The sequence below is a fragment of the Chelon labrosus genome (genome assembly GCF_963514085.1).
Source record: "Chelon labrosus genome assembly, chromosome: 11".
Taxonomy (NCBI): domain Eukaryota; kingdom Metazoa; phylum Chordata; class Actinopteri; order Mugiliformes; family Mugilidae; genus Chelon; species Chelon labrosus.
Window position 1 is genome coordinate 24,924,087 of NC_140344.1, and position 144,179 is coordinate 25,068,265.

General features: G+C 42.5%; 2 protein-coding genes across 2 annotated transcripts in view; both read left to right on the forward strand.

Moving 5' to 3' along the window:
* Positions 1-24,727, forward strand: part of LOC311495756 (plasmanylethanolamine desaturase 1) — a 36,691-nt gene extending 11,964 nt beyond the window's left edge. The window contains exons 2-6 of the mRNA XM_084555330.1: positions 5,897-6,016; positions 6,357-6,448; positions 13,327-13,471; positions 18,892-19,104; positions 21,786-24,727. Of these exons, the coding sequence (XP_084411456.1) occupies positions 5,897-6,016; positions 6,357-6,448; positions 13,327-13,471; positions 18,892-19,104; positions 21,786-21,910 (695 nt within the window). The 3' untranslated portion in view covers positions 21,911-24,727. The remainder of the gene's footprint in view (positions 1-5,896; positions 6,017-6,356; positions 6,449-13,326; positions 13,472-18,891; positions 19,105-21,785) is intronic.
* A 49,974-nt stretch (positions 24,728-74,701) lies between these two features.
* Positions 74,702-94,409, forward strand: cbln1 (cerebellin 1 precursor; the record flags this gene model as incomplete). Its single annotated transcript, XM_084556073.1, has 3 exons — positions 74,702-74,959; positions 76,217-76,336; positions 94,101-94,409. 3 exons carry the CDS (start codon positions 74,702-74,704, stop codon positions 94,296-94,298), a joined length of 576 nt encoding a protein of 191 aa, XP_084412199.1. The 3' UTR covers positions 94,299-94,409.
* Between the last annotated feature and the right edge of the window lie 49,770 nt (positions 94,410-144,179).

Genomic DNA, 144,179 nt, shown 5'->3' on the forward strand with positions numbered 1-144,179 from the left:
GGGGACACAGGCAGACAGACAGACAGACAGACAGGCAGGCAGGCAGACAGAGAATAAAAAGCCCGTACATACAGTATCAGCCTCTGTGATTTGGCGCCTAATGTGTTAGCAGTCTATACATCAGAGTGAATAAGTGTTTGTAAATGGGATGTATCTAAGAGACGGAGACGCTAGGTGATGGAAAAATGAAAGAAAAGGCGTGGCTGAGGTATTCTGGCGGCTCTGACTCCGTCTTTGAGACACTGTCAGGCCGCTGCTCAGTTTCTTTTTGTCCGAGGCTCTGTTAGAGGTTATTCAGCCCGAGTGTGGCTGCCCCTTTTTTGTGTGTGTGTGTGTGTGTGTGTGTGTGTGTGTGTGTGTGTGTGTGTGTTCTTGCCTTATTGGGGTGACGGTCATGTCCAGAGTACAAGGGCGTGAGCAGTCATGAACTATACACTGAAGGTTTCCATGCATGATGTATTCAGTAATTTACAGCGCTGACTCTTCAAGTGAACGGGTTTGACATTTTATTTCACATTAAATCATATTTGACTCCTAGAGCTCGTCTTTTAGTATTCACAAGTAACAAATAGCTTCAAATATGTTTAAAAAAATCATCTTTTATTGAGTGACAAGGACAGAATCACAGTTTTTTATTGACAACCTAATGAAGATATACGACCTTTAGCTACGCCCTGCAACAAAAAAAACATGAACAGCATAGTATTTGAAATTAAAAATTAGTATTTGAAAGTAAAAAGCAACTAAGTCCAGTTATATACATATAAAAAGGGTGAGGAAATACAAAAGTTTTGATAAGATATTTAAAATGTTTTGCATTCTAGGATCTGGACCCAAAGTGTACCCAGAAATCTGTCGTTTCTCAAAATTACATTGAACCTATAGAGGCCCATGTAGCCCTAACCCACCAAAATGTCTTGATAGCTTTAAATACTTGTGACTAAATAAGCCACAGAGTTGTCACCGTTGGGACCGGTCAGGTTTTATAGCTATGAGCCTTGCAATATAAACAAAAAAACCCCAACCTTATTACTTCAGTATGCTCTTTCTTGTAGGATCCAGTCATTAATACATTTGAGAACGTACCAGGCCTGGATTTAAAGTTAGAAATGATTTTATTGTCTCAAACCCTACCCACTAATAACAATAATTAAACCTATTTATTCCATAAAGCTTGATAAATTACATTCTGACACAGCGTCTTACTACACTGTACACGCCGAGAACCAAGCGTACAGTAAGAGTTGTCCTACATTTATCTCCCTAACCTTTCTCCTGTCCTCCATCATTTGCCCATGGAGGTCATGAGGGGATAGGGTCTCATTTGGCTTTCTGATAATGGATATGATCTGTCAACTCCCATCGAGCTCAACGCCAGTAAAACTAGCAGTCTTCTGTGGCCTATTTACCCAGTGCGACGGCCGGCGACCGTCTACGGCAGTAGTCCTACGTTCCTCTGAGGTCCTTCCACCGCTCGTCGGTGTTGACCTGTTCCCAATTTTTGTCCCGCTAACCGCTGCGCGCCCTCTGTGACCACGGGTCAGTCAAATAAAAGCGAATCAATGACTCATTGTCAAGCGAAGCTGCTGATTGGCCGATTGTCGTGCTACCTTCGCACTCGGCTTCTGTCACGAGCGTCACAAGCTTCGATCTGCGGCAAAAAAAAAACGTGGATCTCGCACGAAACATCTCGCATTGACTCTGGCGGATTCAAAAAGCCGTTGACACTGAAATGCTAACACATAAGAAAACAGTTAAATCTCTTCTTGCTCCAGTTGGTCTTGGATGAAAGGCCCGAACAGAGAGGGAGGAAGAGAATTCAAACAAATATTTTCTGAACAGGGAGAACGGAGCACTTAGACTGGCAACCTGTCCAGGGTGTACCCCGCCTATCGCCCGATGACAGCTGGGATAGGCTCCAGCCCCCACACAGGACAAGCGATTACAGAAGATGAATGAATGAATGAATGAGAACGGAGCACTGATAAGGAGAGGAGTCTGAAAAGATGTTGTAAATGTTTGACTCAAATGTTTGATTTGGTCCGTGGGGTTTTATGTTGCTTATCTTTCCTTATTTGCTATTAACAATGGTGAACATTACTCACACTCTATGTATGTCTTGGTCCTTCCCTCTGTATACTTGTTACCTGACAAACAACAGTGAGAGTTGACGGGATCCACTTTCCGAGCCTCCTCTCCATTAGTCCATTAGTATTCAGGATGTGTTGCCTCGCTGCCTGCTGCCCGCCACTCATTCCCCAGACAGCGAATCAGCCGGCGTTGATTAATTTCAGCCTATTAGCACCCCTCGTTCCCCTCCCCCGGCTCCGCCCAGGTTAAATCCCCCGTGCGCACCAGCGTGCACGCTCACAGGCTGGGAGGTGGGGGCGGAGTGGGGTTGCTGCTGGGTGAGCGATGGCGGAGAGGTTGCCAGGGAGCCAGTTGTTGTCAGAACGATATTAATGAGTGCGCCGCTCTGGCCCTAAAAGCGCGCGTGGATTGGTGTGTGCCAGCATGTGTGTGTTTACGCGTTTAATTTGGGTGTTTGTATGCCAAGTGAAGGCAGGTCAGGTGTGTGTGTGTGTGTGTGTGTGTGTTGTCGTATGAGAGGTTTTGTGCGCTTATGCTCAAACATGCTAGCGTATGTCCGTACATACATGCTTGTAGAAAGTGGTTTTGTGTGTCTTTAGCTGTGTGTGATATCCAGCAATGCCATGGCCTGAGGGACAAGGGCTTATGTGTGTGTGTTAGTGTGTGTGTGAGAGAGAGAGAGAGAGAGTGTGTGTGCGCTCTGCGGAGGCCTGTCCTAGTTTCCTTCCCCTCACCAGGGAGCCAGAGGATCCAAGGACTGACGCACATCACCTGACAGCCGCCCCACTGCTCCGCGGCCCTGCACCGTGGGTGTGTGTGTGTGTGTGTGTGTGTGTGTGTGTACGTGACGGAGATAGAGTGACTGAATTTGTGTATGAGTCAGAGGACGTGCGTGTGTAATAGAATGAAAAGTGAGAATGTGTTAGGAAATCCATCAGTTGTGGCATCGTGGTACGTCTGCGAATGTGTGTTTGTGTTGGCAGATTGTCTGTGGGTGCAGACGCAGTGAGAGTTGGAGAGGAGTGAATTTTGGACCACTCATCCCTTGAGGTGTGTGTGTGTGTGCGCCACGGGGCGGAGTGGAGAAAATTGTGTCACATAAAGCTTGAAGACAACAGAGCTAAATGTGGTCTAGTTAACCTCAGTGTGGACTCAAAACAGAATCATGTGAACACTTTAGGTGAATGCACCGGACCCCAGCTACAGTAAAGGTACTGAAGACAGGGTTGCGGTCCACTTTGTACAGTTACTCCACAGGACATTGTGCACATTTTATGCACGCTGTAGAGTTTGCAGGCAGCTTACAGAGATTCATTGCTCAGGAGCAACTTGTAGCATTTTCACCAGACAGAATCAGTGCTGTTTTTTTTAGCCTCCTGTTTTTTCAAATGGATGGAAGTATCAACATCTCACGTGAGAAAGTTTCAACCTCATTCAAACTTGAGTTTGAAGAGTCACCGGCCATTCATGGGTCATTAGAGAACCTGCTAATTCTGGAAAAAAAGCTGATACCACCCAGGTTAATCTGAACAATATCCTCAAATTCAGGTTAGTGTTGGACCTTTAACCGACCTTAGTCATGTGAGTTTCAGGTGGACACCGCCCTGAGATGTTCCTAACAAAAACCTAAACTCCCACTAGTCATTTAGAGCAGCAGAAACCACTTGGATTAGTCTTCAAGAAAACTCAAACAAGTCCAGATGCCTTTGTTTTAGGTAGATGCCAGAAAAACATTTCTTCGCCATCCGTGATGGCTCTTCTCTTGCCACACTTCCTGTGCGCTCAGTGGGTTCCTCATCAAAGTTTTAATGCATCTGCAAATAAACTTTTTTTCATTTTTGTTTGCGCAGCCCAGACTGAGCAAAGTCCTTATCTAGGAAAGTTGCCTTAAATGTCTCTGTCGTCATAGTATCTGATGGCCAGCAAATATCTGCAGCGATCAGCCACAACATTAAAACCACTGACAGGAGAAGTAAATAACACTGACCATCTTGTGACAATTTGACATGTAGCACCCACCTAGACCAGACCAGGCACCCCCACCCCATAGCAATGACACTCCTTGATGGCAGCAGCCATCCCCAGCAGGATGCAGCCTGACACAGACACACACACAAAAACACTTTAGGAACAACTAAAAAAAAAACATGAAGAACAGCACAAGGTGTTGACCTGGCCTCCAAATTCACTAGATCCCAAACTGATCCAAGTATCTGTGGGATGATCCATAGAGGCCCCTCCCCTCAAAGACCCCTACTAACAACATTCTGTTGTCAGATATCACAGGACGCCCTCAGAAGGCCCATGTCCATTCTCTGATGAGTCCCAACTGTTTTGGAGGAAGGTGGTCATAATGTTATGCCTTATCGATGTAATATTCTCTGCATAATATACAGATTGCAGCATCTTGATTAGTTATCTTTAGAGGTGCTGTTAGGTGGGTTTTGTTGTTTCTATACAGCCAGACTCGTTGTTTCCAGTCTTCGTATTAATCAAAAATACAAGTAAGTGAATTTGTCAAAATGTTGATTTATTCCTTTAAACTTAGCAGCAGCAGCAGCAGCACAAAATGCATCTCCAACAATCACACTCGACATTCAGCATATTTAACTTCAACAACTAGCAAAGTCAAACTCGCTCACGAGCCGAACTTCCGTCTGAGCCCGAACGAGCCATCTGTCTCTCCACAACTTTGATGCCGTCTATTTTTAGAAGGTGAAGGGTCACGTTTGATGATTCCTGAAATATCCATAATCACATATTCTAAATCTCACGCGGCCCATACCTTACGAGAGCCTGATAGCATATTCATCGTCGCACGGGTCTATAGGCGCGGTCGCACTCACTCACAGGCCCGTGTGCTTTATTAGAAAAAAGAAAAAAAAACTGTCATGAATATCTTATAGGCTGCTAATGCTGTGTGATACATTAGGATCTGAAGACATTAAAGTTTTAAAGGCACATTAGACTGACAAAGGATGAGGAGAACGGTGGAAAGAGGGGGTTGAAAGAAAAGACAAAAGAAGGGGAGTTAAAAACAGAAGAGTGGAAGTTTATATTTATACGGTTCTAGTTTATTTTTGTTGGTGAGATGACACCGATATCACACTTCCTGCTTCTCCTGGCAGGTCAGACAAGACGGGGCAACTGAAGGAAGGAATCAGAGAAAGACTTACAAGAATAAATGAATCAGAAAAGTGATGCTGTTAAGATATGGTCAAATTAAATCGGCTTTCGATCAGTGCTATGTATGCGTCCTCAATAATTCAGTGTCTCTGATCTGCAGTGTTTGACTCTGACCCCCTCCCCATCTACTCCTTATAATACTGCTGAATTGCAGGTTTGGATTATGAGTAGTTTTAGTTAGTCCCTCTCCCTCTGTCCTTTAGTTGATATGCTGACCTGCGAGTTTGGCCTTGTCCCTGCAGAGACCTGCCTCCCACCTGAAACACACTGTGTGTGTGTCTGTGCGGGTGCTGCATCAGCGCTGGTGTTTCACATATGAGAGGTCGTGACCCCGCAGCCTGGAGTACACTTGTCTTCATCTGACTGATTACATATTAACACCCTGGACACACACACACACACAGTTATTGTAGGTGAATGGTCCTTTGACCCTCAGTAAGGAGAGACTTGTTCTCCCAGTGGTTGCAGAGACCTCACCCAGTTCATTAATGCAGCATATCAGAGCTCCTACTCATCTCTTTATATCTTTCACTCTTTGCCCAGTGATATAAATTTGTGTTTTCATGATGCTTTGATAAATTAAAAACTTATATATTTTTTGTCATTTCCTCGTCCTCAGGTAAACGGCTCCAGGAGTGGGTGTGTGTGATTCTGTGCCTCTTCCTTTTCATCGTCAACTTCTCCTTCCTCCTCCTGCACTTCTCCACCGTTCACATCTACAAGATCGTCCTCGGCATCGGTGAGCTGGCCGTCAGAAAGGCAGCGACTGCAGAGATATGATTTAGCAGACACGAAAAGAGATCGTTATTAGTATAAAACGAAAAAACAACAATTATAAATTACTTTTCATGGGTTTCCATAATTTCGCCAAGACCAGTGTTGTGCAAGTTCATGCTAAACAAGAACTAGTTCAAAGTTCAGTTCGCACAGATAAAAGTGAACTAGAAAGTTCATAGTTCACATAGCTCACTAAGACTAAAAAGCATTTTTGGCTGAAGACTAAGACTGAATTAAATATGGCTGAATCAAATCAACATATGTTTTTTTTTTTCTATCCTCCATTTCTGTCTGTGTGTCAGTCCTAGGAATAGTGACAGCAGATTTTGCGTCGGGGATGGTACATTGGGGGGCGGACACCTGGGGATCTGTGGACATCCCCATTATTGGCAAGGTGAGCACACATGCGGACAACCAGACTATTATAAACACCTTGTAGTTGACATTTTAATCAACCGAGACGCGTTGAGTTTGCAGCTATAACGGCCGCCACGTCAGTCAGAGTTGAGACGGAATAAGTCTTCCTCTGGTTTGGAATGGGGCTCAGACACAGTGTGTGCAGGGGTGACAGAATTCACTCCACTTTCAAGGCTTTATGTAAAATGAAGCAAATTTGTATCTCTCTACCTTAGTACTTAGAAAGGAGTCAAAAGAGTAACATCTGTCTTATCTTGGCAAGAACGAAAGAGTGTATTTCCCAAAACACCAACTATTCCTGTAATAATAAAAATAACACCTGTGCGACAACTAAAAATAGTATCAGTAATTTATCCGTCCACATTTGAAGTGCTTCATACATAATACAAAACAATAACTGTATATACTACAGACTGTATCTATAGATAGATGCTGCTGTAAAGTTGAGCATTTTTACATTGAGGTACACGGGGGCTTGACTCACTTTTGAAGCCACCCTCTAGTGGCTAGTTGAGGAACTGCATCTTCAACGAAGTACACCATTCAGGCATAACATTATGACCACCTTCCTAATATTGTGTAGGTCTACCTTGTGCCTCCAAAACAACTGTGACTCATCAGAGAATGGACATGGACCTTCTGAGGGTGTCCTGTTTTTAGGCCTTTGGGTCCTATGGGTTGAGGGGAGGGGCCTCTGTGGATCATCCCACAGATACTTGATCAGTTTGGGATCCAGTGAATTTGGAGGCCAGGTCAACACCTTGTGCTGTTTTTCATGTTTTATTAAGCTGTAAATATTGAGAAATTAGTTTTAAAATTCTTTTATTGTCTTGTAATTGTCAAAAACAAACATGAAGATATATTTTTTTTTTACTTTCCTTAGAGTCTCATCAACAGTGAATGTGATCAGTTTCCTGCTTCATCACATGAGTTTGGGCCTAATCTGTAGTGATGTCTGGCAGTTTTTTGTTTTTTTTTTGCAGTTGGAGCTATTGTTAATATTCCTTAGAGTAATAGTCCTAGAGTATCGTAAACTATTTTAATGTCCTATAAAAATGATAGCGTATTGCAGCTGTGCCCCCTCCGTCTCCATCTCTCCTGAGGCTGCGTCGCTACGGCAGTGTGGTGGTTGCACCTTATTCCCTAAAGATCTAGGACTGCCACAGAGACCTGGAAACTAAATGTCACTGTAAGACACGAGGATCTCCCTGTGGACAGTAGCGTCCATGGTCTCCACTACATGCCCAGACACTTCTCCTGAAAGGCCTCAACTTAAGTCGTCGCCACATATTTCTGCATCTATCTGTGCGGGTGCGTTAAACACGGATGCACACGCGCTTAAGCCTCGGATTAAAACACATCGCCTACATTAACGCGCACACATTTCCCACAGCCAATTAGAGGAAAGGTTATCCTCATTTCATCCAATTAAAATCAGTGTTCTCAGGTGCCGCATGCAGATTGGATCATGTGAACTTTGTTTTGATTAATGGGATGTGAATTTAGTGGGTGTAAGTGTGTGTGTGTATGTTTCACCTACTGCTTCCTGCATTAATGAATTATTCATGGATAAATAATTCGTCGAAACGTTGAAGCTAATGTGTGTTTTGAAACCTGAAGCAATCCAATTAGAACAATAGTTATTATTCACGCCGAACCCATAGATCATCAGCGTGTGATTAATACTGATGCTACGTTCACAGTTTAATCAGATTTTGTGTAATTTGTCACATGAATGTCATACTGCAACACAAAAAAATGTCTCTTAGAAATACTTGTTTTAAATATGACCTGATGCAGAAGTGTTATTTGTATTTATGTGTGATATTATTATTTACAGTATATAGCCTTATTGTAAATTATCAGATGTCAGAAGTGAAAACTACATACTGATCCAGATTCACAGATTAATGTGATTAACACGATTACATTGAACTGCTTCAGTCCTAAATATTCATATATTCATTCATTAATGATACTTATATTAATTAAGAAATACTAATAGATGACCTATAGATTGTTCAAGATGGCCTGCACAAGTACACAAGATCAGGCATAACATTATGACCACCTTCCTAATATTGTGGAGGTCTCCCTTGTGTCTCCAAAAACAGTTGTGACTCATCAGAGAATGGACATGGGCCTTCTGAGGGTGTCCTGTGGTGTCTGGTAACAGAATGTTGTTAGTGGGGGCCTTTGAGGGGAGGGGCCTCTGTTGATCATCCCACAGATGCTTGATCAGTCTGGGATCTAGTGAATTTGGAGGCCAGGTCAACACCTTGTGCTGTTCTTAATGTTTTTTTGCGTTGTTCCTAAAGCTGTCAGGCTGCATCCTGCTGGGGATGGCTGCTCCCATCGAGGAGTGTCATTGCTATGGGGTGGGGGCGCCTGGTCTGGTCTAGGTGGGTGCTACATGTCTAAGTAACATCCCCACGAAAGAATGCCAGGTCCTAAAGTTTCCCAGCAGAACACTGAATTGTCACAACATGGTCAATGTTACTTACTTCTCCTGTCAGTGGTTTTAATGTTGTGGCTGATCGGTGTCAGAAAATTTAAATTGCAAAATTTCTCAAGGTTTTTGAAGTAGGAGGTCTTAACAGCCAAATTTGAATATCTTGGGTACTCTTTTGGTGTTAATAAAATGCATCACTTTGAGATTTACCTGAAAACAACTATAGAAAACAGAGACATATCATTTGCTGAAGCTGCAAAGGCACAAAAAATTAACTAGTTGCAGCTTTTCATTGATTTAGATAGTTTAACATGTCAGCCTCTAAAGTGCTAATGTTTCATGAGTTAATATCTCTACACAGGAGACTGGTGGTTTCCAGGCTGCATCACCACATCCTTTAGATAAGTCCCATTACTGCGATGCGTTCCTACACTAACTGGCTCCAGATAACGCTATATCGACAGTCTGTTGAGTGTGATGAATTCAAATGGTTGATTAATTTTTGATTTGTTATTGAGTTGCCTTTAATGTTAATCATCTTCCCGCTCTGTCGCGTTGTATTTCACCATCAGATGGTTCGAGACAATGATTTTTGGATCCCCGTGCTGCTGAAGGTATTTTGCAGTTTGATGTTTATTTATGATGTGGCATTTATTGAGGTTTGGGGTGGTTACTGGGACCAAAGGCACAGCGGCAGTCACAGATTTGCATGGTGTGCTGGACACTGTAGGAGACCTCTAATAAAGACTTTAACTGGAAGAGAAGAATGGACTTTTAGAGAGAACAGAGGGATGACAATAGACTAGTGGAAAGTGAGTGTGTGCGCTCGTGTGTTGACAGAAAGGCATACACCTCAGCTGTGTATTTGCATCTGTGTGCGGCTTTCGAGTCGGAGAATAAAGCAGGCCTGCGCTTCCAGTTAAGGTTAGTTTGAATATCAAAGACGAGCGTGATGCGGAACGCTGGAGGCTAGTCGCGGTTGTAAAGCTAGGCGTAGCATTTGAAGCCGGTGTCGTTCTTTGTTGTTGGTTTGTTCTGTCATTTGTTTGTCTTGTGCTGTTTGTGTATGAGTATGTTCTTCGCGTGCGTGTTCAGTTCCTCTTGATTTAATGCCTCTTTAAAGTGACACCGTGCAGAGGCATCGATGCATACACATGACGTCTGAACATATGTACTCCCTGATAATCTACTCCACCCACTTGCCAGTTTATTAGGTACACGAGTGAAAATAAATGGATCATTTTGGATTTTCCTGGTTGAACTGCATTAAATTAAACTTCTGTTATTTAGCCTACCCCACTGACTAAGGGGGTTGTCAAAAAATAATAGAGTCCATATTTATATACAGTCTATGTGTCAGTTGAACACATAGCCTGTATATAAATATGGACAATGCGTCCCCACTTCCTTACATTGGCCAAACTGACGCTATTTTCTCAGTGGATACGGGCGGCTTCCTCTTGTGAGTTTGGAGCCAGAGTCTGATCAGTACGGTCCAGGAGTGGAACCACGTGAAGCCGCGATATCGATGGTCACTCGTTTTAGTTTAATTAATACTACGCTCTGCTCTGCGTCCACCACTTATAAGGAAATGTTGGCTTATACACTCTACCTATTTATGAAATAATAAATTTCCAGATGCCATCGCAGTGACCACACTCAGGCCTGACTGACAGGTGGTCCTGCTGGAGTTGATTGTGCCCTAGGAAGACCGGATGGAGGAGGCTTTGAGTGGAAGTGGTCCAAGTATGAGGAGGAACGGGTGGAAGACCCGATACAGCCCTACCCTCTGGATGCAGAGGGTTCGCTGGCCAGTCGCTCTGCAGGGCTCTCAAGTTGTTGGGTGTAAGGGGACTGCACAGCTAGAAAGCCATCAAGAACATCACTGATGCCGCTGATAAGGCGTCAAGATGGCTGCGGATTAAGAGGGACCACGCAAGCTACCTAGACACAAGCCGGGGACCGATCACCCCCGGCTAGGTCACATGGGTGAAGGTGTATGATGCTGAAAGACCCGAAAACTCCAGATGAGCCCAGGTTACATCACTGATGATGTGTCTAGGTTGGCATTGCAAGGTGTGTATTTGTTTTAAAATCCAACGGGAGCGCTTTACGGAGTCACGTCCTATTTCTATAGCGTCAAATAACTAAAACGAAACTTATCCAAAAAATTGACTCTTGAACATGCATCAACTTTATATAATCTACCTAAAATGACAGAAACCAGCCAGACATGTTGGAGGTGTGAGGTGTTCCGTCGTTATGCAGTCTATGGTTCATCACTCAATAGCACTGCAAAGGACAGACTCACAGTTGAATCAACAGCTCTCTCTGTTATTTGAAACAATTCTGAATACCTTAACCTGCACGAAGCTAAGATTTAGAGCAGGACAGCTGTATTAGAATGCAATGATTTCCACTAGTGTACCTAATGAACTGGCAAGTGAGTGTATATCTGCAGTCATAGTATCATAGTACAAAATCCTAGGTTACCGGAAAAAGAAATCCCATGCAGCACGCTCCGACTGTATCTTTCCTTACTAGTAAACTGATTAACAACATGTTTCTTTTATTTGAGTCATCCAATCAGTCCCTCTCCGCAGTTACTAAAATTACAACACCGTCTTAAAAAGTGCATTACAATTTCCCCAAAGTGTTTACAGCAATTCCTCTGCGAGGCTTCGGGGAGATGCTGTTTTCTTTTGTCGTCACCATCATGTCGTTGAGCTTTAATTGACTCAACAAGGATTTTGCAGGCCTCTAATGACACCACTTTGAGGACAAAGTCACGCTCATTAGTTCCCAATGAAGCTCAATCCACACTGAAATTTGCCAGATGTGCTTACGTACAGTTTGGGATATATGTTTGAAGATCCTTGCCTCCCTATCTGTGTTACCTCTGTAGTCATCATTAAAAAGGATTAGCACTCGTCTCCTTCTGTCAGTTTTCCCCCCTTAATTGTTGCTTCATGAGCAAACAAATCTCTTTCGAGGCAGCTTTCTAGTGAGTCTGATTAGAGCTATGAAAAAGAGGAAATTGAATGACATTAAAGGCGAGAAATCAAAATGGAGTGCATACAGAGATTTGGCCAAAAAAGAGAAAGATCAACCAGAAAAAAAAAAGTGATGAAAATATACTAAAAAGGTCGGAAGGACAAAAAAAAAGAAGAAGGGCGTGTCCGTCCAAGCAGTGGGACAGCACCGGTTGCTGGGGCGATGTGCGATGTGAGCTGGTGATTAACGGACGTCGTGCGAGGCAGGCCGTTAAACGGTGAGGGATTAGGGGACACGCAGCGGCCGGTGGCCCGCCGTTAACTGGGAGCGCCGATGCCGCCCCTCTCGGCACGACCTCCGCGGCTTAGCCGGCCTTTCATCTAGCTGAGGGGCTGCAGTGAGAGGAGGGGGTGTGAAAGGAGAGGAGGAGGTTGGGGGAGAGGCAGGCAGAGAGAACAGAGATGGGCACATAATTTAGAAGATATCAACAGATAGTTTCAGTGTTTGCAGTGGCGCCTACCAACAATGTCCGCTCACGGCCGCGTGTGTTCATTTCGAACGGCTAGCCCGACAATAATGAGTTTTCACGCTGATGCTTCCGTGGCTTCGCGCGCGCGCACACAAACGCGGACGCATGCACGCTACGTGAGAATACATGCAAACCTTTCCCTTTTTGTGCCTTTTCCACAGAGGGAATTAAATTACCTTTATCCTGTGTGCGCACGTGGGTGTGTTTCTTTTTGTCCTCTTTTGTGCTTCTGAGATTCAGATTTGGTCTTTCATTTGAGACCCCCATGCTCTCACAGACAGGTGTCTGCCTCTGCACAGTGCAGGTGGGGTTTGCGAGACGGTGTGTGTTTTTGAAGCTCACATTTTTGAATTTATGTGGGGCGTCCGTGGGTCATTTATGTGTGTGAGTGAGTTGACTGCTGTTCTGTGGTTTATTAGGATGCTGGATATGAGCTTTGTGGCGGGGCTGGATGTTTGGCACTACTGAGTGTGTGTGTGTGTGTGTGTGCATTTGATCTGCATATGCTTTAAAAAAGGGTTTTGTGTTCCAATTTATAGTGAATGTAAATTAAGTAGTACTGTTTTTGTGTTTTATTGAAGTCCAGGTAATTGATTGTCTTCTGTTTGTTTGTTATTGCAATTGTGTTTCCGTTGCTTGGTAAATTTCAGTAGATATAAAAGGAGGGCCAGCCTGAAAGTCTGACTGCCTTTACACCGCATAAACTAATGACTGGTTACTGAGAGGTCCTCTTCTCCATTTAAAGCCGTGAAGAAAACCTTTGATTGCTTATGGGACATCATTCTTCAACGCTTAAAGGGTTCAGGGATACATAGAGAGGACTAGTTTATTCTTTTACAGTCTGTAATCTCCCTCTTTCCGCCTCTGTCTCTCTTTGCAGGCATTTATTCGGCCGTTCCGGGAGCACCACATTGATCCAACCGCCATCACTCGCCACGACTTCATCGAAACCAATGGGGACAACTGTATGATCCCCATCCTACCGCTGGCTCACATGGCCTACAAGTTCCTCACCTACACACCAGGTAGCTACCATTGTCTACATGCCTGCAGTTACCTTCCACAAACTAATAATGTGAATATATACCAGACAGGTATAACATTATGACCACCTTCCTAATGTTGTGTAGGTCTCCCTTGTGCCTCCAAAGCAGTTCTGAATGGACATGGGCCTTCTGACTGTCCATTAAGGAGTGTCATTGCTATGGGGTGTGGGTGCCTGGTCTGGTCTAGGTGGGTGCTACATGTCTAAGTAACATCCACACGAATGCCAGGTCCAAAAGTTTCCCAGCAGAACACTGAATTGTCACAAGATGTTACTTCTCCTGTCAGTGGTCATAATGTTATGCCTGATCAGCGTAAGGACTTCAGAAGGTCAGCTACGCAGCGTCCAACAGTCTAAAGGAGTAACTTAGTTTTTGCAAGGTGCCAAAGTGCAGTATGGGAAGTCACGGGAAGCTGTGGGAAAGTGCGGGGCGGTGACCTTACGAGTGCCGGGCGGGATGGGAGGCACTGGAGGAGGAGGAGGGTCGGCAGGAGAAACGGAGCAACCTGTTATCAGGGAGGTGACACCTCCACCTGTCATGTCTGCACTTTCAAGTTGCGCTGAAAGGTCGCTAATGGAAGGAGAGGAGGGGAGTTGAGATCAGATAGTTAGGTTAAAGGCGAGGTCACAGGCAGCGGTGGTGTGAGGTTAAGCTGTTCACAGGCATCTGGAACTGAGCATCTCTCATGGAAATGGAGCCGGGTGTTTAATGACAAACTTTACTTGTTAATAGAATTGAAGACTTAATTGCCATTTGCACAGATACAAGAAAATACAGGTACATTGGAGTGCTTGTGCAAGGTTCCCTGAGTCAGCCTTTTTATAAAAAAACTAAAAATATAATAGAAAAGATGCAGAAAGCACCCACCGCCTCATCTTCCTAACAGTGTATAAAAACTCTCTCTGCTGAGAGGGCGGTTGGCTGTAATCTGCCTTCTCTTAAGGACCTGTGCGCCTCCCGGACACTGAGGCGAGAAGGAAGGATTGCAGTTGACCCCTCTCACCCTGGACACAAACTTTTTGAGTTGCTCCCCTCTGGCAGGCGGCTGCATTCCATCTGGACCAAAACCTCACGCCACAAAAACAGTTTCTTTCCGTCTGCATCTGAACTTAGTAAATAATATATTCCGAACCAGAAACATTCATTCAGATTAGACTTTTATGTAAATAACACAATAACTCTCTTGTGTTAGCCCATACGGTAATGTCTGTATCCAGACATGTGATTGGGCGAGAGGCGGGGTACACCCTGGACAGGTCTCCAGTCTATCTCAGGGCTAACACAGAGACACAGACAACCATTTACACCTACGGCCAATTTTAGAATCACCAATGAACCTAATGAGCATGTCTTTGGATGGTATGAGGAAGCCGGAGTACCTGGAGAGAACCCACACAGACACAGGGAGAACATACAAACTCCACACAGAAAGGCCCTGGTCGGTTGGTGGGGCTGAACCTAGAACCTTCTTGCTCTGAGGCATCAGCGCTAACCACCAGACTGTGCCGCCCTCTATGAGCTTATGATGCTTATGAAAAACTGAATTTCTGTTCATGGCCCAACTCTTAAAAAAAATAAAAAAAAGATTATTCCATGTCTAGACAGAAAGCGTTCCAGGCGTGCTTTTGAATATTTGAGCATTAGGCTTCTGTGTTAATCTATGTAGTTGTCTTCCCTGCCAGAATGGCAGATGTGCTACATGCACACTATGCACAACCCAAAGTGTATTTTTAGGCTTCGAGTCTATTTTTCTCTCTGTTACGGTGGAAACCAGTCTTTGTGAATTGGCTTCCGTGCACTTCCACATCATGTGTGACCTACACTCTACGCGGTACCTGAACGCCTCCTGTGCAGACACAGACGGAGCACTGGTCTCTATTTTTAACTTTTTGTCGATCCTGCAGCTATTTCTATTTGCACACTTTTACCCATTTTTTATTTAATTTAATGTGAGAGAATTGTTGGTTTTGTGTCTCACCAGCTGCACCAGCTGCAGCAGCTGCACCTCAGCGCGTCACTACATGGTGGAGGCAGGCTTTGTCTTAAAGCTATAATATAATCAGCTCTATTTTTATAGCAGTATAGTAGCTACTCAAGCACATGAGCTAAACAGTCCTGGTTCCTCTGAATCTATTAACTGCGAAATCTGAGAAACCAGAGTTAAAATGGGAAATCTGTTCCCACGGATGTGAAATGAGTGATGATATTACAAGAAATTCTTCTATAAGTGGAAAGAATGTGACAAATCTACAGAAATAAATGGAGGAGAATAAGTGGAAATGTTCAAAGGTCAGCTGCTGTTCCACAGGAGGGATCAATGAACGAGGGCGATGAGGGAGGAAAGATTAGAGGGGAGAGAGCAGCGGTGAGGTCCACTTGTAGGTGACATCCACACCTGTCATGTCGCACACCGCCGGGAGTCAGGAGGTCACAAAACAGAGGCAGGGAGAGATGCAGTGACATCTACACCTGTCATGTCTGCGCCTTAAGAGGTCACCGCTAAGAGTTTGAGACAGAGGGTGAGAGTGCTCGGCGGAGGGAGGAAGCGAGAGAGCGCGCGGGGCGGGGGGTGGCAGAGGGTCATGTAGCGGTAAGATGACATCTAAACCTGTCATGTCAAGCTCCTCGCGGTGTCGAGCGGTCACCAGACAAAGACGGAGACGGAGGTGGACGGGGGGAAAGCTGAAAAGCGTGAGGTGACAACTCCAGCTGTCATGTCTGCTCTTGAACCGGGGTCAGGAGATTGCAGTTTTAACCAAAGAGAGGGAACGAGGGATGGAGGAAGAAAGAGAGAGGACAGCTGTAAGTCAAACCGACAGAAAGACTCAGGTGAATAACAAGAGTTAGCTCAGACAGACAGACAGGCTGCATTCAGCAGAGCACACACCAGACTTGCACTGTGAGTCCGTTTCATTAAGCGACCGTGTGCGGGTCACTTGCATCGACATCCAAACGCTGCAGGAGGTGGCAACAATAATAGTCGCATTTCCGTGTATGAATTATTCCCAGAAATGCTGCACACAGCTGCTCCTGCGTGTGAGCGCTGACGTGTTTGTCACCTGTCAGCTCGAATCAACGCTGACACGATCCACCGTTCCCAGCTATCAGTGACAAACTCAGTGCAAAATAAATATCACATCTAATTTAATACTATATGTTCACATTCCCATTGACCTCCGCTGTGCATGCTCAGCTGAGATAGTGAACATGGTAAATGTTGTTAAATATCAGCCATTTTTTTCTAGTGGAGGCTCTTACACTGATCAGCCACAACATTAAAACCACTGACAGGAGAAGTAAATAACATCAATCTTGTGACAATTCAGTGTTCTGCTGGGAAACTTCTGGACCTGGTATTCATTCATGTGGATGTTACTTAGACATGTAGCACCCACCTAGACCAGAACAGACACCCCCACCCCATAGCAGTGACACTCCTTGGTGGCAGCAGCCATCCCCAGCAGGATGCAGCCTGACAAAGACACACACACAAAAACACTTTAGGAACAACTAAAAAAAAAAACATGAAGAACAGCACAAGGTGTTGACCTGGCCTCCAGATTCACTAAATCCCAAACTGATCAAGTATCTGTGGGATGATCCACAGAGGCCCCTCCCCTCAAAGGCCCAGACACCACAGGACACCCTCAGAAGGTCCATGTCCATTCTGTGATGAGACAACTGTTTTGGAGGCACAAGGGAGACCTACACAATGTTAGGAAGGTGGTCATAATGTTATGCCTTATCGGTGTATATAAAGTCTTTGTTGCCTTTTTTGGAAAGGTCTCTCTCTCTGTCGTTCTGTCTCTCTGTCTGTCTGTCTCTCTCTCTCTCTCTCTCTCTCTCCCATGCTGTTGGTACACAATCCTTAACAGCATCATTCAAGCCTGAGCACATTTCCTCCATGCTGGCCTCCTGTCCCTGGTTTCTAATGCATATCAGGATTTTCACATTTAACTATATGCCTGAACGTCACAGAATGAACTCGTAGCTCTCTGACCTCCTACAACCACATGTCCCACTAAGGTCACTGACGTCTGCTCACCGCTTGCTCCTGGTTGTCCCAGGATCGAGAACTGAGCACATGGCTTTCAGCCCCCAAACTCTGCCTCTGCCTGTCAGGCTGGTTCAGACACTGTCTAGTTTTAAATCCTGCCTTAAAACTCATATTTCGGGATGAGAGCTTCTTTTTTTATTACTATAAATTAGTATTTATGATTTCTTCTTTGTGGTTTTGTAATTCTTTTAAACTCTAATTGTACCGACTGTCAGCTTTTGTTGTGTGTAGATGTGATTTATAAATAAATCTGAGTTGACCTGACTAAAATATCATCAGTACACATCAATATCATTTAACACAGGGTCCCAAACTGGGATTTGTATCTCTCTTTGGTTGAGGTATTGAAAAGGCCCGTAGGCTGTTTAAGAATTACTAACGTTTTGAAGCATAAATTGAGAATATAAATTTCATATTTTCAGGAATCTTTTATTTTATTTCCCGTTTAACAGCAGATCTACAACACTACTCGTACTTGAGGCACAAATTACCGTTACACTCATCGTGTGGGATCCCACCTTTAAATGACCTCTTATTGTGTAACGTTGCGTTACAGTGTGAGTCAGTAAACCACAGCCTCCTTCTGAAGCCCGACGTCACCTTCATCTGAATATGACATGAAAACACAGCGGCACAGTCCGTCCAGTCCTGGGACGCCTTTGTTGGAACGATGTGCTGGTCTTTCTTTCTTATTTATTTTATTTATTTAATTTTTTAGAGTGGGATTGGAGGAGTTGCTTAAATATTTAAAGGTGAGGGGTGATGATTCATAGTTGTGTTTGAACATCAGTAGGACTTTCATTTGCCCGATAACGAACAGACGGACCTTTTCTTGTGTGATGGCACTCAGACTTAGAGGGGAGAAGTGTCTCACCCCTGACTGATTGACTTAAATTTTCCTCTTCACGCCTGTGGTGCTGCAGTGATAGCGCTGTGATTAAAACAGGGAATGTCAGATGACTCCTCTTCTCTTAGATTGTCTGATATTTGGCAGTCTGTGATTTTTTATTTATTAATTTTTTTTGGAAGGCTTTCTGACCGTCTTTTTTGGATAAAACATGTCAAACTCTTTCTGCATCATCCTCCTTATGTGTCTCCTCTCTTTCTCTCTCCCACATCTTTCCAGCTCCTCTTCTTTCCCCCCTCATCCCTCATCCTCTCCTCTCTGTCTCCTCATCTCTCCTCGTCTCTTGCCGGCATCCTCTCTGTGGGAGCACTGCACCTTCTTGCTGGCCCTCGTCATTACACTAAACAGTTCGATCCGTTATCCCGTTAACTCTACTCTCTTCCCTCTGCTCCCTGTCTCTGCGTGAACGTCCGTCCGTCTCCTGTCACCTTGCAGAGGCCTTGGCGGCGTCCTACCCCTGGGACTGCTACGTCTTTGCCCTGGCGGTCTTCGTGACGCTGACCAATCAGATTCACAAGTGGAGCCACTCCTACTTCGGCCTCCCGCGCTGGGTCACGCTGCTCCAGGACTGGCATCTGGTGTTGCCACGGAAACACCACCGCATCCATCATGTCTCGCCGCACGAGACGTATTACTGCATTACTACAGGTATGAGGAGGCGCTGAGCGAAACAGACTTTACTTGAATTTTGTAAAACATACACCGATCAGCCACAACATTATGACCACCGACAAGAGAACATTGACCATCTTGTCGCAAACCCATGTTCTGCTGGGAAACTTCTGGACCTGGCATTCATGTGGATGTTACTTAGACATGTAGCACCCACCTAGATCAGACCAGGTACCCCCACCCCATAGCAATGACACTCCTTGATGGCAGCAGCCATCCCCAGCAGGATGCATCCTGACACAGGAATACACACAAAAAACATGAAGAAGTGCACATGGTTTTGACCTGGCCTCCAAATTCACTATATCCCAAACTGATCAAGTATCTGTGGGATGATCCACTGAGGCCCCTCCCCTCAAAGGCCCCCACTAACAACATTCTGTTGCCAGACACCACAGGACACCCTCAGAAGGCCCATGTCCATTCTCTGATGAGTCCCAACTGTTTTGGAGGCAACAAGGTACACCTCCACAACATTAGGAAGGTGGTCATAATGTTATGCCTGATCGTTGTGTGCCAGAAAAGTGTTGCTTTCCTTTAAATATCCAAATAAAATGGCACACATAAAAGAAAAAGAAGAAATCAAATGCAGGACAGTCCCGAAATAAAAACCGCAGCCTTGCTCTTTTCCAGTGTTGAGTCACATGTTCGTCGGTCGCCATTTTAGATCGCCATAATTGAAGCTGATGACTCCGGAATAATTTTACTTGCAGTTCTCAGCAGATTCAAAATGAAATGGCGGCCGTGCCTGTCTGTCTGTCTGTCTGCTGCTTATAAATAACTAAAGGAAACTGTTCTGTTTGCGTGCGTGTGGGTCTTAAGAGACACAAGGCCTCCGTAATAGAGCCACATTCAGTATTCTGCCTGCATCTGGGTGAGAGAGGAAGAGAGAGAGAGAAAAGAGGGAGGATACACAGGGGGGAATGAGCTTGTACGTCACCCTGCGCCCCTGTGGACGACAGATGTGTGTGCAAGAGTGAGTTGGTGAGGGGGGGGTGCAGACCGAAACACTGTGCACACCGTGTGTCTGCACGCGCGCGCACTTGTGTGCATCTGCATATTCGAGCATCTGTGTGTGTACTAGTCTTTTTGACCTCCTCCTCGGTTTCTAACCTGTGTGTGTGTGTGTGTGTGTGGTGGGAGGTGGGTTGGTGGCGGTCGGAAAGGGGTGGGGGGGGGGGTTGCCACAGGGGACGGCGACGGCCCCCTGCTCCCCCAGCTTGGCTGCCTGGGCCCGGCTTGGATTCCGCTGGGGCTCGCCTAGCTGCCTTTGTGTTCGCCACCGGCTGACAATCCCCATGTATATTTAATGCTAACCTGCTGTCTGTTCTAACAAATAGGACTTCACAGGCAGAGGGGGGAGTGGCGGGACGGAGGGAGGGAGGGAGGGAGGGAAGAGACATTGGGAGGGCGAGGGTAGGAAGCAGGGATTTGGAGGAATAAAAAAAAAAGGAGGAAGAGGGGAGAGACGGAGGGAGAGAAAGAGTGAAATCAAACAAAACCTCTGGCTGCTTTACTGTCTTCCAGCCGAGTGAGGGTCACCGGAGGGACACACACATCCCCGCAGCTATAGCATGCACCCTATGCAAACACATCGTGGGTGATGGTGTGCGGGGCTAGCTTAAGCACACACGGCCCATGTGGATGTTTCCGTTTGCTTCTTGCCTCCGCGTGTGTCTGCCCTTTTTTTATCACTGAATTTGACTGTGAGCTTTTAAAAAGTAAAACTACATTTGTCTATCCACATACAGACGCATGGATTCGTGTGTGTGTGTGTGCAAGTGTGAGTCTTGGTAAAATGGATTTTCATCTCAAATGTCAAGGGATTGCTTGGCTGCTTCCACAGCAGTGATGCTTGTACATGTGTGTTTAATGTGCTCGGCGCAGACGTAGGTGTGTGTGTGTGTGTGTGTGTGTGTGTTGCAGAGACTGTATAGTATGGTTATGCATGAATTCATGTGTACATGTAAATGTACTCTGGCCTGCAGCCATGCATGCATTAATGTATTTACCTCCAACACGTTTATACTTTTACTGTTACAGTTTGGAAACGGCGCAAGAATTGAGAAACCGCGTGTGTGTGTGTGTGTTTCTGTGTGTTAGCGGAGGCTGCAGAAGTCTCTGGGGAGAATCCTCACATCCCTCCGCCCCCTGTGAAATGTACATGATGATGAGAGTGAGACGGGAGGTTAGATGCAGATAGAAATGAGGATAAATGAGCAAATGTGTGCAGATGGGAATAAAAGAGGGAAAGAAAGGAGACAATAGATGTGTGAGGGATTTAAGGGCAAGAAGATACGATCAGGGTGTGTGTGGAGGCTCGGGATGGATGGTTAGAATCAGGACAGTCTGGGCCAGAGGTTTGCATTGTGGATGTAGTACAGCAGTGGGTGGGGCCAGAACCAAAAAAATATCTAAATACAGTAGCAAAGGGGTCCAAGACTATGGAGTGATTTTTCTAAAATATATCAAAAACTACTGGTTTTAATTGCCACTGTAGATTTTGGTGACCTAGTAGAACCATCATAGACCAATCACATTCCCATCATCCTCATCTGCACCTCGTGTTTATTGCTAATTAGCCAAAGCCACATGTAGTTTCTGACTTTCCTTTAGAACGTCTCCTGTGATCTCTCCCTTGTTTTCTTACTTCCCAGGTTGGTGCAACTATCCACTGGACCAGCTGGGCTTTTGGAGACGGATGGAGCGATTGATCGAACACGTGACGGGGCAGAAGCCACGATCGGATGACATGGCATGGGCAAAGAAGACTGACTCATGATCAAATACTGTACAATAACGCAAATACACAGAAGAGGCTCCGGGATGCAATAGGGGAGAAACAAAAACATGCACACATACATTTTATTCATGTCTTCGCTTTTTTTTTTTTTTTTTTTGTTAAAGAGCAAACATTCAAAGAAACAGTGTTTGCCAAAAAAATATCTAGCAATGGTCTGTGTGTTTGTAGGCCTGTTTAACCAGTGAGGTGTGGCGGTGTTGTGGTGTGTAGGTGTAGGAGGTTTCTGGAGGTTGGGCTCTCCAGGACTGACGCCACGCTGCCTGTTGTAGCTTCTTACACCACGCACACATGCGAACAACAACAAAAAAACTGGAAATCAAATGTTTAGTCACCGTCTCCTTTTTGTTTCTGAAATGTTTTAAAATTGTCTTTACTTTGAAGCTCCTGGAATCACCGCTCTTGTATAAATTCCCATGGGTGCATTTACACACGAGAAGGTGAAAATCTGATGATGGCTTTTGAACGCGATGCATACCCTTTCATGGCACTAGTATCAGCAGCCAAGTCTCAACTTGCACACTTTTAACATTTTTAATGTGCACAGATACATACATTTATTTATAAGTCATCCAGCTACGGTTAGCTGTTAACAACACTTTCTTTCCATCCAGTGTGTGGTTTATCAAGGTTTTTCTTGAGCAGACACCTCATTCTTTGGGCACATAATGTTGCTGAACCTAGACCTGACCAACTGCAGCAACCCCAGATCATAGCGCTGGCCCCACGCTGACGCGCTGGTTCCCCACTATCCTTCCAGTTTTTAATAATGCGTTGGACAGTTCTTAACCCAGTTTTAGTAGTTTCTACAGTCTCCTTAGATGTTTTCTCTGCTTGATGCATGCCAATGATTTGACCCTTCTCAAACAGACTAACATCTTTTCCACGACCACAGGATGTGTCTTTAGACATGGTTGAGAAGCTACTCATTGCATCAGTTGGGGTTAAATAACTTGTTGCCAGCTGAAAGATAATCACCCATGCAGTAATTATCCAATGGGAGGCTCATACCTATTTGCTCAGTTAAATCCAGGTGGCGACTTTTATTTTGGCCAGGCAGTGTATAATGAGAATGAAAGGAATAGCGCTGACAGGTGTCCATCTTGAACAGACATTAACAGGCCAAAGTTGAACTTTCTCTGGATGGAGGTGTTTGTAACTGAAGGTTAAGCAGGTTGAAGCAGGTATCGTGTATGTGACAAAGATGAAACCCTTTGAATGAGTCTCGACTTAAAGGAATACTTTAACATTTACGGGGGAAATATGGATTTGCTTTCTTGCAAAGAGTTATATGAGACGCCTGAAGAATTCAAACTATAGCCAGTGAGCTTGAAAAGCATCTTGTTTCTCTCTCTAGATGGAACAAACCCCAGCTCTAAACATCAATAATGAACTCGTAGTATAAGCTGAAGATCTTGTTACCTTGGGACAGATTGTGATTAGGTTTGCTCCTGATGAAGGAGTCTCAGGAGGCTCAGAAACCTGACGCAGAAGACACAGAAGTTTAATCTTGGCAGGTTGCTTTTATGCACACATCGGCAGTTCTGCAGCAACTTTCTAGACTTTGAAGACGGTCTGTTGCACATAATATTGAAAGAGAATAGCTTTATCGGCTAAGATTAGTGCTCATTGTTCTTGTGGCCTTGCTTTACAATAGCATTGAGACACACACGGTAGGGAGCACTGAATGAAACCAGTATATGGATATGGATATTGACCACATGGGACTTTTTTATTTTTTTTTTTTTTTAAATGCATGGTATCATAAAATAATTTAAAAAACAGTGAAATTGAGAATGTCTGGCATGAAGCTGGGATGACAGATTGATGTGGAGTATACCTTGGAGTTATTTTTAGCCGTTTTAAGTGGCACAAACACAAGCTGAACCCTGGTGGCTCTGGTGGTCAGTGGTCCTACTGCACATCAACTTAATATAAACAGTCCTACATATGTACATGCATCCACAGCTCTAGACAGCTCAGGGTAGGGATAGCTTAGCTAGTTATTGCGTCCTCCAAGTCCTGCTTCTCCACACATTCTGTAGCACCAGGATTTTGCACCTCCATTTTTGTTCAGTTCAGAACAGAGAGGCTTCAATATACAGTACAGCACTTCCTAATAAGTTGAGAAAGTTAATTCTGTCATTTTAATTCTCAATAGATAACAATCTAATCAGTCATAAAATGAATCAAGCATTCAAATCCTGATCAACATCTTGTTACCTTATCGTGCACAAACACAAACTCCCATGGAAAGGATAAATAGGAAATCTGTTAACTGTCCTACTGTAAATATGCACGGCACCAATTCGGACGCAGGTCTGTGTCACCTGACGTGAAATGACGGGAAAATAATCAAACTGTGACACATGCACTTTGGCTCACTGTTACTAACTCTCCACCGGAGAGTCTAGCTGCTCGACTCATCGTTTTATTTGTAGGCTGGAAATCCCTTCACTCGCAGAAGGTCAATAATAACAGCACTTTATCGTAAATACACCAAGTAAATGTCTGAAAATGTGTCCTGCAAGCACCCGTCCGCTCGACCTAACAGCGATGAAATCGCGTCTCACCTGCATGTACACACACACACACACACAATAAATCAAACACACACACATACGCTCTTTGTCATGTTGTGTTTTGCTGTTTTCTCTAGCTTTATAATTTTCTATTTTTTTATTCAATAGATCAAGCCTTGTATAGTTCAATTGCATTTTGCAGCTCTACGCTCGCTGCTCGTCTGCCTTAATGTTTTTAATCTGCTCTTTGATTTAAAATAAAGGTTTATCAACTCCAGATGTTTCTTTTTTGTGGTTGTCTTTACTCAAACCAACATGTGTTGGAGGAGATCTCATATATCTACGGTTTGTAATATGCATTTAGACAGCAGGATATAGGACACAATTTTAGATGCAGTTTCACTTAAGTTCCATTGCTGTCCTTACCCTTAAGAGGTTAGGACACTTGTTGATCCAAGAATTGTGGATACTATACTAGTCCTGAAACATGTTTGTCTGTCAAGATTATTCCTTGCAGATTCCTTGCAGACCCTGCTATAATTTAATGGAACCATCCTCTGCACATTGTAAATACTGTGCACTATTTTGTTTTTATGCATCTTCCATTTTTTATAAAAAATGTAATATTGTTGTTTTATCTCCTTGCATCTGTCACTTTGCAAGGAAACAATTTCCTTGACGGATTATTAAAGTATCCAGATTCTTATTGCCCAAATACACAAACTGAAATTAAATGCCACTGCTGAACCACCAGCACCCTCTAGCGTTCGGTTCGAGTCTCTGCTCTTGACACTTGACGGTGTGGTATAGGTACAGTGGATTGATAGATACAGACCTTCTGGAGCCCTCAGCAGAGGTCACGGGGTCAGCCCTTTCTCCTCCACGTCTCCCGTGCCATGACCTCCAAGATCGGTTCAGTGAGTCTCGTCATCCACAGCCACCTCCCCAGAAGGCTGAGCTCCTGTTGGGGTACAGCTGCTGCAGCGGCCCCTGTGGATCCTGCTGAGAGCCGCAGGCAGGATCAGCGCAGGGGACATGGGGGGGTAATTAGAAAGGAGAAGAGACAAGGACACAGAAGGCAAAAAAAGAGGGCGGGATGGTCAGGTGCTGAATGGAAATAAGAGATTGTTACACATCACTTTAATATTTATATCCAAGCCTGTTAAATAAATCTAACTGGCATTACTGCTCTCCGATAGTGGACTGAATGATACAACAGCAGGATGATGATATACACATACAATAAAAATGTAAGCATCCTTTATATATCATGTAAAAATAGTTTATCAGGTAGTAACATTTTGCAAGGTGAATACAACAGAAAAGAACCAGATATCCATATTAAACTATTAACCCAGCAATAAAAAGTTAGTAATACACTGTTAACATGAAGAAGATTTTAAATGAATCTGTGTTTATTCATTACTTTTCAATATGACTCACAATCTAGTATTGGCTATTTGAAGCTGTGCTTGGTTCCAATATTTTGGAGTCAACACATTAGCGTGTAAACGTGCTCACAGTAATAATGCTAATGAATGCTAATGTGACTTTTAGCAGGTAGAATGTTAATTAAATATCTTATTAAAAGTGCTTGTGTTTTTATTATTACTAAACAAAGCTTTACACTGTGACTTTGAGGAAAAATGAAGACATCCTCAAAGCGGGTTCTACCTGTGGGGGCAGCATAAGTCACTTCCTGTTGTCAGAGCTGCCATGCCACGCCACAAAAAGGGGGCGTGGCCGAGCGCCCCGCGTGCTAAATTGGAAACACCTGTGAGAACAGTTTCTGAAACTTTCTGCCTGGTATTTTGTACATCATACCATAGTTTCCCATACTTCTTGCCCCAAGTTTCTTCTTTTTTTTCTCCGTTATTTCTTTAAAGAGTAGGAGAGAACAGAAGATATTGTGGTTTCAGTCTGTTCACAAACACAATGGAAGTTGTAAAACCCTGGGACCTGACCAGTCAGCAGTACCTCTACAGTTGTGCCCAACACTTCATCACAGGTACGTTAATATTCAAGTGGACAGTTATAAAAGAGGGAATTGTTATTGTCTACATTACAACTTTCTTTTTAGTTGCAGGATGCTAACTAGCTTGCTAAACACCTGTTAAGCATGTTATCTGTGTGTTTTATAGTAATGTCACATACATACAACAGACCACCAAAACAACAGTACAACGAGTCTTACACTGCCTTCAAATGGAACTTGGGACAAGGGTAGTAGTGTACACAACTATAAACTTACAACGTTGTAAATAATGCAACGCAGGGCCTGTGTGGACTTTTCTTGTGAACACAGTAAACACAGCCCCAGTTGTAGGAAGCATTTGTGACTGGTGATAGGCAACAACACAGCGTAATGTCTTTCTCTGGCTGGATACGCTGTATGGGCACTTAATGGCTAAAAAGCAATGCTATGTTCTTATTTTATGCTATTCAACTGACATATTCTTCAGCATTTGAATTTGCAGCCAGTCAAATTAGAGGAGATGCTTTCTGGATACTCTCATCAGTGCAGTAAAGGAACATTCAAGGGTCCAAAGTCTTTAGCAGTGTTTCCATATACTGTCATATAATGAGTCATGTTTCATCTACTGCTGCAAATAAACTAGACCACACGTGTCAAACATACGGCCCACAGGCCATAAGCAGCCCGCCGGAGGGTTGCTTATTGTGAACTTTATCAAAAGATTTATAATTATACTAAATTAATTATGGTTTTAGATTCCAAATATTGTTTTTGACAACATTGGCGACACAACGTTCTTTGTGAATGTTATTCTATAGCAAATATATGCCCTGTTGTAAATTTGTTATATTTGTTCTCTATTAAAACAGTTCATTTGGAAAAAGTTTAGGAATACACGTTTTGACAGTTGAGCATAAAATAATGGTTTGACAATTGTTCGCCTCTTAATTTACATAACCAGTTGTGCGTTTTCTTTAAAATTAGGTTGTAGTTAATTCAGAAATAATTTTCCATTTTATAACGTAGATAATGGCTTTTATTTTAACGGTGCTGATGTTAAACACACACACACACACATACACAGATGTGCTAGAGTCCTCCTCTCACGTCTTCATATAGCTCACAGTAAGAGCTCTTTTGTCATTCCCACATTACTGCCATCACTTCCACTGTTATACCCTGCACTAACAAGGCACATATGTAGCTAGCCGTTTTCACACGCACACATACAAACACACACACACACACACACCCCCACACACACACACACACACACACACACACACACACTCTCTCCCTCTCTGCATGGTGGTGACATATTGGATCTCACTATGCTGATGTGCTTGGCTGATCAGTGTCTCATGCTGCTAGCTATTAAAGTTTCTATCAGACACACTGAGACACAGGGCTCGACGGCAACACTTGCAGCAGTGAGATGCAGTGTCATGAATATGCAGCTTTTAAAGCTGATACTTGACACGTAACCAAGACATAAAAATATTCACCTGGCAGTTCAGTCTGTTTTTGTCTCCAAATCCAGAGGAAAGATCTGACTCTTTACATTCGCAAGCATTTTGTTGCTGTTGTCGGTGTCGAATACAGCTGCCTCCACTTTCTGTTCTGTGTTAACTTTTGGTAGTTCGTTCAATAAGAAAATATTAGCCCCAAATAACCATGTTAGCAGGGCAGCATAGTGGCGTGGTGGTTAGCACTGATGCCTCACAGCAAGAAGGTTCTGGGTTCTAATCCATGGGCCAACTGAGCCTTTCTGTGTGGAGTTTGCATGTTCTCCCTGTGTCTGCGTGGGTTCTCTCTGGGTACTCCAGCTTCCTCCCACCATCCAAAGAGGTTCATTGGTGACTCTAAATTGGCCGTAGGTGTGAGTGTGAATGGTTGTCTGTCTCTCTTTGTTAGCCCTGTGATGGACTGGAGACCTGTACCTCATCTCTCGCCAAATGATAGGCTCCAGCCCCTCCGCGACCCTCCGGAGGTCAAGTGGTTACAGAAAATGAATGAACGAAGCATGTTAACACTTGATCTCATCATCACAGGATCACTGAGATACAAACTGTGCAAAGAAGTGTTTGGTCAAAGCTGTAAATGACGTGGGCACATAATTTGTCTCAGTCCATCTTGGAATTCTTTTTTTTTCTTCTTCTCGCAACCCTTTCACAAAATATCTTAAAACAATAAATAAACTAGTGCTTCAACCTCAGAGCCAGTTCGAGTTTATGAAGTTGCCAATCCTACGAAGTTTAGAAAGTCTAAACACAGGGAAAAGTGTCCTCCTGCGCAAAATAAGACCAATAATAAATCAGATGTGAGAACAGACGTGATGGTTTAATCGTAATATTTGCATTATCTCTATAAAAACATCAAAGTGCACTTCTCATTCACAAATTCTCCCTTTGCATCTGAGCACTTCAGTATTTATGAGCAGCTTCCTATAAAGCCAACCAGTGAATCAACCCATTGTTCTCATTTGTCATTGAGCTTCTAAAGTCCTGATTGGGGTCTAATTGGGATTCATCAGGGTTTGACATAAAAGAAGTGAAGTCAATGAGTGGAGGTAAGAGACAGAGCCTTGGCTCCTCTCTAATGACATCTGTAAGTGTAGCAGCAGGTGACTTTTGTCAGACTGGGTGTGAGAATCTTCTTGTTACAGATGGAGGTGTGTTCACACTCCTTGCAGTTGCTTGCTGTGTGCATGCACACCTGAATGTGTTTGTCTGTTGCAATTCTTCCATGGTGTGGATGCAAGAATTCATATGCATCTGTGTGTATGAGGGACGAGTGCGAGTAGGTGCCTGTGCCTCACCTGCAGGTGCTCGTACAAGTGAGAAAGCCAATTATGAAGCCTGACAGAGACGGAGCGAGTCATGAGAGGCCTTGTCATTCTCAACACACAACTCCAGTCGCAATGACACAATCGCTAACCGCCACACCACTGTGCCGCCCAAAAAGAATAATTATTTTCCTAAAATAGCTGATCTATGGCTTTTACCAACATTTAAATAAGTGGAAATATTGCTATAGGGACTATTGGATTAATATACATTTGGTGCTCTACTGACCAACAACAGGACAGTATGTAGATGACTTGGCAGTTGTTTTTAGTTTAGTGTTGATCTTCATTCATTCATCTTCTGTAACCACTTGTCCTGTAAAGGGTCACGGGGGGGCTGGAGCCTATCCCAACCTGGTACAACCTGGACAGGTCTCCAGTCTATCACAGGGCTAACACAGAGAGACAGACAACCATTCACACTCACACCTACGGCCAATTTAGAATCACCAATGAACCGAACAAGCATGTTTTTGGACAGTGGAGAGAACTCGCGCAGAAACAGGAAAAACATGCAAACTCCACATATAAAGGCCCCAGTCGGTCTGGTTTCGAACCCCAAACCTCCTTGCTGTGAGGCGTCAGTGCCAATCACGCCACTGTGCCGCCCCTAGTTTACTGTTGATTTAAGTATTTTTGTGGGATTTGTTGACAGTAAGAAATGTATACGTTATCACCAGACTCATCCTTTAAACTGATCCAGAGTAATCCAGAGTAATTCAAGTACTTGACCATCCCGCCCTCTTTTCAGAAATTCAGACATCATTTCTTTTTAGATAAACTTTTGCATCACAGCAAAATGTTGGTGGGTTTGATCCATTGGACATTTATTGGTGCTGACTCTCCTACATGGTAGTTCAGATTTGACAAGTTGGACTCATACCCATGGCCTGGCTCAGGAAGGCACCACCAGTATTTTAATTAAACAATACTTTATTTATTCAATAAATTAAACCAAGTTAACACGGCAAATTAAGAATCAACATATGCCCTAAGCCCAGTTACTTGGTGGGGCAAGAACACATCCAGGCCTTTGGACTGTACTTGATACAGATTCAAAGTCATACTGATAAAGGCTCATAGCCTGCATCTAAATATGGATGAAGCCTCTATGATGTCACACATAGGTTTCCTGAAAAGAGGTTTTGAAGCTCAGTGTGCTGCCATCTTGTCAGTGCCTGACTCCATCTAACAAATATCTAATCCAAAAGTGGGCAAAGAGGTGGAGCAGGTGTGGAGCTGAGGCGGGGCAGACAGCAACATGTGAGGGTACATATACCTGCCTTGATTTTATTTCATTTAATTTGTCATCATAAGTTGAACATCAAATCTCTTTTAGCTCTGATATATTACTGACCTGTAGATATGTTTGTGGATTTCATATAGAGTTGAACAACATCTATAATATATTTTAGTGAAGGCTGAGAGAATGAATGCTTTCAAACAGAAGTGAAGTCCAGTTCAGTCCTGTCAGATAATGACCTTGTGATCATATATAATGAATAACAATCATAAACTTTGCAACTTTGCAAGCAATTCATCCAAAGCCAACTGTGTTTAAATTCTATACAGTAAAAACCTTCTACACCGGATCAGATTAGCTGCTTCATACTAAGTCTTAACTTAAATACTTGTTAGATTGATCAAACTCTTGTTGTTTTCTCACATGCTAAACCAAAAACGACAAACTAAAATATGTTTTTCACACTTGCAGCTTTTAGATATGCGGTAAACACAGACTGCTTTCAGGTCAGGTGTGGGGAGGCAAGAAGAGCAGTCACGGGGAATGGTGCACAGTTTTCATCACTGACGGAGCATATCAGGGGAAGTTGTTGTGATGCCACCTGCTGGTTGCATTTAAATGTTTAATGGAGCTCCACAGTGTAGGCATACATCATAGGAAAGGGCTAGTGTTGTACTGTTGATGTGCTGTTATCAGTTATGAGTTTAGTTTCAAATTAAAGTAAAAGAAACTAAATGACAGAGAAAACAACCCTGAGAGTAGAAAGCAAGGAAGCAAATCTTCCCAAACTCGGTATAAATGTGAGTGTATCATGCATGGTGCACATATTAAAATGTCACGAATAAATTTAAAAGAATCAGCGAACCTGTCGTAGGTTACTGAATCTGAATATCTGTAAGATTTAGTAGTTTTATGTTCAGAACTTCAGAAGCTGCAAACAGGAATGAACAATTATTAATTACATTAAATTATGATTTGGTTAAGCTTCGGAAAGCTCACTCAAGTTAAATTTTAGTCAAACATAAATAGGAGAGGCCATACAAATGCAGCGGTTGTGATGGTTGTGTCAGTGTCAGTGGGCAAGACTCCAAGAACCTAGAGATATCCTGATGGCAGCCAAGCACCTTGCAGCTTCACAGCCATTATTGTGAGTGTCTGTGTGAATGGATCACTGGAGAGACACTAGGTATAAAAGTGCTACAACAATCAACCATAACATTGTGAAAACCTGCCTGATATTTCCTGCACATCCTTCAGGTCCTGCAGTTTGTGAGGTGGGACTTCCATGGATATGACTTGTTTGTCCAGCATACGCCACAGATGCTAGATTGGACTAAGATATCTGGAATTTAAAGGCCAAATCTTGAACTGGTTCCTCAAACTGTTCCTGAAGTTTTGTTTTGTTGCAGGGTGCATTATTCTGCTGAAGGAGGCCACTGCCGTGAGGGAATACTGTTTCCGGGAAAGGTTGTACATGGTCTGCAACAATGCTGAGGTAGGTGGTATACAGTATGTCAATGTAACATGAAGGCAGCAAGTCATGAGAGATCTTGTCATGATAAACACACAACTTAAGTCAGAATTACCCAGCTATTTTGTGCAAAGCCACATGAATGGCAGGAAGGCAGAAGGCCACGTCTCCCAGCTTTGCACTGCCTCCACCACTTTGCGTTCTTCACATAGTGCACCCTCGTGCCATGTGTTTCCCAGGTTAGCATCACACATGCACCTAGCCGGCCATGTGATGTAAAAAGAAACATGATTCATCAGATTAAGCTTCCTTCTTCTATTGCTCTGTGTTGCAGTCCTGATGATTCTCACAGGTCCATTGTACTATAGGCGCTTCCAGCAGAGGACAGGGATTGTATAGGGCTCCCTTTTCCGCAATTTGCTCTCCAATAGCTTGCAGATGGAAATTAACAATTTGCTAAATCTGGTACTGCAGATGAAAATTAGCAATTTGCTAAATCTGGTACAGTGTATCTTCTACCCTGTGATTAATGCATTTTGTACATGGTCCCTGTAAGAAATAAACTAAATAAACTAAAAATAAACTAAACCACACGGGCCAGCCTTTGCTCCCCACCTGCATCAATGACCCTGACACCTGTTCAGCTCTTTTAATTCCCTGGACTGCTGTCTATGGTGTAGTTGGTAGTGTAGTTTGATAGTGACCAATGCAGACTGGGAGATCTGTCGTTCTGGAGATGCTCTCAAGTCGTTCAAGTTGCTCAAATCCTTCCACTCCATTTTTATCGCTTCCAACACGTCAACTTTGTGGGCAAAACGTTGCTGCTTATTATTGTATCCCATCCACTGACAGGTGCCATGATAATGAGATAATCTGAGTTATTCACTTCCCCTCTCAGTGTTCGTAATTTTATGGCTGATGGTAGGCCTGTGAGAGTGTCAACCATGCAGCTCATTTATGTGCAAGATCCTAATGATTCTCGATTAATGTTGCCCTGCCTCTGGAATTTATTGCTGTTAGTTTTGCTCTCAGTTGAAGCTGCCAAAATATTTCCATAAATAAACAATATGACAGGTTTGAAACAATAATGCATTCATTCTGAATACCTTTTCATTGGTATTTAAACAGTTAATCTCCTGTCGTAGTGGGGGTGATGGGGCTGAGGTTGAAGGGGGAGGAGAGTCAGGGTGAGGATCATGGCGGGAGAGGGGGCGTTGCTGGTATCATGGGACCTGGTGATGAATAGCTGACATAGGACTGCAGGGACCAGAGCACTGTCAAACTGTCACACCACTCCCACTCGCACACACTGGGAATGTTAATTAGACATGTGGATTGTGTGCATGCATGTGTGATTGTACTGTCAGAGTTTAAACTGTTCCAGTTTCACTGACGACACAGGCAAGGAGAACATCAGTTCAGGGAAGTGTTTTCATCTGTAAAACCTGGAAAGAGTTTGTCCTAAAACCTAAAAAATATACGTCCCATCAGCTCAATAAGTGGGATTTGACTCCAACCCTCTCACTTGGGAACAGTTCAGGACAATTGTTCATGTCAGCACAGTGTGGAATAGTGTTAAAATGTTTTTCAGAAGCATTTTTAACTCCAAAATCTCTTTAAATTCACCCTCAAAAATTGAGGTAATTGAACTATTGCTCTCAGCTCATTACATTTTATACTTGGTTATAGTCTGTGCACCACATATACATTGTCTTGCTTTGATACCCAGCTGTGTAACATTTATTAGAGATCACAATGCCTCAAGCGGACTTCTGTATATTGTGTGGGATATAGAGTTTTTCACGTTTGTCTTAGTGGGTGGACTTCAGTCTGACACTAGTGGGAACTTGCTTCCATGATTCCATACATAGGCTACGTCTTTTAAAAACTGCAGCTGAACAAGACCCAGTGTCTTGGGTAGTAAATCTTTACAAGTATTGGTAGGTTGGATTACTAATTGTTATGTAGATGTGTGTACCATCTTAAACTAAATGTGCATTAGCTGCTTACTGAAGCCTGGTGTTTTATGTACATTAAAGTAGCACTGATTAATTTTAGTTTTTATTCTAAGATCAACACTGTTAACAACATTAAGTACATTTCAGCCTGTTCATAACCCCACTACAAGAACCCAACCAGAATCTCATTAATCAGACAAAAAGATATGACAGTCCAGATCATATGAAGGGGCAGACATAATATGCATGGTTTTCATGTTAATTAAGGCAGCTTATTCAACAGAACAACACATCTTCCATAAAATAATTAAATCTTGTTGTTTGGGAATCCTTTCTTTTACCTGCTTATGAGCATTTTTAGTCATAATTTTCAATTCAGCTGAGGAACATGTCTGACAATTCTCAGGCATCCATTCATTCATTCATTTTCTGTAACCGCTTCACTTCTTCACCCTGCTCTGGAGGGTCGCAGGGGGGCTTCAGCCTATCCCAGCTGTCATTGGGCGAGATGTGGCGTACACCCTGGACAGGTCTCCGGTCTATCACAGGGCTAACACAGCGAGACAGACAACCATTCACACTCACACCTACGGCCAATTTAGAATCACCAATGAACCTAACGAGCATGTCTTTGGACGGTGGGAGGAAGCCATGTTAATTAGTGAAATGATCTGTATTGGCTTGGTCAGGGGAAAACATTTCAGGTAAGAAAACTTTCTAGTTTTCAAGTCCTAGGAGACGAGGACAGTGCAGGCAGTGAATGACTTTCTGGTTAATGTGAATATTTTCTCAAAGGTCCAACAGATGGCAGCATTGCACCTATAATTACAGGTGGCAGATTTCAAACTGTTGACAGACAGACCACCACTCAAATACTGAAACGCAAAACAGCCTCTGATTTTGTTTGGCTTCTCTTCAGGAAAATCGTTGTCAAAGTATTTGCCTCCTCTTATATTCTCAAACTGTCATATAACATCATTAGCTATATGTTGTATTTGCATCATCATCAGATTCTACATGTACGCTTTAGTCAGATGTGTGTATCTATGACAGATGTTTATCTTGTTCCTCCTGCTGTTCTCTTCTCTCTCTTTTCTGTCTCTACCCGGCCGGCCTTAGGCAGATGGGTCCATCCATATGAGCTAGGTCAAGGTTTCTTCCTGTTAAAAGGGAGTTTTTCCTGCCACCGTTGCTCTGGAGCTTTCAGATCGGATTTTGTGAAGTGTCTTGAGACAATTTGTATTGTTATTGACGCTATATAAATAAATTGAATTGAACTGAATCCATCTGATTTCAGTATTACTTACTGTAGTTAAACTCTGGCTATCACTTACACTGTCCGTCATCCTTTACCCATCTGCTCATTCATAATATGTCCATATTTTCCTTGGCTATTCCAAAGCGTACCCCATGAAATTATATATAATTACCCAAACAAGCCTTGAAGATACTTCTTTTATTGGACAGCGACAGTATGATGGGGTGTATACATGCTTCTGTCTTGTAATACAACTTTTGTAACTGTAATATAAGAATTAAAAATAATTAAATTTATGTCTGAACATTTTATATTTGCAATTTTACATCAGCTACATCTAATCAGACTTGTTTCATTCATGCTTTTCGATACAGAAGTGTGTTGTGGCATGTTTAATTTATGCTTTCCCTATTTTTACCCACCAGTATAAAGAGGTGAACATTTTCTATTGTGACATTAATTATATCATTACTGTCAATTAATTCAGAAAAGCAAAAAAATGAAGAGGCATTGAAGGACGTGATGTGTAAGAAGGAGCAGAGGAGAAAATGAACGCAAAAGGGCGAAACGAGGAGTAATAAACAAAGAGGGAACAAAAGGAGGAGGAAGGTAGAGAGAGAGAGAAAGAGAGAGAGAGAGCTGTCTGTGGGCTGAAAAGACGTGGGCTGTTGTTTTATTTCCTCTGTGGGTACACAACAACAGCGCTGTCTGTCTGAGGTGCTGACACAGCAGAACTAGCAAGAGTTACACACTGACACCCTAATGTATACATGCACGGACCCACACGTGCACCCACACACACACACACACACACACTCTTAAATACATTATTCACACGTGCATGCCATACAGACACAATCTTGAATCTTGCATTCACGCACAAACTCTCACGACTAACTTTGTCCTTTTTTCTTTTCTTTTTTTTTTTTTGCTCAGTAGAGATTAAAGGAGTGTGTGCATCACATATTTCCTCAAAATATGCACTGTCAAATACAAGTCTCAGGCAGGGCTAGCTTGTGTTAAAACCCTGAAAACATGTAATAATGTTTGCTAAAAAAATATTTCACTGACGGGGGAGTGATCCGTGCGTGTATGTGTGTGTCCCTGGAGCCTTGCAGTGATCTGGGTTTAATTTGACCAGTCAGGCGGTCGAAGCCAGGGCTTCAGCAAATATATATGTGTGTGTATGTGTGTGTGTGAGTGTGGGCTGGCCTTAGTGTTGAGGTGAGGCAGAGATCAATGCTGAGGCAAACAGAAAGGTTGAAACGAAACTCGCTATCCTTTCTGCCTTTCACTCCTCCTCCTCCTCCTCCTCCTCCTCCTCTCTTTAGCTCTCCTCTCTCCTTTTCTTACTTCACCCTCCCCGGTCCCTTCCTTTCCCCCGAGCTGATATTAAGAGTGTGTGTGTGGACAAAGAAAATCAGTAAAGAGGAAAGCTTGATTGATCGCAAGCTAATAACCAGAGTTGAGCCGCACACAGACCGACCGGCTGAACAATAGGCCTCCAGTCTAAACAGAGGTAAGGTTAGCTGTCTGTCTCTGGCAAGTCTCTCTCTTTGGATCTGATGTACAGATGCATGCAAGATGAAAAACACACAAATACACCGATCAGGCGTAACATTATAACCACCTTCCTAATATCGTGAAGGTCTCCCTTGTACCTCCAAAACAGTTCATCAGAGAATGGACATGGGTCTTCTGAGGGTGTCCTGTGGTGTCTGGCAAAAGAATGTTGTTAGTGGGGGGCTTTGGGTCCTATGGGTTAAGGGGAGGGGCCTCTGTGGATCATCCCACAGATACTTGATCAGTTTGGGATCTAGTGAATTTGGAGGCCAGGTCAACACCTTGTGCTGTTCTTCATGTTTTTTTTTGAGTTGTTCCTAAAGTGTTTTTTGTGTGTGTGACTGCATCCTGCTGGGGATGGCTGCTGCCATCAAGGAGTGTCATTGCTATGGGGTGGGGGTGCCTGGTCTGGTCACGGTGGGTGCTACATGTCTAAGTAACATCCACATTAATGAATGCCAGGTCCAAAAGTTTCCCAGCAGAACATTGTATTGTCACAAGATGGTCAATGTTATTTACTTCTCCTGTCATTGGTGATAATGTTGTGGCTGATCGGTGGATGTCAGCCTCGAAACTAACAGGAATCAGCATTAGTGTGTGTAAAATAGTGTGTTTCAGTGTGCATTTTCACCCACCAGACAATAACTATATCCATCCAGAATGCTTTTAATTGCTGGCAGCTCATTACTAATAAGATCACTATAGATCTCTCTGCTGTCTGTATACATTTGTCTGTGTGTGTGTGTTTGTGTGCGCGCGCACGCACGCAGTGGTGATTTTTGCTCCAACACTATAGTTGTGCGTGTATAGTAAGTTTGTGTGTGTGTTTCAGTGTTGAAGCAGAATGACAGGGGCAGTGAACCGCGTGTGTCTCTGTGTGTGCGTTATTGTGTGTGTAAGTGTGTGTGTGTGCTCTACAAGGTCACGCCTCAGGGTTTCTGTGCTGAGACACACACACACCTGTGGTGCTCTCTCTGATCATGTGACTAGCTGTCATGGTAACTGTCACCAAGCACAGTGATTGATCAAAGAGTTACGTGACAGGAGGGGGGCAGAACAAACACACACACACACTGTCTCTCTGTCTCTCTCTCTCTCTCACTCACACACACACACACACACACACACACACACACACAGGTTGACGTGTGATCCAACAAAATCTGAAAATGAAAAGATTGTCATTGTGTTAGCGTTTCATTCTCGGCAGATAAACAGTTTATGTTTGTGTTTGTTCTTAACAAACGTGTTCAGGTGTGGTATTAGCAAGTGATCTTATTTAGCTACAACCATGAAACTGAGTGAGGTGTTTACATCTTTACCTTCATCTAGTAAAGATGCCCCTTTTTTCATACTCTTGAAACTTTGACTCTGATATCTCTGAATTCTCTGTCTTGCCTCCAGTGATGCCTAACCTGGTTCCAGACCTACTTGGGCTTGTTCCTGGTTAGATCTTGTGTCGTGGCCGCTGACTGTGCTAACATGGACACTAGTGTTCAAAATACAAGTCGATACAGAGTAGAAATGTCTTATGTAACCGCCTGAATCAGAACAGACCAACCGGTCAGATCAGAATGAATCTGCAATCAGACTGAGAGGGGTGGTGTAAACCTCAGATCAACTGTTCAGTAAGAAAGTACTGGCACCTAAGAACCATGTAAACACTTGATCCTTGATCTGATTGATTTGGAATCAGAATGTTTTTTTGTGATATTATGGTCTATTGTTGTGAATATTGTAGAAGTAAACATAGTCACTGATGGCTGTTGACACTAATATGCAAAGGCGGCACTGTTAAGTATTGGGACATACACCAATCAGGCATAACATTATGACCACATTCCTAATATTGTGTAGGTCTCCCTTGTGCCTCCAAAACGGTTGTGACTCATCAGAGAATGGACATGGGCCTTCTGAGGGTGTCCTGTGGTGTCTGGTAACAGAATTGTTAGTGGGGGGCCTTTGGGTCCTATGGGTTGAGGGGAGGGGCCTCAGTGGATCATCCCACAGATACTTGATCAGTTTGGGATCTAGTGAATTTGGAGGCCAGGTCAACACCTTGTGCTGTTCTTCATGTGTGTTTGTTTTTTTAGTTGTTCCTAAAGTGTTTTTGTGTGTGTGTCTGTGTCAGGCTGCATCCTGCTGGGGATGGCTGCTGCCATCAAGGAGTGTCATTGCTATGGGGTGGGGGTGCCTGGTCTGGTCTAGGTGGGTGCTACATGTCTAAGTAACATCCACTCGAACGCCACGTCCAAAAGTTTCCCAGCAGAACATTGAATTGTCACAAGATAATCAATGTTATTTACTTCTCCTGCCAGTGGTCATAATGTTTCTGCTGATCATGTTGTTGTTCCGTGTCAGAGTGAGAGGAACTACATCTCCATACCTGTAGAAGCTAAGCCAACACTTGAAGCCACTGATGTGTATTATTAATAGTATTTGTATAATATCTTCTACAAAAGTGAAATATTAGCTGAGTGGGAATGGTGAGGCACAAACCCAAAACTGGTTTCGCAGGTGCTCTCTGACTCCCCAGCACTGACTGACAACAGCCATCCAAATGACTTGTGTCACTGCACTAATAACTGCTGCATACTAGTGAGATTTATCTTGCAGGCAACAATACAGATTGGTGAGCAACATGACGGATTTGTTAATTTCCGTGGTGTAATACTCTCCATACTTGTCTCAGAGGAGGTAAAAACTTATTGTTTCACACTTTTATTCATTACTGCTTTCCTTCCAGTTTTTGACATAATAACACTGGACTTCAACACTTGTCACAGAGATACCAATTATTTTATAACATAAAAGACTGCACTCTGAACACTGTGAATAAAATGGCTGCCTCTGCATTAAAATGTTGTGTAGTGGCTTGGTTTCTATACGTTTGCACATATAATTGGGGTTGATCGAGTCACCCAGCATCTCATCTTACCTTACTCTCCCCCTTCAGTTATGTAATTCAAGACTAGATCAACACGAAGGGAGATCTCATCAGCTTTTGGTGAAGCGGACGACTCTGTAATGTCTGCTTATAAGACAGAACTACTGCAGGAAGAATCTATAGCAGCGTTGCATATCCCAGACCAGAGGGCAGGCAGGTAGACAGACATCTGTAGTAATGACCTGGGAAAGAGAAGAAATGATGAGACAAAGAAGCGTTTGGTGCAGTCAAATGGGATCTGCAGAATTTCCAGAGGTATTATGTGCACAGTAGTCAGTCTCACTATTGTCTGGCTTCAGGGTATTGTTTTAAACGGCTGAAAACTGCCCCACCATAAAAAAAAAATTGTGATTCTGTTTCAGTTGTCTATGTGGGGGAAAAGCAACTGTTTTATTATATGTAGAATCTACTGTCAAATAAATGCTGCTGATTATGATGCTATCCCAACTATTAAAAATGATTTACAGTATATGAAATGTCTGCACAGGGCGGCACAGTGGTGTGGTGGTTAGCACTGATTCCTCACAACAAGAAGGTTCTGGGTTTGAATCCATCAGCCTTTTCTGTGTGGAGTTTGCATGTTCTCCCTGTGTCTGCGTGGGTTCTCTCCAGATACTCCAGCTTCCTCCCACCGTCCAAAGACATGCTGGTTAGGTTCATTGGTGATTCTAAAACTGGCCGTAGGGGGGGGGGTGTGTGTGTGTGTGTGTGTGTGTGTGTGTGTGTGTGTGTGTGTGTGTGTGTGTGTGTGTGTGTGTGTGTGTGTGTGTGTGTGTGTGTGTGTGTGTGTGTGTGTGTGTGTGTGTGTGTGTGTGTGTGTGTGTGTGTGAATGGTTGTCTGTCTCTCTGTGTTAGCCCTGGAGACCTGTCCAGGGTGTACCCCGCCTCTCGCCCCAATGAAAGCTGGGATAGGCACCAGCCCCCCCATGACCCTTCACAGGACAAGCGGTTACAGCATACAGATGAGTGAATGAAATGTCTGCACGTAAAATGCGTTTTGTATCAGTCCGTCTTTAAATTACCGTAATAACACGGATATTGGATTTAGTGACAAGTAGCAGCACCCAGTGTAGTTCATAATGTACGATTAAATAAAGTCTAAAAAATCAAAAAAAGAGCACAAACATTGGGTTTTAAAACAATGGCGGTAACGTCAAGTTTTATTGGCGAACAACACAAATAGCTTCACATGCTACGTGAGTTTAAAGTGCCGTTTTCTTGAGTACAGAGAAGGTGAGTGACCGATGTGCGTAGAGTGTCTGGGGGGGAGGCAGTTTTGGGAAGGGGAGGGAGTTAATTAGACCCTGTCAGGCCGCCACAGAATTAACATTGTATGGAAAACACTGAAATGTGTAGTAAGACCATGATTTGCCATGTCACTCGTATGGTCATACGCTATAGATGATGATAGGAAGCGTAAAGCCACTAGTTTGACTTTAGGTTTAAAATGCACAACTGTCAAAAAGACATATAGGCATCTTGGAAGCAGAATGTCCTGATAAAGTGAACCAGTATGGAAGCAGTTCTTGATTTCCATCTCTACTCTCAATGCATTCTCCAGGAATGCATTTTCTTTTACACACTATACTCCTTGATTTGTTACAGTCGAGAAAGTTCAGGTGTAATATCAATGGATCAGTTCCATGATGTGAACCAGAATGTGCACAAGCAAGACCTCTCCTAAATAGAATCCAGCCATCATTAGGACACCTGTTACTTAAAGTTAGTGAACTAGTGAAAGATGGACACATATTACATGTTGACTGATATACTTGGTACATATTTTTAAATATCCTAGCAATTTTAGTTTAACTTCTCAATTCAAATAATTTTCTTTTCTGGTAAAATGTTTTTTTAGTTTGTTTTTTTTTTAAATCCAAAAGTTTAGATGTGCAGTCTACTGTGCTTGCATTACCACACAGAGTTGAAAGGCTACAGGAGCATAGAGTGAATTGTTGATGATGAGGGTAGAGGCGTTCACGGATTTCTTTGAAACTATTCAGACTTTAATCAAACACAACTTTTGTCATTCCTCTATTCATGGTTTTTAATTTAACCAGTGAAATATCCAAACCAATTCATCTATTCAGCCGACCTGTGACTGGAATATGAGTCGTGCATGATTTATGAATTACATTTGCTTCTGAATACACACATGGCCAGGTGTATGGGGATACACAGAGAGACACGCAAACCAAAACAAAACTCTGTCATTCAAATGGCCATGAACATTTATAAATTTGGGACATTTTTGAAGAGTAAAACTGACATGGTTTCACATGTGCTGGCTGTATTTGCGGTTTCTGCTTTCTCTATCATGTCATATTTTATGGACAATATTTCTTTCAATCTAAATTAAATCATATTGATGAGAGATTCCAATTGAACTTTTGGAAGCTGAATAATCCAATAAGACACGATATATGTGTTTAAATGCCCCCCAAAGAACTCAAATCATGCCTTTATTGAGATGCACATGCAAGTTGTTCAAGCTGCTGTGGAGCGTTGGAACCATGGGAAATATAACAGAAAAAGAAGATGTCTTTCCTAACTTTATTGAAACACTGAATTTATTCGATAGAAGATGATGACAGAGATGGACCCACATCCATTACGGCTTATTTGAACATGTGTCATAAACCCATGAAAGCAAACGAGTAAAATGTTTAAACTTTTAATGTCAGTTTCATTAATTTAAGGAGTCACTCAAAGGCTGTAGTCAGGAAACCAAATTGCATTCAGAATAACTTTAAGGTTATAATTTATGTGTCTTTTTAGTCCTCTAAATAAATTTTCTGTCAAATAACTTTTATCCGTTTCCTCTAAAGTGAGTGTTTTCTGATGTAGCTTCTCTATTAGCATTCTACTGTGCCTCTTTATGTATATGATATAATGACAGTATAGTCAAGACTTCATTCACCACTGTGACATCCTCCTCGTATAGACTTCTTTAGTCTTTATCTGCACTCTACTACTTATTTAAAAAATATTTTAATACATATTATACTAGTTAAACCATTAATATTTTATAATATTTATAATTATAACTACACATTGGAATTTCCCTGTCAGCATCAGCGCTGTCAAAAAGTCACAAAACAGAGATCTCATTCACTTTCAAACAAGAAAAGAATCAAACCTCTGCTCTTTCCTTAGAGTGTTTTGGGAGACTCATTTATTTTTTCAAATTTTACGCTGGAGGACAGTTTTTGGTCGCAGTTTAACATCTCCATACACTTCCTTAGAGGGATTCTGATGCGATAGGAAAACACAGACTCTGATCTAATCTTAAGACTCATCCTTTTAACAGCTGGAACAGGCTGCCAGTGGGAGTTGAGCTCCAGGTGGAGGGATTAAAGAATGCATCAGGAAAGAAGGTGCTTGTAATGTTAACAATTAAACACAATTAGATCCCGGTGAACATTCGAAAGTCTCTGTGTTCACAAGCGGTTAAGTGGTCTTTGCAATCTTATCAGCGGACTCCAGAATGGTCCTAACGTGTGCTGAGTTATCAGTTGTACGGGGGCTGCAGTTCTTTGGGTATCCATTCTGGAAGCGGCTGCGATGGGACCTGCACGGGAGATGAAGCGAGCCTTTGAGGTGTTGTGGCGTACTGTCTTTTGGGGGTGTGTGTTTTGTAGATCCTGAGACGGGATGGTGAAATAATTTGGATGTATTCCTCCATCCATCAGTGCTGCCTGTGTCATGTCAGCTGACTGAAAATCCCTACATCCACTAGATCTGAAATCCTCTCCTCTGCTGCATGACATGACATGAGAATATAAGAGAGCGAGAGGCTGAATGCACTTTCCCCTTTGGAACAAAGCAGTGGTTTGATGCTGCGCAGCTGAATGTCAGTTTGATGATGTTCATGTCACTTGTCTCTGTCTTCATTATCCCCTGCGGACTGAAATATTCCCCTCGGTTCTGTTCTTCCTCTCATTTTTCCTTTGCTTTCTCGTTCTCTCTATAGTAGGGTTGTACTTAAAGAGAGAGTGTGTGTGTCAGGTGCCTCCTGAGTCTTATGGATGATGAGAGGAGGGATGCAGTGTCACTTCAGTCAGGGCCTCTCATCTGTCTTTCCCCTCTTGCGGGTGCATTCATCCTTAACACACATGTGGAGACGCAGACACACACCTCGACATGCGAGACCTACAACGTTTGTCTTTTTTTAATCGTGAACTTTTCTTCTTCTATTATTTCTTTTTTTCCTTTTGCCCAACCTCTTTGGCCTTTTGTATTCCTCCTACTTTTCCTCATCAGTCCCACAACATCCGTTGCCTTCTTTCTGCATCCCTCCTCATAATTCCTTGTTGCTCATACGACCTGATTTTGTTTTCTTGTTCATATTTCCTGATTTTAGACATGTCTCCTCATTCTCTGCTCTCCTGCTTCTCTTGGGAGGCATTTGTGGGATGCGGCTCGCCTGTGTCCCTGCAACAGCATCCCTGATAGCAGAACAAATGAACCTAAATGGAAGCAGGGACACGGAGGGAGCAGCCTGCAAACATGCAGTGCTGCAGCTGTGAAACGTACCATTAGTTGTAGTCAGTGGAGTGTTTCTGAGCTTTGGGGTAGTACTCCGATGGACATGTCATTATATTACATCACTTTCAATGTGAATACTAAAAGATGACTTGTTATTTTAATTTAGTTTAGTCAGTCATACGGCAATCAGGCATAACATTATGACCACCTTCCTAATATTGTGTAGGTCTCCCTTGTGCCTCCAAAACAGTTGGGACTCATCAGAGAATGGACATAGACCTTCTGAGGGTGTCCTGTGGTGTCTGGCAACAGGATGTTGTTAGTGGGGGCCTTTGGGTCCTATGGGTTGAGGGGAGGGGCCTCTGTGGCTCATTCCACAGATACTTGATCAGTTTGGGATTTAGTGAATTTGGAGGCCAGGTCAACACCTTGTGCTGTTATTCTTGTTTTGTTTCTTGGTTGTTCCTAAAGCGTTTTTGTGTGTGTGCCTGTGTCAGGCTGCATCCTGCTGGGGGATGGCTGCTGCCATCAAGGAGTGTCATTGCTATGGGGTGGGGGTGTCTGGTCTGATCTAGGTGGGTGCTATATGTTTAAGTAACATCCACATGAATGCCAAATGTTTCCCAGCAGAACATTGTTTTGTCACAAGATGATCCATGTAATTCACTTTTCCTGTAAGTGGTTTTAATGTTTAATCGGTGTATACTGTGTCTGGTTCAAGCACTGTGTGTGTAGTTTACCGAGACACACAGTAATCACTTTATATTATGACAATGCATCACTGCTCATCAGAAAAACAACAGCAGTGATCAAAGTTTTTTTTAAATGCATTGAAATGACCGGTCTTTACGTAGCAATGTTACCGTATAGTCGTCTTCCCTTTCTGTACCGACATTCGTCAGAGTTTCTACGTGGATCAGAGAAACTAACCTCAATGAAACCACGCTAAAGATTAAAATGTCACTCTGTCTGACACGTCCCTCCATCCATCCCTTCGCCTGTCTGCTCTTTTATTTTCATCTTCAATCCATCCATTCATCATCCATCTGGCCAGCTATTTAGCAACTACCCCCACCTCCCCCCTCCCTCCGCACATCAGCCATCCATCTCCCTGATTCTTTATGTCTGTTTCTGCACACATTTCCTCCTCCTCCATGCACCCGTCTGTCTATGTGTTTTCCTCTGTGAGCTGTTGGCAGCATTGCTAAAGGGCTGTCAGCTTTGACCTTTACCTGCGCCCCACCACTCCCCCAAAACCCTTCGCTACATGCACGCACACAATCTGGAAAAGAGAGGAAAGTTGCTCTCACCTTCTCACTGTATACAATGAACTAAACAAAAGAACTAAAAAAAAAAAAAAAAAACACGGAAGCGCAGATGAGAGAAAACTAAGAGAGAAGGAGTAACAGAAGAGAGAAGTGTGAAGAAAGACATGCAAAAAGAACCAAAAGAAACACTCGGAGAGTACGTGGAAGGTTGAGCGAGGCAGACAACGGCTATTGATTTTTGTCTGTGTGAGCTCAAAACACCAATAAATGACCTTTTGTGTTATATGAGATGAAAATTCAGCTGAACACACTGTGCAGACGCAATACCCCACAATGCTGGTGTTTCTCTTTGAAAGTTTGTATCTGAACAGGGAGCTGATGCCAAAGTGACTCTGTGTCATTTTAATGGTAAGAGATACACCGATCAGGCATAACATTATGACCACCTCACTAATATTGTGTAGGTCTCCCTTGTGCCTCCAAACAGTTGGGACTCATCAGAGAATGGACATGGGCCTTCTGAGGGTGTCCTGTGGTGTCCGGTAACAGGATGTTGTCAGTGTGGGGCCTTTGGGTCCTATGGGTTGACGGGAGGGGCCACTGTGAATTTGGAGGCCAGGTCAACACCTTGTGCTGTTCTTCATGTTTTTTTTTTAGTTGTTCCTAAAGCATTTTTGTGTGTGTGCGCCTGTGTCAGGCTGCACTCTGCAGGGGATGGCTGCTGCCATCAAGGAGTGTCATTGCTATGGGGTGGGGGTGCCTGGTCTGGTCTAGGTGGGTGCCACATGTCTAAGTAACATCCACACCAATGAATGCCAGGTCCAAAGGTTTCCCAGCAGAACACTGAATTGTCACAGGATGGTCAATGTTATTCACTTCTCCTGTAAGTGGTTTTAATGTTGTGGCTGATTAGTGTATACAGTAACGTCCTTATTGTTTCCAGAGTGCTACATCTGTAGTTCGCAGGTCTGCTCCAGGTGTTACCCTGTGTTAAAGAATATGAGTGACAAGTGATTAAAATGTAGTGTATGGGACGTCTGTAAGGACTGTGGCTGTGTTACAAATGCAAGGTGGGGGATTTTAAACTGAGCGCTGCTGTTTACCTCTTGGGAATAATCGGACTTGTAATGTGACTGGACAGGTGTAAGTGTGTGCTGTTTTACACAGCTGTCAGCCTTCCTGCCGAATCACGTCGGTGATTTTTCACAGGGAAGGGAGGCTGCGACCGGGACGCCGCGGTGACTCACCCTGCTAATGGACTGCTCCTCAACCCTTTCGGTAGAAAACACAACGACCCTAATGGCAACTCAGCTGCAACATTTTGATTAAATCTTGTGACAGCAGCGTGTGACATCTCTGTTTTTACTAATTGGATGTTATTAGTGTGGAAGGTCAAACTCTGTGCTGCAGCAAAGGACTCATTTTATTTGTCACCTTTTATTTGAGTTTTGCGTTTTTAAACCAGTTTCCACTAAAAGAATGAATTTGTCAACATAAACAGAATTAAAGTCCTAACTAAACTAAACCCAAGAAACGTGTCAAAGGTGAGCTGCTTTTGATTCACGTGTGGTTTTACATCATCCAGCCTGAGCTTGTGTTCATGCTTGCAAGCTTGTTGTTGCTTTTATTTGACTTTCAGTTGGCGTGGAAGAAACAAATATATTGGTTTATACTGAGTTATTTATGCAAGTCTGCAACTTGTGCAGCTGTTCCACCCGTTGCTAATTACACAGTGTGATTTTTAATCTCGTGTCGGATCGCTCCCTCCGGCTAGGAAATGAGCTGCTGCCCCAAATGGAGGAGGAGTTTTAAGTATCTCAGGATCTTGTTTACGAGTAGAAGTACAATGGAGGGTGTACAGTAGATGGACATGCAAATTGGTGCAGCGTCAGCAGTAATGCAAACATTGCACCAGACCTTTGTTGTGAAGTAGGAGATAACCGGTAAGGCAAAGCGTCCCAACTCTGATCTACGGTAGGGGATGAACGACTGAACACACAGACGAAGCTTCGGAGGTTTTTCTGCAAGTTTATTGAAGCTGAACATGGGCTACTGTCGGCCGTAGACCACGTCAACACCATAAACTAATGTGTGCCATAACTAAGGTTACAGGTATATCTCAGGTGAAGTATTTCCACACACTTGATGAACCGCTGCTAGTTTGCTGCAACGACCCACTGGGCTCCTCACCTGTCTTCTCTGAGGCATTCATGTTGTTATTGTCATGTCATCGGCGACTAGTCGACCTCCTGCTTAAAGCGTCACGGCACAGCAGTAAAGTCGACTAAACGGTACGACCTCTATCTATGGTCACTAACTTTGTGTAGTCAAAGAGTGGCATTGCAAATACAAGACGCCGCAAAAGGAGTTTCCACCGCAGCGTGGCCTAGCTCCACCGTGGAGACAGGGTGAGGAGTACAGCTGCTACTCATTTGCGTTGAAAGGAATCAGCTGAGGATGTATCCTGGGCTCTTTCTCGGGCACATCCAGCTGGGAAGAGGACCTGGTGTAGAACCAGAATTTGCTATAGGGATTAAATATCTCATCTGGCCTAGGAGAGAGATGTCAGAATAGCATGATTAGCTTGTAACAGCTATGAACAGGCTTCAGATAAGCAGAAATGTGCCGTTGCGCTGTGTGTGTATTTTGTGTATGCGCTGGCCCAGGTACCGCCTTTCCCCCTGTCTCCACAGCAGGTGACTGAGTACACCTGTTTTCACTTTACTGTCATCTGTTGCCAGCGTACGCAGGCTGTGGAGAAGGTGCAGTTGGTGCCAACGGGCCATTTGGGCAGCGTTCAGGCTGCGTGTGTGACGTGTTGTGGTGGTGTGCTGAGCTCGGTAGTTTACTCCGTTCATTAGAGGGAAGGTGACTTTGTCTTGGAAGACTAGTTTTACTGAAGGTCTCTGGAGCTTCATATTAATGAAACCAACATTACTAATACTCACTTAGGATCCTTCAACTTTTTTTTCATGTGTATTTATTGAATTGGTCAATACCCTGATCCTCAAGCTCATATAGTGGAAGGTGATATCCAAAAATGCTGAAAGAAAGGTATGAGTTTCTCGAAGATGTTTCATCCAAGTAACTTCTTTAGATCTAGAAGACTGGTGGGGAGTTAGAGGTTTAAATAGGCACATCTGTAGGTTTTAACCATCAGAAACTTGCATGACCACTGTCCGTTACTGACTAGATACTGACCTGTCGTTGGAGAAGACAGTTTGATCAGGTCAAATTTGGATGAGTGGGAAAAACGTCTTCAAGAAACTCTACAAGTCCAGTTGTCCTTCTTTCAACATTTTGGATATATCATGACCTGGATGACTGAGAAACCTTCACAGACCATCGCACATGACATTTTATGAAAACATTAACTACATACACCGGTCGGCCACAACATTAAAACCACTGACAGGAGAAGTAAATAACATTGACCATCTTGTGACAGTACAATATTCTGCTGGGAAACGTTTGGACCTGGCATTCATTCATGTCGATGATACTTAAACATGTAGCACCCACCTAGACCAGGCCAGGCACCCCCACCCCGTAGCAATGACACTCCTTGATGGCAGCAGCCATCCCCAGCAGGATGCAGCCACAAAAACGCTTTAGGAACAACTAAAAAAAAAACAAAAACATGAACATCACAAGGTGTTGACCTGGCCTCCAGATTCACTAGATCCCAAACTGATCAAGTATCTGTGGGATGATCCATAGAGGCCCCTCCCCTCAAAGGCCCCCCACTAACAACATTTTGTTGCCAGACACCACAGGACACCCTCAGAAGGCCCATGGAGGCACAAGAGAGACCTACACAATATTAGGAAGGTGGTCATAATGTTACGTCTCATCAGTATATGACTGACTTTAAACTAAATTCAATTCTAAATTTTCCAACAAAGCGTGTTGGCCTAATAAAGCCGAGCTGCCTCCTACAGTCATTTAAGCCTCAGAATCATTGACTTTGTGATCTCATAAACATCCCCTTCCTAAATGTACCTGCGTTGGTAATTTCTCACATTTACCAGGATGAGTTTTAAACAAACACCACAGACTTGTGGCTGCGAACTTGTTGCATTCACCCATGTGTTGCATGTAGGTGGAGGGATTGTGACAGCAGTGTGAAAGGTATTCCTGTGGAGAGAATGTGAAAACTTGTGCTTGCCAGATTACATTTTTGTCCCAATGCATTCTGGTCACTGGAAGCCTCAGCCTCTTCTGAGATGGATTCCTCAACATGTGACTGTTGAACTCAACGCTTACTACAACTACTAGATGACTACAGCTTAACTTACTGTACGTCAGTGCAGCATAGCTGTGATAATAAATACCTCATGGCGTACTGCCAAATATTCACTCAGAAGAAGTGAATCATGAAGATTAAGTGCTTTTTTATTTGATGTCATCGGCAGGATAAACGGGTAATTTGTGTATGGAAGTGTGGTAATGTTATTGTGTGTACTCTAAAAGCTTTGGCACTGTTCTGTTTGTGAAATTAACATCCTGCGATAACTGTTTTGATGTCACTTCTCTCTCTGTTGTGTTCGTGTGATGGGTTAAAGATAGAAATGTCTGTGAGTTACAAGAGAAGGCTAAAGTGCTATGGATCTAAAACGGAAAGCGTCAGATTCATGATCAACTATACGATTTATAAAAAGATTCACAGATATTCATGAGCTGGTATAACAGTTGAAATATAGAGGAAGATTTCTTGATTTCCCTAATGTTTCAAGATAAGCCAAGATGATCTGTGATTGCTTTAGTCTAGATCCACCTAGGGTGAGATTCATATGATTATACACTGCCCGGCCAAAAAAAAAGTTGCCACCAACTCTAATATTTCATTGGACTGCCTTTAGCTTTGATTACAGCACGCATTTGCAGTGGCATTGTTTCGATAAATGTTGTTGAACCTAGACCTGAGCAACTGCAGCAACCCCAGATCATAGCACTGCCCCCACAGGCTTGTACAGTAGACGCTAGGCATGATGGGTGCATCACTTCATCTGCCACTCTTCTTACCCTGATGCGCTGGTACCCCACTATCCTTCCAGTTTTTAATAATGCGTTGGACAGATCTTAACCCAGTTTTAGTAGTTTCTTCAATCTCCTTAGATGTTTTCTCTGCTTGATGCATGCCAATGATTTGACCGTTTTCAAACAGACTAACAACTTTTCCACGACCACAGGATGTGTCTTAGACATGGTTGTTTAATGAAAAGCTACTCATTGTATCAGTTGGGCTTAAATAACTTGTTGCCAGCTGAAAGATAATCACCCATGCAGTAATTATCCAATAGGAGGCTCCTACCTATTTGCTTAGTTAAATCCAGGTGGGGACTTTTTTTGTTGGCCAGGCAGTGTACCTCCTTACTAATTAAATGGCACACAATCACTCTTGTGTTCACTTCTCCCCATCTTCCAAGTTATATTTTAGTTAAGTGCTTGTAATAATTATCCAATATGAGTTTTAGTTTTAAACAGTGCATTGGTAATATTTGATTGGTGTGCTAAAGTGTGCCTGTCAGCCATGCTCCTGCTTACTAGCCAAGTTAACACGTGACTGCTTGGTGTGCTTCCAGCATTATGTAACATTTATTTAGTTCACTTTCCTTTCCTTCCCTTAGTCATTTTTATTAGTTTCTATTTTTGTGAGAATTTGCTCAGCCATAGTTATATGTTATTATTTAATGGAGAATTCTGCATGTGGTCATTTTTAAGAAGGCATGTTCTGCTCCACAGCTAACCTCTTGGTGTACGTATGTTTTGTATATTGTTAAGAATGTATAACTGCTTTAAGCTCACACTGAGAACATTTTTCAGGTGGTGTTACGTCTCTCTTTTGTTTATGTGCGCGGAGATTTTTGATTGAAATGATCGCTGGCAATTAATTAGTAGTGTTTACATGTTTCACAATCTGCAGTTACTCAATCATACTGTCTGGACTGATATGCTACAGCTCAGGGGTCATTAACTACATTTGTGCAAGGGCCAGAAAGTTTCTTGGCAGACACTGTGAGGGCCAGATGCTCTTGTGAAAATAAAATAAAATAAATATTATTCATTCATTCATTTTCTGTAACCGCTCTTCCTCTGGATGGGGGCTGGAGCCTATCCAAGCAGTCATTGGGTGAGAGGTGGGGTACACCCTGGACAGGTCTCCAGTCTATCACAGGGCTAACACAGGGAGACAGACAACCATTCACACTCACATCTACGGCCAATGAACCTAACGAGCTTGTCTTTGGACGGTGGGAGGAAGCTGGAGTACCTAGAGAGAACCCATGCAGACACAGGGAGAACATGCAAACTCCACACAGAAAGGCCCCAGTCGGACGATGGATTCGAACCCAGAACCTTCTTGCTGTGACTCATTACCTGTACTGCAGCAAGCCACTAGGAGGGTGGGGGGATTGTGATATTTTAGGCTTGGGTGGCTTGTCCCCAGTAGTTTGACACCCCAAAGACATTGGCCATGTCTGTGCTCACCATGTTTGGATCAAACTACATCTGTGAAGCAGGGTTCTCAAAGATGAACTCTATAAAAACGCATGGGAGGAACCGACTGTTAAACCAGTTTTGGAGGACTGCGTGCACGTAAACCTGACTGCTGTCAAGCCTGATGTTAAAAAAAATTTGTGAAATGTAACTTCTCCCATTAACCAAACATAGTTGTTTCAGTCTTGTGATTTCCTTGGTTTTACCTTTTTGTATTTATTTGTTGGATTACAGACTAACATTTCTAATAACTGAGACCTGTTGATGGTTGTTATTGAGACGCTACAATTGTGCGCTATTGTGTGCAGGGGAAAAAAACCCAAGCAAGAACATTTGTGAAAAAACGACTATAGTCAAAATGAGGACGTGAAACAATAAAACCCCAAACAACAAGTTTATATCGTCATTTTTGATTGAAGGCAGGCCGTGGCACAAGCTAGTATTCAGAGGGCATTTGTTATATTTAATAAAAAAAAATAAAAAAAAAATAGGAACATACTTTTTCCTCCTCTCGAGGTTAATCCTGAATTCAGTAATATTCTGGAGGCCTGATGGAAAGCTCTGGCTGGCCAGATGTGGCCTGCAGGTTGCCTGTTGGCGTTCACTGTTATAGCTGATTTAAAAAGAAAAATGAAAAAAGAGAGAAAAGGCAGAGACTTCTTTGATGCATATTATTTTGCGTGTGTGCATGCGCCTTAATTTTGACTCAAATCCACTGTTTTTTAAGATATTCTTCTGGTGTAGTTTTAGGATTGAAACCTGGTTTAGGATTAAAATCTGGGTTTAATGGATTTGTGGTTATGCTTAGGCTTAAGGTGTAAAGGTTAATGTTAGTGACAAAGGAATACATGTCAATGGGTGTCCTCACAAGGACAGATGTGTCAAAATCCACAACTTTCTCAAAGATGTGAAAGATCGACAGCAAGTATTCCTACTTACCTTTAAATTTGATTAATTTGATTTGATAAAAGGATTAAATGGTCAGTTCATCCAACAGCTGTCGAGACAACTGACTCATGTTGATCTTTTTCTGGAAACTGTGCAATTTATGCCGAGCATTTGTTGACACATTTCTCAGCCTACATGAGAACTTGTGCAGCAGAAAATATCACTGCAATACGTCCAAAAGATATTTCTGTCTGGAAGCGACGGAGCGGATTGATGGACTCTGCCACCGCTAGGGGGAAGATAACCCTGAAGACGTGATCAGTGGCGCTGCATGTGACTGCTAAACTGATCTGTATGGAAAACTGATGGAGTACCCCTTTAATGAAATCACAATTACTCTGATTATGTTCATAATGCAGGCGGCATAACTTGGTTACAGAGGTCACACAACATCTTCATGTCGTCATTCAATTACTGCTTCAGTCCAAACAGAATCTCCTTATTAGAGCGAGTGTAAATGTTCTGCCTGTGTATTTATTCATCTACTCACTGGGTGGTTTCCGTCTCTGAATTTTTTTTATTATTTTTTGGGGGGAGCTATCGTTACATTCTCTCAAACCCTGACCCATTTCCTCCTCCACTCACCATCTTTCCCCTTCCTCCGCCCATCACTCCATCTTTTCCATTAACAGGATGTGACCTGGAGGTAAGTGCTAGTTGAATTGGTCCTCTTCTCTCTGCTCTGCGTTTTTAAATAGCTCTGCTTTTCGCTGGCCTCTGTCTTCTGAGCTCTTAGCCCCCCCCCCCCACATGTCGTCTCTCCCAGCATCCCTGCTCCTCCCTCCTCTCCATCAGACTATTTGTCGTAGCTATTCAGTGCAGACTAATGGCCCCATTTTATCTAAAAGATTTTTTATTTTTTTTTATTTATTTTCTGTGTGGATTTTGTATGTCTTACACGAGCTAGTGTCCTAATTGTACAGCCAGACGAGTGAGCTGGACTGGAATTGCCTGCAGATGCCAATGTGTTCGTCTGTGTCATCACTGTGATGGCTGTGTTTGACCTGTCTGGCTCGTTTCCTCTGCCTTCCACCCACTTTACACTGGGATAGATCCAGCCTGGCTGTGACCCTGGAAGAAAAAAACTAAACAAAAAGGGACAACAAACAACGATTAAAAAAAAGCGCACACAGTCGCTCTCCTTATACGCCTATCAGCCACAACATTATGACCACTGACAGGAGAAGTAAATAACATTGACCATCTTGTGACATTACAGTGTTCTGCTGGGAAGCTTTTAGACCTGGCATTCATTGGTGTGGATGTTACTTAGACAGGTAGCACCCACCTAGACCAGACCAGGCACCCCCACCCCATAGCAATGACACTCCTTGATGGCAGCAGCCATCCCCAGCAGGATGCAGCCTGACACAGACACACACACAAAAATGCTTTAGGAACAACTAAAAAAAACAAAAAAACATGAAGAACAGCACAAGGTGTTGACCTGGCCTCCAAATTCTCTAGATCCCAAACTGATCAAGTATCTGTGGGATGATCCACAGAGGCCCCCTCCCCTCAAAGGCCCCCCCACTAGCAACATTCTGTTTCCAGACACCACAGGACACCCTCAGAAGGCCCATGTCCATTCTCTGATGGGTCCCAACTGGTTTGTTCTCACTGTTCTAAGCACTGGTTCCCTATTTGTGCAATTTCATCTGTGGAAATCAGGTGTAATTATATCACTTATTGCTGTGTTGCACTAGTTCCTGGGCCAGATCCAGCCTTTGTGCAGAAAGAAGGCTATGTTTCTAGCACTGCCGTTAAAAGTTTGCAAGATTTATACAGAAGACACATCAGCTGACGAGGGAGGCAAAGAGCTGTAATATACTTTAGAGCAGAAAAAATTGGCAAAATCAGTGGATTGGTCATACTGGTGCAACAATGTGACAGCTTTACTGTTATAGCGAGTTGCAGCGGAGCTGCTTCTTTAAAGATGAAATGAATTTAGTCCATTTTCCATCTCCTTTGGCTCCTCTCTAAAGGGTCACAGTGTGTTTTTCCTCCTCTCGTCTCCCATTAATCCTCTCGCAGCTTTTTAGATTCAAACTTCTGCTTCACAAATTCAAGTTTGTAGGACTTTCCTTAAGCCCTTTGTTGGTGAAATATTGAATAATTTGATATCAACAGACCCCAAACGGCTGAAACTAAACGAGCATTGAAAGTGTTTTTTTTTTTTTTTTTTTTTTGTATATTGCGTTTTAGATTTGCAGTTTGAGTTGAGCTATGGGTCTTGCACCCCTATTAGTCCACAGAGAGCAGACCACACTGAGCCAAGTAAAAAAATAAATAAAAATGCTTCATTATCCTCCCAAAATGTTAACATTAAGATTTGTAAGTTGTTGTTTTTTTTCCAGTAAAGATACAAAACTCTGACTCCCATGCAAATAAATTGTATCGCAGCGGATGAAGACTGAGACAATGGCTAGAAACAACAAAAGTAGGTTCTTTCACACTGATGTTTAATTATGATTCAGGGACTAATTGAGACAATATTGCATTTAACCATAATAATAGTCCTGTTCAAATTTAAAGTTGTGCTTGCAAACAGTTTTGTGATTGGTCAAATTTTTGCAGGAATCTGCAGGAGCACCAGCAGCAAGTTCGGGTAGTGGCATTTAACGCCGTTCTAATGTTCCAGTTTTCTGTAAATGAACAACATGTTCAGTTTGAGCGTTTAGGCTACATGTAGAAAACAACATATTTTAATGCACAGTGTATGCTGAGAAGGGTCGGCACTGCTGCTGGCAAATTAAATACAGAATCTACTCTGGAGGCATACAACAACCTGTTCACCGGACGGTTTTTCTCACAATTGCAAACAGATCGCTGCAGGTAGAGAGCGGGCTGAGACTACCCTCTAGCTTGTCTCAGGTCAGTTGATTTGTTTCCTGGACGGAGTGCAATTGCCGTGTTCTCTCAAGCCCAAGTAAACCGACCTGGGGATGCGGTGCGATGCCCTCCCGCTTTCAGAGCAAACTAGTTATGAAAGCACCTTAAATAAAGATGTAGACTGCAATCTGAGCCCAAAAAGCTACTAAGCTTTTCTGAAACTGTGTTTAATGGTGGGTAACCACTCTTACTTTCCACTTTAACTAGCATGAAGTTGTAAGTAGCATAAAAGCCGAAAGGTGCTTGCCTCAGACTCACTGAACATCCGTGAACCAGAATATTCCTGGTTTGAGTTTGCCTCTAAACTTTGTTCCCGCTCCTTCTTTTTGCAGTGAATAAAAAAAAACAAAAGTTGTCTGCCTTGCTCTTGGTGCAGCTGTATTTTGTGTGATCTGGCATTTCCACTTTCATTATTTATTTGCACAACAGAAACCAAACTAAACTTTGCAGCCTTAGTAATACAAAATAATAAATGAATCAATTGCAGCAAGAAAGGCAAGTCTCTTTAAACCAACCAATGCTGCCTTCAAGGAGTAGGGTCACGTATTATCATAAATCAGTTATTTGTTGCAGCTGCGTGCTACCAAGTAAAACCAGATCCAAACGGTATATAGCTCCTAATAAAATGAGCTGTATGGGTTGTATGGAGTTTTTTGTTTGTTTGTTTTCTTAGAGGTGGTGCATATTCAGTAATTCTTCAGTTGTATTCAGCACCTGACATGTATCCTGAACTGCAGGTGGACTAAGTTGTTGCATATATAGGTTGCAATGACCCTTCCCAGCGCGCTCTCTCTCTCTCTCCCCCCCCCCCCCTCATCTCCCATCTCTCCGTTAATGCTTCTATGAAGAGAATGGGCCGGCCAGGCTCCCCTCTCTGCATATATTTAAAGTAATTGGGGGCGTGAGAAGCAAACTCAAGTTTTCATCTTCACAATCCAATCAGTTGCATTAAACACACAGACATACACACACACACTGCTGGGAGTGTTAATTAGTGTGCAGAGCCACTCTGCAGATATCTTTGCCTTCAAGGTAAAGATATCTGCAGTGGAATAGTTAAAGATGGAATATTATTGTACTTAATTTATGTGTGTATACTATTAGAAACATGTTGCCGTTAAGTGGAATAAATGTTTCTATGTAAAAAAAAAAAAAAAAAAAAAAAAAAAGAGATGGAAGGGTAATACATTCTCCTATTGGCAGAAGTTCATGTCACTTTTTTTTTTTTTTTTAGTTAGCCAATTAGAAAAGAGTCTAAACAAGCTGTGAATGCAACGCTGGCACATTAACATTAACAACTCAGTAAACACTAGCTAATAAAAAGATAAACACCCATCCATTCAACATACTGTTATGATGAATTTTTGTCCGATATTCACCTTCGTTTAGCTTTATTCCGGTCTCCACCAACACCTGAAATAAGTATCATTACTTTGTAAAGATAATACATAGTTATCACAGAAAATAAAGTAAAACACAGACTGTCTTAAATGCAGTGCTGGGGGGATGCCCCAAGTGGTACAATGCTGCCTTCGAGTACATCTCGTGAGCTCATGCTTACGATGTGGGAAGTCGTGTACACAAAATGCTCGGCGCTCTAGTGGTAACATCAGCTGTAAATTATTAGGACACCGGTGCTAGGCAACGGTTGACGTCTGGAAGCCACCGAGGCTTCAGCAAGCTCACGACCTTGTAAGTTATTGTTGGAAGTAAAGTGAAAAGGCTTGTTGGGAACATTAACATTTTATAAATTACACAGAAAAACTCTGACACAACTAAATTGCAATATACAGGCATAACATTATGACCACCTTCCTAATATTGTGTAGGTCTCCCTTGTGCCTCCAAAACAGTTGTGACTCATCAGAGAATAGACATAGGCCTTCTGAGGGTGTCCTGTGGTGTCTGGCAACAGGATGTTGTTAGTGGGGAGTCGCCTCTGTGGATCATCCCACAGATACCTGATCAGTTAGGGATCTAGTGAATTTGGAGGCCAGGTCAACACCTTGTGCTGTTCTTCGTGTTTTGCTGAGTTGTTCCTATAGTGTTTTTGTGTGTGTGTGTCTGTGTCAGGCTGCATCCTGCTGGGGATGGCTGCTGCCATCAAGGAGTGTCATTGCTATGGGGTGGGGGTGCCTGGTCTGGTCTAGGTGGGTGCTACATGTCTAAGTAACATCCACATGAATGAATGCCAGGTCCAAAAGTTTCCCAGCAGAACACTGAATTGTCACAAGATGTTACTTACTTCACCTGTCAGTGGTCATAATGTTATGGCTGATCAGTGTATTCACATACCATAATAGGAGGATGTTCCTATGAACCATTTTTTAATGATCACAGTAAGTGTGACTTTATTTGAAGGTAGCAACAGTAAGGAGATCACATGCATATTAATGATGAATCAGGTGCATTAATGCACATTTGCTTCCTCGACTATGACAAGTTAAAATGTCTAAAAAAGGTTTATATTCCAAAACATAAAAACCAAAGGCAAGTCTCTTGGAAAGCTACAGTCAAGCTTTTTTGTCATAGCTGCTGCATCCACAATTTTTGCTTCTCTGACTTTATTTCAAAAACCTGTTGAACAGCACTGAATAATTTACTAATGAATTCTGCGTCGCATCGCTGATAGAAAAACATCGCTCTTTAATTTGCTTTTCAGAATATGACTGCTTTTGTCCTTGATGGCTACATAATGCAGGAAGGACACACTGTGGTCAAGGGCAGAATGAAACCGCTTTCAACATAAAATGCAGGAAAATAAATCAAAGAATCACGGTGCTCTCATCTGTATGTCGACGCCGTCACATGAAAGCCTTGGTTATCATGTTTCTAAGATGTTTCCCATGTCTTCTTTTTTTTTTTCTCTCACTCTCTCTCTCCTAGACACACACACACACACATCCACACAAGTGTAGTATGCCGGTGTTATTACAGTAGAAGATTGGCCTTTTCCTTCTTCCTGAGAGATCAAGCATCGATCTCCAGAGTCAACACAACACCTCACGCTCCTCTGATATTTGCACAAAGATGCAAACAAACATTAAAACAGGGACACAGACACGCAATCAAAAAATGAAAGTAAGGAAACCCGCCGCCGTCCTCTCCACACACGCTGATATGACACCGTGACCTGGCGAGATTTTCGTTTTGGATAAACAGAGATGCAAAACAGTCTTGTGTCCCGCTCACCTTGTTAGAGATGAAGACCCTCTTTCTTTTGGGGACACGTTCACACTCGACTGAGGAAAAAAAAGAAAAGAAAATGAGCATCCACTACTCGCCGTTGGCCGCAGTGCCGTGTTTTTCTTCGGGGGGTGCGCTGCCTACCAAATGTTCTCCAACATGTCTGGCTTCCTCTGGTGAGCACAACAGTGTTTTCACTGACTGCCCACTTTACACCTCCCATTCAAATCTATTTAAATCGCTCTTTTCAGCAGCTTATGGCAAAGGAGCCGATCTATTTTTGTTCGAGCCGTTTTCTCGGCGCCAGCCCACTTCACACGCCTTCTAGGACTAGTAGAAATCTTTCATCGTTTTTAATTTTCAGAACAGTTGATCAGAATGAACAAAAGCTTTTAGTGTGTGTAAAAACCTCCGTGCTTTGCTTGTTTAGTGGACAGTCAGTCAGTCAATCAGTTAACCAGTTCACCAGTCAGTGAGTCAAAGGTCTCAATATTTTCCACAGACACAGGTAGCCATCTTCTCGCATTTGAAATCAGGAAACAATTCCTCCACCGTGATCGCTCTTTATCAAAGCCGCACCTGCCTTACAGCTATATATATCCTGGTGTTTCTCACCTCTCCCACATTTTTTTTTCTTTCAATTTACCACCCTTACTCCCCGCTCTCACTCTCGCCTCACAAGTCCCATCTCTTCTCTGCCTTCCAACTGTCATGCTAACAGACGCTATAACCCTCTCACCTTTAATCATTGTGTTTCATCCTTTACGGCGGTGTATTTTTAATGCGCCCCCCCCCCCCCAACACACACACACACGTTACTCTCCGAAAACCGGCCTTGAGCTGTGAAATGTGTGAGAAAGTGAAAAGAGGAACATACAGAGCAAAAATCTACAAGGTTCATTAATATCTAAACTACCATTTGAAAAGATATCGGTCTCAAACGGTTCAAGATTCTTAACATGATTTTGTTTCTAGATTTGCACAAACAATATGAAACGGTGGCCTCACAGCAAGAAGGTTACAGGTTCGAATCCACGGGCCTTTGACTTGTGTGTGGAGTTTGCATGTTCTCCCTGTGTCTATGTGGGTTCTCTACGAGTACTCCAGCTTCCGCCCACCATCCAAAGACATGCTTGTTAGGTTGGGTTCCAGAAGATGAATATGACTGAAGAATAATAAAACAAATTTTCTATGGAGAGGTTTTCTGTAACTGCTTGTCCTCTGGAGGGTCATGGGGGGACTGGTGCCTATCCCAGCTGTCATCGGGTGAGAGGCACGGTACAACCTGGACAGGTCTCCAGTCTATCGCAGGGCTAACGCAGAGAGACAGACAACCATTCACACTCACACCTATGCCCAATTTAGAATCATCAATGAACCTAATGAGCATGTCTTTGGACACGCTGAAGTGTAGTGTTTCATTATTGTGCTTTTAGCAAAACTATCCTCACAAGAAAAATTACTTCCTCATGGGCGCTCGTTGTTACTCTGTTGTTTCCTGCAGTCAGCACAATTGTCTTTTGGACGTAACCAGTTGTTCTTTGACCTTTACCAGGTAGTTTATCTTTTAAATAAATAAACTAAGACAACTGCATTTTTAACCAAACATGTGATTTATTACTTTTGTTTTCTTAAACCTCAAGCAGTTTCTGTGTGTAAACAGTCATCCTGTTTAAAGTTGAGTTTAAGTAGATTGTGCTCTTTTTGTTCATTTCTCATAGCTTGGTATTTTGTTCTTTAGTCTGGAGGACTTGGTTTTGGTGTGCTATATTAATCAAACCCTGAAACTTATTAGACCCACCTGGGTATAATAACGCTGTGTCCTCGTGTAACACTTTAAACTGTAATGATTTAACAGGTATTTGTATAGAAACTCTCTCTTAAAGGGTATAAAGTTGATTCTTGTGACTGTCAAAGAGCCACCAGATTTCTGTGTCTGTGTGCAGCTGTTAATGCTTATGGTGGGTTAGCTCTGCTACCATCTACTTTTCATGCTAGACCCTGCAGACATTTCTCTGTTGCTGGAAAGGTTGAGACCTGCTCGCTTGTTAATTAATTCTTCTTTGGATTTATTTATTTATCGAGTTGGTTAACAGCTTCAAGGTTCAACAGTATCAAAGGCTCCCCCTACTAATGAATAGTGAAGGTAAAAGTAATGTGAAATTATGGAGCAAAATTATAAGAGGAAACTCTAGAATGATCTGGAATACTCTGTCTGAGAGGGTGGACTTTCAGTGTGACCTTGGATGCTTTGTGTTCCCACAGCCCAGGCCGTGTTGAGTGTGCTATCAAATGTGGGCCTGCTCCGACCTGGTATAAACATGCGTCGTGAGAATAGACAGTATAAAGATGGAAGTGGAACTGCTCCTCAAAAGTGAAGCTAAAGCAAGTAGAGCTCCCCCTGGTGGCTGGCAGCAGTGTAGGTCATAAGCTCCACCCCCTCCATGTTAGTGGATGGAATTTGGGTCAAACTAAAACACAAAAATCCGCATCAAATATTTTTAATTTTTTCAAGGATGGTTTCTGTCATTTTAAGAATGAGAATAAGAAAAACCTTTATTAGTCCCGCAATGGGGAAATTGCAGAAAATGCAGAATAAAAAATAACAAGAGCATAAAAAATAACAAAAGCAGGTAGGTAGTTAATATAATCTTGATGTATGTTCAAGTGTCAGTTTTTGGCTTAGTTTCATTTTAGTTAATTATTCGACGCTACAGAAACAGGATGTGCTATAGAAACAGGACGTACTGGCAACTACCAGTCGCCATTATGTACGTTAAGGTACGTTAAAAGAAATTCTCACCTTGACTCCAGTCCCTCACTGGTAGTCGCCTACCAGTCGGCATTATGTCATGCCAACCACTCTGTAAAGTGGTCCTGTGTTGTAAACAAGTACAGTGTATAATCCAACATTTTCTTGTAAATGGCGGAGATAGAGCAGAGTGTAGTATAAATTAAACGGCAAGTCGAGTGAGTCTGGTGGAAGTTTGGTCGGGTCATCAATATCGTGGCTCCACTCTCGGACCATACTGCGCAGACTGTGGCTCCAAACTCGCAAGATGGCGCCGCCCGTATCCCCGGGAAAAGAGCGTCAGTTTGGCCAGTGCAAGGAAGCGGGGATGCATTGTCCATATTTATATACAGTCTATGCTTTACATCAGTGCTTACAGCTGACACGTATGTATGAACAGGGCAGCCATACTCACAAATGTGTCCCCTGTACACACTCAAGTCTTAACGTGTGTTTTATTTTTAGTTTTGTCATTAAAAATCTTGAAAGCACATGGAGGTAGATCACTGTTGGGTAGGGAGAACAAGTGAGCATAAAAACCAGGATGAACAGCTATGAGCTGACGAGTTTGGGGATACATGAGTGAGAGAGAGAGAGAGAGAGAGAGAGAGAAAAAGCTGCAGAGGTGAGAGGGAGGACAGCCGGGAAAAAGAGAATAAGAGAGAGAGAGAAGTGATGACAGGTTATTTTTCACCTTTCCTCTCCTGACGGCTGATGTTATTTCCCATTCTCCTCGGACACACGGCAGATCCAATCTAAGACTTCTCTGGACGGCCCTTCTGAAGCCCCATAACCAAATGAAAACCTTTATTACATACACCTTACACAGACTGCAGCCCCACACACACACGCACAAAGCAAAACATAGAGGCCATATGCTGAATAAGCCTACACTCGGAAGGAAAGCAGAAATATCACAGGCACATTGTTGCATGCACACACAATTACATACACAATCTAAGCGTCAGGCACCGTACAGCACGCGTCAGGACCCGTGCAGAATTCTCTTTCTAATTATGTACGAATGCATTTTCCCACCTCTCTGTTCTGGTCTTTGTATGTGGATGGCCTTCGCAGTGTACCAGGTCTGAATGGGCATGTATGTGCTGGTTGAGTGTATTAATTGTAAAAGCCAAGTGGGGACCACATCAGGTGAAGGTTTAATTCTTTGGCTGTTACTTTACAGAGGTTTATTACTGTTCATGGGCCTCAGCGCGTACACTGGAGACATACAACACAGTACTAGAGAGCCAGGTGCATCAGGCCGTAAAAATAAAAGCCCCACAGAAGATCTCTACTCTGAATTATTATTCTACCTTGTCTGGTTTTTATTCATTCTCTCATAGCTCTCTGTAGCCTTCATCGCCCTCTGCATCCTCTTCAACGGTGGAAACACTGCATTTGCGAAGCCAGGTTTAAACCTGATTGAGATTTAGCAAGTGGGTCTTCTTGCAGAATAAAAGACAAAAAGAGAGTGGAGCGACTCAACATAGATGGACGCTAAGAAAGAGATAAAGACAAAGAGGGTGATGACAGCTAATCAGATAGGTGTGAGGGACCGGAGTCAAGGTGAGAATTTCTCTTAACGTACCACGATCAGGTTATTTCAGTCTGTTAATGTGTCAGAAAGAGGGGTCGTACCCTGGGAACTGTGGGAAATTGAGTTTTGTTGTATGCCCTGGGCATATGAGTGTGAATGAGAGAAAAAGGTCAAAATCAGACTTCTTCAAATGACATTTCTCTGAAACTGTGATCACTGCTATCATATTCAATTCTGCATACGATCGGTGGGGAAGGAAACATTCACGCACACACATTAGTTATAGTAGCTTGGAATTACACACCATAGATCTTGTATCTTTAACTTTTATTCAGTTATCTTGATAGAAGTATTTATACCTAGCCCACGTATTATAACAGGATCTGTGTATATTTACTGGACATTTTACATGATCTGAGACCAAGATGCATTTAGTGGACCACTTAGTTCACTGCTGCAACCTTTTGGCCAAAGTCTGAAATAGAAAGTGAAACCCTGGCACTTAAAATCTGCCTGATGGTATTTGCTGTTTGTGGAAACCCAATGTTGTAAATAAAAGGCAAAACCGGTATGCACACGGCCAGAAGTGTGTTTGATATTGCATTAACTTCGGTCCTCAGCTCTGAACAGAACTAGCTCCTCAATGATTTGTCCATATCAGGTACATTTATTTATACAACGATCAGCTACAGCATTAGAACCACTGGAGAACCACAGATAACAATTACCATCTTGTGACAATTCAGTGTTCTGCTGGGAAACTTTTGGACCCACCTAGACCAGACCAGATACCCCCACCCCAGAGCAATGACACTCCTTGATGGCAGCAGCCATCCCCAACAGGATGACACAAAAACACTTTAGGAACAACTCAAAAAAACATGAAGAACAGCACAAGGTGTTGACCTGGCCTCCAAATGCACTAGATCCCAAACTGATCAAGTATCTGTGGGATGATCCACAGAGGACCCTCCCCTCAACCCACAAGACCCAAAGCCCCCCACTAACAACATCCTGTTGCCAGACACCACAGGACACCCTCAGAAGGTCCATGTCCATTCTCTGAAGAGTCCCAACTGTTTTGGAGGCAAAAGGGAGACCTACACAATATCAGGTCATAATGTTATGCCTGATCGGTGTATGTTTCTCATTAAATACTAAGATTCATCTGGAAAAATGTTTTTGAATAAAATGATGATTAGAATGGTTTAAAGTTATGCCTCCGTCAGACTCATTCAACCCCGTAGACGATGCTTATTTTCACTCTGTCTGCCACTGATGAGCCAGGTTTTACTTGGAGTGCACAGAGGAGCACCTCAACATGAGTCATGTCTGAATCAGAAAAACGTGCTGGAACGTTGTTGTCAAAGCCTCGCGAGTAATGACAGCTACACCAAGATAAACCTGTTCCAAGTAATAAAGACTGACAGACCAGTCAAAGGGTGAAAGTGAGACAAATCCAGCACAGATTTCTCAACTGTCCTGCACGTATCTCAGGGTAGATGCAGGAGTAAAGGACTCAAGCAAATGGTGTGAGGGTGTGGGAATCTACTCATTTCCTCCGTCTCCTCTTTTAAATATAAGCCCTTTTATAAGGTCATCAGATATTCCTCCTTGATCTTAACAACCTGGGTTAGACATTTACTATGTAAACACAAGACCTATGCACTCAGCGTACAGTTTCTGCCTGTTCCTGAGTGGGTTTACTTTGTCGGTGATAGTAGATGGATATCATGTAATATTGATGGCAAAGAGTCTGTTGCTTGTTTCTGCTGAGTGCTTTCTCCGTGGTGAAAAGGAGCACAGCAGAATGCCAAATAAAAGCATTTTCCAAATATCTAACATCACATTGTAACTTCTCCCTGAATGGCCAAAAACAAAATGCCCATCCTATAAAACCGTCATAAGGATTAGAAGGTCTTATCTCGAGCCCTTAGAAGGAAACCTGCCTACATCCTGGAGAACGTTCTTGAGTTACTGTTCAATTGGGGTTTATTCCAGAGTCTGAGAGAATTTATTTTCTCATGCACAAGAGTTAGGGTTGAGCTCCACAGTCTACCGCATGAGTTGCCATGTTCTGTTGGGCAGTTGTTGAGGTCTTTGGTCCTAGTTTTTGCTGCGTGTCCTGCATCGTTGACCCTAGTTGAACCCCGTTGACGACTTTTCATCCCAATGAGCATGTCGAATTTGAAGTGAAGCTTTTCTGTGATAGAGATTGCTCTGATTGGCTGTTCAGCTCAGTGCAGGAGATAAACGGAGACTTTGTGTGCAACTCACAAAATCACAAAATTTTCATCTTCATCTCATCAGAACGTTCAGATGAGCAAATATTTTCACAAAGACGTGACCATCTGTAGACCCAAGGACCTGCACGGTTCAGGAGAGGCCAGTTCTGTAGTGGTCAGTTTGTTGCTGTAGCTCCTCAGGCTTCTCCTTCTGAATGACCAATACAGACTACTGCAGATAGGTGCAACTGGATCAGTGTTGCCAGATGGGAAATGAAGAAATATCATTACGACCCAAACTATCATATATACTAAAACAACTTGAAAAATCACACGCTAGGACAGTGCATTAAAAAACAAAGCTATTCTATGTGCATGGCTCTGCGCCCACCCAGTCAGTTGCACCTCTTTGCACAACCATTGCTTCCATCCTTAACTATCAAAACAAAAGCATCGGAACTACACATTGCATACAGAACTGCCTCAACTGCCTTTTTTTTTTTCTTTTTTTTTTTAAACCATAGCCTGTGTCTATGCTTTTCTTTTAGTAGTTTTTTCCTCAGAGTATGAACTCATGTTCACTTATTTGTTTTTAGTTTGTTACGGCGCCAGTGCAGCTGCGCAAACAAACGCGAGCTGAGCGCTGCCGATGTGATTGGCAGTGAGGTGGAGCCAGTCAGGAGGGAGCTGATCAGGCATGAGCCCGGTGATGTGCGGGTCTTCAAGTAAATCAAAAATGTTTATTTCATTTATTATTTTGGGTGCACGGAAATGCCAAAACTATCGTATATTTGACCTTTTTGGAAATATTGATTATATATCGTATAGGCCCCCAAACCATCATATATATGCGCTAACTATCGTATATCTGGCAACACTGAACTGGATAACTCTTTGGTCTGGGCCTTTAGACTGTAACCAGCTGACATGTATTTTTCTTATTCACTTGTGCCTCTTTACTCCTCGTAGCGGAGTCCACGTCAATTAAAATGGCAACTCTCAACTGTCAGTCATCTTTGAGACGAGTGTGAGCTCCTCTGAGCATGAAATGAAATGCTAAACTATTTATTAAATGGCACAAAAGTGCTTAACAAACAGTAGCCAGGATTTCAGTTACATGTGAATTTGGGCACCGTTTGTTGAAAGGGCTTCGTGTTGTGTACACCTTTTTTAATACTAATGTAACCCCGCTCAAGTAAAAGCAGACTCAAATCAGATGTAACTTTAGTTGTAACTGCAGCTGTTTCATTTGTTCGTATCGTAAACCACTGTTCCAAAAAAAATGACTCAGCGCATCGAGGACTGTTTTAAATAGGACGTGACAACCTTGCCGTGCGCTAGGCTGTGACGGGCCGGCAACCGTCGCACCCACCAATATCTTGTCAACCAAATGTAATCAGGTTTAGAAAATGTGATTACAGGCCGCGCTTTACATATCTGATTTGATTATTTCATCAGAAGTGCTGGAACCGGTGACAGGCGATAATTCACTTAATGGCAGCGACACTTCCGAAAATATGCCCGTAAATAGCAGGAGCATATGTTAATTAATCTTGTGCCGCGACAACTCTTTATTAAAACACCTATTAGATTTGTGCCAACCTGCTGCATCCAAACATCACAAAGCTGATACATCAATAAGAACAGAGACGAACAATACTGAGCAGTGCTCTGCAAAGAGGTCAGCATGACAATTGGTATCAATCCAGCCAGAACAAATAACTTACTCAACTTGCAATATTACATTTTTTGCTCCTTCATTCATTCATTAATTTATTTTCTGTAACTGCTTTTTTTCTGGAGGGTCATGGGGGGGCTGGAGTCTATCCCAGCTGTCAGTAGGCGAGAGGCGGGGTACACCCTGGACAGGTCTCCAGTCTATCACAGGACTAAAGCAGAAAAAAACAGACAGCAGTTCACACCTACAGCCAATTTAGAATGAATTAACCATAACCAGCATGTCTTTGGATGGTGGGAGGAAGCTGGAGTACCCGGAGAGAACCCATGCAGACACAGGGAGAACATGCAAACTCCACACAGAAAGGCCACCCAGTTGGCCTGTGGATTCGAACGCAGAACCTTCTTGCTGTATTTTCCAGTTAAATATAGAGACTTTACCAATACTCGTGCTTATTATCTATAATTTATAAGTCAGTGTAATCATTAAAAGGGTTTTTTTGGGGGGGTATTCCTCACCAAACACTGCAAATTGGTGCATGCATGTCCACGTGTGGATCCTTATGGGTGCCTCAGATAAATGCACACCTTTAAATGTGTGTCATTTGTTGCAGGATACATGTAATGTGAAAGTTAAATAAAGCTACGCCAGCCACGTATTAATGTTTCATAGTTTCCTCCGCGGCTTGCTTTGGATTCAAATCAATCTCGGCTGTTGGGCTTTAAAAGCCTAAACATCTACTACCCTAAATATACTCCAGCTTTGCTCAGTGGTTTACAGCTTGCTCCCTGTCTGTCTCCATCCAGATAGCTTACCTGAGTTCAAGGCATGAATAATCTAGCTGCGGCGTGCTCCATTAAAAATGTAAAGATTTAAGAATATAGCGTGTTTGTGTTTTGAACCAAGCTGCCTCACAGAACTACCTAAGACTCCCCTTTGATTAAAGCAGTGCGTGCTGAGACTGAGAGTCAGTTCGGTGCCTGCGAAAAAGGAGAGTGGGCAGCTGCTTGTGGAATAATTGGGGCCAGACTCCATTTTGCCAACTGCCTCCACGCTTGCTGTGTCGATGGCTCTTAAAAGGCTGGCTGTGCAGCGTCCCAGTGGTGGACTGCATCCTCTGCCTCTTTGTTGTTCTCTTTGTGTTTAGTCAACCTGATTTCTCAGAGATGTATGACATGAACAAGCGAGCGGACGGTGAAGATCAAGCGAGCGGACGGTGAAGATCAAGCTACCAATTGAAACAAAAAAGAGGGTAGGCAGAAGAGTAGATGGTGTTCGCTTTTTACTTTTGCTATTGTTAGGGTACTGTACCACAGGGAATGGTTAAAATGCGTGAACACACCTACACACACACTGATCACTAGACAGCACATCCCATTGATTCCAGGTTAACCCTGATCCCCCTGTGTTTACCTGACTGCCTGAGTGTGTGTGTGTGAGTGAGTGGATTTTATGAAGATCTTAAATTCCACCGCCATATTTCACAAGAACTGTGCACCTGGACGTTTTTTGCTTATTTTAACTATAAAAAGGTCAGAAAATGTCCCTTGAGTGAGTGCAATTTTCCTAAATACTTAGAAAACATCCAACATCTGGCAGTTATTTACAATTTACTGCATGATATAAGAGTGCAATAAGCATCCGGGAGAGGTGCAAGTGAAATTACCGTAATAACACCATATTGGCTGTTGAGTGCAACGTCTCAGCTTTTGAAATCGTTGGAATTCATCCAACAGCACAATCTGTGACATATTCACAATAACCCAAAGTGCGCTCGTGCAAACGTGCCACCAGCGACACATTCGGTTTAAAGGGATTTGTCTTTGAAGTAGTTTAGAAACCCATACTGGTGTTTCCTTGGTGTTGAACAATACTATTTTGATGCAAAAGTTCAACCATTCAATGGGTATATTAACGGCGAGTTAACTAAACATTGTCACATTACATTGAGGACAAGGTTTTTGCTACTCAACTCGGGTACCAATACCACTAACAACCACTAGATGGCTGCCGCGACCCTTCACAGGAACAAGCGGTTACAGAAGATGAATGAATGAATGAATGGGTGTATATTATTCAAAGCAGCAAAATGATCAATTAACCATTAAATTCATGCATGTTCTTAGGGAGTTCTCTCTCCATGAAAAGTATGGCTAGTACTCACCGCAGTGTCTTGACCGCTAGCTAACGGGCTGAAAAACAAGTATGTATGGCGAAAGTACAAACCCCCCAAGATCCCATTCAGATTGCAATGCAACGTTTGCGATTTGAAATTTAAAAAAAAAAAAAAAAAACTGCCTTAATATGAGAGAACAATACAGATGATTTGCAGCCATATTGAATTTGCCACAAAGAGCACGCCAGCAGTACTTCATGGAACGCGGTTAGATGCTGATTGGATTTCATCCAGAGGCACAACAACAGTCGCTGACAGCTAGCCACACACCATCGTTGAATGTGGTGGAAATAATCCTTTTCTTTCTCGTTTAGGTGGGGGCGTCGCCTTGTCACCCTAATGGAGAAACCACCCATGGAAACCCAGTGGAGCTAGTGACCAATCTATCAAGCACATTGCTATGTACGGTAAGGGACCGTCCTGAAACCTGCAGAGAAAAACATTAACTTCTCTCTCTCACGCTATAGCCATTTAGTAACCTTTAACTGCAAACTCACAGTGGGAGGTGAGATATAATTGTATAGCCCCAGCAGGATGCAGCCTGACACAGGCACACACACAAAAACACTTTAGGAACAACGAAAAAAAAAAAAAAAAACATGAAGAACAGCACAAGGTTTTGACCTGGCCTCCAAATTCACTAGATCCCAAACTGATCAAGTATCTGTGGGATGATCCACAGAGACCCCTCCCCTCAAAAGCCCATGTTCATTCTCTGATGAATCACAGCAGTTTTGAAGGCACAAATGAGACCTACACAATATCAGGAAGGTGGTCATAATGTTATGACTGATCAGTGTATGAATACAGACAGTAGAAGTTGATTTGATTTGCTCAGATTCATCTATACATTTATACAGCCTAGACTTTGGGAACAGATTTTGACTGAAATCAGGTTATTTGTTTTTAGTGTTTAGCCTCACTTCATGTAAATATCCAAGAGAGAATCGTCTCTGGTCTTCCTCCCGGCACTGACTCCTTTCTTCAGGCTGTCAAATCTTTCCTTTTTGTTCGTTTTGGGAGTCGTGTGTCTCCAACAGCTTCACATCTGCAGTTTCATACGCCTTGCGCTGTTCGTTTTAAAGCCAGGCAGTTCCCTCTGTGCTTTATTTAAGAAGACTCCTTTTGCCTCAAGTTCTGTGCTGCTCATGGGAGATGGCACCCAGGGACATAATAAATAAATAGAATCCAACATGTGAACAAGATGCTTTTCCTGCTGATGGGTTCTTTTCCTTTACTGTTGTAATAGACAATCAAATCTAATTTGACTATTACTCCAAGGAAACAAGTGTACACACGCCTACACTCATATTACCTTTCTATAGCAATAAAAGCTGCAAACAACAGAGTCCGGACTATAGTAGAAGAGGAAATATAATACCATATCATGTATCCCTTTTCCTTTAATGTGCGGGAAGTATTGTGACTGAAATAGGTCTGCAAATAGAAAATGTGATACTTGTTCCTCTCAGCGTTCACACCTAATTAACTTCCAAACGGCACATTTTAGTCCAGTGACGACAATAGGACTGTTTCCAGACAATATGCCAACTGACTAGAGCCATATTTTTCTTCACTTTACTCTGTTGGATGTGCTTTATTCGCTTATGCTGTCCTTGTGATAGTGATTAGAGGAATGCATCTTTTCCTCACATTAGCCCGTGGTTTGATTATTTTGTCCTTCTTTACCCAAAAATAAAAAAATAAAAAAAGATGAACTTCGGTGATCTCACTTCCCAAATGTCACGGCAGCACTGCGCAGCCTCATAGTCTGAGGCTATCGAGCATCATTGGCCGGCAGACAGACAGAGAGACAGGCGAGAAAGGAGAGGCAGACGGGTAATTAGGCTGGCAGGTGGACAGACGGACAGAGAGACAGACAGGCAGTCAGGAGAGACGACAGACAGGCCTTGTAGTCCAGAGGCAATGAATATGATATCCAAGATCGCTCTTTAATCTCTGCTGAGCAAAAGCAAACACACACACACTCGCACACACACACAGACAAAGTAGGTGTGCGGTGGTAGCTTGCTCCTGTCTGTCAGTCGAGTTAAACTGCAGTCGGGCCGGTGTCACCCTGAGAAACAATGAGCTCTGGTGCTCCTGTGTGAGTGCGACAACTTAGACACACACACACACACACACACACACACACACACAATGACTGTCTTCGCAAAAGCGCTCTGCGGTCCTGGGAAAGAAGAAGGAGGAAAATGGGGATTTGAGTGCGTGGCAGCATCTATATTTGAGTGTATGACAGAAAGAGAGAGAGAGAGAGAGAGAGAGTAGCTGTGTCTCATCCCTTGCGTCCCGCATCACAGAGAAGTCCTTTTGGCCTGTCATTCACCGTCAGCTTGTATTCGAAGCTGCAGGAAACCCCTGGGAGAGAGAAACTGCAACGGATGAAGACTGCAGGAATGACAGAAAGGAGGAAGGGAAAAAACTGAGAAAGAGAGAGAGAGAGAGAGACAAAGACGGGGAGATATAAGAGGGGAAGGATGGAAAAAGATGCAAATCAAGACAAAGTAGTAAATAAAAGGAAATGTTAAAGTATCAAAGAGCACGGAGAACAAAATGGTGTGTGTTTGTCGGGGGTGGGGGGTGAGGAGAAACATGACTAATAAACTGAAAACAGACAAATCATCCACTGAAAAGGCTTCAGAGATGTCATTATGCGTTTGACGTTTAACCTTCTCTCCGTTCATTAAATCAGACGAATAGTCACAAAACTCAAAACTGAAGATGTCCATAATCTACTAAGAAGAACTGTGTGGACTTAACGTCATACGTCTTGGAGGTTTCTGATTGATTTGTGAGTTGGAAAAATGATCCAAAAACCGGCGTTGCCTCACTGCCTCAGATTAGTCAGTATTTGGTGCTTTGGTGAACTCAGTCACTAGAGTTTAGATGAAAACATACAAGCTCAAACAAATATACTACATTATATGAAGTGTAGGTATACTAGGTTTTATAAATATACATCAATAAATCCTCCAAGTAACACGAGAGCTCACAGATATCAATACTGATCCATTATTTTGCCAAGTGTTGCTCATGTGCCAGAGATACGTAATGATTTATGACATGGATTGAATAAACGCATATGCACAGTGTAACGCACGCTAGCGGAAACAAATATTGCAGCTTGAAGAAGGGTGTTCATGTACCCTGGATGTGACACCCTTACCCGTGACAGATACGTTTTTGTTCTTCTGCTGATGTGTGCATTGACTCTCAAATCGTTGTTTTGGTTGTACTGATGCTTTGGAGATCAATCCACCCACCCTGTCTGATAGTATAGTTGGTGAAGCTGAACATTTTCTGGAAGTGTGATGTATGATGTGGATTGTTTGGCCAAACACTTTGATGTGCATGTGCACAATGACGTGTGCACGATAGCAGAAGCAAATAATGCAGCATGAAGAAGGGCGTTCGTGTACCCAGAATGTTTTCTAACATGTGATAGGTTGATTTTTGCTCTTGTATTGACGCTACCGCTGGCACTCAAATCGTTATACTGCTCGTATTGATACTTTGGTGTGCAATCCACCCACCCTGCCTTATGCCATTGGTGGTAAAAGTAAGTAAGATTTTCTGGAAGTGTAACACTACAAGACTGGAATATGTAATGATTTATGACATGGATTGAACGAACATATCTCAGCCATCACCAAATATTTGGCCGAACGCTTCAACGTGCATGCTTTGTGTGCACGCTGTAGCAGAAGAGATGCAAATACTGCAGCATGACGAGTGGTGTTCATGTACCCTGGATGTGACCTTACAGATAAGTTTTTGTTCTCCTGCTGATGTGTGCGTTGACTCTCAAATCATTGTTTTGGTTGTACTGATACTTTGGAGATCAATCCACACACCCTGTCTTGTAGTATATATGGTAAAACTGAAGATTTTAAACCATTTGTAAGTTATTATTTATGACATGGATTGAACCAACATATTCCAGTCATCACCAAATATTGTGCATGCACGCTAGCAGAAGAGATGCAAACGTCGCAGCGTGAAGAAGGGCGTTCATGTACCCAGGATGCGATCTTGAGTGTGATAGGTTGATTTCTGCTCTTCTTTTGACTCCGCCATTGACGCTCACGTCATTATATTGGTCGTATCGATGCCTTGGGGAGCAATCCACCCACCCTGCCTAATAACGGTTGGTGGTAAAAGTAAGGATTTTCTAACACTATAACAACTGGAGTACTCTTTAACAAAAAAAAAAAAAAAAAAAAAACCTATCATGTCTGTGTGTGTCTCCCCAGCTGGTTTGTTTCCCAGTGGTGCTCATTTGGCACACTTTCTGCATTACTGCACCTCCCCTTGGTATGTGTTATGGCTGCCTAGGAATCAGATGTGCCTCCTTAAATGTAGGTATTGTTTTTAATCATTAGGGGAAATGAGAGAGAGAGAGAGAGAGATAGACTACTGTAAGATATGAGAGAAATAATGTGGAGATAGATGGATGGATAGATGGATGAGTCTGGGATTGAGTAAGCCACACACAGAGAGAGGGAGAGAGAGAGAGATGCTCGATAAAGTGGTGGGGCGGGGAGGAGGCGGTCGCCACGCAGTGATTGGAAAATATCGAAGACGCGCACGCGCTAATCCGATGATGAGTCTCCGTTACCGGGGGAGGGAGGGGTATGTTAAAAAAAAAAAAAAAAAGAAAAAGAAAAAGTGTGACCAGGGCGGGAGCATCTTTCGCTCGCGCGCCGCATCCCTTCCTCTCGAGCCCCTTTGTGCTTGAAACTCTCATATCTCTCATATCAATAATTCAAGTGCGCGCGAGAGAGAGAGCAGACGGAGCTCCCCCTCCCAACCCCCCCAAACCCGCGCGCTATGAGTTCTGCTGCCTCGTCACTCGTCCAGGGCCCCTCCGCACCGCGCACCACTCTCGCTTTCTGTGTTTCCAAGTGACAGGAAAAAGCTGCCGAGAAGTGAGAAAAGAGGGAAAGAACAGGTGAAAAACTGGAGACTCTGCGGGAGATACGGGGGTAATAACGAAATCATCGAGAAACGAAAAAAAAAGAAAAGAAGAAGAAGAAGGGAGACGAGACGCCTCAGAATAAACCGTCTGGTTTGAAGAGACTCTGCGAGGGAGTTTACTGTAGGCTAACTGCATCCAAGAAAACGGAGTGGCGTCTAGTTGTAAAGCGAGCCTTCTTACGGTTAATCGGGGGAACACCGGGAACTCTTTCTTGACTTTTTTTTTTTTTCTTCAAAGGGGACTAGACCCACAGTTTGAGGCGTCAACACGACCGAAGAAGTTCACCGCTCTGGTCCGGCATGTTGGCGTTTTGCCTCCTAAGTGCCGTGTGGCTCGCGGCGAGCCCGGTCCGCGCCCAGAACGAGACGGAACCAATCGTCCTGGAGGGAAAGTGCCTAGTGGTGTGCGACTCCAACCCGACCGCGGACCCCACGGGCACGGCGCTCGGGATCTCGGTGCGCTCGGGCAGCGCCAAGGTGGCGTTCTCCGCAGTCCGGAACACCAACCACGAGCCCTCCGAGATGAGCAACCGGACTATGGTCATCTACTTCGATCGGGTAAGAGGCAAAATATGTATTCGGTTATATTGCACTACAACTAAGAATAAAACAGGGGAAAGAAAATAAGTTTGTTTCTAGTAAGTCTTTATTTAGTTTTACGTCTATTATTACCAAATGGAGAAGGGGCTCATGTGAAGTTTAGGATAGTGTGTGGTTAATGTGGTGCATGCATATTGCCTGGTGTGGACGCTGTCAGATATCAGCCGTGTGGAGGAAAGACGATGTTGATTCAGACGATGTTTCAGAGGCACAGAAACAACAAAAATGTGTCAAATTCCTGCGCGTAAGACCACAACAAGACAATTTCTTTTTTGGACCCTTAAAAAATGCAAACACAGACTATGAAAAATAAAACTTAACTTATAAGTCAAGCGATGTGTTGTGTAAGACGTTTGTAGGTACGATACAACTAAGAAATCCAGGTGAAACTAAGTGATGGACAGAACATATGCCACAGTGGCTGGACGGAGGCGCAGATGAATCTGGTGCACCTCTAGTAACAAAGCTAGATAACCAAACGAGGAGCGATCTCGAGGACGGTTCATTTTTATTATTAATGTCTAAAGTGGTTGGACAGGTAAAAGCAAGCCTTCTGAATATTTCGACTTTTAGAGCTGGCGGTGTGGTGCATGGGAACTGACATATCGCCAAATAATTTAGTAACGGCAGGTCGCAAGGGCGAGGTCCCACCCGCCCGCCGTTAAAGGTTAATTCTCCCTCAAACTGCCGTTCAATTACACGCCACAGTTCGCCTCCGTCCATAAAACCAGACATTTGGCTGCGGAGATGCATAATTGAATGTTTCATTTGAAAGATTGATTAAGTTCCCTCTCATTCCCCATCAAGTTTGGAAGTTGTGGCAAGGAAGGAAAGGCAAGATAAAAGCAGGGAGGTATCCATCTACATCAGTGAGTCTGGACGGGCGGTCTGGGACCACAGGGGCCCCTTACACTATCAGTAGGCTGGTAAAGGAATAATTCCAAAAAGAAAATATACAATAGAGTAAAAACATATGGTAAATGATAGATTTGTGTAAAAAAAAAAAAAAAACGAGGATTACATTTGTTAGAATATGTTTTGTTAATAAATTTTGAGTATAATTTAAGTGAAGCTGTTATATTGGTTAAGCTATTTGAGATTTATTTTATGATGCAGACCACAGTTTGTTTTCCCATCCGTAATAATTCATTATTTATGCTCTCGTGTGAACTTGCAGTACCTGCTTCTGACTGTAAATTATTTCCTTCTTTTCAGGTCCTAGTGAACGTTGGGAAGAATTTCGACGAGGAGAGAAGTAACTTCATCGCGCCGCGCAAAGGGATTTACAGTTTTAACTTCCACGTAGTGAAAGTCTACAACCGCCAAACTATACAGGTAGCGCGTGTTCGCGAGTTTGTCCTTTATGTGTGTGTGTGCGTGCTTGCCTGTCTGTCTTATTTTATTATTTATTTTTATTATTTATTTTTAACCCCCCCCCCTTCATAAAACCTGAATATGGCAGTAATTTTGTAGATGTTTGAGATGTCTTTCCCCCGGAGACAACGTCGTAGGTGGGCGTTCACAGATGAAAGCTACCCCCCTCCCCCACCCCCTGCTGGCCCAATCATAATTAATCAATACACGCGCAGAGGACGGCGCCAAATGAAGCGCGTGGGGCCGGCAGGAGGACTGGGGGGTGGGGGGTTCTGTGGTGAGCGCGAGGAGGGGCGCGTGGCTCCAGCGGCTTTCCTTTCAGCACCGCGGACAGCGACGCACTCCTCCTCCTCTTCCTCCTCTTCCTCCTCTTCCTCTCTGGATGAAATCAGGCAGCAGGCTGGCTGAGATTTTTGATTATTCAGAAGATTAAAACTTTAAGTGCGTTTTGAACACAGCAAACAGAGATTTTTTTTTTAATTTAATTTTCTCTCTCAGACGCACAAAGCCAAATAACATTTTTTTTTTTCTCCCTTCACTTATTTGTTTCTGGCAGGCACACTTCCTGCAGTGAGCCCCGCACTCACAACTCTTCTTTCATCCTACTAACAACTCCTTTTAGCTGCAGTCTCCACATCCTTTTGATGTGTCAAGTGATAGGAAGCACTTGAGCGGTCTTAAGCCCGTTTCTAGCATTTAACATGCACGTGATGAAGCTTTACAAGCCACGGCGTTAATTGCAATGTATCTCTTGCAAATTAAACTGTTGTGTAATTATGCTGCGGTGTCCCCGGGGCTTCGGCATTATGTTTTGCTGCTTCTACTTTATTACCGGAGTCTTGAATTAATTAGCATGGCAGCAACAGCATTAACAACAATAATAACAACAACAGCGAGAGGGGCGGGCGATATTTGAGGCGGGGGGAAAAGCCACGTCGAGCTCCTGCACGCAGACAGACGGTGGCTGGCAAACACTTGACTGGTGTGATGGGCGTAATTAAGCCTGTCATTGCATGCACGGTGATAATGCCTGTCACATTAACATTAGAACTGTTATTTCTGCCTACTTGATATGAAGCGACAATATAGCTATGAGATATTGTTGGTTTTCAAAGAAGGCAAAAGAAATAATTTAAAAATCTATTTGGATTGACCCACCAGATTTAAGCTAGAGTTCAGTATAAACCCTCTAAAACACATGAATCTGTAGAAAAACGCTTTGTTCTTGTGTTTGTTTTTTTTTTGACATGAAAACACAGGTGTAGGTTTGTCCTCTCCCCTCCGAGCATCCAGCCTGTGCGCTGCTCATCCTCAACCTCTTCCACTCACTCATCCTTCCATCCATTCAGCGCATCTGCCGTGTTGAAAACTCCCACTGTTTGATTGCCTTAGAGGCAGCTACTGCGGTGCACGCAGGAGATGAGAGACAGCAGGGAAAGGAGAGCAGTTGAGAGTAAATATGAAGCACTGGGAGGGACGAGGGGAAGAGAAAGAGAAAGAGGGGAGGAGGAACGGCCAAATCGCCAATTACCAAAGAGAGGAAAAACAATAGGAGGAAAATGAACATCTGAAATAATAGTAGAGGGAATGAAACGTATGGTAGAGAAAAATAGAAAAAAATAGAAGTTTCAGGCAGGGGCAAGAAGACATGGGAAGAAAGCCAGACATCATGAGTAACTATTGATTAGCAGAGGCTGGATAAACGCACAAAAAGAAGGATAAACAGTTTGTTCCATCTCTCAGCAGCTCCTTCTTGTCAATTTTTCTGCGAGGGATGAGAGAAGTGAAGGGTCTTTTTTGCTTTTTTTTATTTGCCTAGCAATTAAACACAAGTACTGCCATTTAAATTCATCACATTCTCAGATTAAGGGGACACATCAGCCATGCCCACTTCCAGTAATGGATAGCTTATTTACAAATGTTTTTGAAAATCACTCTGAATATGCACATCAAATACTTTGCCGCCGGGTTTCGTTTCAGGTGCAGCCACTTACATTTCCAACCGGTGCCACTCTCGCCCTGCCGGGAGATAAATTAAGACGCGTAAACTCCATCTCATGAACCAAGCACATCTTGTACCTGCAGCTTGGAACAGAGAGCTCATAGATCAAAAAGGGAGGATACTCAGCTATCAAGTTATTGGGTGGCTTTTTAATCACAAGTGTCTTTTTTTTTTTTGAAGACTATACAACTATATTGAAAGTAAACAGAGGTATTAGACAAAGGTAAATGTTCTTCCAGAGACACACAAACACAACATAAGCCAACAGTCTATTATTAGCATGAAGTAGGTGGTAGAAATGTTCCAAAAATTGGTTTCAAACGTCTATTCTGAGATTGGCGCCAGATAAGAAAAGGTAGCTGAGAGCAAAAACATTTCGCCAGTGGAGCATGGAATTGAATATTATGGAAAAATACAGTGTGGTGTGAATAAGTGATATTTTACATTTGTATTTCAAGCGTCTGAGCATTCAGAAGTGGCCTCCGTGAAGGCCTCGGGGTACAGGATCAGAGCGCCGAAGAAGAAGCCTGCCCCGAAATGCCTCACGCTGTGTGTGGATTACAGGCCTTTTCGGTCACTGTGCTTTTTCCATTTAGATAAGAAAAGGAGCCACCGCTTCAAACCGCTGTTAGAAAGCTTAACTTTACCTGAATCCTTTTGATGTTTTCCCTTGTTTACGTGTTCCATTACACTTTTTACTCATTAGGATCATCTCATATTGTGATAAGATACTTTACATAATATCAAATGTTGAAAACGCTGTCCAGGTTAATTTTACTGTATGCAAGGAGACTGCTGTTGTTTCAGTGTACTACGTTCATGTAGTGCTGACATACAAGTGTGCATTTAGAGTTATTAACTTTTCTTACAGTACCATTTGTATGAAAGTCATTTAATATCGGAATTTCTACTTCCCAAGGGAAACAAATCGCCATGGCAACGTACAGATTTTCATATAATTGCAAGGCAGGATATCCACAATTGCTATTGTAGTCGGTCTTTTTTGCCTGCTAATTAACGGTTGAATTATGTGTAATAAAATACAAAGCATAGGTAAAGGTTTTGTTCAAATATAGCACATTTTAGAAATTAGAGTATAGGTATACACTGGAAATATGACCGTGCTTATCTGTTGAACGAAATATTTCATACACTCTAAAATGGATGCTCTTTATAAAAAAAAAAAAAAAAAAAAAAGTCATGTCACAAAGTGCTCGTCCCATACAGTCACCACTTCATTAAAGTGCTGGCAAATTCCCTTTTAAAACACTTTTAAAGATTGATACGTGTATGGGAGTGCTGAGATGAAACTTTACTCTGGCCACATCCCTTCTAGACGTCCTAAAATATCATCAAACAGTTTATTTAATATAGCACGATTCCCTGTGCAGATTATCACTACAGCCAACAGAAATATGAGACACGGGCCAAACAACACAAAAAACTGGCTCGCCATTTTACCTCGACTGTGCGCATACAGCACATGAATTAGTGTTAGATAAACTGCATCAGTAACATTTGTTAAATCGACATTATACAGATGAAAGACTGACTTTTAGAAGCCTTTTTGTAGTTTCCAGCTTTGAATAAAGTTTAACAGCCTGTTAACAAATTTACAAAATGTATTTAACCCAGACAACCTCCTGCCTACACATACACATTTCAGCCTTGTTAATGCACATACAATACATCGACCAGAATTCACAAAACGGCACTAACTGTTTTTTAATGTCTTTGACCGACCAGTAAAGACTCACCTCTCACTTGCATCCATTTTGTCGTTTTACAATGTTAAATTAAAGTAAATGTTACCCCGGTACTTCCTGGGACTCTTATCTTGGCTGATGACCAAAATGTTGGTTCAGAATTCATAGATTTCTTCAGCAAAGTTTCAGAAGACGAAGCAGATCAGTGGAGAAACTGCCCCTAGTAGTGTAGTAAGAGTAAAGGTGAAGATGAGCCTTGTAATCCAAATCTTTTCTAAAAACAACACACATGACTTCTATTACAGTGAAAACATTAGATTTGGACCAGACTCAGAATAATGCAACAAATACGAGGATGGTTCACTATATTTGTAGTGTACTACAGCTGTGTGTTAGAGGAGATGTGAGTGGCCAGCAGTGCACAATGTCTCAGTACAAGTACGAACAGAGTGAGCTGCATGAGTTGAGTTATTACCAAAGAAAAGAAAGAAAAGAAAAAGGAACACTCTATTCCTCTGCTACTTGTTCAACAATGTTGTTCTTATTGAGTGGTGACGCCGGGAAATGAGAATCAAGACAAAGCCACATAAATAAACATCTTATCTGTTCCCGTGTTGGCTTGACTTTGAAAGTATGACAGGAGAAAGCAGGAAGAGAAAAAGCCACTGAGACAGTATATTCTTGGAGTTGTCAGGGCCCACACACACACACACACACACAGGAACACACACAATGTATTTCAAAGGTGGGTACAGACAGTTCTGTGTGCTTAGGTATGGGTCATTTTTAGCCATGTTATTCAAGAGATGTCAGTTCGTTCTTCCACTATTTTAAATCAGACTCATATATTTTTAACAGATACCAGTTAGATTAAACTTCGTTGTCCCCAGAGGAGGAAACCTGCTGACTCTGTTAATCCCCTGCACCACTAGCAGGTCGATCAGCCACAACATTATGACCAGGAGAATTAAATAACGTTGACCATCTTGTGACAATTCAGTGTTCTGATGGGAAACTTATGGACCTGGCATTCATTGGTGTGGATGTTACTTAGACATGTAGCACCCACCTAGACCAGACCAGGCACCCCCACCCCATAGCAATGACACTCCTTGATGGCAGCAGCCATCCTCAGCAGGATGCAGCCTGACACAGGCACACACACACAAAAACGCTTTAGGAACAACTCAAACAGCATGAAGAACAGCACAAGGTGTTGACCTGGCCTCCAAATTCACTAGATCCCAAACTGATCCACAGAGGCCCCTCCCCTCAAAGGCCCCCCCACTAACAACATTCTGTTGCCAGACACTACAGACACTACAGGACATCCTCAGAAGGCCCATGTCCCTTCTCTGATGAGTCACAACTGTTTGAGGCACAAGGAAGACCTGCACAATATTAGGAAGGTGGTCATAATGTTATGCCTGATCGGTGAATGTGTTGTTTCAGTGACACGTTTACACAATTGTTAGGTGGTCTGCACATTTGGTAGACGTGTTGATGTCCCCCTCAGGATAATTTTGCTGTTGATCTTCTCATCCACTGCCACCATCATGATCTCCGTTTGTCCCGTACGCTTCTTTATGACTAAATACCTGAAGAACAATCACATTCTCACCAGCCTGAGATGTACTGCATGTGTTTCTCAAATGTTAGCATGATAACAGGCTAAATTAAGCCTTGTTTGCCTACGTACCCCTCTATTTTATTACAGTGTTTGATATTTAAATGTTTGATTGTCTCAGTAGCTGAATTGTCAAATAACTGCAGTACTCGTGGTCTGATTGTGGCCTCTGATGTGCTCCACGTGATGTGGTACACAAGCTCGTCAATTTCCCAGTTAAGTGATACTGACGGTCCAGTTACACTAATGACGATCTAGGAACATAGCATAATATGTCTGTAAAAATACTTAAAAATGTCAAATGTAAAACTCAACTTTCAGCTAATGCCATGCCATTAGTTCTTTAACCAAATGTGACATGTTAATGAATTTGTTTGGGGGTGAGATATGACGGTAATGGTGACTGAAATTATCCATTGTCAAAAGCAGATTAGAAAAATTTGTATTCTCCCAGAGTGAAGTACTGCATATTAAGTCAGTGTGTTAAAGAAATGCACCAAATATCTTTTTAAACACGTGCCTCCCATAGCTGAGAATGCCATTTATAGGTGGTCACTTTAATGTGATAGTTTCTCCATATTGTTCTTGTGCCTTTTAGATCAGACATTGAGTGCCAACTTCTCACGTGCACTTTTATCTGAACACTTGCTCAAAACCTCTTCACCTGGTTTCAGCATGGCTTTGTGTGGCGTCCATATCCGTTTGACATAAGAGCACTGCGCCTTGAAAGGAAATGCATTACTGGATTAATGGGTAACGTGATCTTAGCCAAACCCCGTGCCATTGACCAGAAACAGACCAAAACAGAACCAGCTGCTCTTCTTTCTGATAGATTTGATAAATTAAATCAAGTACTGGCTACCCAACTGGCAAGCTGCTTTGCTTAATTTTAATTATTTTTGCAATGTGATGTGATAATTGTCCTTTACCATGGGTTTAGCACAATTTACCATCAGTGTAGACAAGCACATGAATATGTTGTTGGCTAATTTCTTCCAACGTCCTGCCATTGCATGAGTTAAACTTGTTGAATATGCAAAAAGGGGAGTTTTGCAAACACATCATCACGTGATTGCAGAGGCTCCTGTAGGCGTGAATGGACTGAGGCACAAGCATCAACAAGCTTTGAGACGTTCATCTAAATTAAATCTTAAAACAAGACTTCTGGCTAGAAAGTACAGATTTATCTTATAGGCATAGGGACTTGCTTGCTTGCCCCCAAAAGGAAAAACGGATGGGTGCCTATCTCCACTTTATAAGTATTACAAGTACACACATAAACACAGAGTCTACATGCCAGATGCTCAGTGTATTTGTTACCCATTGAACCTGTGCTCAGTCTCTCGCTCTCTCTCTCTTATTTGGCAGTACATTATAGGAAGTTGTACCAATTTTGTGCTTATGTGTGAAATAATAATAATAATAATAGTACATTTTATTTATAGGCGCCTTTCAAAACACCAAAGGACACCGTACAAAGTAAGACAGGGTTTAAAATACATAACAGACATCAAAAGCATTAAAAAACTACAACTATAAGACACTGAAAGGATAAAAAGATAAATGATTTGGTTAAAAAAGGATAAAATCTGGAGAGAGTGACAGTCGGGGTGGGTAGGTTTGTAGGAACAGGTGGGATTTGAGATGGGATTTAAAAATAGTCAATGTGTCAGTGTTACGGATGTTGGATGGAAGGGAACTCCAGAGGCGGGGGGCGGAACGGCTGAAGGCTCTGGACCCCGTGGTGGTCATGCGGGCAGGAGGGATGGTGAGGCTGATGGATGATGATGATCTGAGGGTCCGGCTGGGTGTGTTGATGTGGAGAAGTTCAGTCGGGTAAGGGGGGGGGCGAGGTTGTGGAGGGCTTTGGAAGTCAGGAAGATGATTTTATAGATGGTGAAGCTGCCGGAGAACAGGGGAGATGTGACGAGAAGAAGGGGTCCTGGTGATAATCCGGGCTGCGGCACTTTGAACGAGTTGTAATTTACGGAGGGATTTGAGGGGGAGACCAGTAAGAAGTGAGTTGCAATAACCCAGACGGGAGGTGAAAGAGAGGAGGTGTTGGGGGGGGGGAAAAAAAAGTGTTCTTCGGGTATTCATTGTCTTTGAATTGAACGAGATGATTACAAATAAAAACAGTGAGTCATTTGGACTGCGGGCAGTCTAAAAAAACAACTTTGTCGCCAACAATTGTTTAGGTCTAAAGTTTAACTTATGCACTTATTTTCTCCTCAGTCTCTGACCAATAATCTGAAAGCGATTCTTCCTTCTCCTGATCATGTGTTAGCAGGGTTATGAAGCAGTTTGATTACTGTTCACTTGCAGTCAGCTGCCAAAATAAAAGCAGCACCTGAATCAAAGCATATATCTACAGCAAGAGCCACACAGAAGCCCATAACACGGGTTCAAAGGTCAGGCCGTGTTAACATCACGGAGGGCCGAGAACTGTTTGTAATTTCCAGCTGCAGCTCACTCAGAGGCCTCAACCTGATAGGTGGATGCATGTTTTGTCAGAGCATTGTCACAGACCCTTTACTTGAGGTCCAGAATGATTTCATGTAGTTATTGGATTTGGTCGTGTGTCTCATGACAGCTATCACCCGGTGTGAATGATATATGCTTATTTTTGGTAACTAATTTAATGGTGATGTATTCAATTTCCTCTCACTTGGTGTGTGTGTGTGTGTGTGTCTGTGTGTGTGTGTGTGTGTGTGTGTGTGTGTGTGTGTGTGTGTGGTTTTAAATGCTTTAAAAAAATCACAGGACCATCTGTTCTCGTTGAAGTTTTTTTTAAATGGTTTATCTTAATTACCCTTCATCATCTGGTGTTTGACGTTTGGCAGCAGATTCCGAGTTTCATGTTTTGCTTCTCACCAGAGAAAAAGAAAATATGATGGTTGAAGACTTTGGCCAGTGGTTTCGTCAGATTAATGGTGCTGCTAACTTGAGGCAGTTTTAATGAAGACTGGCTGCTGTTGTTATTAAAATCGTTTTTTGTTCCCCGGTCTCTAATTTGAATCGTTCAGTAAAGTTCAGACCTTAACTTCAGCCGCCTACATCTTTTTGAATACTTTCTGCTTTACACTGGAACAAAAGCAGAGCTTGTGTCTGTCAAATCGTATATTGCCTCAAAGCCATAACGGAGACATACACCGATCAGCCACAACATTAAAACCACTGACAGGAGAAATAAATAACATTGACCATCTTGTGACAATTCAATGATCTGCTGGGCCTTCTGGACCTGACATTCATTGGTGTGGATGTTCCTTAGACATGTAGCACCCACCTAGACCAGACCAGGCACCCTCACCCCATAGCAATGACACTCCTTGATGGCAGGATGCAGCCTGACACAGGTACACACACAAAAAACACTTTAGGAACAACTAAAAAAAAAACATGAAGAACAGCACAAGGTGTTGACCTGGCCTCTAAATTCACTAGATCCCAAACTGATCAAGTATCTGTGGGATGATCTATAGAGGCCCCTCCCCTCAAAGGCCCCACTAACAACATTGTGTTGCCAAAAACCACAGGACACCCTCAGAAGGCCCATGTCCATTCTCCGATGAGTCACAACTGTTTTGGAGGCACAAGAGAGACCTACACAATATTAGGAAGGTGGTCATAATGTTATGCCTGATCAGTGTATGTGTGATACAGTATAACAGCATGTGTCATTTCACATTCGCAAAAGTGAATTAGCTAAATCAAATCAAGTCATCATTCATTTGACTCTGTTAATTAAATCCCTGAAACTACATGATCTAGATTATTTAAGCATCAAGACGGTAGATGGTACATTTGCTCTCATCACTACGTGCCTTCTTCCGGGAGAACAATCCTGGCCACTGCATGGACGGCAATAGTGCAAAACCCCTTAAAATAAACTAGTTTAAATGTTTGCTAAAACTCTGCTCTCCGATGCCTGTTTCATCCAAACTGTTTCTCCTTTGGTCACAATACAATTATTTACCGTAGGGTAGAGAATAAGATGCCTTTGACAGAAAAGGTTTTTATACCGCTGCGGTGCTCATTTGCCGGTTTGTGTGAAACAAGTCGCTCGTGCTACTTTTGCCCTGTAACCTAGCTGAAAGGTTGCACCAAGAAAACCCATTTTACTTTCATGAATTTAATATTAACACTTGTAAAATAACGACAGTGGCGCAGATGCTTGTCAGTCGTAGCACATATTGCAGGGAACAGAACAGTGACGGGGGCCTGTGTGGCTCATCTGCTTGGCAGAATCAAGGAGGCTAATAATTGCCTTCTGCACTCTACAGTACATAAACAACAGGTTGTTATAGTGCCCAGGTTTTTGTTTTTGTAATAGTTAGTGTTCAGGGCCACACTGACAGGGCTGAAAAGTTAAATATTTCGGCAGTAATTGGTTTTGGACATCTCTGGACATTGGGTTGGGTTATTGCACTAGCTTAATGCTAAGAGACCAAAGGGACAGGGGATCAGAGTCTGCTCTATTGATGGCAAAGCAGACATTTTATTTATAAATTAATTTAACTATGGTGATCTTCTGCTGGTTTCATTTTATACTGCTACTTTATAATAAAATCTTTGGCCAGTGCTGTTTGTTTATGGTTTTAATAGTAGCTGGTAATAGATTAGTAAACTAAGGTAACAGATAATGGTGAAATAGTTAAATATATTTTTTGCTAAATACAATGGATATGTTGGATGAAAAGGAAGTTACAGAGTAGTTACAACCGAACCAAATCAACACACTTGGAGCTTGACACGTGGAGCCAATGGAGAAGTATGTCTAACTAATAAGTTTGGGAATCTGACCTACTGCATGTATTTACTATTGTTACAAATTAAGGTTAAATTTAGGCTTCCTCTTGTCCCGTTATCTAAAATCTAAGTTGGTGAGTCTTTCCTGCTTTTTTTTTTTTTTGGAAACTTTTCTTTTCAACAGGAACAATATACATATTTTTATTCTGTTCCATCTATGTACAAATTTAATCACTGACCCATCACTAGCTCAGCTGGCTAGTAATTGCTTTTCTAGATTGTATTCTACAAAGCAGCTACTGTACGTTTCCTCGACACCTGCTCTGAAGAACAGAAACAGAATCTGAAAATGAAAAAGCTAATTGAGTCCAGCAAATAAACAACACTGACCTACATTAAACACACCTAAACAGCACGCATGTTCCAGATAATAATAATAACAAGTGAGCCTGTGAAACCCCAAAAATACAAAGCATGTGACAAGACATGATGTAGCTAACTAGAAACTCTGGGTGTTAGGCAGCTACTGTAATGGGCCAATGGGCCTGTTCAGACCTTGCATTAAGATCCAGTCTGGGCTATCCAATCGCAAGTGACCAGCTTTGGGTACGTATGTTCAGACTTTGCGTCCAAATGCGTCCCCAGATCTTATCTCAGTTTCACGCTATATATGCAAAAAAACGCAGACATCTGGGGCGCAGTGGAATATTTTAACAGCTGATGTCTCTAATGGATCTCAACCACTGCTCCAGGACCAAGAACAGTGCTGTTTTATGTGTATGTGTCATAAGTTATTATTTATTAATCTCCGCCTTGACGTTAGTTAGACCTGCACTAAACTCACATTATAACTCCAGCACCTGGAAGCTTCCATATGCAATCTACGTAATCTACGGTAATAAAGGTAAATAAAGACGCTGGTAAATGAGGAAATACATAACACAGCTCCTGCATCAGTAATTAACAAAATCACACCCGTGTTCTCATTTCAGATACTTTCATTTGTAAATTCTTACTTAGATTTATTTTTTTTTTTAAGCTATAACAGCAACAAGGACGGAATATTTTAAAAGGATCTCATTACTAACGAACAAACATCACTTATGGTGTTTTTTCCTTTTCAGGTGATCATTTATAATTGCGGCTGTGTGTTGTTTTGTTTTGGGGTTTTTTTCTGAATGAATGAGGCAAAACTCTGCTGAGGCAGGAGCACCTCCTTTGAATATAGGCGGTCTTTAAAGGGGAACTACTGTTTTTTACAACCTGGACCTTATTTATGGCATAAAATACGATCGTTCACTCACCCATATAACTTTGGTGTCATTTGTAGTCGTTCCGGAGATATTTAGATCTGCGTATATCCATGTAGTGGGAGTGACTGGGGCACCGAAACGCAGCCTCTAAATAACACATTATCTGCCACGAAACTCGTTCATTTTACCAATATTTTGTTATGATGTGGTCAGTGATTGGATCTCTCAAATGTGATCTCAGAGCGTCCCCGGGGTGTTTACCCCTATCTTTTATGTGATCGGATTGCCCAGATCGGATCTTAATGCAAACTCTGAACAGGCCCAATGTCATCCACTGAGAAGTGGCAAGACTTCAGTCCCAAGTCCTGTCACTTAGAACTCACTTTTCATTAGTTGGACTTCTCTGCACAACAATAACACTCGGTTATTCAAATTTTAAACTGGTAGTTATTGTGAAACACCTCTGGGAAGTGTTAACGACGCCTACCAAGTTAGCCAAAAAGAGGTTTACAATTAAAATTGTATAATTCGACCGTCCTACAGGATAGAAATGTGTGCAACCCTAGTGAGTTTGTATTATTGTAGACGCCGTATGGAGTTCTTTATACAGCTAACACTTGCAGATCTGTTTTCCCAAGGAACACGTTTGCTCTTGTTTTGCTCCGTGTACCCATCTCCTGAATAACCCTGGATTTATTTATTCGCAACAAACTTCAGGAAACTTCCTCAATGGGGATACTTGCCGTTTTTAAAGACAGGGGTGTCACAGAGCCCAGACAGCTGCAGCCATTATGCGTTTATCGTCACCACATCTCTGAAAGAGAGAGTGGAAAGACGGGAAAGGAAAGGAAAGGAAAGGAAATGCAGAGACAAGGGGAAAGTGAGAAGATGGAAAAAGAAAAAGAGCAGAGGACGACAAAAAGGAGAAAGAAAAAATAACCAGAAGCGTATCATTCTCATGTCAAGACGGTCAGCTGGACAGGAGCTGATGACGCAATACCAGCATGTCATCGTGACGTTAAGCATTAAGTGCTGCACTGAGACGCTGGACAACTTCTATTTACATATCGAAAGCCAGACTTTCTTTCTCCCTATCTCACTCTTTAATGTTCTCCTATCCATACCATCTTTTTCTGCCTCCCCATCCTCTCTCTCTCTTTTTCTCTCTCTGTTATTCTGTCTGTTTTTCCATTACTCAGACACTTAATTGGTGCTTATGCATTAATGAATGCTGATCGATTCGGTCCCGACATGACGCGCAACCCTGTTATCATGCTTTCATAGTTACGGCTGGTAATTGTAAGGGTGTAGGTGTAGCTGACTGTGTTTATGCTTGCAGACGTGGAAGACCAACACACACAACAACAGACACATGCTTTTTATTCACACAGGTGTGTGTGTGTGTGTGTGGGTGTGTGTTTGAGTTTGGTGGCCACAACCTCATTCTTCCAACACCACTGTCACTGTTTTATTAGAGCTATACATCACTGTTAGAGAGAAAGAAAGATTTGAATTAGAAAAATATCTATCTAATACAGCTTTCACTGTAATCAGGGTTTCCTGTGCAATGATAACACTACGGCAGCCCGCCAGGGTCTAATTTACCCCGCCATGGTCTCATAACGAATCGACAATATTTTTGCATGTTTCAAACAACGGTGTGCCTGCCTTGTATTTCCTCTTGCTCAATCATCTCTCCCTCGTAGTCAGATCGTCTCCCTTCCTCCCACACCGGCCGATCACCTGCTCTGAATTTAACCAGACGGAGAAAACAGCACGTTAAAGTCACGTAGCGTGTAAAGCTATTTGTGTTGTTTACTAATATCAAACCCAATGTCTGTGCTCTTTATTTTTTAGACCACGGAGATTTACAGTTATTTAAAGAGAGTTGGTGAAAACCTGGAGGAAACAACTCCAGGCGTAGCGTGAACTAGCTTAACTTTATTAGCGTTAGCTAGCAAAGTTAGATTGAAACAACTGTTTACTATAAGTTAGACGTATTCACTGACACTTTATGTAATCTTACATACATTTGTTCATAGAATACCACATCTCAACAGCTTATGTTTAGTATTCATGTATATGAACTGATGAACTGCACAGGCTGCTGCTATTTGTCGCTAAATCCAATATCCGTCGGACTGATACAAAACACACGCTCCTATTTTATGTGCAGACATTTCATATACTGAATGAATTGATTTTAATAGTTGGGGTAGCATCAGTAACTACAGAATTAACTCCTTTTGGTATCTACATGTGAAGGGGTGGTGCTTTGGTACCTTTCTCACTAAGGAAAATGCCGTCCATGACTGAGAGCTTTGTGTGAAAGCCAAAAAGACATCATTTTAACTGATACACAAACTTGGCAACGCAGAAGATTCCAGGCACAACCAGGGAACGTGTTTAAATAATTTACTGAAAGAGAGAGAGATTGTATGTATGTGTGTTTGTGTGAAACACGTGAGTGTGGAGGTGCTCCACATGAGTGACTTGGCTGAATGGCTGTGAGTGAGACAGAGAGTAACTGAGTGATGCAGTGATGCTGGCTTTTCTGTGTCTGCCATCTCTGTCTCTGTCTGGAAGCATTTCATGCACACTGGACTGAAACAACATATCCCTCCCTCTCCCTGTTCCTCTTCACCCCCGTCTTCCTCTTCTGCCTATTTTTTCCCTACTGACTACTGTTAGCATCTATCTATCTATCTATCTATCTATCTATCTATCTATCTATCTATCTATCTATCTATCTATCTATCTATCTATCTATCTATCTATCTATCTATCTATCTATCTATCTATCTATCTATCTATCTATCTATCTATCTATCTATCTATCTATCTATCTATCTATCTATCTATCTATCTATCTATCTATCTATCTATCTATCTATCTATCTATCTATCTATCTATCTGCCCTTGAAAGGCCTCCAAAGAAAGTGCAACGGGCTGCATAGCAGGATAAGATCCAAATTTTATGTTTATAACATTAACGTTGGAAGGGATTAGCGTTCATGTTTCTTCAGTGATTGAAGACTCTCGAAAACGGTGTAATGTTTGCAATCAATCAACCGAGACACATGATTTTACTCTGAGGCCAACATTGCATTAAAAAAAACACCAAACACCGTCTTACATTAGCCGAACAGAATTGCTGGCATTTGTGGAATTATTGCTATCAAGGGAAATTATGGATTCACCACGCAGTAGTCTGTTTGGTGGAAATATTTATCTGGTCTCGTGTTCATGCAAAACAACAAACGTACAAAAAAGCGGACCTGGCAGTCCTGGTTGATTTTTTTGTCACAGAATTCAACTAAACAAGCTGTTGGGAAAAAGTTAATAAAGGCAGATCTGTCCAATAGTTCTGTTCCTATCCCTCCACAGTCAGTCTTGGCTTTATCTGCTGCTCCCTCTGCTTCATCACTCTCATTCTCTGTTTCAACGTCACTACTCTCCTCCTCGAATTATCTGTTTGTTCTCAGAACCAATCAATCCCAGAGTCACTGTTCTTTAAATCCATTGCACTTCTGTCACTCAGCCGCTCAGCCTGTCTGTCGTGCAGCCTTCCTCCTTCCCACCTCCTCCTCATCCTGGTCGTCTGGGGCTTAAGTCTGCAACAAGTGGTCTGCTCCATCAAAATGGTGCACTTTAAATTGCAGATGGACTGATGAGATGCAGCAGTTACTGTGTGTTGCTAAGTTTAGGTAATGAAGGCATCAGTAATCACACAAACAGACAATACGCCCACACTTCACTAGTGTATTTATTTAGATAAATAATTACTTGACACCATATACCGTAAATACGGTGTTAAATACTGTAAACATACACCAGTACCACACACTTCCTCTATTAAGTTCTTTGCAGCCTTAACTACTTTAACGTTTTCAGCGTTGTCAAATGTTTAATTTTTTCCATGACCTTTGCTTTTTCTATTCTGACAATTTGTAAAAATAATTAAGTGTTTTCATCAGATTCTGTTCAGAGCAACGCACACACACAAGCACTCGTTCACACACATGCAGCCTGTGTCGCCATGTTCAGTTTTGCTATCAAGAGGAGTGCCGGGCCAAGAGAGCTCTTGACTCTGACAGGCTCTCCATCTCCTGCCCACACATACACACACACACACTCCTGACCATCAGGCAGAATGAGGTGGATAAGAGCATAATTATGGGATGTTTACAACTGTGTTCCATTAGTTACTGACAGTTTTACAATTACTTGCTTCCATCCAGAGTGTACAGAAATATTTTGACATATTCAGAGCTCAGATGTGAGTTTCCCACTGAAATAAACTGCTCTAGTGTGAAACGTCTGAATTCTGGTTAAATGTTGTAAAGAAACGCGCAGTAGCGTATAGATTCGGTTTCGTCTGTGAGAGTATCGTCCCTTTAACTGTTCATTTTGCACTGCAAACAGCTTGTTGCTTTGTTAGAATACCACGCTTTTGCAGTTGTGAGCATTGCAGGCGGTGGGCTAGAATACATTTTGGGGGTTTTTACTCTTATGTGTTTGTGGATGAAAGGCTTTTTCCTCTGTTGAGACTGATAAAGTAAATGGCACAATATGTCCAAAAAGCCTTGGTGAAAATTGGTGGACACAATAGAGTTTGCAACCCTTACAGCCTGATGCAACCCATCTATCCACCCATTCCTCTTACCATTTTATATTTGGTGCCCGACGAAGCCATCAGATACAATATACACCTTTATTTAGCTTCCATTTGAAACTTTTTCCGGGGGGGCTGGAGCTCATCCCAGCTGGCATTGGGGTGAGAGGCGGGGTACACCCTGGACAGGTCTCCAGTCTATCACAGGGCTAACACAGAGAGACAGACAACCATTCACACTCACACCTACATCCAGTTTAGAATCACCAATGAACCTAACCAGCATGTCTTTGGACGGTGGGAGGAAGCTGGAGTACCCGGAGAGAACCCACGCAGACACAGGGAGAACATGCAAACTCCACACAGAAAGAAAAGCCCCAGTCGGCCGATGGATTAGAACCCAGAACCTTCTTGCTGTGAGGCATCAGTGCTAACCACCACAACTACTGTCGGATCAATTGTTTTGTTTACATAGAGTCTAGATTCCACTCATAATCAGATTAAAAGGCCAATCTGAATTAAAAGTGCCTCATGTAAACAACTCAGTCGAAAACACTGGCCCCATCTGAAGTAAGTTTTAATCAGACTGAGAGGAGGTGGTGTAAACATTTGATAATCTGTCCAGCAGGAAAATATTAGCGTCTGATAGCCATGTAAACACTTGATCCGATAGCTTCTCTCTGGCTGGAATAAATACATTGCTTCTGCATGTTCGCGCCACGAAGCGGTTAAACCTGAGCGGATGTGACTTATTTCCAGAAACCAGACTTGACGTGGGCAGTGCCGTTGGAAACTTCAGTCATGTGGTTTTATTCACGGCAGAGCTGCTTCGTGCATGCCAGAAAAGTTTGACTCTGATTGATGTTTTGGGGGCATGTGGACACATACGGTATATGTCCTCGGATAATTTTAGTTAGTGTCCATGTAAACTTGGAATCTCTGATCAGAGTTATTTCAGTCACGTTGTCAGTTTAGACGTGGATATGTTGTACGTAATTATCACATTTAAATGCGTCTTACAACATCAACATCCGTTTCAACAAAGCAGGATGACATAACTGAGAGACAGATGCTTTGCACATCCGCCGCCGTGTAGTCACAGTTGTTTCTCTCTTCTTGTCAGGGTACAGTGAGCCTGCTCACGGGAAGCTCTGTAATCTCGCAGGGTTTATGAAGTGTGATCCTGCATAAACAGACATTTCTCCTAAACTCCTTTTCGGTTTGTTTTAGCACCGCACTGGTAACAGGGGTAGCATAAAACAATGTTTTTACTTAAGCGAAGCATACGGGGAGGGAAACAAATCTGGGCTGCGCTCGTGTTTCTGCTGCCGCCGCCGCCGACGCTCAAAAGAGACGTGATGAAAGCGGCTGTCTGGTGTGTACGGCGGCTGGCCTGTGAAGGGAGGGGACACATCATTGACAGCTACAGTACTTCTCTGTGTAGGGAGGAGATGTTATTCCCCATTGAAAGATTTGTTGAGTCAGCCGCAGCGTGAGTCTTTTGTGAATGTCTCCTTTTAATCTCCTTCAATTGAAAAAAGGAAGTATGCCGTTTTTAAACCTAAATCTATAGATACCGCGCTAACTGCACAGCATAAAACCGCCAATTAAACATTCTCTTGTATGATTACAACCATGTATTTTTTAAATCTTTTACTTTCTTTCATTATCATATTAAATGTCCCTACCAACAAACCAAATATCCCCGTTGTTTGCTGCCTCTGTGAGCTCATTTCCTCTTTTCTCATTCTCTTCCGCTTCTCTTCCAGGTGAGCCTGATGCACAACGGCTGGCCGGTGATTTCTGCATTTGCCGGCGACCAGGATGTGACACGCGAGGCGGCCAGCAACGGCGTTCTGATCCAGATGGAGAAGGGGGACCGGGCCTACCTCAAACTGGAGAGAGGAAACCTAATGGGAGGATGGAAATACTCCACCTTCTCTGGCTTCCTGGTGTTCCCCATGTAGAGAGGGAGAGGAGGAGGAACGGGGGTGGAAACGAAGGTGGAGGAGCTGGTGGATGATGGGAGATGGAAAAGTGTGATGAAGATGACGAAAAAGGCAACGCGAGGAGGAAGGTGGGCGTGGGAAACGGTAAAAGGACACGGGCGAGAGGGAAAGGAGGAGAAGCGGGAATGTGACAACAGACTTCTGTTTGGAACGCTGCAGAGGGAGGCGAGATGAGGACGGATGAGAGACGTTAGAGAGATATAAGACGAGTGCACGGCCAGCTTCTCCACTTCCCTTCCTCCTTTCATCCATCCTTTTCATACACCCCTTTCCTCCCTCTGTTTTTTCTCTGTGGCTCGACTACAGCTTTGGACAGCCAAAACTTTTTTTATTCTCCGCTGAAAGACGCAATTGATCATTTATATGTTCCAGAGTGTTCTAAAGCCCGAGTGTAACCCTCCCTCCGTCCCTCCATCCCCCCCCCCCCCCCCCCCGTCATTTTGTTCATGTATCACCATCAACATAAGCTTTGAAGAATGTTTCTTGAAGAACTGGTCCACCACATTACCCGTTTCCTGTAAACCATTTTTAACATAAATTGCACTGATTTTGGATCAGCCTCTACCACAAAGCCAAACTAGAATTTTTATAGGGGAAACACTAAACTCTGATCGCAAAATCAGGGGCTGAGGACACATTCACCTTCCCTGTGAAGCTGTGTTTTATATATCCTATAACATTTCCCCCTAATGTCTGGTACTTAACGCTCGCTCATAACCTTGCACATAGTAGTATTAATGTTTTTGTTTTTGGGGGGTGGGAGGGGGGACTTTAACCAAAATGGCTCTTGGTTAAAGTTAGGAAAAGACTCTAATCTTGGTTAAATTGTGGAAAAGTGCAATTTCAAGGACAAAACAACACGTTTATGTAAGCCAAACTATTTCCTTCCATTAACCAAAGTGTCCACAGAAACAAGATTCAAAACGTGTCTTGTGTCAGATTCTCTACATTTATCGAATGCCCACCACCCACCCATTTGCTACACCTTCCCCCCCTTCGGTGTTTTTGACATCTTCCTCTGTAAACATCAGGCTCAGCCTCCATTCTTCACACGTTCATCTCCTCTCCGTCAGCCTGCTTCTGCGTCCCTTCCTCTGCAGGATCCTTTTCTCTCCTCTTCAACTGTGCTATTTCCCCACAAGTGCAGATTTCTCTCTCTTCCTTTTTGTATACCCCTGTAAAACCCCCCCACTCACCCCTCCCTTCGTTTCCTCCTTTCATCACCCCTCCATCCATCCCCCACCCCTCCCCTCCTTCTTCCACATGTCTTTATCCGCTGCTGTATTTGTTCGCCTCCCAGTACGGGTCCTTCCTTGCTTTTCTTCAATGTTGGACTGTGGACACTGAAACTACCATGAACTTTAATATATATATAGATATACATATATATATATAAAATTTACACGGTATATATATATATATATAAATATATCAAGACTTAAGCCACTGTTTCTATTCTCCTGGTATTATGATGATAATAATGGTAATACTAATACTGAAAACTGAATCTGGTTGATGACTATAATATCTGTATTTCCGTACTTCAGTGTTATTTAAAAGAAAAAAAAAATATTCTAAGAGAAACTTACTAGTGATTGTGTGGAAATCTGAGGCTGCTGCCATTCTGCTCTTCTGATTAAAAAAAACAACATGCTTCTTGTTTTTGTTTTGGGTCAAACCAAGTTGTGGCTAAAAAGCTGAGACTATATAAAAAGAATTATAGCTAAAAGGACTTTTATTATTATGATTATTATTATTATTCTTTTGACTGTAATATACATGTGAATATTTAGACGATGACAGTATCCTTTGATTTCTCAATCAATCAAATCAATTTATCTACTGTTTTCTTATTTATTTGCTCTGAAGAAATCAATAAAATTAAATGGTACTTTTATTTTTCTTAAACCTACTTTAAGTCTGGCCTGATGGTTTGTTTTGTTGAAGCTGGCAGAACTTCTGAAAGCAGCTGCAGACGTGCGGCCCCCAGCGTGTCCAAGTGTGTGTGATGGTGGGCGGTGTTCACTGTATACGTGACTTGGTGTGTGAGTGTGTGTTGGACTCCGTCTCTTTCTACTGCCAAGCTAAACTCTTTGTCCGCCGCTGCCTCTGTCCTCTTCTCTTCGCCCTTCCTTTCTCTTGACGCTCTCTCGTATTCCTCATTTTTCCATTTGTTTTATTTCCACGCTCACTCTTGGTCTTTCTCTCTCTGCTCCATTGGTTTTTAAGGTTTTGTGGTTTGTTTCTCTGCAGACTCTAATGAGCTCCAGGGGGAAAATTAGCGCTGGAATAACGAGCAAACATCAACATCATCATCCCTCCCTCCTTCCTTCCTAACTTCCTACCTTCCTTCCTCCTGCTCTTCCTGTCTTTTCTCATCTTCTTTTCCCCCTCCACATCTGACTCCATTTCTTCTCTAAATGTCTTCTCCTACCTGTCTCCTACTTTCTTTTTCCCCTCATTTTTTCTCTGACTTCCTGTCTTTATCTCGCTCTGCTCTGACAAAACTCGGTGGCACTTGCTTTCTTCTATATCCGCCTTTTGTCACAGTTATTAAAAAAAAAAAAAAAGTCTATTTCCCTTTTGATTGCCTAGTTGTGTATTAGCCAACATGTTTACTCTTAATTAGTTTGGAAAAAGTCATCTTTTGTTCCTGGAGCAGCTTTCAACACTCTTTTGTCTGTCTCTCAAGTTTTGATGAAAAAGCAGTAACAGATCCTCCACGCTCCAAACTGAACAACAAACACAAGACTGTTTGCATAAATGGCATTTATGATGGTGGCATAGAGACGGGACATCTAACGTTTTTTGTTTTGTTTTTAAATTGCACGTCATACCTTACTTATTTTAGACCTCGCAGAATACTATGAGGTCTAATATTTCAGGAAAAAGTGCCCTGGAATGCCACTTGAAGCCTGAGGTCCTACTAGTGAATTCGGGGCGAGTCAATCTACCCCGACTTCACTGAGACGCAGCAGCCTGGCGTCACAGAACAATGGCAGCACCCATGTAGATGCACACCGTGAATGTTAAAACATGATTTACTAGAATATAAAGTGCATTTATCTGTCTTTTTTTTTTTTTTTTTGGTCAAACTAGATATCATATTACACAACATGACTTTTGCATGAGGATATGTCACTATAATCTCTCTGCATAAAGTTATTAGATGAAGTGTAGCCTAACATTAACAAAGAAAAGAAAGGTCTGACAAAAAGAGAGGAGGTTTGTTGAGTGTCGGTTAGCTGTTAGCACGGAGAGAACTATATTACCTGTTGCTGGTGGAAAAACTTCAATTTCGATCATTGTCAGTAAATTCAGAAACAAATTATCTTATCGCGGTCGGCCATGTTTGTTGTTCATGTGACGCCGCATCTAGTACACTCCAAGTGGGATAAATCCGACATCCCAGCTTTCTGGAATGCAGCATTAATGCTAGACATGCTAGCCTTGCCCACGTATTTCCTCAATCTATGCAGAGCTAACTGTCCCTATATCCTTATTCGCACGGGACTAGTTTTACTTGGGGATCCTAATTTGTAATAATGTCGGAGGTCATCTGTGATCCTAATCCCGTGCGAACCGGCCATGTCCTTAATTTGTAAAGTAAAGTAGAGCGCAAATTACCTATTAATCTATACCAAATTGCCCTATTTCTCGTAACACAGAAGTCCTGTGATAATACTAATCCAGTGCGAATCGGCATCTCTGTGATTTGGGGCTGTGTTTTTACTTTTTCGAGACTTATGAAGGAGAATTATGAAGGATGTTTCTGTAAATCAAAGTTTGGACAGCTGGTCAAGATGTCACTGACCCAATCACCCATTCAGACAGTTGAAATCATTAAATCAAGTGTCTGTGAAGGTTCTCAGTCATCCAGGTCATGGTATATCCAAAAAAGGGCCGACTGGTTCCTTTCTGTGTGGAGTTTGCATGTTCTCTCTGTGTCTGCGTGGGTTCTCTCCAGGTTCTCCAGCTTCCTCCCACCGTCCAAAGACATGCTGGTTAGGTTCATTGGTGATTCTAAATTGGCCGTAGGTGTGAGTGTGAATGGTTGTCTGTCTCTCTGTGTTAGCCCTGTGATAGACTGGAGACCTGTCCAGTGAAAGCTGGGATAGGCTCCATCCCTCCCATGACCCTTCACAGGACAAGCGGTTACAGAAGATGAATGAATGACTGAATATTTTATATATATATTAAGTAACTAAAGTTGTCTAAGTGTAAAATGTCCTCTGATTTGCAGTGGAGTGAAGTGGAAAGCTACTGAGACGTCACAACCATGGGGAGTAAATTTGAGTAAAACAGAGTTTGCTTATCCCGTGCGGATGCCCCACATGAAACTCAAACGTAGGGGGGTCATTTCAGAATCACATGACCTCCCCAGGCAAAACTAATCCCGTGCTAATAGGGCTCATGATAACCAGTGTTGTCATCTCTTTGGTTTGACAGTCTGTTTACCAGCTGAGCTTTCACTGCTAGTTCTTTGTTCTGAAACTGGGAGCAGTTTCCCCCAGTTTTGGATTCATCTGGGTAATTCTGCTCTGTTCCAGAACAAACCAACTGAGCTGAGACCGGTTAGGGAAGGCGGTCTCAGCTCAGCTGCAATCGCTCCCTGTAGCGTTGTGTTTGCCTGTTTGTCTGGTATCAGCCTTAGTGTGAAGTCTTCATATACAGAACACTGGAACCACAAAACAGAAATGCATGTCAGAGCCCACATTCGCTGCTGACGCTCTAGTTTTGCAAAGATTATTTCCCAATTTCCTGAATTCCTAAATTTGTATATTACAGATGTAGTTTGGTTGGAAAATAACATTGATCCATAATGCTGACATTCTCTAAGGGTGGAAAAGTGAAATTATTTTGCAGATGATGCAAAACTGTAGCTCCACACCCTGAAAGCCTTTTATTGCCAAAAAGATGTATTCAATAAAACCACAATGTTTTATCTTCAGGTCTTTACAATTTACACGTTCGAACATCAATGTCAATCATCAATCAATGTCACTTATAATCAAAAAACATTATTTTTCTATCTGTACATGGACAGAACTAAAAAAAAAAATATTATATTCCGTCTTTTTTTGTTGGTCTGGTCTGTGGTTGTTTTCGCGAAGGGTAGATTTTTGTTAAGTACGTACAGTAAAGCACGGTGCTGTATGCTCCCTGCCTGCAGTGGGTGAAGTGGGGTCAGCTGGTCTGATGGACACTCACCTTGCCTTTCTTTTTAAAACATGTAATACAAAAATATACCCTTGGACCTCTTGAAATTCTAGTATTTGCTTGGTAGTATCTCCTGGTAATATCTCCCAAGGAGGTGGTTTAAAAAAACTAAATGAAGCTTGAAAATTGTGACAAGTTGTGAAACCACTACATTATATTATGAAAACTGTCTTGTTAGGGGAGATAATGTTGCAGAGCTCCCTCTTTCTCACACTCAGGCTGTCATTGACTGGCACTTTTCCTCTGTGGGTTTGGTCCCCTCTTCTTCCCCTTCCTTCCCCTTCCCCCTCAGACCTACAATCTACCAGCTTCACTGTAGCTCGGTGTTCTCCTTCCTCCTTCTACCTTCTAACGTCCAGATTCATGCAAATATCAGTGAGAGCTGAAATGAAATCTGCAGGGTGAGACGCTGAGGAGCTTTTTTCAGCTCTTTAGCTGTCCCTCGCTGCCTCTGTTAAATGCTGGTGTCTTAATTTAGAGCTACTAACGAACATCACAAGTTACACTGTCTACGTTTATGGAAGTAAATCCACAGCTTTGAGGCAATCAGCGACAGCAACAGTTTCAATTTGGCTGATCAGCCACAACATTATGACAGTAGAAGTGAATAACACTGACCATCTTGTGTCAATTCAGTGTTCTGCTGGGAAACTTTTGGACCTGGCATTCATTCATGTGGATGTTACTTAGACATGTAGCACCCACCTAGACCAGACCAGGCACCCCCACCCCATAGCAATGACACTCCTTGATGGCAGCAGCCATCCCCAGCAGGATGCAGCCTGACACAGACACACACACAAAAACGCTTTAGGAACAACTAAAAAAAAAAAAAACATGAAGAACAGCACAAGGTGTTGACCTGGCCTCCAAATTCACTAGATCCCAAACTGATCAAGTATCTGTGGGATGATCCACAGAGGCCCCTCCCCTCAAAGGCCCCCACTGACAACACCACGGGACACCCTCAGAAGGTCCATGTCCATTCTCTGATGGGTCACAACTGTTTTGGGGGCATCGGTGATAGATGGAGATTGAATTTCTCGTGCTTGTCCGGCTGCTGAGAGGTGTGAACAAGGAAGTGCATTTCCGGCCAATCACAGTTGGCGCAACGTGTACTTATGTGTTTTTTTTTATGTGGCTGTCCTGTAGATGCTCTTCACTGACCTACGAATAGTTTAACTTCATCTTCTGGTTATAATTATCATTTGTTCAACATCAGCTTCTCCACACTACTTTTTCCTTACCTGAAAAGAGTAAGGTTGGCTCCTCCTTCCCAGCTCACTGATGACCAGTGGTTCCAGGTTCAGGTTCTAAAACCATGATTAAATACCGTACTTAAACATCCTGCTTTAGGGGGGAACAGTGACGTTCTAACCAATAATCTGCATGCATGTCACGCAAGCTGTGATTGGTCTATAACCTGTGTACCTGGTCTCTGGATTTGTCAAAACCAAGTGAACAATTTCTGACTTTTCTGTTGAACCTATAGATATTATTTTTTCTGAGCAGGGTTTTTATTGTCTCGCCTTTTCTCTTCCATTTTCTTACATCTTTCCAATTTTTTCCCGTCTTTCCATTAATTTAACAGTCGCCTTCTAATCTCCACCTACCGTTTTCAGCGTTTCTTATTCACAAAATGTTTTTATCTGAAGACGGGCGGTGCATAAATTAGTGGGCTGCTGCCGTTTCATCGCCGACCTCTTTCAAATTTGCAAAACTTGCATTAGAATGTGTTTACCGGAATAGCAGGCTGATGTCCTTGCGTTGGTTCATGCCGATGTCCATGCAAAGCATCCAGAACAATATGCTGCAGGTGTGTGGAACTATAGGAAGTGTGTGTATTAGAGACAAAGAGAGGAGGACTGTGTGTGTTTGTGTGTGTGTTTTCATTTCCCTCTCAGCAGTGGGTCCGTCCAGAGCCCTTGTCCTCCAGCAGTAATTTGATTGTGGCTGAGTGAAGGAGACATAATTGTCTGCAGCAGGTCATTGCATGCAAAACAAAGTGTGTGTGTGTGTGGTGTTTATTCTCTCCAACGTCCTCCCCACCAGAGGATACGGTACGCTCTGCTCCTCTTTCCTCCTCTTTGTTTCAGTCCTCTCCTTTTCGCACCTCGTATATTCTCAATTTGTTGCCTCCTCTCCTCTCCTCTCCTCCTCCAATGTCAAGCGAAAGCTGACAGTTGTTCCTGATGCAGCATTATATTTTCGGCTCTATGAAAATGCGCACACACACTTCACACAATTCGCAGCTCCCCAGAACACACACTGACTGGCGCGCGCACACAGTCAGGCGTCCTGCTGTCATACACACTTTTGCCCTCGTGCCCTCTCACTCCGGACAGATGGGCATGAAGGCGGATAGACAGCCAGAAAGAAAGGCTAACGCAGAGCCAGTCAGACTGACATCTAGACGAGAAAAAAAAAACAAAAAACAAAATCAACACACCAGCAAATTTTAAATTATTTTTTTTTTTGGGTCCCAATGACAGATAACCTTTGACTTCCACCCCAACTTGAACAAGACACATCCATAGTAGCTCAGTCTCCCACCGTTTTCAGAATCATCTGACACCTGCTCCCTACGGCCTTCCCCTTTCTCTCACCCCTTGTCACTCACACACACAAAGACAGAGAGACAAAAACGAGTCAGGGTGAAAGCTTAAAAGTTTCAAAAAAAAAAATCCCTTTATGTTATAAAGTAAAAGCATGTGCAAAAGAATGCAAAACCTCAGCATGTAGTCCCATACAGTCTGCATAAATAGCATCGACACTTAAGCACGGTTTATACCTCTGCAGGAGGTAAACGGTGTAACCTATGTACGTAGCCTATGCCGTTGCAAGCCATTAATACTTGTGCGCTCAACACTCTGGCTCACTCTTTAAAAATGCCACCCAGAGTCATTAGTTAGTCGCCACCGTGTCTTTTCTTGCCAGTCGGGTTCATTTTTGTTTCTACTTCCTGCTTCACTTTCAACAATGGCGACTGAAACTTTTGCCGAACCTCCTCAGTTAACCTTTCCTCGATGTGTTTCATCTTTATGGATCCAAAACAATCAACACGAAAATTGTGGAGATGGAGAATCAGCTGGAAATACTGAAGCGGAAACACGCTACTACCAAGTGGACCGATCGCAGCTCTTGCGGTCTGCGTCGCTGGAGAGGTGTGCGTCAGGCTACGGCGTTAGGGTCCGGGGCAGTCGTCACAGCTACAGCGTCAAATTGACGCAGAAGCCTAAACTGTGCATTAGTCCCAAAAACTGCAGTTCTGCAAATGACCACTTGAGGCTGGCTTCGAAACCGAGTCAGTTCTCCTTGTGGCAACTTTACAGCAAAAACAAACATGTTTACAGTCTGGTATATAAAAAACAAAAAGTCGTCTCTGGAGCCCTATTCACACGGGACTAGTTTAACCTCGGGACCTCTATTAATTTGTAATTATTTCTTAGGTCGTCTGTGACTTGGGTGTGTTCTGCTTCTTTTCATTCAGTAATTAGGAAGGCTGTGTTATATATCAAAGTTTGGACAGCTTTGTGTTTTGGTATACTTTCTGATTTATCTAAGCCTAAGAAATCACTTTCACTAAGGTTTGCATATTTCCTCCAGCCTGTGGCGTTAACAGTAAAAAAAAAAAACATGCAATAATCTAACTTTAATCTTTCTTAATTTTGGATCAGTTCCAGTAAGTGGAACTGATCCAAAATTAAGAAAGTGCACGCTTCATGAAATAAAAAAAAGTCCAGATGGTTTTCTTTGGCCTTCACAGTTTGGAGTCAGAGTGAGAGATGGGCGTTTGGTATCAGCGACGTAGTGTGTGTTTATTCAAACATTTCGACTACGACCACGGTCCTGATCGGGCAATAACCAAACAATTGTTTCACTCATTGGGCGTTCACTTCGATGTTTGACCTTCACTCTGCGTAACGACGGTACAGGCTGTTCTCACATTCATCTGATTAAGATGGAAACATTCTCGGCTTTCTCCTTGAATTAAAGCATGCGTCTGTGCATGGTTGGTGACACCGCAGCTAGTTTGGGAGCAATTTGTTCAGCTCATAGAAGAGTGACACGGAACCTTGAAACCTCTACAACAGACCTTTCAGAAACATCGGAGCAACACTGATTGCAGGGAAATTACGTTTCTATAAAGTTAAATTGCATTCCCACTTACATTTGGATGCAGAGTGTAAGCACTGGCTGAATAAAGTCTGTCTTTTTGATTTGCAGGATGCTTCTTTATGGTTAATGTCTTGTGCGCAAAACAGGCTGACATCACTGCAGTTAACGTCCTCTAGCCACAGTTAAATAAAAGGTTTAGCAGATCATGGTCAAACCTAAAAAACATTGTAAACCGTGTAATTATTGCTTTACTGTCATCAGTACTTGAGTTGTGACAGGCGCCGTCATGACAAGACCCCTACGACGGAAATGTCTTGACGCTTTAGATCTATGTTCATGCAAAAAAAGGGACTAATAGGTTATGTGTACTGAGTGCAAACGCAGATTTGATGTAACTTTTGAGAGAGAGTCCACAGATTTGACATATTTGACCACTTTCACGACGTGGCGTCTGAGTCATAAGCAGAAGGCTGCCTGTGTTGATTCTGTGTTATGAGCTGAGGTGATTTGGGAGTGAAGGTGAGAGTCCAGAACGCAGAGCTGTAGACAGACAGACACAAGACAGAGCAAAGAATAGAATGTAATGAACACTGACGGCCTATATTCAGCTGTGATGTTCAGAGACAAGCACATACTGTGTCAAAAACCCCGAAGGGCTTCGTGTACCGGTTTGTAATGACACAAAAGCCGCCTTCCTTGCATATAAGTCACAGTGAAGTTCACGATTAATTACTTCCTGCGTTCCCCGTGCTGTCTGTCAAACACCTATCAGGCTCAGAGAATAATCTAATCTTACTGCCTCGCGTTGCATATCTGTATGTATTCTGCCAACACGCCATGTGGGCTACTCAACTGTCTACACTGTAAACAATTTTCCTGTAAAATAACAGTAAAGAGCTGGCAGCACAGACGCCAGCAGTATACCGTTATTTTAACGGTATTTAAACGTAAAATACTTTACGGTATTAGTCTGTAAACCATAAAAACAGTATATTCCTGTATTTCTATAATTTACAGTAAAGAGCTGGCAGCAAAGACGCCAGCAATATACTGTAATTTTACAGTAGTAGTCTGTAAACCAGACATACAGTATATTTCTGTATTCATACTGTTATTATACAGTCTATTACAGTAAAAAATAAATGCTGCATATTTCTGTGATTATTTGGAAATTAAAATAATATTTTGTTTAGGTTGTTACTTTGTAGACAGTGCCTGTCTACAGTAAACAAACAATTTCAACCTGACCCTAAGCCTGGATTCAAGTGTCTCTCCACTGAAAAAATAAAAAACTTGGATCAACTTAAAAAAATTGAGGTAATCGATCACACGAAATATCTGACATTAACTCAAAGCAAATAATTTTATTTCGTTTAACCTGAAAAGTTTAACTCCATGCAACCACTAATTAAAGGTTGGAGCAATCTAATTGTTTTTAGGTTGGAGCAAACTAATTATTTTAGGTTGGAGCAAACTAATTATTTTAGGTTGGAGCATAACTATTTTAGGTTGTCTCAAATAAAAAAGTAATGGTTGTCATTATTTGAAATGTATAGTAAATCAAATTTTAAAAAATTGCTTTCAATACATTTTGATCAGTGACTACTCAGAACACTTTCCTTAAGAACACATTCATATTTATTGTTCCATAAATTGACAACACTGAACATGTGTTTAAAATCTATTTAGATAAACAGTCTGCTTCAGCTGAACACCAGAAACGAGACTATTGATGTCATCAGAAGACAAATCATGGAGCTGCAATAGTAGCTCAACTCCTAAGACATCATGCCAGGACATACATTTTCTTATTCAGATGTAAGCCTTATTATCAACTAAACACAAAAGCTGTTGCAACTGAGGGCAACTCATTCAGGACCTCTTTTCCTTCGATGACAGTCTTAATGTCTTTGTGTGGATGGAGAGGATCCTCTTTCTCAGTGATAAAGATCGCCATTGTTTGCTCCAGCTCTTCAACTTCATTTTCCTGCATTAAAAAGAAAGAAGAAGAAAAAAAAAGACATGTTATTGTTTCAGAAATCTCCAGATTTCATGTTAGATCATAATATCCTTATGACATTGTAAATAGAACTTACCACAAGCAATGATCACTGGCAGGAGCTTCCAAATGCACATGGTTGCACAGCAGAAACACGACTGATTGGTGGCTGCTTCCCTTAAGTTGAAAGAGAATACATTATTTAGTTTTTAAGTTAGCCATCAAGTGTGTTAGCTACTAACATGATGCACAAATTACCCAACTTTTAACATAAACAGATATACTTTATTTTATGATTTTAGGGAAGGTACTTTTCTACCACATGTAAATTCAGTGTAGCATATTAACATTACCAGCAAGAACTAGCTGGGCCTTGTAATATTATGGCTGATAAATACTTAACACAAGATAATTAGGAGGATGAATAAAAGATCACAGATGCCCTTATGCTATTGACAGCAGAAATAACCATCAGTCAAGTTTGCAGCTTGAACCTGGGGATTAACTAACGTTACCACGTGTCAAGTGTCAAAAACGCAACAACAACAAAAAACTCTTAGCTTCCTGACAAGCTAGCATGTCATGGTTGGTACTATGTTCAATAGCTTTAACACAGAGCACTTTAAGACAGTAATGTTGGCTCTTCGCGCCACTGTTAACAATTAAAAACACTAAGCAGAACAAACGCATTTTAAGGTACGAACATAACATTAGCTGTAACATTAACTAACTTAAACGTGGTAACTACCATCAATGCCGCCACAAAATAACATTATGTTTACAAATTATTGCTTTTATTTCTTAGTTAGCTAGCAAACTGTGATAACATAACCCACCGACGACCAGAGGACGGCTAACGTAAGTTAACTTTATAGTTTGAATGAAGAATGCTAACGTTAGCGCTAGCTTAACGTTAGCATTTATAAACTATCAAGCGGGAGTGCTGAGATTACGGCCATAGTCAAGGCCAGTCAGGTGTACTTGGAACAAAACGTTAACGGTAGACAAAGTTTAATGTTTTTATCTTACCAGTATCAGTGTTGCTCGTTGTGTTCTTCTGTGTCGCAGCCTGGATCGAGGTCTGTTGGAGTGAACCGTCCGCCGTCCACTGATTGTTCAGTGACAGACGTTTTTTTTTTAACTCCTTTATTTGGACGTAAACAGGTCAGAGAGCGGGATCTCAAACTCAACAATGCGCATGTGCAAATCATGCTTAATCGAAAAATACTGTAGTGTGCTGTAATTTAAAACATCACCATACTGTTATGGGCCTCTGTCCTGTTGCTCCAAGGTAAGCAGCCCACAATGCATTGCTAACTACAGTACTAAGCTGTTTAACACGAAAACAGTATTTTAATGTTGAAAATTGGCTGTAAATTTACAGCAATTGCTTACAGTGTATTTATGTTTTCTGCGACACAAAGAACGTTAAAACTTTGCAGAAGCTTAAAGATCCCCAAATTATTGCAAAGCAGACAGGAAGCAGGACCACTGCAACAAAGAACGTGGCCCATTTTTAACTTTGTTGGCATGTCAGCGTACCACATCATCACAAAATAAGTAGGTTTTATCCTTGAAGACATATAAGGAAATAAGAGCAGCTGAGCATTTCTGTCTTTGAACTGCTGATTTAGGAGATCAGGGTTTCATTCGTAACAAACCCACGGAACCAAATCTCGTGGACATGCGGGGCTTTGAAGAAGTAGAGGCCATTTGCATTTCTTTCAAACTGGATGTTATCTTCTCAAGGTAGCTAACTCTACAGAGCTGACTGTCACGAACAAGGTTTACCTGACTTCAGCAACGCATAATAGACGTTTAATAATGCAGTCAAACTGAAGGCTCATTTCTAAGGAGAGCAAAACATTAAAGAAAAAGAGAAATTGCAAGTGGCCCTGAAGTACACCGATCAGCCACAACATGAAAACTACTGACAGGAGAAGTAAATGGCATTGACCATCTTGTGGCAATTTAATGTTCTGCTGGGAAACTTTTGGACCTGGCTTTCATTGGTGTGGATGTTACTTAGACATGTAGCACCCACCTAGACCAGACCAGACACCCCCACCCCATAGCAATGACACTCCTTGATGGCAGCAACCATCCCCAGCAGGATGCCGCCTGACACAGACACACACACACAAAAACACTTTAGGAACAACTAAAAAAAATACCTGGCCTCCAAATTCACTAGATCCCAAACTGATCAAGTATCTGTGGGATGATCCACAGAGGCCCCTCCCCGCAACCCAGAGGAACCAAAGGCCCCCCACTAACAACATCATGTTACCAGACACCACAGGACACCCTCAGAAGGCCCATGTCCATTCTCTGATGAGTCCCAACTGTTGTGGAGGCACAAGGTAGACCTACACAATATCAGGCAGGTGGTCATAATGTTATGCCTGAAAACACAGATGTTTGGTCGACATGAGCCGAAACAACCACACGACTAGATTATGGGAAATGAGGCTACATGAGACCATGTCTGCCAGTTTCAAAGCCACCTTCACACGTCATAAACCTAACAAATACCTAACAGTAATGAATAAATTGGTTTATACTGACTGAGGCTGGAGGGATTATGACCGCTCTTTGATCACAGTACAACACGTGTCAGAGACGAGCCTGAACGGAATCAAGTCCAAGTGAAAAATAACCTTAGTGTGATCAAGACCAGGCAAGACAAGTCCTGGAGGAAGCTGCCGGCGATATGATCACGACGCATCTGAGATAATGGGAAAAAAAAACATCTGGAGACCGAGACTGGACTTGAGAACAGTTGCGGAAGAAAGAGGTGGAAGGGAACGAAAAAGAGAGCGAGACAAAAAGTACAGCAGGAGAGGGTTACATGATGAGAGGAGCAGGGATGAAAAGAGAGCGGAGTAGTGGAGCGTAGAGGTCTGCAGCGAGAGGCCCTCACACCACGCTAATGTGTTTTGTGGCACCCAGCTGGTGTGCGGCTTTGGACAGGCACCCAGATCGGTAATGTGAGTTTGGAACAGTGAGAGAAAGAATTACATCTGTATGACATATTAGGTCAATAACAGCATGTCACGCTTCCTCATATCTCTTTACTTGTGATCAATTTGCGCATTATCTCGTAATAGGATCATTTTAATAATTTAGTGGTGATAGTAGTTTAATAATTTAGAAATTCTATGAAGTGGTGAAGGCGTTACCAATCACAGTAAAAGTCTGACTTTATAATCGGCAGGTGCAGTCAATAAAAACCTTGGATGAAAGTAACCCTACGCAGACCCTAACGCCGTAGCCCGACATTCACCTCCCAATAAATGTAACTACGCATCACAGCGACGCACACCGCAAGAGCTGTGATTGGTCCTCTCGGTAGCAGCGTGTTTCCACTTTAGTATTTCCATCTGCTTCTCGATCTCCACAATTTTCGAAGCGATTATTTTGGAACAGTGAAGATGGAACACACCGAAGAAAGATTGACTGAGGAGGTTAAAAGTTACAAGCATTTGTTTAAAGACACAGTGCCGACTAGTGATTTTAACGAATGAGCCAGACTGACGAGCAAACAAGTATAAATGGCTTGCACTGGCATTGGCTTCGTACGTAGGTTATGGTATCTGTCCCATAGTCCTTTAAATGAACCTTAAAGAGGAATTACCATTTTTTACAACCTGGACGTTATTTACTCACCCATATAACTTGTCATTTGGAGTCATTCGGAAGATATTTAAATCCAGAGGAGCGCCCCGTATCCATATAGTGGGAGTGACTGGGGCACCGAAACACAGCCTCTAAATAACGCATTATCTGCCACGAAACTCTTTCATTTCACCAATATTTTGTTATAATACGCTAGTGCTATTCCCGGTTGAGTCCGTAGTTACCTGTTATCATCATCCGGGGTCTGTATATTGACCTACTAACTTCTGACCTGGATGATGTCATCTATGAGCGCGTTCCGGTGCCCCAGTCACTCCCACTATAAGGATATACCCCAGCTTTATTGACAACAATGAATTTATTCAATAGAAGAAGATGAACACGATGGACTCATGTTTTCAACGGTGCTGCCCACACCGGTTCTTGCTCCCTAAAGTTTGCCTGCATTACTGCAATCTCACTCCATTGTACCATCACTCTAGACAGCATCCCTAGATACACGAACTCCCTCGCTTGGGGCCGGAAGTCGCCCCCCACGCAGAGGGAACAATCCAACGTTTTCCTGCAGTGCACCATGGCCTAGGACTTGGAGTTGCTAACCCTCATCCCAACCGCGTTTCAAATTTGAGCAACCATCGAAGTGTTCATCAATCATCTACTCTTCAAAGGTGGCAAACAAAAATGGCTTGTACAGATTGAGGAAAACATAAATAGATTACATTGGCTCAAGTGTTTACATGGTGATTAGTAGGTTATCTATATGTTAATGCTACCCCCCAAATCCAAATTCAGCTTCCCTCTGATTGGAGGAGGAGTGGATCAGGCCTGTCGGTTCTCATTGAGTATTAATGTAAACGCAGCAAGTGCTTGGTATTAGTTTGATACTTCAGTTCCATTGCATTGTATTCCAGTGGTATTGATCCCAACAAACAACGATTACAGAGCCCTGAGACAGGTGAGAAAGAGAAAATGAGAAGCAGAGGCATGGGAGCAGGAAGAGGGGGAGGGGGAAAGAGGGAACGATGCCGTGCCCACTGGCAAAGCTCTCGCTCGTGCACGGATCTGGCCCCGGAATATCGGCGGCGGGATGGAGAGAGCTGGGAAACGTGTCAGCCCTCATATGTGCATCTGTGCGTCCGGGCAGTGGAGGGGAAAGAAAAAAAGGGCAACAAAGGGGCCGAGACAGAGCAACCTGGTGAACGAGGGAGGCAGAGACGAGAAAAGAGTGGGCAAAGAGGTGAGAAATTTAACAGAACAGAGGAACAGAGTGAGAAAAGAGAGGCAGAGACGCCATATGGCATCGCTTCAGGAGAGAAGAGCTGAGATGATTGATGGAGGAAGAGGTGACTTAGTGCACATTCGGTCCAGTGGGTGACTGTTAACGCGCCGAGCATCTACTCAGGATTGGATGGAGGTGTTTCATATCCAAAATAAATAAGCACATTTTCCTTTAATCCGGACACTGACACTGAGGAGGAGGGATCATTATTCTAGCCAACCCACCATGGCTTTTTGTTGTTTTATCCCGTTAGACTTGTGTCTTTGTTGAATTCACTCCTCATCATGTTTTTTTCTTAAATTGTAGCATCAGCTCTCTCATTTCCTTGCCCGTGATTTTCCTCGTCTGATTGGCCAGTGAGCTCTTCAGTCAGTTTACTATTTACTGAAGTGAAGAGGAAAAACCTTTTCTCGCTTTTTGCTGTATTCCTGGACACAAAGATAAGAATCTATCAACTGTTTTCTTGCTGCAACATATTGAGTTGTTGAGCCAAAAAAAAGAAGCCAAAATGAGACTGATGCACTCAAACATTTCTTTGGCTCTTGTCTGGTTGAATAAAGGATTATTTTTAATGAGTGCATGCTGACCACCAGACACGAGTTTTACTTTTAGGAAGCTTCACATGTGAATTTAGTCCTTTCAGAACAGTTATGCTGTTATTTTGATCTGTTGCCCCGACCAGCTGGAGAACAACATTTCTCTGCACCTTCCAAAACTGTTAAGGTCAGGTTGTGATGGCCGGGTCTACACGCTGGCAAGGGTGGGCTAGATGTAGATTCAGTCACCCACCCACGTTTGCAGTGCAGCCTAAAAATGCTCTCGCTTTGCACACTGCAGCTTTTCCACATGGAGCAGCCGACCACAAATTTTTTTAAATTAGCTCTTCCTCTTCTTGTTGCTGTCAGGATGTCACCATCAGGTTTCTATTCTACATGTGTGGAACATGTACACATAACACCAGTTGTGGTATAGGCACATGCATGTCTGCTGTTCTAAGTTCATTTCTTGTCTTTGTGGTTAAACAGTTGAGGTTTTTGGTGCTTGCCTTTGTATCCAAGACAAAGAAAGCCATGTGGTTAAAACTTGGTTATGCATGGTGAGTTTCCATAGCTCACCACCAGGTTCAGGTCCCAACACAGTAGTTCAGGCTGGTTTGGACACTTGGTCACAGAGACATTGTCGTTTGGGTTGTAATGACTTTACATTACATGGCTTTGTTAAGGTTATTTATTGTCATGATTGCAATGACAAACTACAAGGTCAAAATTAGGGTACAACCTTGGTCAACTTGTGAACAGGAAACCAGCAATAGAGTCCCATGTTAAGTGTTTTATTGACCCATCCATCGGACCCAAGTACCATATTTTTTTATTGCTCCATAACCTTTAAGATAAAGACATAACACATAGGTTGGTCTGGAGAGTGGTTCTGAAGCTCAGTGTGGTTGCTTAGGCTGTCGCCATCTTGGTTTGTCAAAAAAAGAGCCAAAGAGGAAGAGGGTTATTTTATGCCTCCTTGAACAGTATGTCCAGCACTGGCAAGAAAATGTCAGCATCAGGTGTACCGTAAGTTTGGAGGTACAGTAGTGAATTTCTGTTTTTTATTTTTACTACGAAAAAGTACACTTCCCAAAGCTTTAGATCACAGAATAATGTAGTCTGTAATCAGAAGACCAATAGCAACCTTTATTGGACAGAGAATGACCTTTAATAATTCATTAGCTTTTTCCAAGCAGAAGAAAGGCTCTTCATTAGGTTTCCGTATCGATAACATGATCGTAAAGTCTAATGAAACTGACAAAAGATTTGTAGGATGGCAAAGAACGGCTTTGAAGGTCAGAAACCATGGATGTATGTATAAGGGGGACCGTATCCAAAGATGGCACACCATTCATTACTGTGAAAGAGGAACTAAAACATACACATGGCTGAGGTATTGTTGTATGGTTTCTACCGTGTCTTCGGTGCATACAGGCCGATGCGTAGTAGTAATGTTCTGAAAGATTAAATTCATATACATTTTCCGTATGAGAAAAAGCCCCGATCTGTTTGAGCTCATTTGTTTAAAACCTTAATCCCCGGGAACGAGTGAAACTGACGCACAATGAGGACAACTGTGTCAACACATAATGCAGTGACAGACAGCATCCTGCACTTAAAGATCAGCTTCATACACTGAGCATTTCAAATCACTGTGGCTTTTTTTTTTTTTTTTTGTGTGTGTGTGTGTGTGTGTGTGTGTGTGTGTGTGTGTGAAACCAGTTGGTATTTCGAAATTTCCTCCCATAACTGCTGATCCATGAATAGCCCAGCTAGCTGCTTCACCACATGTCCTGTCATTGAGTGCCTAATTGGCAAAAAACATACACACTGTTGCTGTAAACACACACACACACACACACACATGCAGATGAATAAGTTCGCCTTTGCACGTGCACACACACACACACGCACACAAAGATCTGCACATATTTTTTTAAAGCAATTTCGCTGCACACACACATAAAATCCGAAACAAATAAACGCACACACGCGTGCAATCCAAAGCAAAGGGAGAAGAAAACACAATTAGAGGAGAAAAATGTCAGGTCTGCTTCACAGTGTGTAGACTTCTCAGGCGGACCCCCCCAACCCTCGCTGTGCTGGGAATGGGAATTAACAGGGCCGGTAAATAAGGGATATGTTCCTGGAGGAGCTGCCCTCAGAGTCACCACGCTTCCAAATGAAGATGCTTTTAATCTGAAATATTCTTGACACTTGCGGGAAAATGCAGGAGCTGCTGTTCTGTTAAAGTCACAAACGAAGAGGCTCGACCGCTCTGTTTGATGTAACCCGTTTGATCGCGTTGCATTCGCGACCTTTTGTACCGAATGGAAGCGCAGCGACAGATGAATTATAAGCCTTTTTCTTTATTATTATTATTATTATTTTTCTTCTTCAAATTGCATCTTGATTCATTATTTTCTGAAACGGCCGCATTTTATCTCCTCCAATTAGTGTGATAAATGGAAGTAGTGGAGAGAAATTGCTCGTAAACAAATGTACAAGCAAGATGATTATGTGCTCAATGTTCCCTGATCCATCTCGTGTGATTTGTTAGCTTTCGCAACGCACCGATAAAGTCTGTTTCACTTTTAAACCGGTTAAGATAACTCGGTGATAATGAGGCTCATCTGTGCAAACCCCATCCTCCAACAGGCTGCACAGTACTGTAAGGAAGTCATTGTATCTCAAAATAAAAAAAAAAAAACACCCATTTTACGCTGAGCTAGTTCTTCTCTCTCTTTCTCCCTCTCTCTCTCTCTGAGTGACTATCATAGCCAATTTTACAGTAAATTACTCCCTAAACAAGCTCAATAGAGACAAGCCCAGCAGTCTGGCACCCGGCGCTCGCGTGTAAACATGATTATATCGAGGAAGTGGCTTCACATTTTCGAGCACACAGTGACAGCCAATTAGGGCCTACGTTAGTGCGGCTAATTCTTCAAATGCAGCACGGTGAGCCGCGACGGACTGGGACGGAGGGAAGGTAGAGGAGAGAGGAGGGGAAGAAGAGGACGAAGCGGTTGATAGAGAGAGCGAAGAGCAATTAAAAAGAAAAGAAAAAATGGCCAAAACGCCACAAGATTGGGTTGTAATTACTGTGTGCGAGACTCCATATTAGTGGTGTTTGCTTTGACTAACAGCTGAGAGGGCTCTTCCTGTATGAGTGTGTGCGTGGAGGCTGAAAATTCAATTAGACCTGCTATTAGATTCTATTGGTTGTCTATGGAGGAAAAGAGAAGAGAAATATAGCAAAGTGATTTCATTTTCCGAGGATTCGGCATCACTCTGTCCACGTTTCGCGAAGCTGAGTGCGTCTGCCACAAACAATTACGTAAAGCCCCGTCCATGAGGCCTGATCCAAGTTGGAAACACGCCTATGATTACTGACAGGTACGATCTCTGCGCGGCGCTCGCTCGCCACGTAGCGGGTCGCGAGGCTATCGGGGTAATAATTGGGGGAACTCAATTAGTTTGTCCTCCCGCTCCTCCTCCCCCCCCTTTCCCTTGGTCTCCATAAACAAAAAGCACATTACACATCGATCCCCGGGAGTTGCTGGGGTAACAAAGCGGTGACGGGTCTTTAATGAACTGCCTTGTGCCAGCAGCTTGAAAAGGCTCCTCTTCTGACTCTGATAATTAAGTTAGTCCAAATCAGATCGAGGGGAGTGAGGTTTTTACAGCCATTTTCACCAGCCATTTCATTTAGCTGCTCCCTGTTGAGCTCGGGGCTGAAGGCGAGTCCGGAGGGGACATGGCTTATTCCTCTCAGGGTGATGTTACCACGGATTCTCCCTCTCACTGATGCCTATTCTGGCCCTCCAGGCTTTTACTGGGTGATTTTCTCCAGGCAGGGTTTCATGATAGGTTAAGGGGTAGGTAATTTCCAGCTTCTTCTACGTTTATTGACGACATTGTACAAAGTGCAAGTCACAGATTGGGGCTTCTTCAAATTGGCAAATAGATTTTTCGGCCTTTAAGTGTGCATAACACCAAAACAGTTCAGCTTGTTTCCTTTTAATGCAGTCTCCGGCATGCCCGCAGTGTTTAGCAGGTGGCAGCAGGAGGCCAGTAAAGGGAGTTAGTATATCTAGTTAGTATAACATATATGTTCCCCCCACAGCTGACTTGAGGCAAACTGTTCAGAAAATATATAAATTTAACAGCCAGCAGTCATCGGCTGTCATTCAGGGCGACAGTTATGAAATGTTCCCCACATAGGATGCTGCGCAAAACACTTCCGCATGTAATTCTTCTAATTCCCATGTTAAACAGAACATAATCACACCAGCACTAAAAGGCAATTCTGTCCGACTTCAGAAAATGAAAGGAAAGGGTGAAAAAAAAAAAATAATAATTGACCCCGTGCAGGTTATTGCTTTCAGTTGAGCGTGCGTCAACAACTCTTGAATTTAATGCATTCCCGCAGCGGTGCGCAGCTCACTGCCCCTCAGGGGAAATAACAGCGCGCAGCCATTAGGGGATTATCGGGCAAGTAAAGGAAGAAAAAGGTGTGAGACGTACAGTATCCACCCGTAGCACTGCGTGAGGCGAGGATGGGACGCGCAGAATCCGCTCTTCGTTTATCAAGCTTTAACATGACAGCACCAATCAACATTTCACTGGAAACTAAAATGTGAATGTTCTTAAATGTTCTTTTACCGGAGGGGAATTTATTTTTTACAACACTGTACGTCTCTTTCAAAATATCGTGTTGTTGTTAACACGGAAATTGTGAATGGACACATTTTTTCTTCAGTCACTCAAAGATCTGTCATAGCCTAGATTATTAGATTAAGATGCCTTTCATGGTTATTGTATTTTGGGATTATGTCAAATAATTCTCCCTGTTGGTAAGCAGATAGCAATACTTGCATTATTTTTACTTTGAATAAATATAGACCTAATATTCTCGGATGTTCTTTGATGTTCTAATATTGTGTAGGTCTTCCTTTTGCTTCCAAAACAGTTGGGACTCATCAGAGAATGGACATGGGAATTCTGAGGGTGTCCTGTGGTGTCTGGGAACAGAATGTTGTTAGTGGGGGGGCTTTGAAGGGAGGGGCCTCTGTGGATCATCCCACAGATACTTAAAAAGTTTGGGATCTAGTGAATTTGGAGGCCAGGTCAACACCTTGTGCTGTTCTTCATGCTGCATCCTGCTGGGGATGGCTGCTGCCATCAAGGAGTGTCATTGCTACGGGGTGGGGGTGCCTGGTCTGGTCTAGGTGGGTGCTACATGTCTAAGTAACATCCACATGAATGAAGGCCAGGTCCAAAAATTACCCAGCAAAACACTGAAATGTCACAAGATGGTCAATGTTATGTACTTCTCCTGTCAGTGGTTTTAATGTTGTGGCTGATCGGTGTATTTTGTCCCCGTAGCTGTTAACTAACTAAAAAAAAATTAGAGAATTAGTAAATCGAGTTACTGAATATGAATAGGCTGTGTGCAATTCATTAAAAACATATTGATTAATTAGCAGTGTGTTCATGCTGATGTATGCTAAGCAGCCCCATGGAGTCAAATTGCTGTATTTCCTCAAAAATGACTGGTGTCTTTAGTTGCTTTTATTACTCGTGATTTGTTGTTAACTGCTGCAAACAGCTCAGCGGTAACATATCATCCTGCGTACGGAAGCTTCCAGGGTTTCTGTATGCATCCTATGAATCCACTTACTGTGTTACTGAACACCTGTGATATCAACACAGACACATCAGGAGTCCTTTCAGTACATAAACCATCCAGCATGTGTGTGTCTGCACCTAGATTTGTTTTTGATGCCAAAGCACTTCTGTAATTGGCGGAGATAAGCAATACTTAACATCTCCTAAATATTCACTCATGCACGCATACACTCACACCATTACAACAACGGGCAGCATTAGAATATTGGGTTTACAGCCCAGTCGTTTGTCAAGGGGCTCTTTAGAGGCTGTAAAACTGTCTGAGTGTGGGGATTTGTCATCGCCACAAAGGCCCGCTTCTTCTATTAGTCATAAAATATATAGAGAGGCAAATACAGGCTGTGATGAAAACGCAGCATCGAGGCGGTGGCGATAAAAAAGTGTGCGTGCGGCTATTGGATAAGCTGCAGTCAGCTGCGCCGAAGCTAAGTTGCTCACTGAAGTTTTGTGGTTTCTTTACACAACATGACGAACAGAGAGAGACAGGGGAGAAAAGGGGAAGACAACTAAGAGTATGAAGCATGTACTGTGCATTCTCAGCTCTATTTCAAGTCTCTCTCTGTGCATGCATGAATGTGTGTATGCATGTGTGTGTGTGTCCGCCCTTTGTTGCAAGCAGTAATTTCCCATTTTCAATATCCTGTTCTATTTCATTCTGTTCAATTGTATTCCCTTCGACTTCCCCGCACACACACAAACACACACGTGCTGGGAGATAGACAGTGTTTCTATGAAGAAAGATGACGCCATTGAAGATGATGACAACTCCCATCTGACATTTACTAACCTTTTGAGCAGAGAGATGGGGATGGTAGAGGGAAAGCAAAAAGGATGAGAGGGGATGGACAGATGAGAGGGAAGGACGCAGTCAGGGGGGAGGAAAAGGGGGGGATGTATGCATGGCATTCCTGTTTTCTATCCCTTTCACCATCATATTGGGCTCAGCTCCCTGCAAAAAGCTTTTGTTACTGTGTGCACCTCTTTCAAGTTTACAGCATACAGATTTTTTTATACTTACAAAGCCCTACATATATATATATATATATATATATATATATATATATATATATATATTTTTTTTTTTTTTACCGTTGACATTCTTTTGTGTGTGATAGAGAGAAAGAAAGAAAGAACGAGAGAGTTTAGTCACAACTGATGAGTTATAGATGAAAATACCTTAGCAATTGGTTAAAAGGATTGTCTGTCTTTGGCTCATAATCACATTGACTACCATGAAATAATAATAAAGCAGGTGAAAGAACGTGAAAAAGGGAAAACAGTGTAGTTGAGGTAATGAGAGAAGTTGAGTAATATTGAAAAAGAAAAGATGAGGGTCAAACAAGCGGCAGCCTCTGCTTAAAACTGCAGTTCCTTGACTGACCACTTGGGGCTGGCTCCAAAAGGGAGTCAATCCTCACTGGCTTCCAAGTTTAAATGTCCAACATTGCTGAAATAAACATGTTTACAGACACTATAGCTCATTTCCCAGCTCATACCAAAGGAATTAGGTTGATGTTTTATATAACTCATCTGTTTAAATTATATCGAGCCTTAATGCTATGCATAAATAAGGGTGGCGTCACTGGGTAACAAGTGGGTGATAGCCGTCTGCCAAGGTGTCGCTCGCCCACCTCAACTCCACTTCTTTGCCTATTTTTGGATTAGGCAGGAGTTAGGCAGAGTCTGCCAAAATTATGACAGATGGAGCTTCACACAGAGCATCAAATCATTCTTTAGTAAAACTATTAGTGACATCATGGAGGGTTCATCCATCTTCATATGAAGAATCAGTCCAAGAGCCAACAGTCTAGATATGATGAATGTCATCATCATTAGAAACCATACATTAGCAGTTGGGGTGAGGAGGGTGTTTAGATATCAGAACGTCAGAATTGCATCCCTGATTTTTGCAGTTGATGTGGTTCTGTTGGCTTCATCAGACCGAGACCTCTAGATGAGTGCGAAGCAGTTGGAATGAGGGTCAGCACCTCCAAGTCCGAGGCCATGGTGCTCTACTGGAAAGTGTTGGGACAGTTCCCTCCAGGATGTGGGCAAGCTCCTGTCCCAAGCGAGACCCAAGCCAAGTATCTTGGGGTGCCGTTCATGAGTGATGGTACACTGGTAGCATGATATTGCAAGATGCTTGGGTTTGGTGGCAGCAGTAGCTTCCATTTTACCAGTCGATGGGATCGTGGTTACAAGTGGCTGACATGAGGTTTCTCTGAAGTGTGTCTGTGCCCACCCTTCGCAGTGAAAGGCCCCAGCTAAGGTGGTTCAAGTATCTGGTTCAGATGCCTCCTGGGCGTTTCCCTTTGGAGGTTTACTGGGCACGGCCAGGTGGGAGGAGACCCCCAGATAGGCCAAGAACTTGCTGGAGGGATTATATATCCTGTCTGGTCTGGGAATTTCTCAGGATCCCCCAGGAAGAAATGTGTTGCTGGGTTTACTTACCAAATGGATGGACGTATGGGTGGACAGTTTAAATCTCCACAACAAACAGGTGGTAGGTCCTCATCAGCAAACATGATCGGCTGATGAAGACCTTGTAATATGGTCCTCAGTTAAATATTTTCACTGTCTTGGGCCATGCTTAACTAGAGAAGTGGTAGATCAGCTGATAATGAGTTGTTTCATACGTCTGTACTGACATGTTGTTTGTGCCAGTTACTGCTGTGTATGACCTGAATTACGAGACTGAGGGTGTACAGACACTCTGTATTTACTGGCTGTGTGCTGCTCTTCTTAGTCACGGAGGTGATTTACTAAGATTTTTGTTTAAGACTGAGTACAGCTGATTAGTAACATTAAAGAAACCATTCAAAGTGTCAGGGTTGGTGTAAATGTCTGTACATTTCATGGGAATCTATTCAGTAGTTGTCCAGATAATTTAATGTGTAACTGAGGGGAGGACGTAACATAGAGCAATGCTATTAGTATGTCCAAACATGTGATATGTAATCCAAATATTTCTGAATATGTCACTGAAGTGAAGGCTAATTATAACTTCTATTCCCAGTCCATTTGGAGGCCACACACCTCATCCAGTAGATGCAGTCCTAAACACTGCATCTGCCATTTGTATGCCTGTGCCGGAAACATAACAGCAAATACCATAAGCTTCTTATCAATTCATCGTGTGTTGTAAGAGGTTGTTGAAGTTAACAACCATCAGTGGGGATTCAGACATGAGCAAAGGGTCAATTGGAATAGAGAGAATATAAGAGGAGGAACAGAACGAGTAGATGATGATGAGTACAGGACAGGAGAAGGGTGGGCTTATGTACACAAGAGGGAAGATGATTAATATGATTTGGTGATGAATAATGATATGAGCTGATATCTTGGGTTGTTAATAGATGAGTGGTGCATGCCGGGGATCACGCGGCACATGCTAATCATTGGCTAGTATTGATAGTGAACAGTAAGAGATTCAAGTAATGTACTCTGTTTCAACTAAAATATTTACTTTTAATTGAATCTGCATCCATTGGAAACAAACTTTCTCACATAAAGATGCTGTTGAAATTAAATACCAGCTACACATCCAGCAGATACACTGATCAGCAACAACATTAAAACCACCGACAGGAGAATTAAATAACACTGACCAGGTCAACACCTCTGTTGTTGTTCCTAAACCATTTTTGTCATTGCTATGGGGTGGGGGTGCCTGGTCTGGTCTAGGTGGGTGCTACATATCTGATTAACATCCACACGAATGGCAGGTCCAAAAGTTTCCCAGCAGAACATTGAATTGTCCCAAGATGGTCAATGTTACTTTACACTCCAGTCCAGTAGGTGGCAGTATTGTACGATCTGCGGGCGGTTCAGGAGGGTTAAGAGCAGACATATTAACCTACACATTACCAGATGACCTGGGCCGAACCTCGATCCAGAGAAAGCTCTGGACTAAACGAATCTGCCGTAAACTTGCAGTTTAAGCCCAGCAGAATACAGCGTCCCAGTAATGCTGCTGGGATACTTGCTTCAGTGTCCTCCTGCTCTGTTTTGTGAACATAATTCTTTCACGTATTCCCAGCTCAATCTGCTCAACTCATTTTCCTACATTTAACCATGAGGCAGTAGGGGTGTCTGCCTGAAGTGCCTTGCTTGAGTGCACTTTGACAGCACTTGTTGGACCACAGGACAGCGTTGCTCAGTCAGGCGTGAGCGCGTCGAGACGTGTGTGATTCTGCACTGAAACAATCGTGCAGCGGGATAAATGTTTAATTTATGAAAATCAGCTGTAGGTTTTAAACCGCATGCACTCCGCCAGGCTAATGCTTCAGCAGCTTTCTGTTTATAGTAACAACAGATGCACACACACATGCACATTCAAACACATTTGGGATGCTGTGGCTACGCCTGAATGCAGCTCTTCAGTGTTACTGCTTTAATAATCAGTTTTAATGAGCATCACTAGCTGTTATTCCCTTCAGCATGATTCTCTCTCTCTCTGCATCTGTCTGTCTGTTTTCTTACTCACGTTCTCTCTCTCTCTCTCTCTCTCTCTCTCTCTCTCTCTCTCTGTATTGCACACACACACACACACTATGTTTCCATCCCCTATCCCCTATCCCCCTCCCCCTTGCTCCCTCTATTCCCTTTAGTTTGAAGCTCAATTAATGCCCTGTTCCATATCTGCTGTACTCAAATACCCTCTGGGTCTCCACCCCTCCCCACCACACACACACACACACACACACACACACACACACACAAAACCTCAAACTGGGACCACAAACTGAGATTTCGTGTCACATTTTGTAGGTTCAAATTAATTTCTGGGACTGTTTGGTGTGCATCCATGTGTACATGCGTTTTGTGCGTGTGCGCACATTCTGACTTTTGCTCACATGTCATGTGGAAGTGGTGAAAAAAAATGATCTTAACCTTTTCATGTGCAGCTTTTGAGGTTTCTGTTTTTTTTAACGGCGTCCTCAGCGTGAGTCTCCGACGTGCGTGTTAGTCTTGTTCTCGTCACAGCTGGAAACACCCTCATCATGTTGTCACATGCTCCGTTACTGTCACCGCTTGACAAACTGTACCCGTGCATTACCCAGTGGACGCACACAAAGTAATATGTCTTTTCTGTGACCCTTGACTTTCACGAACAAACCTCCAGTGGTGTTGTGAAGCATGTTTCGGCTGATCTGATTAAACGGAATCTGTGAGGCGTTTGTTCACAAATACTCCACGTAGGTGGCGATATATTGGGAAATATATGTGCGCTTTGTAGACAAATTGAAGTCAAATACGGCTTTTGTAGTCTTCTAAACACATAACACAAAGCTTTATATTTGATTTAAGCTTTCAGTGTATCTGAGTGACACTGTAATGCTGCTTCTTTTTAGGTAATATGTCATGTTTCTATGCAAATGTCTGAGGCTGCCCAGCTGATTGCTTGGGTATTGGGCCAGAGGCGGGGTACACCCTGGACAGGCCTCCAGTCTATCGCAGGGCTAACACAGAGAGACAGACAACCATTCACACTCACACCTACGGCCAATTTAGAATCACCAATGAACCTAATGAGCATGTCTTTGGATGGTGGGAGGAAGCTGGAGTACCTGGAGAGAACCCATGACACCAGGGAGAACATGCAAACTCCACCCAGGAAGGCCTCAGTTGGCCTGGATTCAAACCCAGAACCTTCTTGCTGTGAGGCATCAGTGCTAACCACCACACCGCTGTGCTTCCCTGATAGTGGATTCATGAACATTGACATTAGCCAATGTGAGAGAGGCCTTCAGCTGCTTTGAAGTTACCCTGGGTTCTCTTGTGACCTCTCAGACTATTCTTGGGTCTTGCTTTTGGAGTGATCTTTGTTGGTGGACCACTCCTGTGGAGGGTTACAGTCGTCTTAAATCTCCTCCATTTGTTTACAATCGATCTGGCTGTGGACCTGTGGATTCCAAACTCTTTAGAGATGGTTTCATAACCATGTAAGATCCTCAGAAGGTTCCTTTGTCCGTGCCATCATACAGTTCCATAAACATGTGTTGTGAAGATCAGACTGTGATAAATTCCTGATTGTTTTACACAAAACTAGGCACTGAACAACTCCGGAGTCCCATTAGACTCATTGATTGACAGATGGACTCTAATTTGGCCTTGAAATTTACATTTTCCTGAACACCAAAGCATAATATTTCTGTTTGATTCGTTTGATTGGGTTCTCGTGGTCAACTGTCAGGACTTTCTGAGTGGCACTGTCACTATTTTTCCAACGCAATGACCAAATTGAATCCCGTGCACTGAATGAAAAGTTTCAGACGAGTATGTGTTATTTATTAGTGAGTGTTGGGTCAGAGGTTTACAGATGGTGCAAACCTCTGGGAAATACCGTTTTTAAAATTATGCAGCTTTATCAAATTTCTAATTGTTTGTCTTCGTACAGGTAACGTGGCTGACCTTTTTAAGTTGCTAGTGATTTATGTTCTCCGCTGCAGATAATTAGTGGAAGGATGTAGTGAATAATTCATTTATTTCTGATGCCAGAACAGTGTAACAGAGGAGTAAATAAATTCATCTCTATTTGAGCAGGTCTTAATCACTGTTACAGTCTGACGGAGCTCCACATTCCTCACATCATGAACTTAGACCCTGCAGTGTCACCGGGGAAATCTCATTTGCAACCTTAAACTAATTCTGAATTTAATGAATGCATTTAAATTGAGCATGTGTACCTCTGCCACTTTGTTAGAGGCTCAAATTGAGCGTAAGGGAGGAGACGTGGTGGAAGGTTAGCTTGGTTATGATGAGACTGAAAGAGGTCAGGGTTTGTCTGACATTAATAATATGAAATTATGTTAATATTACCTTTTGTGATGTTAGCTATTCTCCTCGTTTTCGATCTATATCAGGTCGGTTTTGGGCTCATCTGTCTTTGAACTCCTTGGGGGCCTTTTCCATTTATAACAACATGACTTACATCAGTCTATCTATAGACAAATGCAGAAGCATTTATCACTTAAATATGCACTGAGGGAAATTATTGTTCCAAGTAACTGTGATAGTCTTTTACAAACTAAATAGCATGGATTTTTTATTTTTATTTTTTTTTCAGGAATCTTCTTGCAAATTATTTAAAAAAACTGGGATGTGGAATACAATGCCTTTTCACTTTTATTTGACATTGTTGGATATGTAAAATGCAAATTATCTGCACATACAAACCTAGACATATACAGTTTGTACATAAGAACAGATGTTTTAAAGTAAATAATAAAGTCAGATTATATTAAAAATTAGTTTTTTTTTTTTTATTATATGGGATTGCAAAACGTTTTTTTTTATTTTTTTGTAGTGACATGCGCATGCAATGTCAGATCCAGGTGATGAAATAAGTTGGAGACAGAAACCCGGAGTCTAAACTCTGTTGGTGGAGAAGTTGATAAATGTGGAGATGGAGGTGAGAAGGTGTGGTGCGATAGATGGTCTGAAAGTAGAGTGACAGATTTACAATGAATGTAACGAGGACCGATTGGCTCAGAGAATGGGGGCAAGTAGATCAGTGGACAAGACTGGTGACGTTGACATTGGAGATGGTTTTGACAAAAATAGTGCAGCAGGAATAGCTAATAGTCACCTTAGCCTAACTCTTGCTTAATCTTTATTTCAAAACCTTATTTAGTATTTAGTTTATTCTAAATTTGAATAAACACTAAACTAAATTAGAACTTAAAATGCCTCCAAATAATTGCAAACAACTAATTTTAAATATCTAAACGTTTTCCCTTATCTATCACTTTGGGTCCATTGGTGGACCTCTTCTGTGAGCACATCTCTTCAAGGTTCAGCTCAGTTCTCCCACACGTCTCAGTTCTTCTGTGGATTTAGTTTGTCTCAGCATCTTCTGTGTTTTCATGTGATCCCAGACATCCATGCAACATTGATGATGTTGAGATCAGGACTCTGGGGGCGCCAGACCATCTGCTGTAGGACTCCTTCGTCCTTCTTGTGGCTGAACATTGTTCTATATGACCTGTACATATGAATGGCTTGATGACCCATGCCTCCCTGTTATGATTTACACTGGGCATACATAATACATTTAAACAATGCACAATTTATAAACTTTAGATTTTTATAGGTCCCTAAATTCAGAACTTCTGGCATCGTCTTAGAAAGCAGCGTAAAATCCCTTCTGAGATGCACAATTACTTCTTGCCTCATCGTTCATTCAATCCATGGATGTAACACACTCTGAGTTCGTTCACAGCAGGACAAAGCTGCTTCATCTCCTTTTTTTCCCCCCTTTTTGTTTCGCAGCAGTCTGTGCACACCTGGGAGGCACCTGTGGGTAGAGATTGACAGCTACCTATAGTTTTGTGCGAGAACGTGTGTATGTGTGCACACATGTGTGAATCACACGATTTCCTTTTTCTTCTGCACTGCAGCAAACAGCACGACTATAAGGTGTGTACAGTACAATATTAAAGCGGAGGGGAGGACGGAGAGAGCAGCAGATCTTCTCATTCTTTTCATTTCTCTTTTGACAATTTTAATAACATTTGATAAACACAGAGAGTCTGGCAGGAGACAGGATTTCTACAGAAAGATGAAACAGCACAGGCTTACTAAATGTTTTAAAGGTATTATCTTACAGCTAATGTCGCACAATAGAGAACAAAGATGAGCATCAGCACAGAATCTGAGAATACATTTGCCTCCAAAACAACTGTTTTGGAGGCAAATGTTTATCATCCCACAGATGCTTGATCAGTTTGGTATCTAGTGAATTTGGAGGCCAGGTCAACAGCTTGTGCTGTTCTTCATGTTTTTTTCTTTTAGTTGTTCCTAATGCGTTTTTGTGTGTGTGCCTGTGTCAGGCTGCATCCTGCTGAGTGGGGTGGGGGTGTCTGGTCTGGTCTAGGTGGGTGCTACATGTCTAAGTAATATCCACACCAATGAATGCCAGGTCCAAAAGTTTTCCAGCAGAACATTGAATTGTCACAAGAAGGTCAATGATATTCACTTCACCTGTCAGTAGTTTTAATGTTGTGGCTGATCGGTGTGTTTTAATCATTAATTTAGTGTGCTAATCACACCTCTAGCTCTCCACCACCATTTTGCTACACTTGCGTACTTGTAGTCGGAACTTGAACTTCTGAAGTATCTGAACTCCAGAGGACGACAGGGTGCAGGTCGGTCCTTCTGGAATTGGAACAGCTACATGCTTGAAATGCATTCTGGGATATCTGGCTGTATGTATTTAAGTCCACACAAGTTACCTGCCGATGAATTCTGGATAAAACGGGCAGGGCAAGAACACATCCGGCTCCTTGGACTGTTTTTGGTCAGATGCGTACAGTTGAATTGGGAAAGTTCTTGGGCAGTGAGTCATGACGTTTCACAAATCCACAAGAACTCGAGTACGGACAAGAACACATACTGATAAAGAGCCATTGTCTGTGCTGCTTTGAGCCTTAGCTTTCCAACCTTTTGTTTCTCATCTCCTGCGTTGTTTTTTCATCTTTTTATCACAGCCTTGTATCAGCCTGCTTCCTGGCTTTATTAACCTGTGTGGGTGTTGAATCTGTAGTAAAGCTCTCCCTTTTCTTTTTACACATTCAAGTCCTCCCTGAACTGAACTCTGCCCCTTTACAAATTCATCTCCTGTGAAAAGGAGTCTGCATGCCAAACTCTCCATGTTGTCCCAAATGTAAAAGAAGAATAAACAGCGGGGCTACTGCTTCTAACAGCAGGTCAGTATTTTTGGAAACGCCGGATCCTACATTCATCACGGAACGACATATACAGGATAATTATGGCCGAAGTGGGATTTAACTCATCACAAGAGGTAAGGTTAAAGATTATTTTAATTTGGTGAAACAGTTTGGATCCTCATCTTCCCATGTGGATTCATAAAGCATCAGTCGGTATTATTAGTTTGTCCTGTTGACCTCTCTGCTCCACTTTGCAGCTGTATTGGCAGCAAGGCTAGGTGATAAAAACAACAGTTTATATTCTCTTTGTTGTCACTCTCAGAAGTATTTTGGTCAGGATGAAAAAAAAAAAAAAAAAACAACTCTGGACAATATATTCTGAAGTAAAAAGATTTTGCGATCACCACCACATCTCTGATCAAAGCCAGAGTATGTCTCCATCAGAGGCCTCACCATCCTCACATCCTGAGACACGAGTCTGTCTGTGCTCAAATTTAAATCACTCTCACTGGATTTGGGATGTGTCCTGTTTTATTGCAGCGATTTGTTGGGTCCGTGTGTCACGCTGTCAAAAAACAGATTTTTTTCATCTGCACTGATCATGAGGAGCAGTCATTCATGGGCACCGGATGCCTTTTCTGTGGAGCACCGCTGGAAAAAAATGACCCTACAATTGAAGGAATGACATAAAAGTGCACAAATCGGTTCAGAACTACTTCTCAGAGAAACTGGCAGGATGGTTATTTCAGGTAAATTAAGCTCAAGAGACATTTGTAGGTGTCGGAGGCCTTGTCACGTAATATCCTGCTTTTAATTGTTTGGGGCAGGAAATGTCACCACATCCCTGCTAGCAAGCAATGAGAGGAAGATGGTGCAGTGCATAAGGAGGCTGTGTCTGACTACTCATCCAGACAAGTGGTGAGTATCTGAACTCCCTCAAAACTCTACGCATTCCAGTACTGACAGTGATGCAAGTCTTGCAGGAGTCTACTTCCAGCACACAGGCCTTCTGCTTCATGATCCACGGCCTCCATCCTCACAAAACTGAGCCAGTGAGGTGAGTCTAGCATAATACAGACACATGTTATGATATAAATATCCTGCTTTAGTTGCAGGAGGATGTCGGTCTATGTGCTAAAGGAATATTTCTCAGAAGATAGAATACTGTGTGCTGAAAATGAAAAAAATAAATAAATAAATAAAGCAGGAGATGGAAGTAGCTGAGCTAACAAACAAGAGTGCAGTTAAAAATGAATCTGCAGCTTAAGAAACACAGAAACACACACAAATATGCACACCATATAATTGTAAGGTGAACAAGTGTTTCTGTTTCACCCCAGGCTGAGAAGTGGTCAGTCTGTTTTCCATTTTGAAATTAAAAAGGAAAAAAGTATTTTATTCTATCTCTGGCAGCTCTGTCACCAGGTTGGTTAAGAAGCTCCTGCCCTAGGTCATCAGGCTGCACTGCCATCCCTTGTCCTGGCTCCTTGTCCTGTGGATTGGGCAATGCAGTCATTAAAAACTGTCTGCAGCCGAGCTGGGACCAAGTTATTGACTTGCAAGTCAAGTTCTTCGTAAAGTCCAAGTTAACATGTACAAGTCCAAGTCCTAGGACTCATTCCTAGTCCAGGACTTTGAGTTTTGAGGACCGACTAAGTCATAATGCCATTAGTTGGGCTTTTACGCTCTTTTTTCTTGTCAGAACCTTTTCACAACCAGGATCCCATCATATGGAATAAACAGTCATTTAAACTATCAGTAAATCATTGTGGTGCACAGTTTGGACTCTCCTTGAATCAGGGAATGATCCTGCCTGTACGTACGTGCGATATCCATCACTGCATGTTGGATTAATTATTAGTAACTGAATTTGTCAGCTATGCAGTACATTCATTAGGTCGATATATAGATATAATAGCTGTCATTGGGCGAGAGGCGGGGTACACCCTGGACAGGTCGCTAGTCTGTCACAGGGCTAAGACAGAGAGACAAACAACCACACCTAAGGTCATTTAGAACGAGCCGGAGGAACCCAGGGAGGGTCCATGGGAAGCATGCAGGCTCCAGCCAGTTCGAACTGTTGAACCCAGAACCTTCTTGCTGTGAGGCATCAGTGCTAACCACTATACCACTGTGCTGCCCCATGCAGTATATACTATGCTTTAACAGTCCTAATAGCCACAGAAGACATTTACAGACATTATCTGCTCAGAAAGCTCTTCTGTTTATGTAGCCCCCATCACTGGGACCTGACGGGGCTTTGATATGCACATGGGTGTAGCGCAATGTTCACATTTGGCTGTCCTTACAATATGAAAATGCATTCTACGGTAGTTGTTCAGAAAAGCAGGTGGCAAAGGACACCATTTAAACCAAAACAGAGGTACTTTTTTTTGCATAGATACCTTACAGTATAAATAAGCCAGAAATGCTGCCAAAAGCCTTCAAAAGCCTTTATTTTGTTTCTCTTTTTGCCATTTTTACATAAAACAATTATAGCAATGCAATAAAACTGTACACATTCCCTATACACAGATGTGTAGGATAGTAAAACGGAAGTACATAGATAGGTGTACAAAACTTCAATGGTAAAACAGTCTGATTTGATGTTACAAGAAGGTGAGAGGATGTTTTCTACACTCCTGTACAAAGCCATTCATACCTTGTCTTTCACTGTCGTCTAGTGTAGGTGATTTGTTATCACGGTTCAGGACCTCTATCCTTCCAAACCCATCCTTCCTCAGTGTCCTGTCATGTGGGTGATCATGAAGAATGTTAAACTGTCCAGCAGGGTAAAGGTCACCTCAGAAAAACAACCCTTTGTTTCCATCTAAAGGGCAATTAGTATTGATTAAAATGCATCATGCTGTGGAGTGAGGCTTATTAAAACATCATTACACACTTTTGACAACTGAAGACCTGTAACAGAAAAATTACCATGCATCTTAAATTATGCATATGTATCTGAGTTTGCAGAAGATTTAGTCTCACTCGCGGAATGGAAGGGAACGGGGTGATGCCTTCACACACAAGGCTGCATATGTTGGACCTCTTAGTCATGACGAGATGTAAGAAGCATGAATAGACATCGAGGTGTGGTGTTTATTTACACTTTTGACAGGGGTGTTTCAACATTTAGTATGTGCACCGATCAAGCATAACATCATGACCACCTTCCTGATATTGTGCAGGTCTCCCTTGTGCCTCCAAAACAGTTGGGACTCATCAGAGAGTGGACATGGGCCTTCTGAGGGTGTCCTGTGGTGTCTGGCAACAGAATGTGGGGGCCTTTGGGTCCTATGATTTGGGGGGCCTCTGTGGATCATCCTACAGATACTTGATCAGTTGGGATCTAGTGAATTTGGAGGCCACACATCCACACAAATGCCAGGTCTAAAAGTTTCCCAGCAGAACATTGAATTGTCCCAAGATGGTCGATGTTACTTCACACTCCAGTCCAGTAGGTGGCAGTAGTGTACGATCCGCAGGCGGTTCAGGAGGTTTAAGAGCAGACATGTTAACTTACACATTACCGGATGAGCTGGGCCGAACCTCGATCCAGAGAAAGCTCCGGACTAAATGAATCTTGCAGTTTAAGCCCAGCAGGATACAGCGTCCCAGTAATGTTGCTGGAATACTTGCTTCAGTGTCCTCCTGCTCTGTTTTGTGAACATAATTCTTTCACGTATTTCAGTTGTATTGTCTCAAGATGGTCAATGTTATTCACTTCCACTGTCAGTGGTCATAATGTTACGCCTGATTGGAGTAATCTTTCCAATCGATCACCCCAAATAACAGGCAGATCAATTCTCTTAATTGTCTAGCTTTTAAAATATGAAAAGGACAAGACATTAGCAGGGTGAACAGAGGCTGCCAGATTGATAATTGCGATGAACTTAACAGAAACCTTGTACATGCAGCCTTTCTGTGATCCTGTATTGAGCTTTGATCATTCAGCTGTACTCCTGATCACACAGCCGGGCTCCGTCTGATGTAATTTAATGTAGCATCCTCCCGATGACAGGTACAGTGACAGCTAGACATGACCTACAGCGACGACATGGGGGCATGTCAGGTCCTTTGGCTGAGAGTCAAGTAAACGCCTGAACTATAGGAAAATGAATAGATCTGCTTTATGTTTTGTTTCTGAGACGCAACAAATCAGTGCTTGGTTGAACGTGATCACACAGTAGTTTGTGTTATTCTGTTCATTCCTCGATTTTCACACTATTCTTAACCCCCTAACAAGAACAATGACTTAGAAACATAATGTGCCTTGGACTCTTAAGGTGAAAACATTCATAGTGTGTCTTTAAACAAAGCAGAAAAGGTGAGAAAGCGTTGTCGTGTATGCGCTGGTATTACAAATTAAGGAAGTATTGTTGCCGTGGTGTTGATATCCCTGATTATCTGGTTTGCACGGCTTGAATAATGAGCCTTTCATGCAACATATAATTTGGTTTAGAATTAACCACACTGCCTTTGAAAAGCTGCAGAAATGTCTCACGACTCGTGTTTGTGGTGGAGTGTTGTGGGGGTGTGTGTGTGTGGGGTGGGGTCATTTCATGTGATCCACGTGATGTATATTTTCCTGGCTAATCACTTGGCAGGCAGCTCTTTCACTATAATTTAGCTTTGCCTCCTTCTCCCCGTGTTTCCTCTGGTTCTCCTCTTTCATTTTTCCTGGGCAGCAGGCCGACTGACGGCGCATGGCAACGGGAACACTTGACCTTGAGAATATGAAACATCTTCCGTCTATTGCTCTCTCCTCCTGTGGACTTTTCCATCTATTCTGCCTAATTTTTTTTGTCACGTCTCTTTCGTTCGGCCCTCCTCAGTTTATCTTTTCCTCTCTCATTTTGCCTACCTCGTCTTTATCTTTGCACCTCGCCACGCTCACTCCCTTTCGCTCCGATTTCTTTAATTTTCACCACCTTTGTTCTTATGACGGTGTCTCCTCCCCTCTCAGTCTTCTCTCACACCTCCTTCACTCCTTCTTCTTCGCCGTCATCTCGAAGTGATTGAGGTGTGTTTTCATAGGAAGTGACAGAGTAAAGAGCGGCATAAAGGTTACAGTGGCTTTCTCTATGACACTACCATATTACTTATCACACTCGTGCTCCCTCTTACACACACACTCCCCCCATATTTTATCCCTGGCTTCATTGCTGCACCGTGGACGTCTAATAGGACTGAGGCATCTTGTCTGTTCCTCTGTTGCTTCATTCACACACAAAGACGCTATTTACAAAGAAATACACGACACACATGAAGCTACATCTGCAGTAAAAGCTCCTCAGTGACACTATGGTTCATATTTTCTTCTAATATTAACCAACAGTAACAAACAAATATAAGTTAAGAAAAAGCAAATACTTTTTGCAGTTTAAATTACTTTAGAAAATGTAACAATGACTTACACAGATACCAAGTTTTATGCTTGTAGCCTCACATTTGGTGTGGTATCAATCTTCTCAACAAACTCGTTGGTAGTTAGCACTGATACCTCACAGCAAGACGGTTCCGGGTTCGAATCCATCGAATCCTTTCTGTGTGGCGTTTGCATGTTCTCCCTGTGTCTGCGTGTTTTTTTTTTCTGGGTACTCCGGCTTCCTCTCACCAACCAAAGACAGAAAAGACTTGCAGTATTCCTTGGACAAATTCCCAGTCTGCAACTCTTAAAAAAGGGACATTATTGTTAGCAAGCAAACAGCTTAAAAGGAATATTGTGTTTTGTGGAAAAAGGACCAAAACCTGAATATTTTTTGAACATGAGCATAGTCACGATGGCAGTAAAAACGAAGTACAGTAATGCCAGTGAGCTTAAGTGTCGAACACTTTGCAGTCAGTTTAGTCCTTCTGGGGCTCAGGCTGCACTATTATTTAAAATCTGCTTCTAGCTTTGAAACTGGTGATCACTGGAACTGAGGCCAAATTACTGTGTAGTCAGTCGAGTGAGATAAGGGGTGGGATGAGTAGCCAGAACTGAGTTTATAAGTACAGGTAGTCGTCAAAATAATTACTTGTACAAAAAGTATTTACTGTAAAGTTTGCGTACTAGGTAATGAAAAAATGTTGAATGTAGCAAAATGGTGGAGGAGAGCTATAGGTCTGATTAGCAGACTAAATGAATGACTTAAATACACCAATCAGCCACAACATTAAAACCACTGACAGGTGAAGTGAACACCATTGATCATCCTGTGACGATTCAGTGTTCTGCTGGGAAACTTTTGGACCTGGCATTCATTGGTGTGGATGTTCCTTAGACATGTAGCACCAACCTAGACCACACCAGGCACCCCAACCCCATATCAATGAGACTCCTTGATGGCAGCAGCCATCCCAAGCAGGATGCAGCCTGACACAGGCACACAACAACTCAAAAACACATGAAGAACAACATAAGGTGTTGACCTGGCCTCACAATTCACTAGATCCCAAACTGATCAAGTATCTGTGGGATGAGCCACAGAGGCCCCTCCGCTCAAAGGCCCCCATTAACAACATTCTGTTGCCAGGACACCCTCAGAAGGCCCATGTTCATTCTCTGATGAGTCACAACTGTTTTGGAGGCACGATATTAGGAAGGTGGTCATAATGTTATGCCTGACCAATGTATAGCTGTGAGTTATACAACAGATACACAAGATGCTCTGTTTCCATCCAGGATCAGTGCTGTTCCCTGATGTACTGACCCTTAAAACCAGTGTTAACATCTAAGCTCGACGTATAGAGCGGTATAGGGTTCGCTGCTGCTGAGCTTCAGTGTAACCCGAAAAGTATCCAGTTGGACGAGGTCCACGCTGAGATTTCAGCTGCTGACATTGACTGATTCTGACTGAACTGCTGCCACGGGGGCCTCGAAGCAGCTGTCTTTTTGTCACAAACACTTTTCCTGTTGTTAAAGAAACTACAGGAACGAACACCGGTCGGGTCAGAAATACACCAACACACACACACATACAGATATTGGAGCCCTCCAGGTTCTCTGCTTCGAGGCAGTTTTGACTGACGGAATACTATCAGATCATTCAGCCTTCATCCGCACACACTTGCAACGTGATTGACAGCAGCGTCATAGTAAAGCCTTCCTTAAAACGACAGGCCGCCAAATCCTTCCACCACGCCGCAAGCTACGGATGGCGTGTTTTTGTTGTGTGTTTGTTTACAACATGCACTTAAGCAAGTTGCATGCTCCTCATCTGTCATCTTGCCTCATTGTCTAATTTCTTATAAATTCTGTATTTCCAATCTGTGCATGGTTTCCTTTCCTGTGTCTTTGTACACCTGTATTTCTGGAATCTTTCTCTCTCTCTTTGTGTCTCTATTCTCCACCAGTCTTCCTATCAGTCAGGCTCAGAGGAAGTGATGCTTGTTTGTCAGCTATCTCAAACACACACACAGAAAAATTGCGAAAAGGTCTGCTCTGGATCAGCTTTAGGACAGAATCTTCCTCTCCGACACACATCTGACAGAAACACGCACCCACATACAGTACATTACGAAACCCGCGCATGCATCCGTATAATACTCAAAGATGCACACGCTTCTCACACCCAAACAGCTTTATGCCGCTCGCCTCCGTGTACCTTCTCCGTGACGGCTTGTCGAGCAGCGCTAATGGAAGAAACCCCACAGAAAGACAGAGATATTCTATTCCATTCAGTCTGTCAGCTATGTTTAATCCAAAGCCGCCGTCTTCGAGGGCGCCGATACTTTCAGCATTTAGGGGTCCGCCGAGAATTGGATGCATGCCTCTGAACTCACAAGTGGGTTCTTCAGCAAATTGGGTTTTATAAGATGACTAGGCCGAAGGTATTTTGTTTATAATTTTCTCAGTTTCGAAGTCAATCTTTATTCGTATCAAATGTGAAAAGTGCGCTTGTCTCCCCCTCCCCCCGTGTATTACGAGAGATTGGATTATTTCTGAATATCGGTTCACATAAAGTAAAACAGCTTCTGCTTTTCTATTTGTACATTGTTTTGCCTCTTTTGTTGCTTCTGTCTTACTTTTACTTCCTTCCAGATCTCTCTCTCTCTCTCTCTCTCTCTCTCTCTTTCTACTGTCATCCTTTCTTCTTTCTCTTTCACAGTAGTAAGGGGCAATAATGGATATAGAGCTTTGCAGCTTGTGTGTGTGAGAGAGACTTTGTTCATGTGAGTGATCACACACAGGTATTTCTGTCATTGTGTGTTATGGGAAACAGAGTCTAATGTGTTTATAATTGACTCCAGCTCCAGCAGACTGGCTCAGTGGGCAACAGATGCCACAGTCGCTGCTGCCACAGGCACACACACACAGCACCCCTCCTCTCGTGCAAATGTGTGTGTTTGATGGCGATATACACTCCAACATAAAATGCGCTGCTATGCACATTTGTGTGTAATTACATTCACACGCGTGTTGAGTTGTGTACGTGTTGGTTGCCATTTCTCACCTGCGTGTGAAGCACGATCGTCTATATTCACTTCCTCCTTTTGTTGCCATTAATCTAATGTGTTTCCTCGGAGCAGATTGCACACCTGAACGTCTACAGAAGAACAGAAGTGCGATGCAGTCTGTGTGGGACTGAGAACTGGGATTATGTTCAGGATTCACAAGCCAACTCTGAATGTTGGCAGTCTGAAAAGCAGCAGCAGAAGCACCTGTTCGAAAACATGATTTTTAATATCTAGTTGTACAGAGAGATATTCTCTGGGACCAAGGTAAAGTCATAGTGACCTCCACTTGTGTGTGTTCGGTTCACCGTGGAAGGTTGCCGGAGAGAAAGAAAAACTGTTGCTGTGTTGAGTTTTCTGCAGCCGTAGCAGTAATTTAATTTCTTTGGTCCCACATTACAACACAACCCACGGGTGTCACATTTTTTCAGTGGAAGGTGTTTTGCTATGCTAGAGACATAACTTTAAGCAGACTTAAATTTGTCAAGCAACTACTGCATGGATTTTCTCATAATTTAGAACAGACAATCATGATCCACTTGTAAGATGAATCGTAATGAATCGTAAGGTTAATTGGTCCTGGTAATCCATATGAAAGGTCTCTCAGTGCATGGAAGCTATACAGACTAAATAAAGTTGCACAATCTAAAGTAACTTCATCACTTCATATACACCGATCAGCCACAACATTAAAACCACTGACAGGAGAAGTAAATAACATTGACCATCTTGTGACAATTCAATGTTCTGCTGGGAAAACGTTTGGATCTGGCATTCTTGTGCATGTTACTTAGACATGTAGCACCCACCTAGACCAGACCAGGCACCCCCACCTCATAGCAATGACACTTCTTGACGGCAGCAGCAATCCCTAGCATGTTTAGGAACAACTCAAAAAAACAAGCACAAGGTGTTGACCTGGCCTCCAAATTCAACAGATCCCAAACTGATCAAGTATCTGTGGGATGATCTACAGAGGCCCCTCCCCTCAACCCATAGGACCCAAAGCCCCCCACTAACAACATTCTGCTGCCAGACACCACAGGACACCCTCAGAAGGCCCATATCCATTCTCTGATGATGCACAGCTGTTTTGGAGGCACAAGGAAGACCTACACAATATTGGGAAGGTGGTCATAATGTTATGCCTGATCAGTGTATTATGGCTGCTCAATATAGCCATAGATAACTGATAGATAATTACTTTGGGAAGTTATTTTGGCTCTTGGCAGCCATCGTAGCTTCTTCTACATGCTTGGAAAAAGACAAGTATTCATTGCAATCTGCAAGAGATGCCACCAAATCCTACACACTGGACCCTTTAATATAAATCCTGTACTCACCTCCAAGAAGATAAAATGTGTGTATATAAGGTACAAACATTTGATGTTGTCTGATTAGTCCATTACCTCACTAAAGATTACATTTCTACTTGGTTTGTCTGGAGACTACAGATGTAGAATAGACCCCTGGGGTTTATTAAAGTGCACTGTCCCTAGGTAAAATAGGTAAAATAAAAAAAGAGAGTTGCACTGCTATTTATCGACAAAAGTGCATAAATGTGACAGAATTTTTACATGGGTACTATGATGTCAAGATTAACAGATTCTAAATGAAGCAGACACTGGCACTGGACATCCACCATTAGGAATGGGTGTTGATTTGGCTGAAACCTGCAAACTCACCAACAGATGGCACTAAATTCAACACACTGGACCTTTAAGTTATTCCTCTACTTAACTCCAGTAAGACAAAATATATATTTTTGAACACATACTTTTTATGTTTTTCACATGGATCCATTACGTCAACAAAAATTAATTCTAGACTGGAAAGTTTACCTTCACACATAACAGGTGCTTGTACTATAACAACATTTTAGAATAAGTATATGCTGCTATAGTGGGACTGGAAATATTGACTGTGACTGTAATGCTTCTTTTAATCTAACAAAGCAGCTGCTTGACTTTCACGCTTATGTCTGTTCCTTTTCAAATAAGCCATAATAGCCTGGAGGAAAGCGAGGGGAGGTTTATTACAGCTGATGGGAACAACAGTGATCCAGTGTTTTAATTACTGATATGTGGTTAGTCAGTATGGTCCTGCATTTGTTAAGCTGCCACTTCATTATAGCACACTACACTTTCTCAACTTCTTTCCAACCATGTATCTTCCTGTAACTTGTACAATATTTTTTAAACGGCATCAGTTACTCTTTTCGCTCCTTTCACTTTGCCTTCGCTCTCATTCTAAATTCTCTCTTTCTCTCTGGCATTCTCTTCTTGTCTACAAGCTGGATTTTAATAGAAATATATTGTTTATGAACTGGAGGTCATAATCAGATTCCATCCCCTGCTTCTGACCTCATTAGTATTGACCTGTCCTTCAGTGGTGATGTCAGAGGCGGCTGCTGTACGCTGGCCAATAATCTGTGGTTAAAATTGGGTTGCGTTCAAACAATATAGGTCTTTTCTGTTATCGGCACACACACATACGGTTCCAACTGTGAATTAGAAAACTATTTCTATTCAGTTTTTCCCACCTCTCTTTCTCTTCTGATATAAATCTTTTCTGTCACTTAGTTTGTTTATAGGATTTAAATTCGTGTTTACACAGAGACATATCCATTATTCTTTTTTTAATTCTTTAATACCGAACAATACTTATGAGTCACATTGTAAATCAATATTTAGAAGTGTGTCATGTTGAAATCTAATACCAGAAGTCAGCATTGGGCGTTGTGTAACATCTTATTATGACCATGAGCACAGCTGACTAAATATAATGAGTATAATGACATGATATTAGCTATGAGCTTTCTAGAAATGGGTATATTGACTGTGTGTATCCTCCGGCTGATCTCAGATCTCAGAACCATTGAGTCATTCTTTTTTTCATCACGCATTTGTGTTTAAATTAAAAAAGTAGATCTGTAAAACCATAGTACTCGTACAAATGTGTGCATTCACTTGTTTTTATTATTTTATTATATCAGATTAGATTATCAATATAATCTGCCACTTTCTTACTGTGAACAAACAGTAGTTATGCACACATTTTGTTGGAATAATCAATGATATAAGTATATATAAAAAAAAAAGGATTGCAAATCACGTACAGATCACAAGGCAGCAGTGGACATAAAAGTAAAAACAACTTTTGATTCCTACTGCATCTTGTCCTAATACCATAATTCCATTTAAACCAGGCAGCTTGGATTTCTCACTGTGGCGTCCGGTTCTTCTCAGATATTGACTGAAATCTTGAGAAGCTAGAAGCGCTAATGAGCTGAACTTGTATGTCAGATGTCAAGTGTGTATTCTGTATCTTTCGTCTTACCAGCTCTTTGGTATGCGCTCCCTGGCGCCCATTAATATCTAAGTGTTTGCCTGTGTGTCTCGATGACACTTTGTCACATTCCTTTGAACAGTTTGCATTCTTACACCAGTAGAAATTCTATAAATCAAGGTCTGTGTGGCGTGTACTTGAATATTTCTCATGACTGTACAAGTATGTGTTTCTTTGTTCATCATGTGTACATGCTGTGTGCATTTGGCACTATTGTTTTCTGAGACCTGCCAAACTGAATACCATTCACCTTTACCATACCTTTGTGCTACATATATTTTTGTCTTTCATACATGTATTGCATATTGTCTCATTGGTGCTCAACTCAATAAAGACGTACAGTACCATGTGTACTGCTATGAGTTTATAGCAGGGGTGTCAAACATACAGCTCTCAGGCCTAAACCGGCCTGCCAGAGGACCTAATCTGGCCCACGGGATGCAAAGTGCGAAAATGTTCATGAAGTATCCAGAATGTCCTACATTCAACATGGTTCCTGAACGCACCGTGTTCTTGTGACGTAAATGGTGCGGGCAGGTGCCAGTCTGTTTGATTAGCCAAGAATTAGTGATGTTCAAATTAATCTACTGGGTTTCCAGGTGGGTGGGACCGAGAGGAGAGCGATGGAGCGTGAAAGAGAGTCACCACTAAAACTTTGTTCAGTGCTTTTTACGTCACTGTGATTTAGTTACGTGCCTACCTGCACGGTTTAGTGTATTTGTTTGTTGGAGAGACCGGACGTTCAGAACAGCCTGTTTCCATCGGGAATTCTTCTTAATTGATGCTAAACCGTCCGTGACCCCATGGTGACTGTTGCTATCTCCCTCGTGCTAGCAGTATGAGAGACTTTGCGTGGGAAACACCAAGTTGCTGAGAGCCTACTGGATGTTTCTGAACGTGGACTGAGTCTGGGGACGTATTTCTTCACCACAGTGACGGGACACTGCTGAAGGAGGGTTTACCAAGATACATCTGACAGCATTCAGCATCCCAGGAACTGTGAGTACAGTTCATTTGTTTCAAATGAGCTCCAGCATGCACACCTAATGGTTTGGTACCATAGAGTGATAGTCAAAATATTTATATTTAGTTAATTCTTAAATTCAAAGGTGGGGACTGGTCACAAATAAATGTGATGTGTGTTTCTAGAAGTACCTTTGTTATGTATTTTCTTCCCTGTCTTAACTGGTAGTGAGTAGGGAACCATGGGCCTGCAGGCTGAGCTCACATGAATCAGAATGCCTTTATTGTCATTGCACGTCCACATACAACCGGCAGCATAGATGTACAGTATATTAAACTGACCGGGTCTCTCTGCACACTGGAAACAGGCATATATTCTAACAGCTGGTATGCACACATCCCAAATTTGTTTCTTGGCATGTTCATCTCCCATGCAAGGAGTTATTGTTCAGAACTGTTTTGAGGCAGGTTATTTACCCCCCTTGCAAAGTAAAAACGGAGTGAGTGGGCATTAAAAGTTACTGCCTAGTCTTAATTTTCCCACTGTTTTAATAAGAGTAGTGGACATAACACAACACCCAGGACCAAACAACAGACGGCTGAAACCTTTTTATTAAGAAATGATAGGATAGTTCATTAAATGTAGACATTTTCATAATATACTTGTACTTCTTTGCACTAAAACAAAGGGAAACCGCCGGAGATGTCTTTTATATATAGGCATTTTGTAGGTATTTTTATTTATTTATTTGCTATTATGTTTATTACTGGTCCACCCCCCTAGAAATAACATTGGGTTGTCTATAGCTTTACATGTGATTGCTGAAACAGATGCTGAAGATTCCTCCACAAAGCATTCAATAAACTCCTGCTGCCTGAAATGGCTTTTCTAGTACTTCTAGTACAGCTATTTTGCCAGACTTTTTTGTGACAACGCTGTTGTACATCTCCCTCCAAAATACAACAAGCTCTTTGAGTTGCCTCCAAAAGGCCACGTAGCTTCTTTTCTGCAGTAACACCGTGCATCTGCAACTAGGAATCCATGGAGCAATATATTACCGCATTCAGTTATACTGTATATTATATCACATGTTCCATCCCACGACCGTATCTGCAGCTATTTCCATTTTTATGCACATGCACGATCAAATGGGCAAACGGGTGTATCGTTATGTGTGCGACTTGGTGCATTTGTTTGCAAAGTCTAACTTCTGTTGTAGCGGTGATGAATGTATGCAATATGTGTGCATGCCAGAGGGCTTCCATCAGCAGTGTATGAAAGCAAGCTTCAACATGATTCATTAGAGAGAGAGAGAGGTGGAGAGGAAGAAAGAAATCACGAGATAAGCGGAGGGGGATGAAGACAGGTGCAGCATAGAATGAAAAAGAGATATATATGTATAGAGATAATGGTAAAAAGAATATACAGATGAGAGGAATAACTTCTAAAAGTGTAAAAAGTAAAGAGAAGAAATAAAATAAAAAGATCTCAAAAAAAATTCCTCAAGGGAAAAAGAAAGGCAGAAAGCCTAGCTTTAATCACAAATATAACCACAATGACAAAGTAAATGCACATTATTTGGTTCCATCAACCTGCAGTGACTGTGACGGCTGTAGATGGAAGGTCAGGCATTCGATAATTAAATGTGCGAAGTGTAGCAGAATCCTGTCTGGTGTGGTGTATTGGATAAATATAATTAAGCAGATGCCATTAAAAATACATCTTTACAAATTTGTTGTTGCAACACTTGAGATCAAAAGGCATCATTAACAAACTCAAAACAACTGCTCCGTGGTCATTAATAGCCGAGAAGTAGTCATAAATAATGTGTGACAGTGAGCGGTGTGGTCGAATAGTTTGTAAAACGTGTACATAAAGACAAAAGTATATATACTTTAAGCATTATAGGGAGCTTGAAGGCTGTAGAACCAGCTGCAGTCATCATTTTTGTTCATCATTAAGCCAGTGTTGCTGATGTGTGATTTAAATATAAACTCTGCTCTACTCTGGCCTTCCTTTACTTTACTGGCACCAGCTTGTCTCTAACGTTGCTCCTTGGAGTGGATGTTACTTAGACATGTACCACCCACCTAGACCAGAGCAGGCACCCACACCACATAGCAATGACACTCCTTTATGGCAGTAGCTATCCCCAGCACAGGCACACACACATAAACGCTTTAGGAACAACTAAAAAACAAACATGAAGAACAGCACAAGGTGTTGACCTGGCCTCCAAATTCACTAGATCCCAAACTGATCAAGTACCTGTGGGATGATCCACAGAGGCCCCTCCCCTCAAGCCATAGGACCCAAAGCTCCCCACTAACATTCTGTTACCAGACACCACAGGACACCCTCAGAAGGCCCATGTCTATTCTCTGATGAGTCCCAATTGTTTTGGAGGCACGGTATTAGGCAGGAAGTCATAATGTTATGCCTGATCCTTGTATATCTGTACTTTGAAAAACTTTTTTAAATGAAAAATTTTGCTTTTTGTAAGAGATTTTAAAAAAAAAAAAAAAAAGGAAAGTGGCTCTCAAACTTTTTTTTTTCCTCTCACCACTAATGGAAAGATTTCAAGGTGAACGGAGTATAACTTTTTGTGTGTGTGTGGAATAACTGATAGTGTTGATGGAGCCAGACATGTGGTGTTTTTGTTTGAGGCAGATTTAGATTTGGCGCTTCAAAGCCTCTTCTCCACAGGCTTTTTTTTTTTTTTTTTTCTGGTGCATTGGTACATTTCTTTGCATATTATCACCACTATTTGCTAATTGAATACTGTGAAAGTGCCAGGAATATGAATCGCATTGCAGAGTACCTTTACCTTAAATGTTATCTATCTTTTCTTGTGAGTATGAACTTGCTTGTCTGAGGGCCTGTTCGGACCCCGCATTAAGATCCGATCTGGGCTATCGGATTTAGGTACGTGTGTTCAGACTTGACATTAACATTCGTCTCCAAATGCATCTCTGATCTGATCTCAGTTTCGTGCACTGTATGCAAATAACCATACGCTCTTCAAATATTCTACTGCGTCTGGAACACCTGTAGTTGTTTCCTTCGGTATTGACCAGCTCTCTTTCAATAACTGTAAATCTCCATGGTCTAAGAAATCAATAGCACAAACATCGGGATTTAAAAAGTCGCGGTAACGTAACATTTTATTAGTGTACATCACAAATAGCTTCACATACTACGTGAGTTGTGCATGCCGTTTTCTCAATCAGGTTAAATTACAGAGCAGGTTGCAGGTGAGCTGTTGGTGTTTGTGGGGGGTTTGGGGGGAGGGGAGGGAGAGATGCTTTCAGAGGCAATAGAAAAAACGATGCAAGCACAATGTCGTTTGAAATGTGCAAAAATATTCCCGATTTGTTATGTAACCATAGCGGAATAAGGTAGACCCTGGCGTTGACGTTAGTTAGACCTGCACAAAACTCAGATTATAACTCCAACCCTGGAAGTTTACATACGCACCGTAATCTCCGGTAATAAAGACACATAAAGACACCGGTGATTGGGGAAAGCGTTGGGTGCACTACAGCTGTTGAGTCATTAACTTTATACGAACACATTACTACAATTTATAGATGGACTCTTTCTATGAATAAGCACTTGCAGAGTTTGCAGCAGGCACTATTTGTGTTTGAGGACATCACTGAGACAAAAGGAAGATTGTCTGACATTGCAGCTTGTAGTAGTAGCAAAGTGTGTGTGTGTGTGTGTGTTTGTAAGTAGTCGGACTTCTCTGTGCTACACTGCCATTGTGATCAGATGGAACACGATGTGTGTATTCCCCAGAGGCAGATAGGGTGGCATGGTCCACAGTGAGTCCCATTACCACCCTGTCATACAAACTCACATCCACCAGTGGACACAGACACACACATACACACACACCCACACAGAGATGAATCCTCTAACACACAGAAACAGTAATGTGTCCCTTGAAACGCACAAAAGTCACAGATTTTACACAATTTTCAGAGAATAGAGTGTTTGTCGCTTTATATCACTGTATGCTGTGCCTTATTTCTGTTGAGTAAATGTGACGACTTTTGACTATGTGACTGTGCGCAGAGCTCGGATTTGTTTGTGCGGATTAGACAGAGCGCACACACACACACACACACACACACACACACTTAGAGTGCAGCAATCGGTTAGACTCCCTGAGGTTCAGTTTGAGCAGGCTCATTCTTTCAGAGGTCATTAACCAGCCTTTGCACACAGACACAGAGACACACACCTAGCACGGATTGAAACCTGCAAAAATACACACACACGCACACTCTCGTGCTTCCACCCAGTGTTAGGCACTTGAATCTGTTAAAGGAGGTGTCAGCTGTTAATGCAAGAAATGAATTCCAGACAACATTCGCCGTCACTTACCTGTGACACTGTGAACCCTTGTGTCTGAACGAGTGCGCGAGAGGCAGAGAAGAAACAAGGGAGGCGAGACAAAGAGATGAAAGTAGAAATTCACATTTCACTTTAAATAGTCCAGTGGCATATCTCGAACATTCTCAGCCTGAGGGAGCACAATTTAAAGATTCAGGATACAAATGTATAACACAGACTTTTTCAAACGGTGTAACAATTCTTACGAAAGCACCACACCGTTGTGAAAGTCTCTGCAGAAGAGCTGACATTTGGAGACTAGAAGATTGGGCTAAATTGCAGCCTTAACACTGTATTTTGCTGTGGGATTTCTCATGTTTGCTGTCTTTTGTGTGATCTGAATTACAGTTAAGTTAATAAGAAAAAGCATTATCAAAGAGCAGAGGAACTAACAAAACAGACGAGCACATTTTAAAGCGCTTCAAAAATTTGCCTCAGCTACGAAAAATTATTTGACAAAACCTTCAACTTATACTTAGAAAAACTAGAATGTGATTGTACACTGACTCTACGATTGAAAACACAAT